Source organism: Enhydra lutris, unplaced genomic scaffold (genome assembly GCF_002288905.1).
Source record: "Enhydra lutris kenyoni isolate GAN:26980312 unplaced genomic scaffold, ASM228890v2 scaffoldscaffold11, whole genome shotgun sequence".
Taxonomy (NCBI): Eukaryota; Metazoa; Chordata; class Mammalia; order Carnivora; family Mustelidae; genus Enhydra; species Enhydra lutris.
In genome coordinates, this window is record NW_019154095.1 from 1660151 (window position 1) to 1802256 (window position 142106).

Below are 142106 nucleotides of genomic sequence, written 5' to 3' on the forward strand. Positions count from 1 at the left end.
GTGCAGGGGGCAGGTGCAGGCTGTCCCACCTCAGGGCGGCACCTGCCCCCGTCCCCTCTGGTCTGCATCCCTGTTGTCCCTGGCACCGGGCCATGGGGCCTTGCCTTAGAGTCGCTTCTGTAAATTGGGGCAGATTATTCTAATCTAAACACCAAGGACAAGTGAAGCTCAGATTTGGAATTCCTCCAGTCCTTTCTTTCGGGAGTTGGTGATCACCGAGAATTAGGAATGCTGTCGATGCTGCATTTTAGAGAGACCTGAGTCAGCCAGGGAGCTGGCACCCGGTGCATTTGGGGTGCGCACGGGTGGCAAACCGCTGGGTATCCCGTGCCTGTGCTACTCCGTTCACAGACACACCGCCCTATGGATCTCAGTCACTCCTCGTTTTCCAAGAATTTAACCAAAATGTGCTGGCTTGCCCACTTCCCCCCAGCTTTCTTGCTGGCCCCCACCCCGCTCCCTGCCCACCCTGCCATCCACGTCCACACGTAACCAGTGAGATGCGACTTTTCTGCACAGTGTCCTGGAGATGAATTCCCTTTCCAGGTCCCCTTTCGAGCAATGAAGCCCCTGGCTCGCGGGGCAGACGCGGAAAGCCCCTGTGTGTGGCGGCAGCCCTTCCGGATGGATCTCTTCTGGCCTCTCATCCAGCATTTAGAGATCCTGTGTTTTCTGGCCTCTTCCCTTTGCTTGTGGGGATGCCTGCCCCTGCCCCATCTCCACCGGTCAGCCTGCCCGTGGTCAAGCTTCTTCTCGAGGGTCACCTCCTCGGGGGCCTCACCTGGCGGCCCCCTGTCCTGCCAGCTGTGCTCCCTCTTCACTTCCCAGAGCAGCTTGGGTCTCCCTCTGCTCTTATCTTGTATTCTAAGTATCTGTTTACGTCTCTAGTCCGTGTTTTATTTTTGTCCTTATCACTCACGTGGCTTTTCACGCTGCCTTGACCCAGCGGGTTTTCCAAAGGTATTTGTTGAGCTCACACTGCAAAGAAATATAGTCCAGGTTTCGGATTTTCAGAGACACAAACCCATCATGATATCTGGTCCCGGGGAACTTACTAGGGATCCCGACTCGAAGCCCGAGATTATATTCACTTGGACAGTGTTTCTCCCATCCCCCATCCCCTGAATGAGCGTCGTTAGTGGAAGCTGATTGTCCTCCTGGGAACAGCTGGGGATGCCGGTGCAGAAAGTCCAGCACCAGGACCGCATGTGTGAGGGAGCTCGGCACTGTCTGACTCACGCTTTGCTCGCAGGTGCACACCAAGATGTCGCTGGTCGCCGTGCCCTTCTACCAAAAGCGACACAAGCACTTTGACCAGTCGTACCGCAATGTTCAGACAAGGTACCTTCTGGATGAATATGCTGCGAAAAAGTAAGTTGAAATCCAGCTTTCGGACCGGTAAATCTTTGTTTGTGGGGTCTGGCATTAACGGGCTTTACCTCGTCCCCTGCACCCTGGCCATGAACTGGTTTGGGGAGGGTCAGGGATGGCACATTCCTAGCACCGGCGGGGAAATTCGGCTCTCCTGATTGCCCAGCAAACTCCGTGTGGAGCACTGCTGGGACCCTGGTGGATCCCAGTGGATCACAATAGATCCTGGTGGATCCCGTGGATCCAGGGAGACTGGCTCTGAGCCCCTCATTTAGGTTATGAAGGCAGAGACTTTTGAGTAAGTGCTCCTTGCCGGCTCCTCCTCACAAAGCTTGCAGAAGTACAATCTGAAAAATCACCAGTGCAGAAGGGCAGCCAGGAGGGACAGTGGCAGGGGGAGAGAGGCTTCTGGGGGCAAAGGGATGATTGCAGGGAGGCTGATGTCAGTAGTTTTGCTCCAGTATTAGTAAATGTAGTAGAAAGGTGAATGTATCCTCTGCCTCAGTGGCTGGTGAGAAGCCGTAGGTCTTGTGCCAGTGTCTGAAGCCTGGGGTCCTCGGGGACATGCCACACCTGCCTGGGGCCGCAGATGCCCTCGGTCTCAGGGGCCCGTGAGCCGGCCGTGCTGCCCAACCGGAGGCAGTGCCGGGCGTGCCGGGCTGCGGTCTCTGGAGCTTGAGCGTGTCACCAGGAGGCTATATTTAGACCTGCCCGTGGCCCTCGTGTCAGTTGCCATCCCTGTAACAAAGAGCCAAACACCCACAGCCTCCCAGCGGCCTCTGGGAGCTTCAGATCCCCGGACATGTGTATAATCACGTCGTTAGGCCACAGCGCGGGGGGAGGCACTCGTGGGCATGGGTGTAAAATGGTGAGGGAGAGGAGTGCGTGTGTGAGTGCGCCCCTCTGAGGACGCACGTGTGCAGACCTGCCAGCGCAGGGACGTAGGTTTCTGTGTGTGTGTGCATGCGCGTGACTGTGCACGTGTGTGTGAGTGTCTATGTGTGCACGAGTGCACAGATGGGGCAGTGCCTGCTCAGGGATGTAGGTTTCTGTGTGTGCACGTGAGTGTGTCAGTGTGCACGCATGTTTACTGTGCAGGTGGGGCAGTGCCTGCGCAGGGACGTATGTTTCTGTGTGTGCGTGCGTGTGTGTGTGCGCACGTGTGTGCTGGTGTGCTCAGGGAGACACACACATGTGCATGTGCTCATTCATGTTCCTGTGCCGGCACGGTTCGAGGCTGACTTGCGTGCAGGAGAGAGGGGTGCAGTTTTTCAGATGACTTTGCACACTCCTCCAACACGCCTGATTGTTTGTCCCGTGTCCCTCCAGGCGCACGTCCACCCAGTCGTCCTCCCAGAGGTCTCTCTCTCAGAGGTCGTCCTCCCAGAGAGCGACCGGCCAGACGGCGTCTGGAGGGACCACCTGTAGCATCTGCGCCAAGAGACTGAGAACGGACGCGCTGGAAGAGGAGGAGCACGAGAAGAAACGGAGGTAATGCCCTGTCCTCCGCTCCTGCGCCAGCCAGCACGGCGGCCTCACGTCTCTGTGGGCAGGGGCTCCGCGGGGGTGTGCGGCCACCACGGGAACCGCGACACGCCGTTAGCCGAGAGCCTGGAGGGTCACCTTTGCTTCTCGCGAAGGCAGTTGCCGCTGTCCGGTGCTCGCTTCCTTCTCCCCAGGCTGTCTCAGTGAGTCCTACGGGATAACCGTGTGGGGCACTTTCCGGAGCGTTCTGCACAGCAGAACCTGCCCATGGGGCCACGACGTGGGGCCATGCCATGTCCGTGCTCTGCCCTGTCCCACACCGCGCCCCCCCAGCTTTGCGCAAGGAGCAGCCTTCTCCTGTGAAAGCGCCGAGACCTGACAGGTTGAAGTTCATGTCGAGTTTCCACTGACGAGCCTTTAGCCGTGAAAGCGGCCAGATTATTCCCAGATCACAGAGAAGCAGGCGGAGACCTTACAAGAACCAAACAGTGAAGCAGCCCATGATGGTTTGTGTTAGACCTGCTCTGGTTTTCCCCCTCGCCTCCCTGGACTTTTCTAGAACATTTTCTCTATATTCGAGCACACTTAAAACCTGAAGGGAAAAATGAGAATTTGGCAGACACGTCCTATTTTGAACGCTGCACTACAAAGCGGGGATCCGTGTCACAGACACAGGCTGCCGAAGAGATCAGGCTCTATTGTGCAAACTTCGAATGATCCTTTCGAGGCCTTGTGGGAACGTTGCCGTATAAATTTTATAATAAAACGGTGATTTCTTTTGCGAGAGAATCACTTCAACATGTACACGTGACCAAAATCTGGATTTTCTGTTACTGGACTATTTAAAAAATGGTTCTGTCTTCATTTAGGGTGTGGTTGTGGGGAGTGAGAAGCCCTGACCCTTATAATCTTATTAATTATTCCTGGTGGTGACCTTGAACACGTCACAGAAACTTTCTATTCCCCGATTTCCATAGGAGTGAATGGGGGGAGGTCGACTTGTACTGACAAGGGGGGCTGGGCCGTGGGATACTGTGATGTACGTGGTTGTGGTGATAATGGCTCTGGGGACAGTCCCCACAGTGGGAGGTCCTTTTGAGACCGGCGGGGCTCCTCTCCCGGAGCTGTCTGTTGACCCCCAGCATGTATGTGGGTTGTGGCCTGGGTCTCTCCGGCTCCTTGGTCCCCCCCACCCCCTGGGGCAGATGCTAGTTTAAGGTGTGGGACAAACCTGTCCTTGAAATATGGACCCATGGGTGCGTCGATCTGAATCACTGTTGTGTCTTCGTGTGATGGAAAAGCCAAGGCGTCCTTGGCATGCTCTGAGCTCGCGGCATGGCCCTCCGGAGGGTACGGCGGGTTAGAAATACCCCTCCGGTGCCTTTCCATCTGTCCTAGTGGAAGATGGGCCCAGAGGCATGAACAAGTCCATTTTAGGGGCTTCAGACTCCTTCTGTGTCGCTGCATCCCGGCGTGTCTGCTCACAGCGACCCTTCTGAGCAAGTGCCGGCCTCGGGACAGTGCCGACTGCACTCCCCGCGGTAAAGGAGGGCTGGCCCGTCTTCCCCATAACTGTTTTATTGATGAATCGTACACCTGCCCTTCTTACAACAGCTTCGGGGGTGGTATTCGCTCACTAGCTGGGCTGTAGTCTTGAAAGAAAGACATAAAATGAAGCAGAAATAACATCTCTCCCTTCCTCTCCGTGTGCCCCACTTGAGGAAAGGTTGGTGGCGAGCGTTTGTGGCCTCCAGACCTTCGAAGAGCTCTTACCCTCTCTGTGTGTCGTGACACTAATGTCCCCTCTTCGCCCGGCAGGTACCAGTCTCTGGTGGCTGCTTACGGGGAGGCCAAGCGGGAGCGTTTCCTCCGGGAGCTGGCTGAGATGGAGGAGAACGTGCACCTGGCCCGCGCCCAGGCTCAGGACAAGCTGGACAGATACGCCATCCAGGAGATGGTAGGGGACCCCGGGGCTCTGTGAGAGGCATGGGTCTGGGGTGGGCTGGCCACGTGACGTGCGGATGGCCCGTGGGCAGGCAGCCTTGCTTGCCCGGGCCACACCCCTTCCCACAGCGCACTGACCTGTTCTTGCTTCCCGGGGCAGGTGGAGGACAAGCTGGCGGGCCACAGTCACTCATACTTGGAGCGGATGCGCCGGGCCCCCGAGATCCTGGTGCGCCTGAGGTCCCACACGGTCTGGGAGAGGATGTCTGTGAAGCTCTGCTTCACCGTACAAGGGTTCCCCACGCCTGTGGTGCAGTGGTGAGTGCGGGGTTCCTGCCCCGGGGCCCAGGGTGGCCGTCCCGCACTTCCTCTTAAGGAGCTGGGAACGGTGGGGGCCAACGTGCAGAAGGGGACCCCTGGGGGGCGCGCATGGCACACACCCCGTCCCACTGCCCACCGCGTGCGAAGCTTGACGGGGTGTACGTTTAAACATTTATAAACACTCCCCGAACGTCCACTGTCAGCGCCGTACCGGCCCTGTTATTTCGACTTAGCTGAGTTTTCAGAGGATTGTTGTTCAGGAGTAAGTCCCTTCAGATGACCTGAACGCGGCGGGGCAGCATGTGGGGCCGCGGCTGAGGGCCTCCGGTGACGTCAGGGGTCGCGTCTCCGGGCCCCGCGGACCCTGTTTTCTGCATCTGTCGCATACGTGTTTGTTTCCCACTTGCTGGAAGCGATAATGATCTCCCCCGAGTTTGTAGCCTGCTGCAAAGGCCACACACATTTCCTCGTAACCTAACCAGGTGCTCAGCACATTCAGAGAATTAGTGCCGGGTCCCGTGGCTGTTGGTCAGGCGGGCTGGGGAGGCAGAGACCCACTGACTCTCGGGCTCAGGGAGACGAGGTCCTGCAGTCCTGGGTGGGGCGCGGAGGCCAGCTTTGTGCCGTCGGGATCCTGCATGACTCTGCAGAGAGGCTGGCCTGGGACCCAGCTAATGTGGGTAACATTCTTTTCCCCGGGAGTGATTTATCCTGCGTTCCTCACGCAGTCCGAGGACACCCACAGCGTTCTCTGTCACAGGCTGAGGGTGGCCCCAACAGGCTGGGTTCTGCAGCAGCTGCTCTTTCCTGGGCGGATGGACAGACATGGGCCTTGGGTCAGTCCCCTCGTTGCACCACGGTGCACCGGCCCGAGGTCCTGTGAGGTGGGGCTCCCAGGGCAGGGCGATAACTTCCCCAGGGGCCCTAAGGAAGGCTGGGACAAAAGGCAAATGCCAGTCTGTCTTTGCGGTAACAGGCGTGTTTCCCTCGTGTAGGTACAAAAACGGTAGTTTGATCTGCCAAGCGGGAGAGCCGGGCAAGTACAGAATCGAGAGCAAGTACGGCGTGCACACACTGGAGATCAACAGGTAGGGCGTTGGGGGTACGGTGGGCACCCCAGGGCACCTGCCTCACATAGCCAGCATCCAGACCCAGGGCACCTGTCATAGAAACAGCTGCTCAGGGAGCACCATGTCCACTCTGTGCAGTGGGACTTTGGTGGTGTTTTTGTGTTAATCTGTGGGAGAAGCTTCTGGAAGCTTCCGGAAGCTGTCCTTGCTGTCGGGTCCCCGGGAGGCAAACCCGCAGCTCTGTCCAGGCTCCCGCTCTGGGAGCAAAGAGAATACACAGGTGGTTTAACGACAGATGTGGCCATCAGGTGCGCAGGTGACCGTAGACTTGTACGACTTCCCCACACCTGCCCCGCAGGGGCGCAGCGAGGGCCGGGCTGGGGACCAGTCCCTAACCAAACCCAGGCTCCTCAAAGGAATGTATGTTTTATAGCCCTGTGTACTTTGTACGGTATCTTGTCCCAAGGAGAGGCTTAATAAATAGACTGAGTAAGCTAAAAAAAAGAGAAAAAGAAATATAACTTCTATCTTTTTTCTCATAAATTGAAAAAAGTGTAGCATACAGATGAGGAAAAGAGAATAAAAATCTTTCCTGTTTCCCACAGCATCAGTATTGTCCTGTAAAGATAACATTTCATTTTCCTTACACAGCACGTGCACACATGCATGCACACCTAGATTTTTTTTTTCAAAAGTGAGATTCTGCCTCTCTTTTTCTGCTTCTGTGCACACACAGTTTGTATGTTATAAGATCATAACATGGTGCAGTCCACTTCTCTCCCAGTACATCGCGACATTTTCCCGTGCTCAGCTGGTACTCTCACAGGTACGGGGGGCTCCTTCCTGCGCTGTGATTAGGGACCACGGCCAGACACCTGGGTTTGGATCCCTGATCTACCATGTACCTTGTGACTTTGGATGGGTCATGAACTCTTCCTGAATTGTGGTATTTTTATCTGAAATCATTATCAAGACACAGATGATAAACAATGGAACGATCATGAAAACCAGATAAGACCGTGTATGTTCCTATATGTCATATAAACACGTGGTGAGTGTGCGTGTGTGTGTGTGTGTGTGTGTGTGGTAAGTTAATTCAAGTCCTTTCTAGGAAACAATGAGGGAGACTAATATAGGTACAAAAAGTCGGTGAGGCATCGGGGTATATAACTGCATTGATTTTATTATTACTAACTTGTAGAGCGACTATATCGTAATTAGGCTTGGTTTACTTAGAGGTAAGATAACCCACAATAAAAGAATTGTTAGAAAATGGTCCCACTGAAACAGTCCCCAGGGTGACTCGGAGGAGTCCCAAGTTAGCACAACAGAGCGTCCGTCACGGGACCTTCTCCCCAATGCCTTCTTACACCGAGGACATTCTTTTTTAATTAAGAGTTTTTAGACACTGGTTCTATTGACCCGTTTTATACACTGCTTACCCCGAGGTGCTCCATCTGCGTGACCACCGTGTGGGGCCCAGGCCCGCACGCCAGAGGGGAGTGGGGTGTGCACCCCTGGAGCAGGTGGGGGCAGGCAGGGAAGTCACGGAGAGGAGGCCTCAGGGGTTGGGGTCCTGCCGGACCCACCTCACAGGCTTCTTGCTGAAGGCGGGCAGGGCGATGAGATTCATCGGGGGTGGGGGGGGGGAGGCGCCTGCCCAGACACGCTGCGGGGCGGGGGGAACCCTGAGCAGACCCCGCAGGCTTCCTGTATGTGAGGAAGCACCCAGGGCTGAGGATCGGTGGGGTCTGACCCACGTTGGTCCCGGAGGGAGTCCACCATCTCCCCTTTTCCACCCCACGGGAAGTCCGTGTCACCTCCTTTCTTTGCTTTTCTGCCTCGTGCTCACTGGGTCCTCCTCAGTCTCCTGCCTGTGTTCTCCCTCCTTGTTTCCCAACTTCTGACGGGGGTCCCCCTCCAGGCACTGCCCCCCTGGCGCTCCTAGGACCACACCCGCCGCCACACCGCACGTGGGCTGGCTTTCTTACCGGTCAGAAATGGCCTTGGAGAAGCCTCTGGAGGAGGCCTGGTGGGTTCCCCATCACCAGAACCAGCTCTCCACCTGCGGATTACTCAGAACTAGTGTTAGAAAGTTGTGATTAAGATGAAAATTTGTGACAAGTCATTATCCTGGTTTTTCAGGTAAATCTGAGGCTGTTTCAAAAAGCTGGGGGTCTGGGCCTTCTGGTGCCATTTATTGAGAACCTACTGAGTTCCAGGCACTGGTGTAGATGCTTGGGATACAGCACTAAAACCAAGGTCCTCTTCTTTGGGGTCGGGTCTTACAATCTGGCAAAAGGAGGTGAACTGTAAGAAAAATAAGAAAGTGAATTATATAGTAAATCAGGAGGCCACAGTGCTGGGCATGGGGAGTGGGGCCCTGTTGGTGTGGGGTTGGGCTGGCATGTGGGGTGAAGTAGGGTGGCAGTCAGGCTGGCCCTCACTGAGAAGATGTCTTCAGAGCAAGGCTGTAGGAGATGCAGAATGGGACAAATCAGGGCAGTGAGCCGGGACGTCTCCGTCCCAAGGGAGCAGCTCTGGCAGAGGCTCGGAAACCGTGGGTCCCAGCTCCTGGGGCTGGAGCGGTGGGTGGCCGTCACAGGCCGGGAGGTCAGAGGTGCAGCTGGGGCTGTGGGGGTCAGATGGACGCTGTCAGCTGCAGCAAGGACGCTGACTTTTCCTCGGGGTTGTGGGGATGCGGAGGGTCCGAGCTCTGGCTCTGAGCACAGGGCTGGGCTGTTGGTGGTGGGCTGGCCTGGCTAGGACGACACGGTTCTGTGCAGGTGCTGGAGGGAGACCAGCGGGAGGTGGAGGGTCAGACATGGCGTGTTGCTGAGAAGGGGCGCCGCTGGGGTGAGGCAGACTGGGGGTCTGCACACATGCTTGCGCAGAGGGTCAGGGGGTCTCTGCACCCTGGGTGGGAACACCCACCCCTTCCACATTTCCCAGAGAATAACCTTCTCTGCTTTGATTTCTAGAATGTGTGGCTATTTACTAGCCAGAAAGCCACGCTGTGTGGGAGGAGCAAGCTTGTGTCCAGGGCCGTCTCCTCTCTAACCGGGGTGCCCTGTGGCCGGTTGGGGGTCCCTGGTCAGCCCGAGGTTTCACCCAGCTTGCTTCTGAGTTACTAACTGCATTTACAAGGGAAAACCATTTCCCGTTCTCCAGTGTGAGACTTCGACTCTTATCCCGGGGATGTTAGCAGCTTTGAACCTGGCGCACGGACAGACCCGTGAGTATGTCAGCTGCAAGTTTGTAAACTGAGGCCCGGGACGCCGTGGCCCGTGGCTCAGCAGCCAGGCCCCCCGCAGACGCACTCTGAGTTTGCGGAGACGGACGCGTGCAGCACTGGTCTGCCTGGGGACCCCTTTGGCAGCTGCGGGGCCGAGGGGAGCCCAACTCCCGCCGTCTCCACGCAACTCAGCTGTTCATGCCGAAGTGCTGAGTCGCCGTCATTTGATCCGTGGCCGTTCCGAGTGCGGCGGAATGTGCCGCCGTCCCCAGAGGGCAGCCTGGGTGACGTCTGCTGCTCTGAATACCCTCTGGCCGCTGAGCCCTCCAAGTGCTTCCCTCCCTCCTGTGCTGTCGGATTTAGACTGTAACCGACACGGGTTTATGTGCTCGCAGGACTCCCCGGGGACTCATAATGTGAGTTCTCTTTCTTCGCAGAATTTTAATGCAGTGCTCGTGTTTTATGAAAGCGCGTGGAACGACCTCGGGCGGGTTTTGTTTCCAGCACCCCTGCCTCCTCCCCGTGGCTCGCAGCACGGCTTCCGGGCCGACCTCCCGGCACTTGGGTGTAGACGTCTGTCTTCAAACTCTCATTTGAGTTAGATTGTGAATCCAGGGTGGACGTGGCTCCCAGGGAAGGATGCTGGGCCCGAGTCCCCAGCACAGGTCAGGGGTGACATGGGCACTTGTCCGAGTACCCTCCTGGCGGGAGATCAGCAGGCATGACACTGTTTCGTGAAGCTGGTCTGGGGACACCTTGAGACTCGGAGATGTACAAGGGCCCCACGGGTTTGTGTGAAGATCGGGACCTCTGTCTGTTCTGGGAAGTCGTCCAAACAGAACATGCAACCCTCTGCCTCTTAACTGCGTGCTTGCAATTTCTCCCAGCCCGAGGGACGGGCCGCAGCAGGCTCTGGAGGCTGGCTGCGTGTGGCCTGGGGGAGGAGAGAGGGAACGCAGTCCTGCTGGGGTGTGGGAAGACATGTAGGTCCCCGGATTATCTGTGGACAAAATTCTGAGAAGGGCCCAGGCTCCTCAGTCTGGGTGCCCGGCCTGTCCGCCCCTGGGCGTGTACTCGCGCCGGCGCTCCGGGTCCTGTCCTTCCCGCAGCCGCACACTGGGCGGCACGGGTGAGCCCGGCCCCCAGTCCAGGCAGGTGATCTTGTGATCTTGTCTGTGTGTCCCAGCGTGTTTCATGCCATATAAAACACGCACAATGGAGCGATGCGGAAACAGTGTTGTAAGAGTGACACACAAGGACGGACCCATACCTCCTCGCCCCGTGGGCTGTCCGGACGCCCTCCCTGGGACGCTCGCAGGGAAGCAGTGGGTCGGAGTATCTGGGGAAGTGTCTGCCCTGCCTTACATGCCAGAGCACGCCACGGGTCCTCTCCGGGAGGAAGGCGCACCGACGGACACCCCAGCTGCCAAGGGATCCCCGGCCCACCCCCTGCTGAGTGGCACTTGCTAACTGGTCCCTTGAGAAGCCCGCACGAGTGCGTTAGGTGGTGCTTCTCGCTATCCGATTCTCAGCTGGAAAACTGGCTCAGGATCTTGTGGGACAGGCTGCTGGGTGGGTGGGCCGCCTGCCCTCCCCGTGGGACGTTCGGTTTGAAAACTCTGGGGTACTATCTGAGACCACTGGTGTTCAGTCCTCCCCAGAAGGGTTTGTGGCCGAAGGACCAAGAAGATTGCTGAGATTAATGGTGGCCGACTGGACAGCACTGGGAGCCCTCGGTTCGTTCTGTCTGAGGACGCGCGGAGCGTGTAGCAGGAGGAGCCTCCCCCCTCGGGAACCGGAGTGACACTGGCCGAGGGACCGTGTCCCGGCTCAGCAGGTTCGCCCCCTGGCCGGACCAGCCCGCTGGCCGTGCTCCGTGAAGTGTCGGCTGTGCCGCTCCTCCTCCCTGAGACTCAGTCCCTGTGCGGTCGCAGTCGGCCTTTGGGTCAGACTTCCATCAGGTGGTTTTCACAGGGTGCTGGTGGCTGTGCACGTGGCTCGGGCCGGAGGACCCTCCCGGCTGGGGCCGTGGGGTGCCGGTTCTCCCTCCTCTCACGTGTCGTCATGGAGCCTGTGAGGGTGTCGGTTGTGGGGAAAGTTGTGGGGCTAATCCCAGAAGAAGGATCCCTTCCTGTTTGCAGAATGCATTCATGAAAATATAATGGTTTCGTTGTTCAGAAGAACTCACACAAGCACACGCACACATACAATAGTAATAATAATAATTCAAGCAGTGCCTGAGGGCCGGGGAGAGAAGTCAGGTGCCTTCCGTGTAGAGCCCCGCCCTGCCGCCCCCTACGGTCTGTGCGCCCCGAGGGAGTGTGTGTGCGGGCATGGAAGGTGATGCTCAAGGGGGAGAAAGCCCCCGGGGTCACGGAAGTTTTGTGTTTTCTTCGGGGAACAGGCTGCACCTGACGTGAGACTGGACAGTGTGTGGCCAAGCAGCCCCTGGGAGGCCAGCCTAGGTCTGCAGCCTCACCGATGGGCTTTGTAGCTGGGCTCGCATGGCCACACGGTGAGCCTAGGGCCAGTGCGCCGTGTGCCCAGCCACAGGGGCGGAGCTCTGTTCATGTGGCTCCCGGGAGCCCGGCACTGAGAGCCAGCGGGAGGAGCCGGAGGGAGCTCCGCCAAAGAAGGGACCCAGTCTCAGCAGAGAGCACGGCGCTCCGAAGCCTCCCTCCCCGTTATCGGAGACACTGTGTGCTTTTTGGTCAAAGGAAATATTTTCAGCTCCAAGGAAGAAAATCAAGTTACTAACAAGCCCCCGAGAATGGGTTTGTCTCTGAGGCACAACTTCTTGATGCATTTGGAAAGGAAGCCTGGGCTCAACTTTTTCCTTTGTTCCTTGTGAGCGGGGTTTTGTGTGTAATTTCTCTCCCCAGAGTAGTATCACGGTCCCGATGCCCACTTCTGGGACAGGCAGTGGGCGCTGCTGGAAAGAGCGCAGATCCTGGATTTGCGCACACCTCGTTTACCCAAGTTCTTCACGTGTCAGTCTTCTCACCACGCTGCTACGTAGCGGTGTGTGTTCTCTGGGGGCTGGGGCTGCGACACAGGACACTCAGGTCGAAGTCGCCGCAGAGCTGGCATCTAGGAAACGCTCAGCCGACGGGTCCTCCCCTTAGGTCCCTGGTCCCGGGGACAATTTCTAGATTCTGGTGGGAACATAGCTCACAGCCAAGAAAATAAGCTTTGTAAGATCGATCTGGGGGTGCAGAGGAGCCTGCCCTGGAGGAGCTGGGGTCCAGGGGTTGCGGGGTCATTTTTCTTTCTGGAGGGGACACGCCGCCTCCCCACGACTCCTGAAGGATGGCTGCCGTGGGCAGGGCTGCAGACAGCTTCAGAGTATCCTGGCGGCTGCTTCCTGTCTGGGGAGTGTCTGATTTGGGGACTTGGGGAATAACCTCTCACACACGGGAATGTCTGGTGGGGAGGGAGGCAGAGTGGACTTTCCTGGAGGCTGAGGTCAGTGGAGCCTTCCCACTGGCCAGATAAAGCCACAAATTCCACCCCGGTAGGAAAATGCAGGCAGCGTAGAGCAGAGACTGCCCCTCGAGGACGAGACTGAGGCACTTCAGGGATGTCTGTATGGCCGGTTTCCCTCAGAGGCAAAGACAAGCCGTGGTCTGGAATCAGACATTGCCGTGTCTGGAACTGACACCAGCTCCCGGGACAGAGCGGACACTGTTCTTAAACTGGTTGCTCATGAACAGAGGATCTAGGTCCTACAAGAGGCTTTCAAGGAACACCCCATTCGATCTGGGTCACGGGCTTCCAGGGCGGTCCCACAGTGCATTTAAGACGCTGCCTTTCTTTCTCTCTCTCCAAGGGCAAACTTTGACGACACAGCGACATACTCGGCTGTGGCCACAAACGGTTACGGGCAGGTGTCGACCAACGCCGCCGTGGTGGTGAGAAGTGAGTGGTCCTGACCGGGCTGGGGGCAAGCCTCGTGCCTTCTGCCTTTGTCGGAGCCCTTCACCCGCTTCTCTTGCAGGGTTCCACGGGGACGAGGAGCCGTTGCACTCGGTGGGACTCCCGATTGGATGTAAGTCGATGCTGTTCCTTGCTGTGCAGAAAAATGTGTAGCACTAGCACGCGATCACAAAGAAAGTGTTTTCTGAGGGTCAAATCTTCTTAAAATCATACTTGAAAAGATTCTTCCCAATCGCTCCTGGTGGTGCTGGTCCACGGAAAGCCCGTTTCCGTGTCCTTCTGTGGCCAGGGGGCATTTTAAGACACTGGTGAAACTGGGAGAGTTACATGTTTGAATCGAGTCCCAATCCTTGAGCTGAATGCTGGCTCCTGCCACCGTGTCCTGTCCCCCACCCCGATCGTCCGTGCCCACTTCGAGCAAGCAGCCACGTGGATCGGGACGAGGATGACGTGATGTTGGCTCTGAGCTGCCTCCTGCCTGCCTCCAGAGGGTCGAGCCTTCCCCTTCCTGCGTGTGTGACCCGCCCGTAGCTCGTGGGTCTGCACCCCGCTGTCTCCTGTACCCCTGTCCCCGCTAATGCCTTCCTTCTCCACTCTGAGTGCAAGTGCATGGGCCGGCTGTCATCCGCCCATGCCCTATTTGCAGGGTAACCTGCAGCAGCCCTGTCTTGGGGCGAGTCGGGGGTGTCTCTGAGCCCCTGGGTCAGTTCTCGGCCGGCAGGCGGGGACGCCGGGCTGACCCGAGCCCTGTGAGTGTGGGAAAAGCAGCCGTGCCTGGAGCGTCTCTAGGACCAGGACTTGGTAGACCCACGTACCGTGGCTCCTTGATGGTTTGGGAATGAGGTTCAGGACTGACCTGCCCTTCCAGATCATGACTGTATCAATCTGGGGTCCGGATGTTACAGGTCAAGTGTGGGTGAGGGAGGACCCGACCCAAACCGTGCTCCAGGGGAAAGCCTTTCTGGCAGCCGTGCACGCCTGTGTGTCGTTGGCTTTGCGTCATCTCTGCATCGGTCATACTCGATTCTCATGTGCCCCACAATCGGGAGTTGTGCAAGATCACGGATGGGCGAGCAGGACGGGGCGGGGCCACATGGGGGGAGGCAGGGCGGCCTGAGAATGTGTGTCGGTGCCCCAGGGAATGCACGGACGATGGCGAGCCCCTGGCTCATTTGGCATCGTACTTTGGTGACCCCTGGTAGGAGCTCAGGGCCTCCGGAGGTGATGGAACTCCCCTTCCTCACTCCCGCCCCTTCCCCACGCCCTCCCACGGCGGAACCGTCCTCTGGAAACTCCCAGCTCTTTAGAAACATCTCCCCTGCACGCACATGTTTCTAAATTATATATCTTTGTTTGTTTTGAAAATTTACTGTGCATTTTCTTCTGAAATGTACCCCCCCCAGCTAAATGTTATGTTTTGAGATTTAATTTGCTGCCTCTGGATGTAGTTGGTCTGTTTTCTGTGCAGAGTAGAGGGCGTTGTGCTGATGAACACAGCACAGCGGGTTCTGAAGCCCAGAACCCTGTGCCTCGGGCTTGAGGGGACCTTCCGGAAGACCCACAGGTTGAGGCTGACGAGGATTTCAGCCCTTTGGTCTCACCACGGGGCTCAGAGTCCACGTGACCGCCCTGTGCCTGGAGGATGGGCCGCATCTCTGTGTGGGTCTTCTCACTCCTTGGGAGGGGCTCGGCATCTACTCCTCGCGGCTGGGGAGAAGTCAGGGCCCACGGCGCCGGCTGAGTGGGGGAGGCCCTCCTCCGGGTGCGTGGGAGGCACCTTCTCGCCTCTGCGGCCGCACATGGAGAAGGGAGCCCGGGTCTCCTCGCGGAGCCCATGGTCAGGACATTGTGCGAAACCTCATCACCTTCCAAAGCCCCCACCTCCTAATACCTTCCCGCTGGGGCTGAGGGCTTTGACGTGTGAATCTGGGGAACATGCTCTCTCGGGGGTGCGGGTGCATGAGGTCCTGGGGAAGTGCTCCTGCTGCATGGGCGCCAGCCTGCCTCCCTCTGTAACCATGTCCCCTCATCTGTCCAGTGCCCCCTTCGTCCGTGATTCCGTACATGCACTTCGACGTCCAGTTTCTGGAGAAGTTTGGGGTCACCTTCAGGAGGGAAGGTGAGACGGTCACTCTCAAGTGCACACTGCTGGTGACCCCGGAGCTGAAGAGGGTGCAGCCGCGCGCAGAGTGGTACAGGGACGGTGAGTACGAGGCAGGGACCGCCGCCCCAGGGGGACGCTGAGCTCTCATCACCCGGCTGAGGACGATGGGTAAGCTCGAGGGGTGGTTTGGTGGTGGCGCCCCCCACGGGGATGACCGCAAGCAGCACGGCCAGCAGAGCACCTTGACCTCCACCCCGGGGATGTGGACAGGTTAGCAGGGATGCCCACGTTTAGATGAGTCCCAGGAGTTTTCTCTATAGCTTCACAAGAAGGGTCTTCCTGTGATTAAACAGGACAAGTGCAGTGTCTGTATCTGCCCGTTTTTCCTTGGCTGGGACAAGTGCTCACAGTTCCTAGAGGCCGTGGAGTCCTGGGGCTCTGTCCTGAGTGTGAGGTTTCTCTTCCACTGGGTCTGTGGGACAGGGTTGGGGCAGCTCCCCGGGGCCTGTGGGGGCTCCCCTGGGTGGGGATAGGGCAGTCTCCCCTTCCTCCTCAGTCTGCACCCCTCTGCGGGGCCGTCCTCCCCGCCCTGTGCGTGTGCGCGACGCAAGGGCATTTTCCTGCGTCTCCTGTGGACAGGGGCCCCTGAAGGACTCTGGCTTTCTGTGGGGCCAGCGAGACTGTCCTGCTTATACTTACTTGGGACCTAACACCATGCAAAGTATTACAAAGAAGCCCACGCCAGCCTGCCCAGACGATATTTATAATGGAGCTGGGGGAAAACAGAGTTGCAAAGCCCTGTCTGAGAAAGCGTGAGAAGTGTCTCAGAACAGGGTGTGACGCTTTGCCAAAGGCATGGTACTGACCATGTGTGCCGACCCTGTGGGGCCCAGCGAGGGTCCGAGACTTGGTGGTGACAGAGGAGATCTGATTTACCCTCTGCCTGCCCTTGGACTTGTCCTTCACAAAATAAGACCCCACACCCATGTCCCCAGGACGGGGGTATCCTGTGCCACGGTCGGCTGGAGGGCCCCGTGCCCCATTCCACGGTGGTCTGCATTTGCCCCAGGGCTCAGGGTTGGAGTTGGTCCATTTTTTCCCATTAGGAACAATTCTTGAATGAAGTCACTGTGGCGTGCCTGTTCGCTACCTTGGGGCCCATTCTTGGAGCGTGCGTTGGGCGCCCAGACAACGCGCTCGCTGAAGGGTTTTGGCCCATGTTCCTGCTCGTGCTAGTGGCTGTGCTCCCGCAGGCCGGAGGGGGCAGCATCCCTCTGTCCCGTCCAAGCAGGAATGCAGCCGTGTGGTTGTGTCTGCCTGACATCAGGGAGGCCAGGGGTCACTCCTCCTTTCGTCTGCTGCTCCTTGCTTTCCCACGTTGCTGTTTCTTGCCTGGGCCTGGCCTCCTCCGCAGCGGCCGGCTCTGTCCTGGCCTTCAGCTGGACGGTTTACTGCTGCTACAGGTCACTGTCAGGCACAGAGTGGAGGGCCGTCACTGAACCAGCCCTGGCCACAGGAGGGTGTCACCTCCACAAAACCATGGTGGTGCACTTGGTGAGACACCGTGGGGTGTGCCAGGGCAGGGAGCTGGCCCCGGCCACCGCCATCCCCCTAGGCAGAGACACGCTGTCTCTGTCCTTCCGACGCTGACCATGGTCCCATCCCGCAGATGCCCCTTCCCTTGCCATTGGCTGTTGTGTGTGCTCTCGTGTGAAACGCGGCTCTCAGACGGTTGGGAGGCTGCCCCTTCCCCCCTCCGCGTGAGGCTCGAAACCCCGCCCCCCCTACCAGGCCCCTCTGCGCACCTACAGTCCGATTTCCTGGACGGTTTCTGAAGCCGTCCCGCATGGCCACTCTGCAGATGTGCTGCTGAAGGAGTCCAAGTGGACCAAGATGTTCTTTGGAGAAGGCCAGGCATCCCTGTCCTTCAGCCACCTGAACAAGGACGACGAGGGCCTGTACACCCTGAGGATTGTGTCCAGAGGGGGCATCAGTGAGCACAGCGCCTTCATGTTTGTCCGAGGTGTGTGGCCATGGGTGTGCAGGCGGCACGGCGAGGGCGCGGGTGCAGGAGGGTGGGACACCTGACGAGGGCGGAGCAGGTGTGTGGGGGGCGGCTCACTGTGCTCCTTGCACACCTCCTGATGGGGACGTCGGGGCTCTCGTCTTGGGCATGTATGACTGTCCGTCCACGACTGACTGTCTGTCCACAACATGAGGAAGCTATAGTTGGGAACAGGTCAGGACCCTAACTTCTGCGTCTCTGTTGATGAATTGGTAGAATGTATAAAACGACTTCTAAGCCTGAACACGCCTGTGTTGCTAATTCTCGAGAGATTTCAAGAACGAGGAGGGGTCCTGAGTAGGGAACACCGGTGGGGGGGGCCCTCATGCCCCAGCTTGCTTGTGAGGCGAGGCCCTGAGCTAGGACTGCTGTCACCAGCACCACCCACCTTGGTGAGCGAGCGGCACCAGGCCGACGGCCAGCCCCCGCTTGGAGCTTCACGCGCAGAGTCCGTGTGCACCTGTTTGCAATTCCTGCCTTCCCCGGGGGCCGCAGGACCCCCACGTTATGGGAAGGAGAACAGAGTCATGACAGAGCAGGCGGGTTAGATGCTGTGCACGTTCTGTGCCGGGCACATGCACACGTCACACCCTCGCTGTAGTGAACGGACACGGGGACCCGCCACCTGGATGAAATCACGTCTATCCTGCGTACACAGTGCCCGGGGATGTATCTCCGCACACGTGTGTCTGTGCACACGCAGAAACGCCTCCTCACATGTGTGTGCACAACCTGAAGCTCTGACACTGACTTCATAAGCCTGTGCTGTGATTCTCTGTCTCCAGTGCAGACGTGGGTCTCAGAGGGGACTTCTCCAGGGTGGGGCAGCTGGGGGCCAGCTGTCTGGGCCTGAAGCTGGAGGCTTCTCGTGCACATTCCCAGCCCCCGGGCCCTTCTGGGCACCTGCTGGAGCTCTGCCCTGCCTCTACTCCCAGGCCCCCTGCGGTCTCTGGCCTCGGGACCCTCCTCTCCAGGGTCAGCTGAGCCACCCTGAGGATCCCAGAACACTTGGTTCTTGTTGGCGGGCTCAGCTGTCCTGAGCCTGTGGCTGGCCTCCGGCATTCTGACGCCTGCCCGGCCTTGCCCTCCCTTACTCGCTGTTGCCCTCCCGCCGGCTCCAGGTTCCCTGGGCCTGGAACAGCTCCAGCATATTGCTGTTTCCAAACCGCAACTGTCGGATCAGAGCATGAAGGAGGGGCTGTATCATCAGGGAATACTATAATTAAAAAAAAAAAAAAAAAGGAATACATAGAAAACAAATCCACTCTCCCTCCCCACCCCACCCCCTGAGACAACATAAACTTGCTGGGCTGGGGTTTTAGACCCTTCCACAAAGTCTTACCATTTTTATTGGGCTGGCATTAAAGTGCACCTTCCATTCTCTGTGCTTGCCTTCTGGCAAGGTGTTTCACCCCATAAAAAGGCAGTAAGTACCACATAGCTGAGCTCGCCTCACTTACTCAGCATCCACAGCAGGAAGAAAATAATGCATGTATGAGGGGGTTTCACTGGCCTGATTATTTTCGGAGGATTCTGAAAGCAAAAGAAAACATTTGGCTCAACGTCAAGGAATCCTTAGTTTTTAATACGTTGAGGAAAATCGAAGACAGTGCACAGTGTTCACGGCCACCCAGGCAGTGCAGACTGCAGATAAGAAGTTAACGGTGGTGTGCCCTTTGGGACCAGCACTGCTGGCCTTTGGGGCCCCTGTAAGAACGTCTGAAAACCAGATGTACCCGAGGCGTGCTCACCAACGATCCTGAGAGTGCTGTACGGACCCAACGTTTGTTCACTGTTTGCAGAAAAGAAAAAGCTTAAGTCCTCCATCCTGTGAGGACTTGGAAAGATAGAAGCGTCTAAGGCAATAGTTCCCAGGTGTTGGAAAGGCCACCTTCTCAGCTTCATTTCTTCGGTCAGTTTTTGACGTGACATTATGTGACAACCCGCCCTCCAGAGAAGGTGACCTTCCATTTCAGAATCAATTATGAAAAATCATGGACTTCAGTATTTTCTAGACGATAGAATGTTTTTGACTTTGAGAACTCATAAATAGGTTTATATTTCTTGTCACCAAGCCATCACAGTTAAAAAAATAGTCAAGTCATTGAGATGTGAGGAGCAGGTCGAGTGGACTCGAATCGGGGAGATGCAAATCTGAGTTTGAAGAAGTGGGCAACAGGCTTTCCAGCACCCAGACCATGTGCCTTTCCTCCCCTCCCGCCACTGCAGATGCTGACCCGCTGGTCACTGGGGCTCCGGGTGCGCCCATGGACCTGCAGTGCCACGACGCAAACCGCGATTACGTCATCGTGACTTGGAAGCCACCCAACACCACCACCGAGAGCCCTGTCATTGGCTATTTCATTGATCGGTGAGTGCCTGCTGGGGACGCTCCTGAAGCGGAAGCTAAGGTTGGCCCAGATGACGTCTTTGGAGAGTCCTCTAAGCTCAAGTTCATGACACTGTTGTTGTCATGGGGAATTTGGTGGGATCGGGGCCTTCCCTCTGGTAACTTAGCGTGTGACTGAGCTGTTGGAACACGGTGGGGTTAGGGTAAGTAGATTTCTGTGTGTTGTAATTATTTGCCTGTTCAACACCCTGTATTGAATCTACCCCCCAACTTTTCTAGACACACGAAGCCCCAGTTCTGGGTTCTCTGAAGAGTTCAGTCCAGCTTCTCCCTCTAGAGGAGGAGAAAACGGGCACAGAAACGTAGCTGGGAAGGTCGCCGGCCCATTCGTACCCAGGTCCTCATTAAATTGGGTTTTCTTCTTGCTTCCAAGAAAAAAAAATACTGATATTTCAAAGTCTAAAACATTGGAATTTACTTTGGAGCTAATCACTTAACTGTGGACATCATTAAATTCGTGGGTCCTTTCATGTTCCTTTACTGGGTGTGGTGCTCAGGGGCTGGGAAGGAAACCAAGCAGAGCGGGTGAGTTTATTGGACACACAGTTTATGCCCCAATTACACACTTCAATCGCCAAGAGAAATTACAGTAAAAAACAATGAATTCAGAAGTAACACAATCGTTCTGGGGAGGAATTTAAGATGTTATGTGTATAACACACAGGAAAATAAGATGTTTATTTCAGAAAAGCCGTTCAAGTCTGGTTGCTTTTTGGTTGGTTAAGTTCCCTTTTCCACACCAACAGAGCTACTTGTTTGGGTAAAACATTCCCCGTTGGGATAGTATTTGGAAATGCTAAGGTCAGATTTGTGGGGTGCATTGGGTAGGGTTTACCTTGAATTAAAACCAAGAAAAACAAAATAGAGCGATTTGCTGTTTTCCTGGGACATTTGAACATTTTTTCAGCCATTTGGCAAAAAGAATTTCGTGGCCCTTCTTAGGTAGGGATCCACGCCCCTCCCTCCGTCATGAACAGGGACGAACCCAACAGAACCTTCCGGTTGGAGGGCCCTGTAGCAGCCAGCTTGGGGATAGCTGAGGGGCTCCCCGGCCAGACTCAGTTTGGACCGTGTTCTGGCTGTAACAGGTTAGCACCTATGGGTCACAGAACTTGCATTAAAATTCTGGATCATTAGGAGAGAGAGATTTGGTTCTCTCTAAAGCAAATGTACAGGCCTGGCTTGGAATAGCTCTGAAAGATGACTTTTCTGACCTTGCTGTGTTCTCCTGGGGATTCGACATGGGGTTTTGGTGCTGAAATTTCTCAGCCTGTGAAAAACGCAAGCTACTCTCTGCATTTCCACGGGTCTGGTCAGGACTTAATGTTTTCAAAAGACTTCCGAATTCCACATGTGAGATGCTGGAAGGACACATCTCATCGGCACTGGGACAGACTGAGCCTGCATTCTGGACAGATTTCACTCCCCAGGCTCTCATACAACAGGGCGCGTGTGGGGGACCGGCGGTGAGGGCCGTTTCGTTCCGTGCGCTGGCATCGGGCCTGCAGGGGGAGCATAGGGCACTGCTGATTCTGCGTGTAAGTTGGAAAAAGGACTGTCGAGGATGCATCCCACGTGACTTTTGGTGGAGATTTTGCCTAAGTATGGTTGAAGGCTGGAATGGGTCTTCAGGCTACAAATTATAAGGCTTCTACATAAGTAAATAGATATACTTTACATATCCTAAATGGCTCTGTCTTTTGAAGATTGCTCATATTGCTGCTTAGGTAAATCTAGTGCTGTAATGCTTTGACTTCTACCATGTCATGGGATTTCCGGTTAGAGCTGTTTATATACATGGAATACGTGTGTCATGTACACACAGACCCGTGTGTATTTATTTGGCTGATGTATTTGTGGTTCTCCCCTCATTTTAATTTCAAGATGTGAAGTGGGAACTGACAGTTGGGTTCAGTGCAATGACGCCCCTGTGAAAATCTGCAAATACCCCGTGACCGGACTCTTTGAAGGAAGGTCGTACATTTTCCGCGTGAGGGCAGTCAACAGCGCAGGCATCAGCAGGCCTTCCAGAGTGTCCGAGGCCGTGGCTGCCCTTGACCCCATTGACCTCAAGAGGTTACAAGGTAGGTTGTGCAGATTTTAAGCCCCAGAGGTGTCTTGGCATCTTGAGGCCGTTTTTATGGGATTTGTTCTTTCTCTTCTATGCTCAGCTGTGTACGAGTTTTAAGAATGTCTTCGAGGACTGAGCGTGGCGCAGTGACATTTTACAGTGTCCATATGTCCGCCGGTGTCACGTTAGGAGAGGGTGCGGCCAGGCCGGCATATTGTCTGACACCGACCACACCGTCTTCCCAACGCTCTTCACTGAGATTCAGTCAGACTGGTTGAGAATTAGCGTTTTCTTGGTCCATCGATGATGTAACTTCAACACATTTGATAAGACTCGGAAGGCTTTGAAACCAAGCCACTTTATTTTTGAATGGCAATTTCATGTGACACAGATGCCCAAAAGGGCTTGGACCCTTAAATATGGTGTGAAGTGAGCCCCTACATTTCCCTTGCTCGCGTGGTCTTTTGAACCTAGTACAAAGGTCTGAGAAGAACTAGTATGAAGACTGCTCCAAGTAGCATCTGATTCCCTCCGAGTTGCGAGTGTGTTGTGATCATAACGCGGGGCGGATTTGGATCTCATGCCGAGTTAGGGAAATTGGGGCTTTCTTGATGAAATCTTTGGACGCCAAATTCAGCATCTACTTTTCTCTCTGCAGCTGTCCATTTGGAGGGGGATAAAGAAATCGTCCTCTACCAGGATGACCTCGAAGGTGAGTGGCCCTTGAGCACTGCGGCCCCACTACCCGTGCCCTAGGGAGTCAGGATGGTGGCCAGAGACCAGAGCGATGGACAGCCAGCACCCAGGGGCTGGTTAGAGCTGCGTGTCAGCACTGCAGCCGTAGGTCAAGTCTGCAAGTGATTGGCCTGTAAAAGTTAGAAGACAGGAACGAGGTGGGTGGAGGGCGAGGATGGGATCCAGGGTCCTCCCGGGTGGTTTCATGGCTTCCATGTCGGTCCTGGGTCCTCTTGGGGCTGTGCAGAGAATATCAAACTGAACCCGAGCCTTTGTCACTGGCTGAGGCTGGGCCCTTTCTCTCAGACTCCATGACTAGAGGACTATTTCAGTTTTTCTTTTTAAACAAAAATTTTTATCCTTAGTATTTTAGTTGAAATGGACGGTGTTCTCCCTGTCAGTATCCCTGGCCTGAAAATTCACATTTCCCTCATTTATACTGGATTTTCTGAACACTTCTCTTTGATATTCCTTTCAGAGATAGCTAGGAGGATCGATTTATTAAGGAGGGGAACCTGGCATTATTAATCAGAAATCCAGAGATTTTTAAGCAGACTTATAATTAGAGTTCGTAGAGGACAACAAACAAGTTACAAATGAAGAAACATGAATTTGGAGCTAGTGCCTCAGGAGATGCACTTTGAAGCTCTCTTTTAAAAAATTGTTGCAATCCTAATATATATATATATATATATATACATATATATATATATATATATATATATATTTGTAAATAAAAAAATAAAACTGCTCCGGTCCCAATGCTCTTTCTCCAAAGAGCTACAGACCTAGGAGTTCATTTGTTGATTTTCATGTTTGCCCCCAGACGGTCTCCAGACATTGGATCTTTGGCACCTATAATGGCTTTTCTCTAATATCTCCAGAAGAACACATAGTTCCCAGAGGGACACTCCTCAGTGACATTTAAAGTCTTAGTTAAGACCTCCACTTCCAGGCATACTCAGAAATTGGGGAAGGTGCCCGTAAATAATCCACAAAAGAAAACCAATCCAGGAAAGGTTGACTTCCTATGACTTCTAAATAAAGCATTGAAGTGTAGCTATTGGAAAGTGTAAAATCTGGCTTCTGCTTGCAGAGGAAGCCATGTTCCTGTGCAGACCCACCTGCATAAATGTGCATTTTTGACATGAGAGCAGGAAGGGAAGTTCTCTTTGTCACTTCCAGCAGGCCAATGGGATCAGGGTGGAGGGAAGCACCCCAGGTCTCCTACATGGGTGTGTAGACCTTCAAACAAAACTACCTTCCAGGAGGAGGCAAACTCTGCATTATGTAAAGGTGGGAGCATGAAACAGTGTAATCGAGCCCCCCAGCGGGAACCGTGTCCTTCTGGGGAACAGAGCTCTCTCTCCATGTAGAGACAGGGATGCGCTGCGGGTAAATCCCAGCTACGAAGTGCCAAAGCCAGAACTAATGCGTCGTAACACACTTAGCTGTCTGATCGATAGAATGGAAGTTCGGTTTCCCAGACACAGTAGATCTTCTTTCCAGCCAGAATAGACTCACTGATACCATTTGCCATCTTTCTTCCTACATTTCTTTTCTGTGAGAAGGCAGCTTTTCTGGCTGCCGGGGGCTGTACCTTCGTTTTGTTTGACTCCTTCTCGAACTTGGCTGCCTCCTGTTCATTTGTGGGTAACGTTCCTGGGGCTCAGCCTGTAGCTGGTCATTCGAGGCAGAGGCAAGGACCCGCAGCTGGAAGGCTACCTGGCTGGGACTCTGAGCCTCCCGGGGCTCCCACTCTCTGGGAAGGCTCTGCACGACGCAAAGGGGTGGTGCCCACCATCTGGTGTAGACCTGCGAAGTAGGGTAAGCTCCGTGACCTGCTTTAGCGTCTGTGAAGTTCATGAGTTTACTTTACTTTCAACAACAAATGCTTTTTCTAATTAAAAAAAAAAGTCCTTAGAGAAAAGGGATTTCCTGATGCTTTCAAGCAACCCATTTCTGTGTTCAAGCACATGTTGTTAGGAATTTCTTCCCATCACTCACCTTTCTTCTTTGTGGAGGCCCGTCTGCTTCTTTTTGTGCTAGAAAAGGACTGATAAATGCTGTTCATTTTAAGGAAAAGGAACACTCCTTTGTTGGCTAGAAAAAAAAAAATCACCCCTCTGCTATTTTATTTACTTATTTTTGCTCATTTTTTCCGATCAGTTTAATTTTTATGTCCTCCTCAAAGGTTTTAATTACCGTCAGGGCTCTTCTCTGAATGTCATCCGACTCTCGCAGCCGTTCTTGCATTGGTCCCTTGAGAAATGCACACTCTGCTGTGGGGCTGGCCAGAGCAGGCTTCTGTCGCGCTCGGCCAGCCCAGTTTCCCTCTGCTAGTTCCGCGTCCAGGTGTCCGGGGCTGGGGGGCCGGCAGTGGCAGCTGTGTAGAAGGTAGAGTGTGCTCCAGACGGTGCGGTGCCCATGACACATGCGCTTTCTCCTTAGCTCTGTCAACCTGGGCAGTCTAAAAATTCCCAAGACAGTTTGTGTTTTTGTGACTCAGAGAAAAATCTCCTGGTAGCCGGCTGTGGAGTCTTTGGGCAGGTAGGACAAAAGGCAGGATCTGCAATTGGGGGATGGAGGCCTGGGCCCCTGTCCTGCCTCTCCACAGCCCAGGGATCCCAGGGAAAGCTTGCGGCTTTCTGAGCTCCATCTTCACCCCATACGGATGTGGCTTGTGAGAGCGGGGTCCAGAGAGGTCCAGAGACTTCCGAAGCAGAGTCTCGGGCAGCACCTGTCACTCAGAGGCACCTGGTCCACGGGGAATATCTCCCAGGTCACATATTTGGAGTTGCCTCTCATGGTGGCTTTCTTTTTTCCTTCCTTCCTTCCTTCCTTTACTCCTTCCTTGCTTCCTTCTTCCCTCCCTCTCTCCTTCTCTCCTTCCTTCCTTCTTCTTCTTCTCCTTCCTCCTTCCTTCGGATTTATTTATATGCGTGAGGGGATGGGCAGAGGAAGGAGAGAATCTCGAGCAGATGCCAGGCCGAGCACGGAGCCCGACCTGGGGCTCAATCTCATGACCCTGAGAATACGACCTGAGCCCAAACCAACAACTGGATGCTTACCCGACTGTCCTCCCGCAGGGCACCTTCGTTTGCTTTCATTTGCTTGTCTGTCCGCGTTCTCCTCTCAGCTGTTGGGGGGTTGGTAGCACAGATGAGCTTGTGTCCCTGGCCTCTCCTTGCCCCCTGGGGCCCTCCGAGCCCTTGCCTCTTCTGTCCGTGGTTGGGGTCATCTGTGCATCTCCAGGCCTCCTGCTGCTGTGTGGCCTGGGGCAATCCTGACAGGCTCCAGGCCTCGAGTCCCTGAGTCCAACCAGGGGCTCCCTGCTGACAAAAGCTGACTCTTCCTCCCTCCCCAGTGCAAAGGAAAGGCTTCTTATTCTCTTGCTCTAGGCCTGGAATCTGGGCTGGGTCTGGAAACAGCAAGTTGCTCAGATCTGGAAGGCAGCTCTGCACTCAGGTGCCTGTTCTCGCTGTCCTTACTACCTGCCTAGCTTCCCTCAGGTCCCTGGGTCTGCTTCTCACGCCCTCCAGCACCTCGGAAGGAAATTGGATTCAGCCCTGGGGACTCACCATGCATCGTCCTAGGACAATTTCCTGCCTCTTCTCTCTTGCATCTCTGTAGGTGTGGACACAGCAGGTCCAGTGCAGGCCTGTTGGGTGTCCGGAGGCCCCGCCCCACCAAGCCCTCACTGGCATTTCCCTGGAGACAGTCTGACTCCTTGTTTGAAACCTGACCCACTTGCCAGAATGCTCCTAGATTAGGCCACGCTGTGTTTCCGTGCCTGTGGGACCTGTGAAATGGGTTATGCTCTGTAACGGGACTCCTGGGAAATAAAACCAGGCTTGTTTGTGTTGTCTCCATGGGCTTGTTCAATGCTGTGCCCGCGGCACAGTCCTCAGGGAGCAATTGGATATTGAGAAGGGCTGAGATGTCCTAGGGACGTTCAAACCTTTTTAATCATGTGCTAATCTAATTGGAAGCTCGTAATAGTTTGTATTGCAATGACAGGGACTGTGGGTCTGGAAAACCTCCACCTCGTAGGAAAAGCTCTCCTCTCCAAACGTGATGCCCCTGACCCCTTAAGTCATATTAAAACACGATGTGCGTCATGAGACAGGTAGAGCAGACATCTCTGCTTGCAAATGTTTCCTCCTAGTTATTTGCAAAGGGCTGATTGCTGCCACTCCAGAATTTCAAACGTATAGGTGTAGGTTACTGTGCTTGGGAACGTGGCACAGATCCATTTAGGGAGGGAGAAACCATGTGCTCTGGAGGCTGACCACAGTTGCAACGCTGTGAGGGCGTATGAGGAGCGCAACCTTAACTGGAGAGGCCGTTAGAGGAAGGATAATCTCATTCCACAAGGCTCTGTAATGCAGAACACAGACCACTCGAACCTTCTCTGCACAGATTCCCAGCTCAGCAAGAGCTCCAGTCTTGGTCAAATGCCCTGTTTTTCTGGGTGAATCTTCTTCCTCCCCTTCTGGCTGAAACTCTGGAAGATTTTTGCATCAGATTTTTTTTTTTTTTTTAATGGACTGGCTCATGTTAGCAACAAAAATAATGAGGTAATCTTAATCAGTGCATTCTACTTGGCTGGGAACAACACTTGGCTCTAAATCCCAAAATAGAAATGAAGCAAAGGACAGCTCTGCCGTGCCTGTCCCTAGCGCCTGGTAGCACACCCAAGGGGCGACGCCCCACGACAGGCCCCAGTGAACGGGGTGACCTGGGGTTCATCCAGTGCTAACAGAGTTTGTCACTCTTGTAGGCGAGGTTCAGATCCCAGGGCCTCCCACCAACGTGCATGCCTCAGAAATCAGCAGAACATATGTCGTCCTCAGCTGGGACCCACCTGCTCCCCGTGGCAAGGAGCCGCTGATGTATTTCATCGAGAAGGTATTCTGCGGTCGCATGTCCTGACACAGCAGCTCTCTGTAGGATTTCACACTGTGCTACTCCATGGGTTTTAGAGATGAGCAACCGTGAGGTCAGTCACCGAAGACTTGACCGCTGTTCCTTACTGGGGACAGGAGGGCACCCGGGTCGTGCATGTGAGCATCAGGGGATAGGGTCCGGGTCCTGGCTTTGCAGCCTTCGTGGGAACAAGTGGGTCACTTCACGTCTCCGGCTCTGGCGCCCCTACCAGAACGGGGCTTGGTAAGTTCTTTCCTGCGGACACGTTCTAGCTCGCAGATTTTGAGGACCGCGTGAGACCTGGGGAGCAGGGCAGATGGCTGTAATAAGCCATGTGGCCACGTGGTGGCGGTGTTGTACAGGGATTCGCTTCGGAGGCTGCGGCCATCGCATCGGTGGTTTGAGGACTAGCCCGGACCCCTGGAAAGAAGCACACATGCACGTGCACACGTGCACAGGCACACACGCGCGTGCACACAAGCACAGGCACACACGCGCGTGCACACACGCACAGGCAGCGAGAGCACAGTGACATCCGCACTGCACGCTCGGGCTCTGCTGCTTCAGTCCATCCTGCTGCTCCAGGCCCGGGACCCGGTCCTCGCCTGCAGAACCCCGGGTCTCCTTCGGCTCGGCCACGGGCTGCCCGCCGTAGGGAGTCACGGACCACGCGTGTGGCAGGAGGAGGGGAAGTGGCGGGCGCGGCCCCCGGGGAGCCTCGGTGCTCGGCGGTCCCAGGAAGCAGCGAGCCCCGTGAGAGCCCGGGCGAGCCCGGCGCTGAGCCACGCTGAGTGGGGTTGCCGGGTGCAGGCCGGTTCGGCCGCGTCTCGCTGTGTCACAGTCTGCTCCCGGGTCGGTGCATCCGCAGCCCGTCCAGGGTGCTCTTTGGGTGCCTTAGCTCCTCCCAGGGCCCAGAAGGAGCGCCAGGATGTGCTTTCCTCCATCTCCACTTCATGTGAGGCCAGGGGAGAGCGGGTGGGCCCTGCCGCGCAGCGTCGAGGCCCTGGCAGTGCCTGGCGCATCCCTGAGCAGGTGGTCCGCACGGCAGCCCCCGCTGTGAGTCCCGCCCCGTAAGGCCCCGTGCAGGGTCGCTGGACGTTCTGTGCCCCCGGTGGGCTCCCGGACGCCTCCCGGCCTGCTCTCTCCCGGCCGAGGCCCAGGGGTCATCTCCCGGGAGAGTTCTGCTTGAGGCCGGGTCGGCGGTGCCTCACCCGTGCTCCTGTGGTTGGAGGTGTCCCCGCGTGGGTCCCTGCCAGCCCCCGGACCTGCGCCCCGTCCTCCTGCCTGCGGTTCTCATGAGCAGCTCCTGACTTCGCTGAGCCCCCCGCGCCTCGCTCGGGCTTCTAGAAGCCTGACAGGAAGCCCCTGATAGTCCCCCGCTCCCTCCCCGCCCGCCACCCTCTGGCGTGAGGCTCCCCTTCCCCGATGAGCCCAGCGGCGTGTGCCGCTGACGGAGAGCACGGGGGGCCTCCTGGGTCAGCTCCAAGAGCGTGACTCCGCTTCTGCCGCAACAGCAGAAGGCTTCAAGTGCGGCCCTGACTTGTGGAAGCCGGGGTCGCTTGGGGCGACTTCCCAGTCCTGGCCGCTGTCCCCGGGGCCCGCGTGCACCTGCTCTCACTACTCAAGATCCCCTCACAGAGGGGTTACGTCCCCACCGGGAAGAGGGAAGCGAAACATGGGACGGAGGCTTTTCGAGTAATTATCAGTGATGCAACACCAGATGACGAAAATTAACCCTGCAGCAAAGGTGCAGAGACGTTTGGGGAATAAAACGAGAATCACCGATACTTCCGTCCTTTGAAGTAGTCATTACACATTTTTTCCGGACACTCAAAATCGACTTTTTTCCTCGCGCGGCTACTGAAACGTGTTTGCACACACAGGACTTTTGTAAGATTTAAGTCCAGTTAGTTAACATGGAATGTATTACCGGTTTCAGAGGTGCAGGTCTGTGGGTCCCCCGTCGCGTGTAACATGGCCTGCTCGGTCCAAGCCTTCCCAAGTGTCCATCACCCAGTGAGCCCGCCTTGCCACACCCCTCCCTTTCACAACCCGGGATACACATACTTGTGGTCTTTTTCTTTATAGTCTTTTATATACTTGATGTGTCATAGGTACAGTTTGTCTCCTGGGTGACATTTAGCTAAATGGTGTAATTGCCCTCATCTGGTGGGACCTTTTCCAGCTAATGCCAGCGACTGCGTCTTCAAGCACAGGAAGGAATCATGATGTGTCCCATGCTAGTACAGCCCGTTATACAGATTGCTGTTATCTTAATACTACAATGATAGCTGCAAAATAGTGAACATTTTATTCTGTGTATTTATTAGTATTTCAAAACAATTATTTATTTATTTCAGTGGGAGGAGCGCTGGGGGAGGGGCAGAGGGAGAGGGAGAATCTCCAGCGTCCCCACACCGAGCACAGAGCCTGACACAAGGCTCGGTCCCACGACCCCGAGATCATGACCTGAGCTGAAATTGAGGGTCAGAGGCTTAACTGACAGGGACACACAGGTATCCCTAAAATAGTGAAAATTTTAAATTGAAATGAGACCAGCTGAGTATGATGGGATTTTATAAATACCCCAAATTATCATTAATCCCTTATAGTTCATTCTACTTTACTAAAACTGCAACCTATGTATAAATTCCCCTAGGTTTTTTAAATTTATTTGTTGTCACGTAAAATTTTTACTGGTAAGTGTTTCCAGCTTTGGGTAATTTTTTCATCTGCTTTTCCAAACTGGTTTCCTTTTTTATAAAATTCAGAAAAGAGTTATTGATGGCCGGGGATGGGCTTCACTGCCTGGACATCCCTGGAGATTAATTTGGCCAGCTAGAGCAGAACATGCCTTTGGCACGCCTTTGGGGAGCTCTAGCTTCCTCATGTAAATCCTGTGTCCCTTTGCAGTCCGTGGTTGGGAGTGGGACCTGGCAGCGGGTCAACGCGCAGACAGCCGTGAGGTCCCCTCGGTATGCCGTGTTTGACCTCGCTGATGGGAAGCAGTATGTGTTCCGGGTTTTGTCAGCCAATAAGCATGGCCTGAGCGACCCGTCAGAGATCACCGTGCCCATCCAGGCTCAGGATATGATTGGTGAGTACGGCCGTGCTGGTAAGCGGCCACGGCTTGGGACAGGCCCTGAGTAAGGGACACCAGATGCCCTTCTGTTGTGTTGAAAAAGACAGCTAATGTTGCCTATGAGCCAAAATGCCTTGAAGTCTCAGTTGACAAAGGATGGATGTCTCTCTGCCATGTTGATGGCTACTCAGCATTTCTCCAAAGTTCCATCTTATTTTTATGGAACTAACAAATGGGTTAGAAATATTTTTAGGCATTGGTTGCTTTTTGGAGAACTTTGAACTCACTGGAGTTTCTTGTCCATGTGGCTTGAATTTCCTGCCCTGGAGATGCTGTAGGGAATTGCAGAAATTTGGAATCGCCCTGTGGAGAATATCCAGGGTCAGATCATGACTGGGTTTTAAATCCCCTTACAGATTCCGGCCAATCTGATGGAAGTATGTCTTATTTTCTTAAAGTTGTTACTGTCCTGTTAGCTAAAGCATGTGTGCATGAGAAGGTGCTATTTAATGGTTCTGGGGGGCAGGTACAGGAGACCGAGTGATTGTCCTTCCTTTCCTTGTGAGTCAGGTGGGACTTGGGAAGACAGTCCAGCAACTCCAGGGTGCCCCGGGTGGCAGTCCCCTGCCCACTTCTGCTGCTCATCCCTCCTTGTCCGATTTTGGGGAGCCCTTCCCTGTGGACAAAGGGCTTGAGGCTGTTGGGTACAGCTTCTGGAACTGAGACACTGTTCACGGTTCCTCACTCTACCTCCTCTGCACAGCGGTCCCTTCTGCCCCGGGCCGGGTGCTGGCATCGCGGAACACGAAGACATCGGTTGTAGTACAGTGGGACAGGCCGAAGCACGAGGAGGACCTGCTGGGCTATTACGTGGACTGCTGTGTGGCAGGGTCCAATGTGTGGGAGCCGTGCAACCACAAGCCCATTGGCTACAACAGGTGCGGGGGGCCCCAGACCCACTGTATGGGAAGGACCCATGACAGCTGGGAGGCATGTGGCCCTCAGAGTAGCGTGAACCCCGGCAGACGTGACCGTGAGGCTCCTCCATGGGTGTCTGTTTTCTTTCCTGCTCGTGAGGGGCCAGGACTTGAAAGCCGATGAGTGGGTTGAGAGCACGGGGCTGGAATGGTTAGCATGTTGATGAGAGAACTCTAGAACCTTGGTCCTTCTGGAGTTATTATCAGTTAAGGCTTACCTTCCAACAGGAAAGCTAAAACAGCAGCCAGGACTCACGAGGTGTTTTATTTTTCCATATTGAGTTTTCAAACTTTTAAAAAAAGGCTTTGCATGAATGACAGTCCTCTGCTCCAGCTACTGACGGAGACAAAGTGGGGGACTGTCCCCTCTCTTATGCGGGGCGGGGGTGGGGAAGTCAGCTCGTGCTGGGCGGAGAGGAGCATCCTTGCCCCCAGGATCCATTTACCCCCCCGCTCCTGCCGAATGTGCAGGACGTCTGACTTTAGTAGGTGCTCTCCAGGGTATGCTTCTCAGGCACGTAGAGGCAGCAGTCAGATTCTTCACTGTGGATGGGTTATTGCCGATGGCTCAGCCATCTTTCCCTTTTTAATTTACTTAAAAACAAACAAACGAAACTTGGGAAAAGCCATGGCTAGGAAGGGAGAGATGTCACTGAGAACAGTATGGTTAGATGTTTCAAATCCACGGGCAGCAGACTCAGAACGAGATCTCAGGACAAAAACCTAAAAACAGCATTCTCAAGATGGAGTTTTGTAAATGGTCACTAAAGGTCTGCAGGCTCTAAGAGGGGAGCAGACTTTCTCACGCAGACGGGGTGCTGGCCTCTGCTGAGCTCCTCCTGCGCGGGTTCCCACTTGATGCTTGTAGTGATGCTGGGAGGTGGGGACCATGGTCCCATTCTGCAGCTGGGACAGCTGTCTCACAGAGACAGTGACCTCTAGAGAGGATCTGTGGGTGTTGCTTTCTGTACCCTCAGACCTGTGCCACTCCTGCCCCTCGTGTAACCAGGCATCATGGCCTTCCTTGCTGACCCTGTGTGTTGATTTGCATCCATTAACTAGAATTGAAATGGAAAGTGGATATATAGCATACATATATAAAGAACTCAAACTACTCAAGTTCCTTCTAGTCCCAGTGAAAAAATTTTTGGAGTATTCTCATGATTTTTACTCTGCTGGAGGAGAAAGGGAAAGGCTGAGGCGCATGGTCATGCCCCTGACTGGTGTTTTGCTCAGGTTTGTGGTGCACGGCCTGACAACCGGTGAGCAGTACATATTCCGGGTGAAGGCCGTCAACGCTGTCGGCACAAGCGAGAACTCACAGGAGTCCGACGTCATCAAGGTCCAGGCCCCCCTCAGTGAGTAACCAAGGGCCTTCATAAGCTCCACGGGAATAAATGCTCGCGGTGGCGATAACATGCTGTTCTGGGAGGGCTCTCATCCACCAGCCGCATGTCTTGGAAACATGGGGCTGAGGGAGGAGAGATGAAACGCCAGCAGGGCACACACTGAGGACACACGGCTTCATGGCAGGTCACATGTCCCTGCACGTGTGTGCCCACCTTGACATGCGTGCTCTTGGGATGAACATCTCTTTCGAAGTTGCTGGTAACCTAGAAAAACATCAGTGGCCTTTCCAGCTGGTCTTAGTTCAAGGGGCTTTTGTCATCCCAGAGAATTCCAAATGTTGATGTGAACTCTGTGGCTTTGTTCATAAATGGTTATTGTTAAAAATGATTTTGGTCAAATAAAACAATTTGGGACCTAATTTCAGAGGTGGGCTCTGGGGCCATGAGTGTTGTGATTGTCACCCTGGTGATTTCATACAAAATGGGCTACATACATGACAAACACATGCCCTGGGACATTTGGGGCACGAATGTCACATGCTGCTTATTTTCAGTCATACTGATAGCCTTTCATTCCTGAGAGAAATGTTTTGCTCTTTATTTACTTTTGTCTCTAATTAAATTATTATCGCATTTTCAGAAGTTCAACTTTCTCTCCTAACAACACATAAAGTCATGTTAGGGAACAACCAAACAGTGCCCAATCTGATACTACTTAGGTGGTCAGTATAGCACAAAATCATTCTTTTGTTTGTAGGTCATTATTCTGATCTGTCAGTTTTACCCAGGAGGGACTTCCAAACATTACCATTCCTACTTACAACAAAGCAGTTGTCTACAGTTTTATTCTGTGATGGGAACAGGTCTTTCCCCGGTCACCTGTTTCTTGGGTAACAGAGAATGACCAGATGCAGGTCACCTGGAGCTGGGCCCAGAGCTCGGGGAACAGAGGCACACTGTCCCTCAGGCCCTTGGAGAAGATGGTCCATTTCCAAACGAACTCATGTGAATTCATACTCACTTGAACTGATCTGATGTGGGAAATTAAGACTGGCTGGGCAGTAACGTGCAGCATCTCTGGTCATGGGGCACGGCTGTAATACTTTTTTTTTTAAATTTTATTTTTTTATAAATATATAATATATTTTTATCCCCAGGGGTACAGGTCTGTGAATCGCCAGGTTTACACACTTCACAGCACTCACCATAGCACATACCCTCCCCAATGTCCATAACGGCTGTAATTCTTCATGGATGTCACAAGAAAGCTCCTCCTGGAAGTTTTCCCTAGAGGAGGGGGAAAATCTGTTGTTTCAACCACCCAGGCCAGATTTGAATAATGGATCGTTCCTGTGTTGTTGAAATATTGGAAGATGTGTGTGTGTGTGTGTGTGTGTGTGTGTGTGTGTGTGTGTGTGTGTGATTTCCTGGGGGAAGTATTTAGGAATAGCAGTGAGTAGAGAGGACCGAGAGTCACTGTCTTTAAAGGAAGAGATGAAAACATGCAGGCATGGTTGAGGTTTGGGGGCCCCTCTGCAGAGGAGGAGCGGCCCTAGGCAGGATGGGGCAGAGACTGGGGTGACCTTCCTGCTGTGTGTCCTTGCAGCTGTCCCTTCGCATCCTTACGGGGTCACGCTTCTGAACTGCGATGGCCACTCCATGACCCTTGGCTGGAAGGTGCCCAAATTCAGCGGGGGCGCACCCATCCTCGGCTACTACATAGACAAGCGCGAGGCTCACCATAAGAACTGGCACGAGATCAACTCTTCTCCCGTCAAAGAGAGGATCTTAACGGTTGGTTCTTATGGGCCCACTGGTTTTTGCTGGGTGGTTTCCCATTCTGGGCAGAGTCCTTCAATCGTGACTCAGAGTTCAAGGGCGTTAGATAATGTGACACGACACACAGGCGGGTTCAGAAAACTTCACAGCCTCGTGGGAAAAGCTCTAGAACTGGACCTGAGGAAGCATTTTCTTTTGAGACGCAGGAGAGGTAGAGAGGCAAGGAAGCGGGTGGTGTGGGGGGTCGTGTCCCTGCTGGGAGCAGCCCCAGGCCCCCAGCCCGTCACTGCGTGGCTGTACCGGGCTGGTGCGTCCGTGCTTAGCTGGTGTTCCGTCTGAACACCCTTGCGCATGGCTTGTTCCTCACGGTTCTGCTCAGAGAGACTTGTGTGTGCAGCCTCTGAGCGAGTCACTTGCCCAAATACACGTTCTGCCCGGGCAGAGAGAGGAGAAGGAACATCGACTTAGAGTAGGAATATCTGGGATCAAATCCAGGGGCAAACCCTCCCCAGCCACGGGCTTTCTCTCCGCCTCCCTGAGCCTTCCGCTGCTCCTTTGTGTGGTTTAGGTCACAGGCATGTGTGCGTGCGTGTGTGTATGTGTGTGCACATTGGTGCATGTGCACGCACACATGTGTGGGAGTCTGTACGTGTGTATGCGTGTGCCTGTCTGCGCATGTGTAAGCGATTCTGTGTGCATGCGTGTGTGCACGTGCACACACATACACGTGTGAGTCTGTGTACATGCATGTGCGCACGTGTGTGGGAGCCCGTACACACGCATGTGTGTGTGACTGTGTGATGCACGTGTTGGTGCGTGTGTGTGTGCGACATTACCGATATCTATGCACGGTCAGCCCCACCGCTGTGCTGAGCTGTTCTGGACGAGGGCCCTGGCTCCCGAGAGAAGCACCCTCTTGTTTTCAGAATGCCGGCTGCTGCCGAGATGTGAGCTCCGTCCTGCAAGGAATGGGACTCTTGACTTCAAACACTTGCTTTTGAGGCTCTATTTTTCCAGGAGGTGGTGTCACCTGGATGCAGTGGGGCAGGGCTAAGGGCTCTGGTCAAGGCCTTCCCTGTACTTTTGGGACACAGACCCTCATGTGGCCGCAGGCGTGACCTGAGGGCCGCCTCTCCGTGTGCTGGGGGTCGGTGACGGGTTGTAGGGCATCACGCAGCTAGGCTAGTCTGGCTTCGGGCTCCAGCTGGGGATTCTGCAGAAGGGATATGGGCTTAAGGGCAGACCCCCACACCTGCTATTCCACACACTCTCTGTGGCTTTCCTCTCCATGAGCCTCAGATGGGCTGTCGAGGGGGTCATTGTGCCATCCTCGTAGGCACGGTGACGGGAGGAATGAAACAACGTGGTCAGGTTCCCTAAGCAACCACAGCATGGCGGCTGCATTCGCAGCCCTCTGGGACTGCACCGTCCAGTTTACTGGCCCAGCCCCCACCCTCACAGTTCATTCTAGGAGTCGGTCGTGACTCCTCCAACAGGCAGATGGTGACGTGGTTTTTTACTTCCTGTGTTAATTTATATGCATCTCCACAGGTGGAGGGCTTGACAGAAGGCTCACTCTATGAGTTCAAAATCACTGCCGTCAACCTGGCCGGGATCGGGCAGCCATCGGACCCCAGCGAGCTCTTCAAGTGTGAGGCCTGGACCATGCCCGAGCCTGGTGAGAGGCCCTTCCTGGACCATGGAGCTGCCCTCCGTGTCATGAGGTCACGAGCCCCAGAACTAGTGGGCATTCTGTCTGCGCGTGCTAGGGCGTCCCGCCCTGTGCCAGGCATGGGGCACAGCTGCGGACGAGGTGGCCCTGTCCCCCGGCAGAGGCTGAGTGGTGACGAGCGTGGGGTGGTCAGTGGGGTTGCGTGAGGGGACAGGGAAGGCGGCCCTGGGCAGGAGGGGCTGGTGCTGGCCGCGAGACGACACAGAGTGTGACAGTGCGGTTCCAGTGTGAGAGGTCCGGTTCTCCCAGACCCTGGGGGGACCTGGGGGCCTCTAGTTCAAAAACGTAGGATAGTTGCTAATCTGCTTGCCTTAGGACTTTATGTTTTAAGTCTGTTTTCATCAATTCTCAGAACCTGGGTCTTCACTGGTTGCCTTTGTCTGTCAGGAATCTAAATGGGACGGGTAAAGTACTCCTGTTTTGAGCAAAACCGAAGTTGAAGCTATTTTGTGCGCAGAGTATAGTGTCTTTTCCCTCCTTTCCTTTTGAGTGGTCCTTGTTTAACAGAATGAATTTGGACCCCTTAGAACAGCCAGTGGAAGGAGCGCTCTCCCGACTTCCAGAGACTTTCTGGGGCTCCCCACAAAGGGCTTAGCAACTCCTGAAGATGTGGATGACGTAGTTCAGGCACAGCCCCTGCGCATTTTCCCTTTGCTGCCCGAGGCCACTCTGCCCGACTCCCACCCGGGGAGTCCGCTCTGCCCCCTGTGGAAGGCTCCAGGGTCTGAGCAGGTGATGTGTTTGGGGCTCGAGGAGCAGGCGTGTGTCAGGCGGGGGTGCGGGTGACACGCGTGTCCCTGGTCTGTGCACCTGCTCTCTCTGTGAGCCGCACCTACTGGTCCTGAGTGCTGACAGGGACTCACAAGTGACTCCAAGGTGCCCACGGTCCCCAGACGCTGGCCCGACTGTCCCCTCTCCGCGCTCTATACGTTCTCCGGGACATGCGTGAGGAAGGCCGATGTGATACGTAGAGTCGTGAGGTCTGGGAGCCGATGAAGTCGTGTGTCCTGCGGCAGCAGACGCCCGGGGTTGGTGCGTGCACACACGGCCGACTACGTCTGCCTTTTCAGGTCCTGCCTATGATCTGACGTTCTGTGAGGTCCGAGACACGTCCCTGGTCCTGCTGTGGAAGCCCCCCGTGTACTCCGGCAGTGGCCCCATCACGGGCTATTTCGTGGACTATAAGGAAGAGGACTCTGGGGATTGGAGCACCGTGAACGAGGCAGCAACCGCCAACCGTTATCTGAAGGTGACGCTGTTCCCTCCCGTGTCCCCCACCCTCCTGGGACGGGTTCTCTGGTCCCTCCTGCAGATGGACTTAACGCCGCCAGGCCGGCCGCTCAAGCAGCTCAAACCATCCCGTGTGGCGCTGTGGACGGTCCCCGTGGGGGCGATGGCCGCTGTGTGTCCACGGTCAGGCCTGTATTGTACCCGTGTCCTTCGTGACTGCTCGTAGAAGTCGCGCGCGTAGACGCACGTGCACGTGCAGCTGTAAGATGCCTGAGAGGAGGGCGTATGCACGTTCCTCTCTCCTGTCCTCCCAGTGGTTCTGTTCTTAGCATCGACAGCTGACCCCTCCCTGGGGCAGTTGTGACTCCCGTCCCCGGGTGGGTCAGCCACCCGTCCTGGCTCTTTGTCCCCGCTGCCCTCCTGCAGAGGATTTGCCTGCTTGCTTGTGGGCTCTGTGGTGTGGTGTAGACGGTGACCGCTGACCAGAAGCCCACACCTGGTCGTGCGCATGGCTGCATCCTCTGGGCAGCTGTCCAACCCTGCGAGACCAGATCAGCTTCTGATCCACACCAAGTGAACTAATCAGCTTCCAGAGATCTGGTCCAATCAGTGACTGAGAAAATAGCTGGTGTGTATTTTACGTATCAGCACAGATCATGGTTCACAGAAGCTGCACACGTGCAAGGAGAGAACGACTTAATTTTGATGTGTCCAAACGATGGGAACTCTGGCCCGGTTACAAATCACATTTAAAGTAATGCTTCCTCCCATAGCATTATGTTGACTAGGAACGCTCGGCTGCCAGCGGGATATATGATTTTAATTCTGCTTTCAAATAGGCGAAGGAGAAAGGAAGCCTCTCTCAACATGGAAGAGAGTCTGTTTCTTCTTGCTAAGTCAGACTGTGAATGAGTGTGAGTCTGTCTCACCTTCCGTCTGTCTCACCTTCCGCTTTTCCAGCTCACTGTGCAAAGCTCTTCCTTCTTCCAGAAAAGGGGCATGTGCATGGTAAAATGTGAAGAATGAAAAGTCCTTTTCACTCATCGATTAGCACGTGACATGGTCTCTGTCTTTTTCAGGTCTGTGACCTGCACCAGGGCAAGACCTATGTCTTCAGGGTCCGGGCCGTGAACGCCAGCGGGGTGGGGAGGCCATCGGACGTGTCTGAGCCGGTGCTCGTGGAGGCCCGACCAGGTGAGACGTGACTGTGTGGCTGCTGAGGACGGCGGGAGGCTGAGGGCCTCCAGGCGTGGGCAATGGGTGCGCATGTCTGTGTGCGTGATGCAGGGAGGCCGGCTCCTGCCGTCTTGCCCATGGTGTTGAGCCGCAGACAGGATAGGCTGTCCTCCAGCCCTGCACGGCCCCGGCACCCCGAGTCACACTGTGGCCTCCAAGGCCATTTGCACAGTCGGTGGGGTCCGCATTTGGAGCAGTAAGACTGCACGCGGAGATGACGATGGTCTCTCTCGTTATGGCTGAATTTTGACAGGGAGTCAGAAGAAAGCTGTTGGTCGGGAACTTGGGGGCAAGTGGTGAAGGCCCACGGAAGGGACGTCAGCGGAAAGTGCTTCCGAGGGTGACGGCAGCTCACAGGGTACGAGGGGAAGGAGTGGTGGGTCCGCGAACTCTGAGACCGTGTTGTCTCCCTCATTGCTCCTCTCTCTGGGGACTGACCTCACATCCTCTGCAGCTGGAGCTCTGTGCTTCTGCCTTCACCGTAACTGATGGCGTCTGTGCCTGCCCAGGCCGATGGGTCCTCCCCAGTCTCTGCTTTCTCAGGGACAGATTCTGACGGGTCTGTGTGGGGCCGACCTCCAGCTGGTCAGAAGGGACAAGCAGTTTCCCTCCCCTCCCCCCGCGGAAGGAGGGCAGAGGGAGGAGGCCACATGCCGTAATATCGGGGGTGCCCAGGGCCCTCCCAGTGGCCAGGGGTCAGATTTCGGGGAGAAGGAGGGTCTTTACGGCCAACATGTCCTCTATAGCAGGACTGGATGTGGAGACGGGAACAGATGGAGACGTGACGACTTAAAACCCTGTCCACTCCAGCCGCCACCTGCTTCGGGAGCATCTGCCCTCCCGTGGGTCCCATCCCACTCAGTGCCCCAGGGGACAGTGCAGGGGAAGCCGATGACTCGGTGGGGACCAGGACGTTGTGCTTGTGACATGGCGCTCCCTGCCCTCTCCGCAGGCACGAAGGAGATCAGTGCCGGCGTGGACGAGGAAGGCAACATCTACCTGAGCTTCGACTGCCCAGAAATGACGGACGCGTCCCAGTTCACGTGGTGCAAAGCCTATGAGGAGCTCGTGGACGACCAGAAGTTCCGGGTCGAGACAGTGGGAGACCAGTAAGTCCCCTCGCGGCCAGCCTGGGGGCCGCCGGGGACGCCGACAGACACGTAATGTGCCCCGCGGTTCTTCCTTCTAGCTCGAAGCTGTACTTTAAAAACCCGGACAAAGGGGACCTGGGCACCTACTCGGTGTCCGTGAGTGACACGGACGGAGTGTCCTCCAGTTTCGCCTTGGATGAGGAAGGTAACGTCAGGGGCTTGGCAACGGAGCGCGCCGGCTCGGGGGCCGGCAGGGGACACTGATGCTAACATGGAGAAGACGTGCTTAGGAGACGGGCGCCTGTTCGTGGGGGGCCGGGGCGCGGGGCGATCGCAGAGGCGAAGGCTCCCTCACCAGTGTAACAAGCGCTCCGGCGTTCGTGCCCGTCCGGCACCCACGTCACCAGGCCGGGGCCGGGGCTTCTGGAGCGCCCCCGTAGAGCCCAAGGTGGATTTCCGCGCATTTCAGTAGCTTGGCAAGCGGAGGGGAGCGGATGGGCAGGTACGGCCACGAGATTAGCGTGAGAGCACGGATGGGGGCTGCCCTTCCCTTCCAGCATGGAAGAGTCAGGACAGTAAGAGAAAAAATATATATGTTTTCTGTGCGTGAAGTAAGATTCAGCCGGCAGAGTCACAATCTCTTGCTCTCTTGCAAACAGGAGACAGCAGAAAGAAGAGCCGGGTCATAGCCGGGGGCCCAGGGCAGGCAGGTCTGTCCGGGGCGGACTCACGCACCTGCATCCCTGGCCTGTGAGCGGAGCTCACGAGGCAGACGCTGTGCTGCTGGGGATTGTAGTTTTTTGTGTCCAGTGCTTGTGGTGGACCCGGCCCACAGTCAGGGTCAGCCTCACGGTGAGGCAGAGGGAGCCCCGTGGTGTGGGACAGCTCGGTCAGATGTCAAGCGTTCTCCGGGTCTCTAGAGCTGTCTAGGGGCCGAGAGTCCCCTGTTAAAATACGGGGTCTTCTGGGAGGCCTGGCACCTGGTGGGCTGACCCCAAAGTTCCCTGCTGGTGTGTTGGGCGGGGCAGGTGAGAGTGTGATCCCGAGGACACCTGAGTCGGGGGGTCACTAGGTGTGGGCAGGGATGAGAGGCAGGGACGAATGCCAGGAGGCCCTGTGCTGATGCCTCAGGCCGCTGCAGGGCAGGAGCTGACGCTGGGTAGATGGGGAAGCTTGTGCAGATTCAACGAGACCCAGCAGGAGGGCGGCGGGGGGGTCCGTGTGGACGCTGCTGCCCAGGGTCCTCAGGATGCTCATGTCCAGAGACAGGCGGGAGCAGGTCCAGAATCTGCTCCGAATGCCTTGTAAGCTGCCATTTCTGACCCTAACTCAGTGGTCTTCTGGTTTTAACTCAAAACATCCTTACATAATCCTGAAAAGTGTTCTGTTTCTCTGCACCAGTTTTAAGTTTGTAGGTGACATTTTCACTCTAATTTTAAATAGTTGCAAAGGATGAAAACTCCCAGCATGTTTTAAAATGTATGTGGACTTTAAAAACTCTTTTAGATAAAACCTGGGAGCTGCCGATTTTGCTCATTTGACTTATGGAAATTCCCACCATTAGACCTAACAGGGAAGTCAAGCCAAGCTACCCAGTCAGGAAAAGTCTGACCTCATTTTTCGGTGCAAGTAAGCGTGATCACACACACCTTCGTGACCGCCATCTCTTTTCTAAGTTCTAATTAAGAAGGAAGGAAGGAAGGAGGGAGGAAATGGCTCAGAACCTTCCATGTCTCTTGGCTTGCCTGTGGGCCTCTTTCCAGAGTGATGCGTTTATTTTTATCGTTTTATTTTTATTTTTAACTTGTGGCAGTAATGCAGCACAGTGAAATCCTGGGTGGGCAAAGCATTTTGAGGGACATCTTGCAAAGGGAAGGAAAATCACAGACCCCTGCACACTCTCAGCGCCTGATCGATATTAGGAAGGAGTTCGTGTGGAATTTGAGGGTCTGGAAATGGGTGTCTTGAAAGCCCCCCCTGCAAAGCCTGCCCCTGCCCCCAGCCCCACTGTCCCCAAGGCTCTGCCTCACGTGCCCACCACCCCTCCCCTTCACGCAGGGTTATTACACGGCGAGGGTCTCAGGAGAGAGCGTTCGAAGGCGGTTTAAATCCTGTTTGCCTTTTCACTCCTCCTTAGCATTTCTTACGCAATTAAATCTTGGTGGTACCAGATCTCTGCTCGGGGTTAGACTTGCGATTGTTTACGAACTTCTGCATGTCTGGGTCAAAAACCAATGCACGTATCTTTCTCAATTCTAGAGCTCGAACGTTTGATCACACTGAGCAGCGAAATCAAGAACCCCAGTAAGTAAGCGCGGGCCCTGCCTGCTCGCAGGCCGACGGCGCAGGGCTCGTGGGGAGTGCGTAGGCGAGCCGACCGTTGCCTTTCACGCGAGCAGCTTCCACGCTTGTCACCTGCTCGTTGGAAGCAAACACAAGTTGATAATGCAACTCGCAGAAATTTTATTGCATAGAGAGAGTTTTGAATTTGGGGTTTCGCATAGCTGATCCTAATCCCAGCAAGTCGTCAGGTGGGGTCTTCGGTTATGGAGTTACACGCATGCGAGTGTGTGCCGCGGTCCGCGGGGAGAGCCGGGAGTGTGAGCACACGGCCCACGAGGCACGGGGCTTTACCTGCACCAGCAGGCTCACCTGAGGTTTGTTTTTGTTTTCTGGTTTTCATGATCCAATTCAACACTCCGGGGTTTCACATCCTCAAAAACCTCCGTAACCGGCTTGATGTTTTCCTCCAACATGCAGCCCTTCTCCGACAGCGACTCGTGCATTATTGACTTCCGATTTCTCTTCTTCCCATAGCAATTCCTCTGAAATCAGAATTAGCTTATGAGATTTTTGATAAGGGCCAGGTTCGCTTCTGGCTGCAGGCCGAGCACTTGTCACCGGACGCCAGCTACCGGTTTATTATTAACGACCGAGAAGTCTCTGACAGTGAGGTGAGCTCACGTGCGCGTGACCCCCGGGTTCAGAGAGGCGGGGGAGGACCTTGGGAGGTCAATGACTTCGGGTCAGGTCCTGGGTGTGTTTTCATCCCCCTTTGAGCTGCAGAAATTGGGGCATAGCTGGTTGGCGAGATGAACGTGTGATGGCTGAGTCCTGCCATGTTCAGAGACTGGTCTGGGTTAGACGAGAGATCAGAGTCCCTGAAATCCGGGCCCACCAGAACCAAACAACGGTCACTTTGTTTTAGAGACGCTGAGCCTGGTGCTATGAAAAGGTCCAGGTGACGTGGGGGGCACGGGATATCCTTAACGGACGGGCCTGCTCATTCTTGACCCTGGTTTCGAAGTTGGGCATTCTTACCCTATTGTCTGCGGGCCCCGCTCACCAAGCACGTCCCACGGAAGGCATCCACGGGGAGATCTGCTTCTACACCTTCCCTAAACTTTTAGGCTGCTCTCTTTTGTGGCCCATCTGGGCAGAGCGCGGCAGGACTGCCCACAATGTCTAGAATGCTACGATACAAACACTCTTGCCCTGGGTCTGCTTTTCATTGTGTGCGATGAGTCCTACCATTATTGTAAATATTCCTTTTCTGGCCGTGGAATACCAAGTACGCTTCCGTGTACTTATTGTCCACGAATTCCGGCGCAGCGGCTGGCATTTGCAGCTGAGGGAAAACCTGCTCAGTGGGCCCATCCTTTTGTGTTGACTGGAGAGTGAGGGGCCTTGACCCCCTCTGCTCGTTGCCCTCAGGATTCAGTGTATGGTGTCGTCAGCCTACTCAGCATCCTGCTGGCTCTGGATGCCTTGTCCGTGTGCGCTGCCCACACGTCCGTGGGACACTTGACATGCAGGAATCACTAGGGCCACACAGGGCTCCTCCCAGTTCAGCGACACTGGGCCCCTCATCTCTGGTCCAGGCTTTGTCCCCGCGGCTGTTTGGTGAGGTTTACCTGGTTAGAGGAGCAGGTGTCGGGCAGAAATCCGGGATGGACAAAGATTGTGTGTGTTGTCTTACCTCTGAGGGACGGCAGCGGACATGAAAGGGGTACAGGGAGCCACGGCCATCGAGGACACACAGGCGTTTCCCTCTGGCTGTGGGGAAGCCAGCGGCACGCATTCTGTCCCTGGGAGAGCGCGCCGTACGGTCGAGGACTTGGAGAAACCCTCTTCAAGCAGAGGCCGTGCTGTGAGATGGAGAAGAATTTAGTGTAATCGTGCTTATTTGTGGAGGGTCTTCTGATGGGCATTTCCTCCCTGCTGCGTAGAGCTGACTTTAAACGCTGACGTCTTTGCTGCGTGGCTGACCTTCTGGGATGAGGCTGTGCTATTTCACCGGCTTAATTAGCGATCCGCAGGTGACTTTTCCGGGGTGGAGACTGATGTTATTTTGTGTGAGTCACATAAAGGCCTGTATTTATGGCGCCCGTAAAATCATTGAGCTCTGTCCTGCTACATAACGGCAATCGCAAGAACCCTAATTAATTTCTCAAACCTGCCCAGACCCGGCAGTGCCGTAGCCGAGAGAACTGGAAGAGCTAGTGTATCGCGAAGACTGTGAGAGTCCCGCGTTCTTACTTCCAGACCCGGTGGGGGCAGCTCCCGGGGTCCTGTCCCTGCATGTGGGTCGGACAGTAAGAACGGCGCTTTGTCTCATTGATTTGACATTTGCTCTCCGTGGTCAAAAGTGAACGCTCAGAAGGACAGGGCAAGCAGCGAGCTAGAAGCACTTGTCTGTGCAGGTGTCTCGCTTCGGTCCCCGCCGGCCTGGCCGCCGCCACCGCCAGTCTGCCCGGAGGACACACGCTGCCATCTTCTGCGACCGGGACCGTTTCTCGGTGACCGCCCGCTCAGAAAGTGGGCTGAGGCTGGTGTGTGCTCATTTGTGTCTCTCCTTCGTGTCCCACAGACCAAGCTCCTGGCTCAGTTTCCCATGCAGACACAGTCTATGACCGCATAGTGTGCGTCACATATGTGAAATCGCAGCGGAATGTCTAACTGTGAAGGTGGTGTCTGCTGGAAGGCAAGGCCAGGGGCTGGGTTCTCGTCTCTTAAAACCTCAATGTCATATTGGCTCAGGCAGGACCAGAAGTGCCACGGTTGATCATTGGGAACACGGTCATCCTCTTCCTCTGCCCTGCGTGCATTTTACAAATCATTTCTGATTGTCCCCCAGAGCCAGCCAGAGGTAGGGACCCTCGGGAGCGTGTGGGCCTGCGTCTCGGAGCTGCAGAATGGGCACCAGGCGACTGGGCTACAGTGGTCTTCCAATAGTCCTGCAAGGCCATCCGGGCTCAGGGACAGTGCCGGGAGGGCTGAGGTGGCGAGGAGGGTTTCCGGAGTAGGGGTGCCCGAGGTGAGTCTGGAAAGGCAGAAAGGAGTCCAGGCTGGCCCTGCCGTTGCCCACGCCGAGCACGGGCAGGGGGATAAATGGAGGCCAGCAGCGGAAGGAGAGAGGTCTGTAGCTGGAGGAGGCGTCTGGAGCCTCCCAAGTCAGGCAGAAGAGATTAGAAACAGCGCCCGGTGCTCGGGGAGGTGAACTCACACTTGGATGGGGCCACGTGGCTCTTCTGCTCATATCTGAATGCTTGTGGCAGCGGCACTTGGAAAGCTGAACTTGAACATGGGCTCAGATACAGAAGGTCGCCGTGGAAATAGCACAGCGCCTGTTCCCTCCCTCTGTTGACAGGTTTTCTGTAAAATCACCTGCAGATAGACATTCTTTCTGCGTTCTTAGGAACGAGAGCATTCTAGGCTGAGTGTGCTTCCTGAGGGCAACGGAGCTTCCCTGGGTGGCCCTGCTTTCCTCCCCGCTGACCACAGATCACTGGTGTTTGTTCTGCTCATCCCGGTCCCCGGGCCTCCCGCTGCAGGGCTGAGACCAGGGTTCAGGTCGGGAAGACCCTGCAGGGCTTACAGGGAGACAGAGAGTCTGCAGGGAGCGTCCTGCGGCTTCCTGGGGACATCACAAGCCATCACCAGAGAGAAGAACCCTGAGCCCCAGGGCCACGGCCTGCACACTCCCTGCCTTTGAGATGACTCAGTCTTTGGATGTGGTTCTTCTGCCCCCGCGATCCTGGCTCCGTTTCAGATACTGTCTGGTCCAAGGCTGGAAGAAGACATTGTCCATTCGCCACCAGGAAACAATTTGGTGTCTGTGAGCCCGTCACGACCAAGAGAGCGGAGTGTGAGAGAAGGCTGAGCTTTGGATGGGCTCGGTGGTGTGGGGACGTGTCCCCAACCAGATGCTGTTGGTAGGGAATTAACTACAGTGCGGTTGTCGGAACCACAGCCAGTGGGGTGCCCCGGATGGTGAGATGAACTCATCAGTGAGAATCCCACACACATCTCTGTGGTCCTCACTGCGTTCCGGGCACACAGGCGCTGGGTGGGAAGGGTGAGGACAGTCCGGGTTCTGGAGGCTTGCCGTCCGGCAGGATTTGTGGCAGGCAGTGGGCGGACACTTGGACGGGGCGGCAGTCTGCCCTGGAAGGGGACGCGTGAGCAGCCGGGATGCTAAGGGAAGGGCACCCTGCCTACTCCTGGGGCAGTTCCCAGGGGGTCCTCCCTGCTCCAGTCTGGAGGGAACAGAGCAGGGGAGGTAAAGACGCCACATCAACTTGGGCCTCAGGAGCGAGGGGGACGCAAGGCACCAGACTTGCCTGGACACGCATGCTCTTCCAGAAAGTCTCTGTGCACCTGACACCCGGCTTCTGTGGCCCTGGTCCACACGGTGGCCTTGAAGCCACGGTTCTGAGACCTCAGAGCACAGACAGCATGGTGCTTGACGGTGGGGTGCTGCCGGCCAGCTCCGTCTCACAGTCCGTGAGGGGTGCCCTGACGGGCACACCGCCTTTTCATCATGTCCTGAGTTGCCTTGTGCCGGTTGCCGGTCTCGGGTGTGTGCCGTCCCTGCTGGAGCCTTTCCGGAGGAGGCAACTCCCGCACAGCCCTCGGGCTGCCTCACCGGGTGGGCACACGTGTCCCTTGGTTCATGCACGGGTCACTGAGAGTTTCCACGGGTACAATCTCATTTTGCGTTTTTGTGGGTGTCACAGTCCCTTAGGGCATAGTGGTAGATGCGACGGTCAAAGTCAGAGACAAAACCGGGGGAAGGAGTCTCGCTGGGCATTAATTCCCTGCCTCCACCATTGCTTCCAGAAACACAGAATTAAGTGCGACAAAGCTACTGGCATTATCGAGATGGTCATGGACCGATTTACGATTGAGAACGAAGGCACCTACACCGTGCAGATACATGACGGAAAAGCCAAGAATCAGTCTTCTCTGGTTCTCATTGGAGATGGTACGCCCTCCCGCGTGCGTCTGTGCGCCTGTGAGAGGAAGTCCACGAGCTGCTCAGACCACACAGACTCAAACATTTCTCATTTCTTTTCCTTTCAATATCGACTTCAGCGTTCAAGGCTGTCCTAGACGAGGCTGAATTTCAAAGGAAGGAATTCCTCAGGAAGCAAGGTAGGTCTGGGCTCGCCCCCAGGAGCTGAGCAGACTGAGCGTTTCCAAGTGTACTTTCGGCAGATTCAGACTGTAAACGCTGTTACAAATGATCACGAAGTCAGGCGTTTCCCATCTGTGGAAACTTGGGTATTTTTCTGTTCTTTGCACTTTACATTTATTTTCATCTGAGTTTTTGTTTTGCTTCTACCTTGAAAAGCCCCAGAACCTACAGATTACTGTTTGTATTTCCTGTTCCTGAGTCAAGGACAAGGTCAGGGTGGCCGAGGGGCCGGCCGGCTAACTGAGTCGTCTCTCTGTTTGCCGCTGAGATGGAGGTGACCCCAGACCCTCATTTCTTCTTGGTGTAAGGGACTTGGATGAGCAGCCATGTGACAGACGGCCATGACTGCGGGCTCGCTGCATCCGCCCTTCCCAGGGACGTGCATTTCACTCCTGCCGCGCCCCATGCAACCCTCCGGGTCGGTCGGCTACTCTCCTTGCCTTCGCCCTTGTCCACACACACATTTCCATCTCCTGGGGTCTGGCCATCCCACGGTGACATGGCTTTCCAGGGTCACCTCTGCAATTGGGGCACCGTCCGAAGTCCGAGCTGGGGTTCAGGCCTCCCAGTAGCTGTCACGAGTGCGTGGACCCCGTGACGCCGCCTTCTGAGCTCCTCCTGAGCCGGTGTCAGGGGGCTGGGACCTGGGACGTCTGGGGACGGCCACTGTCTGCTCTGTAGCTTCCTGCGGGGCAGAGCTCGGTACTTATTGCGTGAATGACATGCGAGTGCAGACGCAGCCCCGTCCCGTCCCGTCGCATAGCACAGCTGTTCTGCCGAAAGCGCTTTCAGAGATGCAAGTAAGCACACGCACAGACGCGTGTGTGCGCTTTCCTTTTCTTTCCCTTAAAAAAACCATCTCTCCCCGTTTTCCCCCAGGCCCTCACTTTGCGGAGTACCTGCACTGGGGTGTTACAGACGAGTGTGAAGTTCGGCTTGTTTGTAAGGTGAGGCCTGGGCTCCAGCGAGGGGACGGTCAGCTCTCCCTGCGGGGCTGTGGAGGGCCTCGCGGGAAGCGTCCGCCGGTCATGGGATGCGAACCCGTGCAGTGTGCTGGGTGCCGCGTCACTTTGAGTCTCGCCGTGTTCTCCACGGAGACTGTGGTGTTCGCGCCTCCCGGAGGGACTGCGCTGCGGCGACGTGCAGGGGACAGTCAGAGGCGATTTAAACTGTTTAAGAGTTTTAGCGAGGGGCCGTTTGGGAAGTTCGCTATGATGAAAGACATCTATCTGGTAATTTCCATGCTGCTCACATGGTTTCTTTAAAGAAAGAAGGAATGTTCTGGAAATAAGAAGCTTAGATTTTGTCCTAAGAATCGAGCACTGAAGTAAGCCTTTCTTCCTGCGGCGGCTACAAACCTGCGTGTGCGGGAACAGACCTCTAGGAGCACGAGCTGCGGGAACAGCGCTACAGCAGGGACCGGGGACCAGTAATGCCTGGTTTTGTCCCAGAAAAAGAGTGATTGCATGAGGGGACGGAAATGCTGGCCATTTCCCAGGACTGGGATGTATCCCTTACACTTGAGCAAGGTTAACTGTCAATTATATCCCAGTAAAGCTTGGGACAAAAGTAAGGTGAAGGCCAAGGAGAGTGAGATAAGGGATGGGGCAGCATTCGCCTGAGGAGAGGAGAGCGGTCGGTCAGGACCAGAGTGTGGGGGCTGGTGTGCTGGGGCTGGAAGGAGGGCATCAAGCGTGTGCTTACACGGCTGTGGGGCTCGTGGGACTTCTCCCTTCTGGTGCGCTCGGAGATCATTCTAGTGCCCTCCCCCCTCTGTAGACACGCGATGGTATTTCAGGTTCCCTGACCACAGCGAGTCAGAAGTTTTTAAACGCAGATACTGGGGGGACCGAACACAGAAACCGACACTGCAGCGTTTTGCAGTTTGACACACTTAACTGGTGCAGTCGTGTCCCAGCTCCTGTGACGCTGCAAATCTTCCTACGTGGTCTTCCCCTTAGTAATACGTTAGATGATTTTTTGAATGTACTTGCATAACGAAACATGGGGAGAAAATTTAGGCAAGGGTATGTACATTCATAATATAACTTCACAGAAAACTATCTTTTATATTTGCTTATTTATTTATAAAACTATCTTTTAAAAGATGAGTTTACCATAAAATAAATTTCAGTCAGACACAAGAAAATCCCCTAGAGAGTTCTTGTGTGGCAGATGTGGGGACTGGGGTGCTCCCTCTCGGAGACTGAGTCAGGCATGTGCCACATGATATCTCGGGGGTCTTGTCACTCTCTTTTCTAGGTATTATGGACATTTTTGGTGCCCGTGTTTAAGGAGCAGGAGGGAGAAATCGCAGAGAGTACAGAGGGAAGACAGTGGGTCCTTCTGGGGTGTGAGAACCCCCAGCTCTAGGACCAGGCGGCTGGCGGGGTCTGTTTCAGAGAACAGACGTCGGAGCTCGCTAGACAGGCTCGTGTTTAGCATGCAGGAGCCAACAGTTGAAAATATCTGGGAAAACTAGAGTGAGGGGGAGCAGCACGGAATTGAGGTAAAGGGCATAAGGGTTGGGGTGGCCCTGGAGTATGGGCACCAAGATCTTGAAGTGTCGGGAAGGAGGTCGTCTGCTGGACCATGTGCTGCCGTCCTTCTGCCGTCGAGTGTCCGCTTGTGGTCTGGAATTGAGAACGGGGCTCCTGCCTCTGGTGCACGGACTCAGCAAACATCTGTAGACCCACAGGGCGTGCTGCCGGGTCCTGGGGTGCTAGTGGGAGCAGTAGCACATCCTGGATCCCTGCTGTCCTGGGGTTTGTGCCCTGGAGTTGTCCCGGGTGACACGGCTCATGGCTGACGGGCGCTCTGAGCGGTGCGGACTACAGCACGATCAGAACCGGTCGCGCTGTCTGAATGCTTGTAGTTCGTTTGTGTCCCTGACATCACTTTTGCTGAGTCCGCGTGGGGTGTAGACGCAGAGTCACTGGTCTCAATAGTCTGCCCTGGCCAGTTCAGTCCGTTTGTGGAACCAGGGTTGCTTCTCATCCGTGGGCGAACACAACAGAGTGTGTGAACCAAAATGCTTCCTCATCTTTGGAATTCTGCAAAGCTTCTTGTCAAACGTAAGCTTGTGTCACAGATTGAATTGTGAGGAGTTTTAGTAGAAGGAAAGTTTCCATTCCCATCGGGCGTATTTGCTGTGATGGTTTCATCCCTTCTCTGTAGACACACCTGAAATGTCACGCGGCCAAAAAGCCACTGAACGGTTTGATGGCCCTCTAAGAATACTTCCCACTGTTTATAAATTTAAAATACACTGCTTACAACTTGTTTTTATTACTGACATTTCATATAAATCAAGAGCTCCTCATGCTGCGTAATTTCACGGGCTAGGACGATGTGTCCTTCTGCATGCAATGGTAGGGGCGTAATGATTTCAGAAGCTGGAATTTAGAAATGTATTTGCCATTATTAGGACTGACAGCTCTTCCGCGAGCCTCTGGCTGAGGCTATAATGAAAATTGATGGTATTTTTTTAAAACTCTGTGATTTAAAATCCAGAGACTTTGTTTCTTACACTTTTATTTATTTATTTGAAAGAGAGAGACAGAGAGAGAGTGAGATAAGTTGGGGCCGGGGTGGGGTGGGGAGGAAGAAGCAGGTTCCCAGCCGAGCAGAGAGCCAGATGCACGACTTGATCCCAGGACCCTGAGATCACGACCTGAGCCAAAGGAAGAGGCTTCACCCACTGAGCCACCCAGGTGCCCCCCAGAGAATTTTTTCTTAAAAGCCAGAGTAATTCGCAGCCTAACCATAAGATTTCTGCCTCGTAGGTTGCAAACACCAAGAAAGAGACAGTTTTCAAGTGGCTGAAGGATGATGCACTGTATGAAACAGAAGCGTTGCCGGATCTGGAGAAGGGGGTCTGCCAGCTCCTCATACCCAAGGTACCTGCTGTTCCCGGAGCAGGAGGGAGGCCAAACAGAGCCAGGGCTTTCAGACAACTTGGAAATCCTACATTAGCTCCCCCTTTTAATCCTGAATTTTCTGTGGTTTGCAAGGGGAGTGACTACCCATCACTGATAACGCTTTCTGTCCTGGCATTGATCTTACGTGCGTCCGGGATGTGTTTTATTTGCAGCTGTCAAAGAAGGACCTGGGTGAATATAAGGCGACCCTGAAAGACGAGAGAGGTCAAGATGTCTCTGTCCTTGAGATAGCTGGCAAAGGTAGAATAAAGCCTTCTTCATCCTCCCCCAGAGAAATCTGTCCTGCCGACCGGAGGCGGCGTGCTCGGAAGGCGCCTCCAAGTGTTTCCTGACGCTGTGCTGCAGAAGACCCATCTCTACCTGCATTCACACCCGCTTCAGCCTTTTGGAAAAATATGTGCTGCTACTTTGCGTTTGTAGGAAATGTCATTTTAGTCCGTCATCATAAGCCAAGTTTTCTCCCATTAGTAATGGAGTTAGAATGATCAAAACGGGAGGGGGGAGTGATTCACTTAAATGTATAGTTGGATTTATGTGGAGTCAGGTTTTCTCATTCCTCACGTAAAAAGGGAACAGGTTAGAGGGATTTATGACCCCCAGGAGCCTTTTATGGATAAATGTTGCCATTTTAGTGTTTCATTTTTCAAATGAACATCACGACTTCCTGTATCAATTTAATTAAACATGAAACTGCTGCCTTGTGATGAAATTATACTTTGTAACGGGACATTTCCCTTCTTCCTTTCAGTGTATGAGGACATGGTGCTGGCAATGAGCAGAGTGTGTGGTAAGTAAGGATTTCTAGGGTCTGTGTGGGGCCGAAGTCCCCGTTTCCTGGGGCGGGCACAGAGCCCTGCCAAGGGGCACCTGGGCCAGCCCTCCCGCTGCTCCCTTCCGCCATCTGAAGGGGTTTGAAGCACTATATTTAGGATCCGTATTTTATTAAAAAAAAAAAAAAAACAAACACAGTTTGGGCCTCCTGATTAGCAATTAGATGATTGCCTTGTCGTAACTGCTCTCAGCCTCTGTATTACCGGTGTTGAACAGCTATAATGAAGCGTCTGGCTTCGCGTCATGTCTACGAAAGCCTTTCTTCAGCTTTGCGAATGAATCCTTCCTCCCCACTTCCCCTTCCACGGAAACCGTGAGGACGAGGAGATGGGTTAGGAATTCTGTAACAACAGCTTCTAAGTGGGTCGGGCTTTATGCTAAGAAGGACGACATGTTATTATGTGGCTTTTTAGAGATGCCATAACTTAGATCCTCAGAGCCAGTGACGGGGGCAGGAAAGGGGCCCAGTGGCGGGCCCTCTGCCCCCAGAGTCCGGGCTCTAACCAGCCGTGACCCACGTCCCTTGCCAAGCTTACCTGTGGCTCACGTGGGCTCTCCGACGTTCTGGAAACCTTCTTGTGTTTATTTGTCATCGCTCCCTCAGAGTAGCCCTGCAAGGTAGATTGTCCTCAGTTCTACTTCGGCTCCGTCAGATAAACATGACTGTGTTTTAAACGCGTTTTGCCTTGACGCTGATTAAGGGACCGGGCTGTCCCCGGGGCTGCCGAGCCCCCAGCTACAGGACCGTGACGCTGTCTGGAGGGCTGGCGTCCCACGCTCCGTGGAGCTGGTACCGTATCGTGTAGCACGCACCCTGGCGGGGCTGACGGCCGTCCTGGAGGAGTGAGCGTGTGTGTGCAAAGTGGAGGTCCTCCCGCTCTCCCCTGCTCCGGCGCGGGGAGGACCGTGTGCCGAGAGCAGACGCAGGGCCGCCCACCACACACACGAAGCCTCGGTCCTCCAGAGAGGCCAGGCCCCCGCCATGACAGGCCCCACATGCAAGGGGCAGCAGCGAGCGCCGTCTGACGCTGAAGCGAGTGTGTTGGCAGCACGCCTGGCTTCCCGCAGCCCTTGCCCCTGCTCCAGAGCCCGTAGCCCCCGCCCTCCCCAGCCCAGCTCCTGCCCCGCCGTCCTCGCAGCAACCCCCCGGCATGGGGCATTTCTGGGCCGTCCCACGGCGTCTGGGCCGTCCTGGGTGCTGGTCTTGCTTTCGTCTTGGAGCGACAGACATGGTTCCCGCCGCGCCTGTGCCCTCGCCCCAGACCGCCGTCCCGCGTGCGGCCCCGGTGCCCTTTCAGGAAGTGCTAGCCTTTGTTCTTGGGCCTGGGGAGGCAGCTGCTTCCCTCATCCTTGGGGCAACGGTGCCCCTGCCTCCCCCAGCTGCTTCGGAGAGTGTCCGTAGTGCCGTGTGCACACTCACGCACACGCATGCAGACGCACACCCACATGCACAGACTCACCCACATGCCTGCAGACGCACACTCACGCGCACACAGACACACACTCACATGCAGACTCCAAAAGACAAACTCCTCAGCTGGGTTTCAGGGACCTCCATTAACTGTGCCACAGAATGCCCCGAGGGTGCCCGCTGAGTCCTGCGGGATCCCAGAACTGCCCGGGGTTTGCAGGTGAGAGCTCAAGTCCCTGAGGAGCTGTGGTTTATTCTAGGTCATTCCGTTCATGACTACTGGGCTGTGCGCGAGAAGCAAACCCGCCAGCGTTCCTAGACCTGGAGTCCCACGCTCTGCTGACTTCTTCCCTAGGGGACATGCGTCTCTAAGGCATCGCCCACACGTCTGTGACAGGGGCAATCATGCCATTCTACAAAAATATCTCACGTGTTTTCTAAAGGGGGCCGAAGTATATACCCTGGTTTTCGAGATTGATGGGACTCCTGAATGTCTAATCAGAGAACACCTATTGGTGCGACGGAAATCTCAGTGGCAGACTTCACTTTCGGTGTGGTATCTCTCATAAACTAAATACCCTGCTGGCTTGGTTTTGTGTCGCAGAGTAAGAATGCTCCTTACGCCTTTGGAATCAAGGCTTCACAATGATGCATCTGGCAAAAGAGGAGCTACAGTGTCCTAGTTACACTTAGCCCCCGTCGGTATCATTCTTGGAGACGAGGCTCTCGTAATCCAGTTCTGGGAATGGTGTCCAGGTCCTTTCTCGCTGCGGGCAGCAGGGGCAGCTCCCCGCCGGACCGGCTAGCTGGAATCAAGCCCGTCTGGTTCTGCAGAGTGTCTCCCAGCCGTTCCCAGGGCTTGATTATCAGTCCTCGGGGAGTCTGCCCGCTCATGTCCGTGCTTCGAGTTGGGAAATTTTCTAGCGTGGCTCTTCCTCTGTCAGTTTGTGTTTCACGGGTGGCACCTTTGTTTCCTCTCTGCTTGACCGGAAAACCTTCTGGGTGTCTGATCATTTCCTGATTCTGATTCTAATAGTCTGGAACGTGACCCTGAACTTCAGGCAAGTTGGCCTTTCCTAAGACTACGCCATTTCTGCTGTTCTGTGTTCGAGGATGTGTGGTTGGCTGTCTCAGAGACAGGGCCTGAGCAGGAGGGAAGCTGAGGGGTTAGCCCGCCCCCTCCCCTCCCGTCTTCAATGCAGGAGAAGCCCAGGGGAGGACACGTCGCTCCCGTCCTTTCTCCGCAGCCTCACTTATGTTCCCAGCTTCCGGCAAGTCCAGAGCGTGCCGGGCACCTCGTGTCTCCAGCTTGCATTTTCCTCTTCTCACCTGTCGCTTTCCGTCACTGTCCTCCTCTCTGTCCAGGAGGAGCAAGAAACAAGACACAGAAGGACGGGGAAGGAGAGGGCTTGCGTGCGGCTGCTCACTGCAGAAGTTCCCTTACTGGGCTGTGGCCAGGGACACAGGAGTGCCTGCCCCTCCCCCTCTCTCAGCCCTTCCTCCTTCCTCCTTCTGTCTTTCCACCCGGCTTCTGCCCAGCTTCTGCCCCCCGCACCCCTCCTCCATGCACCCCTGCGACCCTTGGCCCTTCCAGGAGAATTGTCCTTCCTTGAGCTGAAGGCTGTCCTTCCTGAGGCCCCGGAGCTCTGATATGTCCGGGACATGAGGCTGTGGGGTCGGGGGAGGCCCCGGGGGGAAGCTCCTGCTCCCAGCACGGCCCCCACGCCATGTGCGCTCGCGAGGGTGCGTGCCTCGGTGAGAACGTGGTGGCTTTGTCGTAGCCTTGAATTAACGTGAGGGCCTTAAGCACGACATGAGTTAAAGAAGATGTTCTAGGAGCATATTCAGCCCCGGGAGAAAGGAATCCGTCATTTGGGACACCGTGGGTGAACCTGGAGGCTGTGCTGTGAGGACGCCTGACACAGAAAGGCAGGAGCTGCCTGACTCCCTGGCTTGTGGCTGGGGACCAGCCGGGCTCACTGGAGCAGGCAGACGGGTGGGAGTTGGGCTGGGAGGGGGGCGGGGAGGTGTCGGAGGGCGCTCCGTCTCTGGCTTGGAGCTCGGCGGTGTTGCATTGTGCCCACGGTCACGAGCGCCCTGCTGTACGCTGAAGGGGTCGTGTGGGAGGTGAGCGGAGCAGGCGTCCCAGGGCGGGCGGGGTGGCAGACACGTGCCCGCTCAGCCGCACCGGCTCCCCCAGTGGAGCTCCTGCCTCCCCGCCCCACCGAGCTGCTGTAGCTCAGGCTCTCGGAAGGTACAGGGATCAGAGGCGCACCGATGCGGGGGAAGCGGAGGCCGGGGTGTCTCTGTGCCCTGCATGGGTGTCCAGTGACCTCCCTGTTGGTCACCCCCAACCCTCCATTCTCCCGGGCTCCAAGTCAGGGCCTCATGTTGCACTCGGTCATCAGTTCAGCCCCTCTGCTCACACAGCCCCCTACCCCTCACCCCTGCCCCCTGCCTTCGAGAGGTCTGTCACGGCTCTCATCTTTGCATTTGGGTTTGTGCGTGCTTCACGTCTCTGGGGAGTGGTGAGTTTCAGCAGGAGCCGAGGTCACAGAGGCGACCCGGGGGCACTGCTGTGAGTGGGCGCACAGACCCTGCCTCAGGGAGTTCTTCCAGTCGCTCCGTCGGGAAAGCGGTTCCCCCCCGAGTGTCTGTTGGCTGATCTTCCCTTATGGGGGCTCATGTGACAGTAAGTGGAAATCAGGGACCACCACCGTCACGGCCGTTTTTATTTTGGTTTCTATTTCTTTACACAAAGTCATAAATACAATTTGTTTCTTTTTTTTTCTTTTTTTTTTTTGCCATAGTTTATGATAATTATCCACGTTTTATGTCGATAATTGCCCATAGTCACTGTTGCCATACTGCTGATTCACGGAGCGGCTGCTCTGTGGTCCAAAGTCCTCCTTACAGGGACGGCGACCGCTGCTCACCGTTACGAGTTGCCGTACGGTGCTCATCCGTGGACAGAGAGGCTGTTTTCAGTATTCGGGATTTTTCCTTCGGGAGAGCTCCCAGGAGTATGAGGGTCGTGTGGAGTATGTGGGTGTCTGGAGGGCTCGTAGCAGAAGTCCCCGGTGGCTTATAGCCTTAGCACGTGGTGTGTTTCGAAAGTCTCTTCTCCATCACACCCTTGTCGGTTGTTTTAACCGTATCATTTTCTTTTATTTTGCTGATTCCGTAAATAGTATCTTCTGGGTGCCTGAGCGCCATGGGTCTGTGTAAATTCTCTGAGGTTACGTGTCTGGTACAATCTCTGCTCCCAGTCCCCACCCCTGCCTGCCCTAGCGCAGCTGTCTAAGTTCCCACTCCAGAGACATGAACGACGCCTTCACTCATTTCCTAGGCTTTCCTCACCACCCGTGGCTTCTCCTGCCTTCTTCCCTCTTACCCGGTCTTTGCTCATCTCAGAGGACAGACCGTAGCCTTTCGACTCCTTGACACCTTCCTGGGTCATTTCTGGGGAGTCATCTCTCAGAACACTTAAGTTCCAGATCAGTTAATACAGAATTCACCGCGTTACTGAGCTGTTTACCAGAAATTTCCCTCCTCTTCTGAAGCTCAGCGGCCAAGGGACAGATGTTGAGCCTTTCTCTAACGTTCCGCGTCCTTTACGGTATTCAGCAAAGAGGATTTCGGACACATCTGGCCTTGGCAGGCGCTCGGGGAGTGAACGGATACAGTGTGGGGAGGGTGAGAGGAACGTGTGGCCGGAACATACAGACCAGAGGCTGTGTTTACACGGGACAGAGCAGCGTCCCCTGCCGTTGCATCTTTGGTTCTGACGGCTGCCGTGCCGCTTCTCATGGTCTGAGTCTGTTTGTTTTCTGCAGGGGCGTCTGCTTCTCCCCTGAAGGTGCTCTGCACCGAAGAAGGAATAAGACTTCAGTGTTTCATGAAATACTTTACCGAAGAAATGAAAGTGAACTGGTATCACAAGTAAGTATGAGTGTGATTGACGGCGGCCACAGGTGGAGCAGTGCCCAACGCATACAGCTGGGCACTGTGCTCCTGGCCGTCTGTCATGGCACTGCCCCTCCTCTGGACAACCCTGGCCCGGGGCAGGGGACATCATGGCCATAGAGGGGACCTCTAGGAGGGGAAAGACAGAAAAATCCCTGAAGGTACTAGAGACACATTTCTGCACCGTCTGGGTTTTACCAAAGGGGGGGCACATGTGTTATCCGCAGTGGAGCAGGCAGCTAACGGAAAGATAGTGCACGGAGACCACACTCCCCGTGTCCAGTCTGTCAGCTCCTCGCTAGCTTGATTAAGAAGAGAAGGGCCAAAGTAAGTCTAGAGTTAAAGGAAGAAAGGAAACGACAAGGTCCCGTCTGAATGGCAGGTTTTCCGTGTTTCTTGTTGGTGGCCTGTGGCTTTTCCAGGTGAGTGGGGTTCACCCCCATAGCACCCGAGACTTTTGTTGTGGTCGCAACACGGACGAGCCCCGGTGCCCGGCCCTGGGGTCTGGGTCTTTCAAATCCACACCCCAAGGGTGTCCTTAGAGCTGCTGCTCGGAGCTGCAGGCCCCCACGCAGGCCGGACCGAGGTCGACGTTCCCCCGGAGCTGAAGAAGAAGGGGGCAGGGCGAGGCTTCTGCTCCATCTCTGCTCCGACCAGAGGACACAGGCAGCGTCCCTAGCCCGTGTTCTCAGTGAAGTCAGGGTACCACACTCCTGGCCCCTTGGTGAGCGGAGCCCCCGTGTTTTACGTGTTCATTGTATCTACTGTTTTCCTCAGCTTGAAACTGTTTTATTGGATCTCACATTTACAATCATTGCAATCTCAGTGATACATCTTCATTTATGAAACCCATCCTAATGGACCTCACTTTTCTTCCTTTTTTCCTTTTTTCTGATGTTCCGTCAGCCGAAGCACATCCTACCTCTAGATATGCTCCTTCTCGCACACTTCTGAGGCGGAGGCTGTGCTCACGGTGATCTCCCAGTGTGAGATCGTGTGTCCAGTGCCTCTGCTTGTGAGTCCGGTGTGAAGGGAGTAAGGAGTGGATATTCTTGGTTTTCTCGCCCGTTTGACCCCCGGTGGGCTGTGTTTCTGCCAGCGTGGCGTCCGGTGGAGGCAGGGTCATCGCGGAACCCCGGGGGAGGGTCTGTGCCTCCGAGGCAGGGTCCTGCGGCAAAGGCCCCGCTAACGGGAGCCTTGGCGTAGTTTCGTGCTGTAACTTTCCCTGGAGGACAGTTTTCTTAGACGAGTGGGTCCATCTGTCTCCACTGAGCCCAGCGCTCCCCGGACAGGCGCATTCCTGACTTCCTTCCTGTGCTGCTGGGTCCCGGACGGTGTGTGCTGTCCTGCAGCAGGTCCTCCGTGCTTGGGACGTGTGTCCTGTGTTCCCTCCTGACCCTGGGCTGTCCCCGGACGGGCTGCTCCGTCCTCCATGCTTTCCCAGAGCGGCACACGCTGCAGCAGGCACTGGGCTGCACAGACTGGATGGGCCTGCACACCTGCGTGGACACACACTGCTCACGCCTGTGTGAGCACACTCACATGCACACGAAAGCACACCCCATGTAGATGCACACATGTGTGAGCACACTCGCACCCACACAAATGCATACCCCATGTGGGCACACACGCGTGCGTGAGCACACGCTCACCCACGTGAACACACACACCCATGAGAAGGTGCATTGACATCTGCGTGAACACACGCCACACACCTGCATGAGCACGCACTGCTCACACCCGTGTGAGCACACTCATACGCACACTCACATTCATATGAATGCTCGCCCCGGCATGGACACACACACACACACATGCGGGTCGGTAGACGTGTCGACACTGGCACTGGCAGGACGTCTGTGTCACCGTCACACCCACTGTGCATTAAGCACTTCACACGCATGGTGTCACACAGTCCTGGATTGGGTGCGACTCCCCACTGTCATCGATGTGGAAACTGAGGTTTTGGCAGAGGAATGTGATGGGTTTGCTCCAAGCCCCACAGCCAGTGGAAGAACGGGGACCTAGGTAGCAGCCGGTCTGACTCTCACCAGCTTCCTGCGCGGGGTTGTCAGGCTTGTGGCGGCTCAAACAGATAGGCAGACGGATGGACAGACAGAGAAGTCAGGGCTCGGGTCAGGTGTGTGACTCCTGGATGAGGAGGCGTCAGGGGAAAGGTCGAGAGAGCCCGCAGAGAGGGGGGCGGCGTCGGAGATCTCCGTGGACCCCAGGGGCCTCGTCTGTGTGTTTTCTCCCCTCCAAACAGAGTCTGCTCCACAGCCCCCCGAGTCTTCCTTGAGCGCCTCGAGGGCTAAGATAAACCTTGGCCTCGATCCTCCTCGACTGTTAAGCGATAGTGAACCACGTGCTGCGGGTCTGTGGCGCCAAGACACCACGCTGGGTCGTATTTCACTCTTCGACTATTAAATAAGTGATTAGGAAACAGGAAAATGGAGGAGACTAGGAACGCCCAGCCCACTCCCTCGGAGACTCACCGCCGCTGGACAGCCGCAGGGCGGCCCGGGGCCGTCACGGGTGCAGGCTCGACTGGGGACGCCGACTTCTTCTTCGTGTCAGGAGCGGCCCGGGACCGACGGAGGCCGCTGAGGACCTGGAGAAGCGTGGGCGGGAGCGAGAACGGCCGTTCCTCAGTAAGAACGCGGAGGAAGGTGTCTGGGGGTGAAGGTGCCCTCCAAGGAGAGGCCTGCAGACCTCTCCAGACAGACAGTGACGCTGAGCCGCGCCGCGCTTCCGAGACAGGACTGCGCCCTCCTGCTCAGAGGAGAAATTCACGCGCCCTCCGTAGTGCGGGTCTCCGGGCTGCTGACCCCTGGAGGCCTAGCGGCGTCCCCACACCCAGGAAACCTCAACCCCAGACCCCAGCTGCCGCGAGTCTCACAACGTCTTACAACAATGTGGATTCTAATTCCGCTGGGGAAATTCTGCGCACGGAGGAGCCCTTGAGATCTAGTGAAGCAGCGGGGGGAAGGGACACCCAGCTGTGCGTCAGGCTCCAGACAGGCTCCTGTGCACCCCCGGATGTGTGTGGTCCCTTGGCCTGTCCTGAGGTGTTCAGGACGGGCTCTGGCGCGAAGACCGTAGGGACATCTCTGGGGAAGACACCTTGGTCCCCGGGGAGCAGCTCTCCATCTATAGTGTCGTGTCCTCCTCGGCGGGACTCCCTGCCTGAGACAGATGCTTCCCAGCCCGTCCGCTCGTGCACCTGCCTGGAAGCCCGGGGCGGCCTGTGTTCGTGCCTGTGGCACTCATGGGGGTGGGAGTAAAACTTGCTGGATAGTTCCAGCCCCTCGCAGGCTGCGTTGTTTTGTGAGGCTCCTGTCTCTCAGGGCCGCGTCCCCCGGGCTGGAGGCAAATAGCTCCTGACTTTGGGGGGTGATTGCTGATATCTGCGTTTGCCTGCCCACGGGAGGCAGAATCCGGATGGAGGTCCCATGACCATCTGACGGAGAGGGAGCCAACTGTCACTTTCCTCCTGGGACAGCCTGTCCATGTTGAACAGCTCTGGTCTCTGGGAGAGCAGCCTTGGCTGGCCTGTCTTCGACTTCATTTTTAGACCTTTGTGCTTGTGTCCCTTACAACGACTTGTTTTAGCATAGCATAATTTAAATACTTTCACTGTACGATACAAACCACTCTGAGGCTTCTAGGACAGTCGCACACGTAGCACAGAGTTCCTGCGCGGCTGTCGCCCAGCTTCGTGGGAGGAAAACCCGGAGGGGGACGGTGACACGGTCCTCTGCCCTGAGCTGCAGACCTGGCCCGTGTTGTGCGAGGTTTCCAGGACGCCACTGTGCACTAACCGTCTTGGCTCTTCAGGGTCCTGGAACCTGGGGCAGCTCCTCAGTCTGTCCTTCCTTGGCTTTTGGGACCTGGGTGCTCCCGGAGAGTTCTGGTCCAGTGCTTCGCAGAGCAGCCGTCCACTTGGGTCTGCCTCGTGGTTTCCCGTGATGAGATTGAAGGCATTCCTTCATGGTCGGTGTGCAGGGGAAGCAATGCTGACACAGGCACTCACCTGATTGACAGGTGGCTTCCCAGGTCTGTCCCCTGCAACGTCACCAGCTTTCACTTTGTAATTAGTGTCTGGGGGCAACATTGAAACTCCGTGCATGTCTCCTATGCGTCGTTCTCTGACTGACTGATTTTGCTCAGCATAACACCCTCTAGTTCCATCCACGTTGCTGCAAATGGCAAGATTTCATGTTTTCGATGACTGAGTAGTATTTCATTGTGCATATGGACCACATCTTCTTTATCCATTCATCTGTGGACTGACATTTGTGCTCTTTCCATAGTTTGGCTATTGTGGACATTGGTGCTATGAACATTGGGATGCACGTGCCCCTTTTTTTCACTGCAGCTGTGTCTTTGGGGTAAATACCTAGTTGTGCATTTGCTGAGACATAGGACAGCTCTATTTTTTTTTTTAATATGATAGTAGCATAGTTTTTTTTTTTAAGATTTTATTTATTTCTTTGACAGAGACAGATCACAAGTAGGCAGAGAGGCAGGCAGAGAGAGAGAGAGGAGGAAGCAGGCTCCCTGCAGAGCAGAGAGCCTGATGCGGGGCTTGATCCCAGGACCCTGAGATCATGACCTGAGCCGAAGGCAGAGGCTTTAACCCACTGAGCCACCCAGGCGCCCCGGGCAGCTCTATTTTTAATAGAGGAAGCTCTTGTGGACCCTCCATGCTGTTTTCCACAGAGGCTGCACCAGCCTGCATTCCCACCAACAGTGCAGGAGGCTCCCCTTTCTCCGCATCCTCGCCAGCATCTGTCATTTCCTGACTTGTTAATTCTAGCCATTCTGACTGGTGTGAGGTGGGATCTCATTGTGGTTTTGACTTGTTTTTCCCTGATGCCGAGTGACGTGGAGCAATTTTTCATGTGTCTGTTGGCCATCTGGATGTCTTCTTTGCAGAAATGTCTTCTTAAGCATTGTTGAATTCTGTGGGAAGCAAGCAGAGAGGGCACGGGCTTGGGAGGCTATGTTGGCTCTGGGGAGGGGGCCGGCGGTGGGGATTTGTCCCCATGGAAGAGCTGAGCTGGGGAGAGCAGGTGGGGCAGTGTGTGGCCATCTCCTGGCAGGGGCTCCACTGCTATCTGGAGCAGAGAATTAGCACACGGCCCAAGAGAGTGTGGGGCTCTGGAAGAAGCTGGCTCCGAGCTTGGTCCTGGCAGCTCAGCCGGGATTAGGGGTGAAGGCACATCCCCGTCCTAAGACAACAGCTTCTTTCTGAGCTGGAGCTCTGGGGGGGAGCAGGGTCACTGCCGCAGAACCATGGCACCCCTGCCTCAGGGAGCAGGGGGCATTCCTGGGGGTAACGCATGGGGCCCGAGGAGAGCAGCACGCACTGCCATCGCCCCCCCCCCCACCCCAAGTGCAAGGGATCTACGCTTTCTCAGTGCTGAATGATGTCGTGCGGACACAGGTGGTCTTCATCCAAAGACACTCTCAAGGCTGCAGAGTGTTGCTTTCTGTAAGTCAGACTTGAATGGCAAAGGGCCCTGTGGCTGGGGAACGGGCGCTGCCGTGGCGGGCAGTGTGTCTGTCCGTCTCTGCTGCTGACCTGGCCGGTGGTGTTCAGCGCTTGGGAGCCGGGAGGCCGTCTGCACCTGCTTCAACTGCTCTGGGTGCTTGTTCTTCCCTGAGCACAAAAGACAGAGACACAAGGAAACCGTGCTGTTGTCTCCTCCAAGTGAGCTGCTGATTTTGCAAACACATCACCACCCGAACGGGACGTATTTCAACAGAAACTTAACTCTTCTGGGGCTAAAAGTGTCACTGTTTCCCAGAGCATGTGTACGGTGACCCTGGGGCCGCGTGAGTTCCATGCGTCGAAGAAAGTTGGGTCCAATGTGGCTGATAACGTGCAAATTCCAGTCACGTTTTTTCATGGCCCAGGCAACTCGTGGGCTTCTGGCCATGCCCCACGGAAGCCGCTCCAGACTCTCCGCCCCGTCCATCTGTCCCCGTCCGTCCATTTCTCGCACACACTCATGGACGCAGATGCCTGACCATCCTGACCTGTGTGCCCAGAGCACAGCAGTCTTCCTCTTTGAGGACGATGTATTTGAATTTGTGGAAGTAGAGACAAGCACCTTTGCAGCCCCCAGACCCTTGGAGAACGTGGCACAGGGAAGCCCCCAGGGCCGGCCACACCCGGGGCTACAGACGTGCAGAGCAGGCAACCCTTCCTCTCGCCCAGCTGCCCCGGGCACAGCCTTCGAGGCAGAGCACAAATCCCCGGTGTCGCTGAGACCCCTTCTCAGCTGAGCTGGGGACATGCTGCAAATCCCAAAGCAGTATCCTGTCCCGTCCTGCAGGGAGGGGGCGATGCCATTCCCAGCAGGGGACTAGTGCGTTGGGATGGGTGCAGAGAAGTCTCATTCATGTGCGGGGCTCATGTTAAAATCCCCACCTCATCGGGGAGCTTCCGCGCACGTCCTGAGTGCAGACGGCCGTGTTGGAGCCCCGTGGCCGTGCGTGGACCCAGCAGAACTTGGAGGCCTCCAGGCTGAGCCTCAGCACCAGCGGCAGCCAAGGGAGGGGCGCGGTAGCACGGCCGGGGGCATTCACATTGGAGAGAAGGTGTCTCCTTCCTCTGCTTGGAAGAGGCTCTCCATACACGTTAGCTGCCCTTTACTCGGCCGTGGTGGGTCAGTCCACAAGCTGTCACGGCGGGCTTAGCTCCCCACCGGTCTACGACGTATGGTCTGCCACGTGGTCCATCCAAATGCCGACCGTCAGGGCGTACAAGGCGTGAGGAAGCCTCCTCTTTGTCCCGCTGCGATGTTCATGTTGCGTGTTACCGACCAAAGTTTCTGCTGGGGAGTTTGCACACGTGGGCTCCTCACTGTGCCTAGCGTTTCAGGCTTGGGACTGATTGGCCAGCCCACAGCATGGTGTGTTTTCTTTGGAAGAGTGTTTCTGTCTGCAGAACTGAGAATCACTATGCACAGGTGAATTTTCTGTTTGTGCATGGGAATGAGGCAGTCTGAGAGCTGGCATCCCCGGGATGGACTAACGTCCCGTTCCTCTCTCCCCAGCCCCTGGCCAGCACCATCCCACTCTCCGTCTCCATGAACTTGAGTACTCCAGGGGCCTCCCTGTAGAATCATTGCAGTCTGTGTGTTTTGCGGGTGACTTCTCTCACTCCGCAGAGTATAATGTCCTCCGAGGCCATCCACACTGTAGCAGGTGTCAGAATTCCCTCTGTTTTTTTTGGGCTGAACACTGTTGCATTGTCTCTGTACCTGACATTGACATCTTCTTTATTCTCCTGGTGATGGACATTGGAGTGCTGTCATCTTTAGGGTCTTGTGAATGATGCTACGGTGAACGTGGTGCAGGCACTTGTGTCCCCACTTTGAGTTCTTTGGGGTTTCTATCCAGAAGTGCAGTTACTGACATATGGTCATTAGAAAAATTTTGAGAAAAAAAAATGCTGGTCTAAAGAGAGCATTTTTGAGTCTATTATGTTGTGGCCAACAAGAATGTATTAAATAAGAATGTTTCTTTAAGAACTAGGCATCAGGTTCACTTTTAGAGCTACTGATGTAGTTAATACATTTATAATATTCAGAAAAATCTCTTGTGACACAAGCACGAGCCAGCCCAGCAGGGCTCCCCACCAAACGAGGGTCCCTTGCCCCATCTTGCATATAAGTTTCTAAGTTGAGATGAGTTTCTGTTAACTCTTTATTTTTTTTTAAAGAGATGCCAAGATTGCGTCCAGCGAGCATATGAGGATTGGCGGCAGCGAGGAGATGGCCTGGCTGCAGATCTGTGAGCCTACGGAGAAGGACAAAGGGAAATACACCTTCGAGATTTTTGACGGCAAAGATAACCATCAGCGCTCCCTCGACCTGTCTGGGCAGGGTAAGATCCGTCCTGCGGCCTCTCCCGATTTTGTGTTCAGGGATCCACTACAATGCTGGAAGAGGAAGTGCTCTGATTTTATGCTTCTCACTCAGAGAAAATTTTTTCTGAATCATCAGTTTATCCCTTTGGCTGTTTGCCCTCATTAAGTCAATTCACTGGTAAAGCACCTGAGTGAAAGAAAAGCCAAACACATGGAAACCATTAAACTGTTTGCAACGTTTCCCTGCAGCGTTCGATGAGGCCTTTGCAGAATTCCAGCAGCTCAAGTAAGATTTGCATGTCCGCATGGATTTGCATGTCTGCATGGTGGTCTGTCCCCCGGGGGCCACTTGGCCGAGCACAGAAACATGGGGGGCCCCGGAACCCACAGAAAAATGACAGAGGACAGGCGTCCTTCTAACCCGTGCATGTTTTTATAAATTAACTTTCTAGAGTCATCATTACCCAGGGTTGCTTTTGATGATGAACATGACAGATTTCTGAAAGAGTTAGAATTATGACTACACGTCTTACAGAGCAATTTAAAAAAAAATAAAGATTTTATTTATTTATTACTACTTGTGACAGAGATCACATGCAGGCAGAGAGGCAGGCAGAGAGAGAGGAAGGGAAGCAGGATCCCTGCTGAGCAGAGAGCCTGATGTGGGGCTCAATCCCAGGATCCTGAGATCATGACCTGAGCAGAAGGCAGAGGCTTTAACCCACTGAGCCACCCAGGCACTCCCAGAGCAATTTTTTAAATGTTATATGTTTACGTTCTTTTTAAAGACTTTATTTTTTTGAGTGATTTTATCACAGTAAGATTGAGAAGGAGGTGCAGAGAGTTCCTGTGCACCCCTGCCTGTCCCCTGCCGCCCCCCTCTAGCCCCCCGCCAGCACCCCACAGACGGCGCATTTGTCACCAGCGATGGACCTGCAGGGACACGTCCTTACCCACAGTCTGCGGGGGACATCGGGGTTCCTCTGGGTGTGATCCATTCTGGGGGTTGGGACAAGTGTGTGACAGCGTGTGTCCCCAGCGGTAGGATCACACAGAGCATACTCACTGCTCTAAAACCCTGCGGGCTCCCTGTCCACACCTCCCGTCCCCTGTCTTCTGTCAACCACTGATCCTGGGCCTTGTCCTGTCTCCATGGTTTGGCTTTTCTGAGCACATCCTGGACTTGGAGTCCTGCAGCGCGGACACCTTCACACTGGCGTCTTTCGTGCACCGATCTGCATTTAGGGTTCCTCCCTGACTTTGTGTGGCTTGAAGCCTCGTATATTTTTAGTGCTAGATAATATCCCATTGTTCCGAGAGAATTTTTAAGTAATCCCTCGGGATTTTTAAACACGTATCTGAATTTTGGAGCATCCAAGAAAGGAGAGAGGTCAGTCAGTGGCCGTACTGGGTCATTCAATAAATGAGTGTTGAAGGGACGAACAGGCAGCTAAGATAAACCAGGAGCCAGAGTTTTCAAAAATATCTAAAAATCTCCAGTGCAATCTGATGAATTTGGTGAAAAAAGAAATCTCTCCAAACTACATGCCTGAGCCCTGAGCTATTCCATGGGCGTCACCTGCCAAAAGACGGGGCCTCCCGCCACCACCCGCAGCGGCGACAGGGGGAGACGCCAGGAAAAGTGCTCGGACACGGCTCCTAGTTGCTCAGTGCTTGCCGCGAACGTGTTCCTGTAAGAGGACGCGAGCACATGTCCTCTTCGCTTTCGCTTTCCTGCCCAGTGAAGGTTTGAATCGAGCGATGCTTGTCGAGGTTGCGTTTTCTCACGACTTTCTTTTTATTCTCTCCCTTTGATTTTTAGGGCGGCGGCTTTTGCAGAGAAGAGTAAGTACCTGTTACATTGTAACAAGCACCGCCTGTTGTTTTGGGGTGGGGCAAAGGGTCCACACTGTAGCTTTTCCATGTTGTGTGTTAAATGTTAAGTAGCAAACCTGCCGGCTGGGATGGAGGACCTCCCGCGACTCCCAACACCCACATCCCCGACTCTGCCAACGCATCCCCGACTCTGCCAACACATCCCGATCAGGCCCAGCCCAGCCCGGCTTCCCGCTGTGGCTCCTTGTTCCGTCCGGGGCTCCTCTCTCCCCTCCCACCTCCCCCCTCTCGCTCCGTGTTCTCTGAGATACGCAGCAGGTGCAGCCATAGGTAGAGCACGGAGGGCAGAGACTCAGGAAATCCGTTCGTCACACTCGCAGGTCCTCGAGACGGAGGCCGGCCACTCGGAGCCACGTGGGGAAGGACCGGGTCGGGAGGCGGGAGTGAAGGGCGTGCTGACGCCAGCGTTTGTTGGGGTTTCCCTGGGACAGGCAGGCGGGGCAAACAGTGTAGGCCTGGCTCTTTTTAGTTATTTCACTGGGCTTTGGTTAGAAGGGGTGGTCCCTCGTTGCCTGTCCCCAGGCCCAGGTGCGGGCCAGGTGGGGGAGGCGGGGCCCAGGAGGTTGCCATGGGTGGACGATCGCGGGAGGCCGCCTGGCTCCGGGCGGGGTGGTTGGCCTGATGCCGGCTGGGCCCTTGGTGCTCTCTGAGAACGGGGCACCCTGGGACGCGCCATCTCTTCAGCCTAGGATGTCAGAGTGTCATAATACACAGAATACGGAAAGCCTGGCTCTCCGGACGCACAGGACCCTTCTCCCCTCCAGGGTGCGTTTGGCTGGAGTGGGTTCCCCACAGGGAGCCCTTGGTGAGCTCCTGCACATCCCTTGTTCCATGGAAGGCCTTCACCGCTGTCCCCCGCACAGCTGAGACTTTACGTCCACAGTGCAGGAGCCCCCCCCGCCCCGGGTCGGCTTGTACCTACGTGCTGCTCAGCACGGGGCTGCTCAGGAGAGACGGCCCTTGGACAGTTGTTTGAACTGAGTCGCCTTCATGTTTCAGATCGTGGCAAGGTGATTGGAGGCTTACCTGATGTGGTGACCATAATGGAAGGCAAGGTAAGGACGCGCAGCAGGACGGTGTGGGGTTTCAGCAGCGCAGGGCAGTCCCCCTCTCGCGGCGAGCCTGGGGAGCCTGGGGGAGGGACTGCATGTTGTTCAGCCCCCAGAGGACGGGGAGCTCCCCACCTACCATGATGCTGGTCTTCGGCTGCTTCTGTAACCCTGTGTCACCAAAGGATGGAGGAGTTTACCGTTCTGAACCCACAAGCAGCAGCTGTAGGAGCACGGGGACAGGGTGCATGACTCGGGGTCCCAGAGCAGGTGTGTGGCCACGGTGGGTTCCAGGCCCCAGCATCCCCCCGGTCCTGGATGTTTCCCCCAGTCCTGGCCGTACCCCAGTCCCGGGCCCTTCGTGGCAGTCACAACACAGGGACCGGGCCGATCACCGCCTGTAGGAGGACAGAAACACATCATGGGAGAAATGAAACTGTCTGTGCTCAGCAGTCCAGGCCATTTTGGAATTCACGATGGAGGCACTAAGTGGAGGTTTAGTTTGTGGCCGGTCCGTGGAGCTCCCGACATCGAGTTGGCACCTCTCAGGTCTCCAGTCATTCTAGGTCCATGTCCAGGGGACGCAGACACCTGAGAGAGTATTATCAGGCCAAAATCTAAAATGTCTAAGCCTTCTCTCTAGCAGCTAAGGCAAGCCTAAAGGGCCCCTGAGCCAGGGTCATTGTGGGTCTCCCAACAAGGACGTGTCCGAGGGGCGAGCAGCAGCGCTGCTGTCCTGGGGGCTGAGCATGAATGGTCATGTAGCGTCACAGTGCCTTGGCTGTACCCGATGCCTCCTTATAAGACACTGTCTTCTCTGCATTTGCTGGAGGACCCAGCAGACGGGGTCCATGAGCTGGAAGGGAGGAGACATTGGGAAACAGGCTAAGCATGTCTGCTGTAGAACGTAGAGTGTGATTTCCTCTCCTTCCTTTAAAGACATAGACCATGATCAAAACTCGAAAAAGTAGGAGAAATGATCATTGCTCTTTATCACGAGCTGCCTGTGAGGCTGCGAGCTTGTTTGCTTCCCGCTGTCTTTGGGTCCCGCGTGCTAGCTTGGCGCTCGTGTGCAGGAAGTGTGCGGACTGACCGAGCCGCGTGGAGCGTGGGTAGACTGCGCGGCCCCGTTCCCATGGGAGAGGCAGCCCGACGTCCGTGTTTCTAATCCTCCCTTCTCTTCCCTCCCCCACCCCCGAAGACCTTGAACCTGACCTGCACGGTGTTCGGAAACCCTGACCCCGAAGTGGTGTGGTTCAAGAACGACAAGGACATCGAGCTCAGCGAGCACTTCTCGGTCAAGGTGGAGCAGGCCAAGTACGTCAGCATGACCATCAAGGGCGTGACCTCGGAGGACTCGGGCAAGTACAGCATGAACGTCAAGAACAAGTACGGGGGTGAGAAGATCGATGTCACCGTCAGCGTGTACAAGCACGGGGAGAAGATCCCCGACATCGCCCCGCCACAGCAGGCGAAGCCGAAGCTCATCCCGGCCTCGGCTTCTGGGCTGGCCCCGTGACGCAGCGGCTGCCCAGGGCAGGGCGGGGCGAAGCCCGCGCGAGTGCCGTGTGCTTGCTCAGACGGGTGACCATGAGTGAGGTCGCGTGTGCCGACGGGCCAGCACGCACCGACGCTTTTGAATTTGGCATTTGGTTGTCATTCTTTTATGTCCTTCCAGGGGCGAAAGCCCGGGTTGTTTGCCATAGGCTATAACAACGTACGTCTGCAGATGCCAACAGAGTGGGTTGCAAGGAGCCCACTCGGGTTTCCGCGGATGCTGGGACGCCAAGCCCCCGGCATGCTGCTGCTTCCCGTCCGTGGAGTAACAACGTAGCAGCTCCGAAATCCTGGTTGCAGAGCCTTGCATGCGCGTGTTACCTGGCTACACTGTTTTCTCTTGCCGTAGATGAATAAAGCTTTAAAGGCAACTTGTGTGGTCTCCTGTATCAAGCTGTACCTGACTCCATCTGCTCCCTCTCCGGGCTCAATTACAGATTACCATTTGGTGGCACAGCCAGGGGCCTGCAAGTGTGCCATCTGGAGATAGGGAGGGGGACGCAGATCACACTCATGGCATCTACCTGCCCGGACTTCATGGCGGCCCCACGGCTGGTGGGGACAGTGGCCCCACACGACCATTGTTCCCGAGAAGGCGCGTCTCTCGTGTGGACTTAGAGATGTTCGGGGCGCAGATCTGAAACTCTCTGTAGAGGAAAACAGGATGCCTGGATGGCCGTGGTCCTTCTTAGGGAGCCAGTTGACTAGTTAGGGGTTTTGGAACGAAGAGAGGCATCACTCGAAACCATCAGAGCGGTGGCCGTGGAGGCAAACTGGAAATTCGGCTGATGCTGGATCTCTCCGTGAAGTCAAACAAAACGTTTGGCTGAACACAGCCTTCTTTGAACCCTTTCTTCCTTCTTTGGGAAGAGGCTGAAATTCCTTGGGCACCAAATTCCTACTTTAACATTTTAGTTTTGTATTAAACATATTGCTCGTGTCCGAAAAAAACTTTTGGGCATTTCGGAACATTTTTATGTCTCTGTCATTAAGGCTCAATGAGATTGTGTTATATTTTCCTAAGGTCGTAAACGAAACCCTGAAATTTCAATATGTCCCTAATGATACCAGCCCACTGAGCAGGTTTTTATAGGAGGTAAAGTGAGGATCAGCAAGAATTTTTAAAAGTATCTTTCCCTTCTCCGTTGTGCAGGTGAACTTCAGGTGACTTTGTCGTCACTGCAGAGCGGGGCAGTGTTTCCGGAACATCTTGGCAAAGGGAGACACATACAGATTTTCCTAAAATTAGTCTTTATTTAATTAAATAGGACTTGCTTATTTTATAGTTTAAGGAGTCATTTTTGTTTAGAGATTATAGTTCATGGGAGACAATGAATTTCTTAAAGCCATATCATTTTTTTGGGGGGGTTGAATTTATGTTTTTAGAGCAGTTTTCGGTTCACAGCAAAGCTGAGAAGAAGGTGCACAGGTTTCCCACGTTCCTCCCTCGCCCGCCGTCAGCAGCCGCCCCGGACGGTGCACTTGTCACCATCGATGGACCTGCGTGGACATGTCCTCATCACCTCCAGTCCACAGTGTACACCACGGTCACTCTAGACGATGCATGCCCGGGTTGGCACACACGTGTGATGACATGTGCCCACTGTGACAGGGTCACACACAGTCGTCTCGCTGCCCTAAACCCTCTCTGCTCCACCTGCTGGTTCCCCCGCTCCCCTGAGCCCCAGCAGCCACCATCGTTATGTCTTTACAGTCCCCGCGGTTTTGACTCACATCTTTTAGAAGCAAGCTTGCTCCTTCTAAACAGGCTCAGGTCTGTACAAGAGTTGCGAGCACTTCAGGGTTCCATGCGCCCTTCCCGTGGTTCTCCCTGTGGGTAATGTTATGCTTCCACAGTACCTTTGCCAAAACCAAGGAGCTGGCGTTGGTGTGCCCATCCTAACCGCAGACGGCTTTCGGATCGCCCTGGATTTGCCCTCCATGCTCTCTCTGGGCGGTTCATGGTTGCTTCTGCCTGGTCTGGTCTGCCGTAGTCCTGCCTTCACTTGTTTTTGAAGATGGTGACAGTTCTAGGAATGTTCTCCTGTCTGGGTTGGTCTGACACGTTCTCATGATAGTCTCGGTGATGGGCTTCGGGAGACCCAGCGGGGAGGTGCTTGACACCCACACACCGGGGTGACACGACCTTCGTCACACATGGAGATGGTGCCAGCGGGCTTCTCCCGGTAGCGTCACTGACCCTCCCTTTCCTGCTCTATTCTTGGCTCCGGGTCATTTGGGCCAGACCACGTGCAAGGCGGCGGGGGGGGGGTCTGTGGAATGAGCTCCTCCTGGAGGGGAGAACAGCTACACAGGCACTCAGGAGTCTTCTGGGGGAAGACGTGCCTCTTCTCTTCCTTTTGTTTCTCTAGTCAGGCACTATGGATACAGGTGTGGACTCCTGAGACTTATGTCATACTCTGGGTTATAATCCAACACTATGCTGTTTGCCTTGTTGCTCAGATCGTTCTGGCTTTGGTCCCCAGGTCCCTTGTCATTTGCTGTTTGAGTGCTTCCTGACTTCCTGCTCCAGTGGACCCTTGGGCTCCCCTTTGCACCTTCCCCACCCCAGCCCAGGACTCAGCCATTTCTCTAAGGCCCCTGGCTCCTCGTGCTGGAGAAGTGGATGCAGAATCCAAGGTCTGGGTGCTGGGGTTCATTTACTATTTTTATCACAGTCCTTTGCCTGCTGTATTTATGCAAATGTCCCACAGTATGGGCAATCCCAGTCTGATTACCAGTTTCTCCCTGGGAGGCAGAGTGTAAGGCAGTAGCCAGGGAAGACATCTGGGTCACTCACTAACTGTCTGGAAATCCATTAAGTATCTGAAGAATGGTCGTCTGCCATCCTAGAATCCACACCTGACGTGGGAGCAAACACGCCAGCCTTGGATCAGGAGACGGGGTGAGGAGAGCTCATTGCTTAGTCAGAGAAAGCCATTCAGGCTCTGGGATACCTACCGGCTCCCTTTCAATCCTGTGCCAGTGTGACAGCGTGAGGACAGAGGGGGCTGGTGGAGGCATGGATTCCGTGAACAAATACATACGATTTGTTTCCAGAGCCACAAGACGGCATACTCCCTGTGTCCTACACGTCCCGCCTCTCCATCGCTTAATGCTTTGGTTTATGTTTCCTGAGAACAAGGAACAAGGTATCCTTTATGTTACCATAGTCCAGTCATCAAATAAAGGGAACTCACTTTTGATACAAAACTGTAATGTATAATCCATATTCTGACTCTGCTAGTTATCCCAATAATAAGCTCTAGAGTTTCCCCTCCGTCCAAGAACCAGGTTGGGGTCTTGTATCACATTTCATTGTGTCTTCTGACTTCTTGCAAATCTGGGACAGTTTCCCGTCCTTCTCTATCTTTAATTATGTTATTAGTTTTGAAGGACAGAGGCAGGTTATTTTACGGAGCATGTCTTAATGTGGGTTTGCTGATGTTTCCTCGTGATAAAATTTAAGCTGTGCATCCCTGGTTGTGTTACCATTTGCATCAGTTAGGTTCTTCAGAGACACAGAGCCAATAGGAGATAGATGATAGATACATGGATGGATAGAGGTGTAGACAGATAGATGATGGATGGATGGATAGATGGATGGATGGATAGGTAGATATGTATAAAGACTAGATAGATAAATATGTAGATTGGTGGATGATGGGTGGATGTCTAGATAGATGGATTGATGGATGGACAGATATGCAGATAGATTAAATAGATATGTAGATGGATGGATGGACAGATGGATAGATAGCTATGTAGGCAGATTAGATAGACATGTGGATGGATGGACAGATGGATGGATGGATGGATAGACAGACAGATAGCTATGTAGGCAGATTAGATAGACATGTGGATGGATGGATGGATGGATGGATGGATGGATAGATACGTAGAGTCAGTATGAGCAGATTTATCACGCGACTAGCAGACGTGGTTGTGGAGGCTGGGAAGCCCCACCATGTGCATCTGCAGCTGGAGACCCAGAAGAACCAGTGCTGGAGTTTGGCCGAGTTGGAAAGCCTGCGAAGCAGGAGTACCAATGTCCAAGGGCAGAGGAAGGCTGTCTCAGCTCAGGCAGAGCGAGTTCATCTTCCTGCACCTTTTTTGCTCCATTCGGGCCACAGCAAATTAGATGATGCCCACCCCCAGAGGGGAGGAATGGTTTCTGGGCTCAGCCCCCTGATTCACACGCCGATCTCGCTCAGACACCCTCACAGGCTCCAGCTTCCTGCAGCCCAGTCAAGCTGACATGTCCACTGACCCCACGCTACTGCGTGATGTGCTGTCCTCCCCGGGTGGCACGCCCAGAGGCCTTCTGCCTTCAACACGGAATGCCTCCATCCCATGATGATGGGGCCATCAGGTGTCACTGCATGGCTGCCGTGGTCCCCTGCAGCCATGCACAATCTGTGGGGTCCCCTGAAGACCACATCAGTGTCCTGGGCATGGTAGCCTTCTTGTCTGTGCCGCTTTCCCACGGTGGCTCGGGGGCGCAGTCGGTCCAGTGGCTCCCACGGCCCAGGTCAGCTGCTGCTTGTCACTCACGCACTCACTCGTGCCCACACCTCCCGTTCCCACTCTCCATTGCGCTGCACTCACAGGCACCTGCTTCCTCACTGGCCTGGACTGTTTTCCTGCCCCGCCCCACTGCTGTGTCCCGCTGTCCGCCTTCAGCCGGGTCTTTAGCACTTGGTGCGGGCATCCTCCTTCCCGGGCAATTTGTCTGTGCTCTGTCTGTCTCCAAGCTCTCCTTGTGTGCCCCAATAGCCTCTCTGCTGGCATCCACGGGCCGGTCCCTGGGCGAGCGGACACTTTCCTGATAAGGCCGATGTCAGGGTTCACACGGGGCTTCCTCTGACGCTTGTTGTAGTCAGAGAGGCCTGTGACCCAGACACAACCTCCCCCTGCGCACACCTCTGGCTGCTGGCCAGTGACAGCACCCGGCCGAGGACAAGCAAGGATGGGGGCACCTACGCCTCTTGGCCCGGGTCCTGGCTCAGTGGCTGAGCAGTTCTGTCACTGGGGGCATGTCACTTGAACTATTTAAGCCATGTTTCCTTTTGTCTACAAAAATTGAGGAAATAATGCTTTTTACGAGAGAGTGCATATATACTGTTACAGAAAGAGTGAATTTTGGATTTGTCTGATCATGAAATATGGTGGTCTGGGGTGCATGTGGGGCTTTTACATAAATCAACCATCTGTTGAAAATGTTTCTAGGGTCACCTCATGAGAATAGTTAGATACAGATTCATTTAAATCAACCCCAGATGTGGGCTTCATCTGGGACTCAGAGCCAGACAGGAAGACAGGAGCGTGTGTGGGAACGCAAGCAGCCAAAATGTGATTCAGCATTTACAAAACTCGTGCTCTTCAAGCCAATCATGTCTCAGGCCAGGAGCTTCCAAAACCGAGACGAGGGCTAAGGAGGGCACAGGAGACCCAAAGCATTTTCTGCAGCTTTACACATCCTGCTGGCAGCTCAGCACTCACACCAAAAGGTAGAGGCCGCAGAAGGAGAGTGAAAAGGTCATTACCAGGGCCTGGGGAGGGCAAGTGCGGAGACGTTGGCCAAAGGCTACAAACGTCCCCTTACATGGTGCGTGAACTCTGGGGGTCTAGTTCACGGTCTGGAGACTACAGTTAAGCAGATTGCTCAACGGAAGCTGCCCAGAGAGCAGACGTTAAAAGTTCTTCCCACAAAGCAGGAAGAGCAGTTACGCGATGTGACGCTTTGATGGGAATCATTTGGAGAATGTGAGCGTCTTAGATGGGCACCGCATGCTCCTCACATGTCGTTATGTGTCAACTGTGTGTCAGTTGAAGCTAGAGGGGTGGGTAGTACTTGTAAACCTGGTCAAGTTATGCGAGAAATACAAAGATTTTGCATCTTCTTAAAAATAAGATTTTAAGATCGTCCATATCTTACTTTTAAAGAAGCAATGCACGGATTTCCTCCTCTCTGCTCTCAGGCCTGGCCAGCATGAAGTTGTGTGAGGTCAGAAAGTGAGCTGGAGACCCCTTCTGGGAATGCTGTTTTCTGTCTTGTTTTCATTTTAAAGCATCAGGTGGCACGCTGGCAAAGCTAACGCCTGTGGGGCCAAGACCCGGGAGCAGGGAGGTACCACTTATTTTGTACTATTTAGTACAGCTCCCCTTACGTCAAATGAGTCCTGATCGTCAAGATGCGCGGCCGGTAAACCGAGGGGGACGTGGGAATGTGGACCCCGTGCACAGAGAGCACTGCTCCCTCAGGGACACACGCTAGTTCCTTAGTCAACAGACATGACGGCGAGGCGTGTCTCTCACAAAGCCGCAGAGCTGCGTCACTGTTTGCGGGGAAGGAGACCCATCCTGGGATTTACGTCACTGGCCGAGCGTGGGACAGTTGCCACAGGAGGACTGTGGATTGAGTACACATGCCTCAATCAGTGTAACAAGTGTGCTGCTCTCAGCAAAACGTATATGTATTTTTTTCTATGAAACGTTTGAACCCAGGAGCGCAGTGGGAATCCACATGTGAACCTTAATGGCTTAGAAAATTAAAAACCATAAATAGATTTAGAAATTGCATTTCATAGAGTGCATGCACAGTAACAATGGCGTGAAGCCAATGTTCGGATGCGTATTTGTGGCAAAAGGTACTGAGAGTGTTTCATTAGCGGGTGGAAATTTGTCATAAAGGTTTTTTTTTTTTTTTTTTTTTTTTTTAAACTGATTCAAACTATTTGTTAATGAATGAAGGTAGGTTTGTGCGTATGTTGATGGGGGAGATGTCTGTCACCCCAGCGCTGCACAGAAAGCTTTCCTCCCGTTCTGGGGTCCTGGCTTGATGCTGGAGAGACGCTCAGTCTCTGTAGGAGGGACTTGCAAACAAGGGCAGGGGTGCACGTACCGTCTCTCACCTCCCCACGCGCGTCAGGTGGACACTCGGTTCCCAACGAAAGGGGGCGACTGTGACTGGACCCGGCATTCATTCCCCTCCCCGCTCAAAAGGCGAGGAGAGGAACATGAGCAGCTCTGAGCTCCAGGTGACAAACCCATGTCACCCCAGGGGGGACCTGCCTGCCCAGACGTCCTCCAAGGCGTGCCCGGGCTGACGGGGTAGTTGGTTCTGAAGGAGCCCTCTTCCTGTCCCTCTCCCTGCCCCCACCCCCGTGATATGCCTTGTCCCTGTTTAGTGTCCCAGCCTGTTGGCAGGCCTGCGAGGTCCGAATGCCCAGCATGGATGCCCTGCGAGCAGGCCACCAGCCTTCGCCTCTCGCTGTCTCCTTCAGCTGTCACTGGGGGACGACGATGGCGCCCACTCCCAGAGCACCCATATCCTGTGAGGACGCATGACCATATATATATATGAGACCCCAGGTGAGGTACTCTGTATACAGCAGGTGCTACTTAAGTGTATGTGTACCCAGCACTACTAGAATCAATGCTGAACATTTAGTATTTTACCTAGATTATTTTTATCTTGACTTTTCCACCTTCTTCCTCATTCACACTTTGTTGCTTTTCCCCCACCATCTTCTCTGTGATTTCATTTAAAGTTTTAGGCCATTCTTTACTGTTTTCCATCAAGGGAGATCTCCTCTGGACCCAGGACCCCTTTTCCCATCCTACACAGAACACTTGTATGCAGACTGAGGGGTACTTTTTTCTTGCCCTTATATTTATTCTGGAAACATCCACTTTTAAAAAAACAGGCCTTCCTGGGAAGATGGGATTGTGCCCCCATTTCTTTCAAATTATGGTTTTGTTGCTCTAGCAGCAGAAAACTGGATTTTGGAGAGATGAGTGGCCATCACCGAAATAACAGACCCGTCAAACCCGTCTCTCCGTCGCGTATGTTCAACCGAAGCTGCAGGTAGCTGGCGTGATTCTGGTGGGACTCTGGTCCCCTCAGCCCGCCTCACGGACCTGACATCCAGCGTGCACCTCACTCGCAGGGTCACGGGCACGGTGCACCTGGGAATCCTAGCCCGCAGTCCGTGATCTCTTCGCCAGTATGGACAGTGCCTGTGCTGGCCTCCCGGGCCTGGCTGCCGGGCGAGCCGGTCTTTGGCCAGTGGTCGGGGGGTGGCCCCCGCGCTGCTGAGCCTGCGGGCTGGAAAAACGGGCTACCCGGCGCGCTCCTCTGGAAGCACTGGTCTCCCACTTGCTTGTTGGAGGAAGAACTCTCTGTTAAAGGCTTCCCACGGCCGGCTGCTCAGTGGCTTCGAGGTTAAACTCAAGGGATGCTGGTGGTGTACGGGTGAGGCTTCACTGTCCTGTTCCCAAGGCACGGCCGGCCCCAGACCCAGGAGGGTCATCAGCTGAGTGGCTGTCGGTTCCCCCGGGAGGGAAGTGGCAGGGATACTCGTACCCTTGGAGGCACCCCTTCCCAGCCTTAGGAGCACTTCTGAGTGCGGAGTTAAATCAACCTGGGGAGCCGTCCTCGCCACGGGCTCCCTGGGTTCCGGCCCCGTGATGCCACTAGATGGCACTCGGAGAACAGATACGAATCCCGCCGTGGCCAGCCCAGATCTATCTTTTTGACACGAACACATCACGTAGTGAATGGGAGATTATTAAAGGCATTACACTTACCCGGTGACAAGGACAGGTCCAGCAAATTACTGTTTCCAGGAAATAGCGAGTCATTTTGAAGGCAATAATATAGCCTCTTAATCTTCACATGATACACATGAGAAGGAATAAAACACACCTAGTGAGGTGTTACAAGGCTTTTGTTACATCAGTGAAATCATCAAAACGTGTGATCTATCTATACATTAAGTTTGGGGTATGAATTTTAAATATTCCATGTTTCAAAGAGGCGTGTCACACGCAACCGGCTCAAAGCAGTAAATTACCCAGCACGGAAATTTTTCACATTAAGCATCTGACCCTGGAGAAAGATCAGTCAGGGCGGAGGTTGTGGATCTGAGGAGTTTCTGGATCTTCAGGGACCTGTGCTCCCCCAGGTGACCTTGGGTGACCTTGCGTATTTTCTCAGTGGTCGTTCTGCTTCTTGATTTTTAAAGACGTCTCCATAATGGGCATTTGGGGGAAGGAGGTTTTGGGAGGCATCAGGGAGTCCTGTCACCCCATCTTTTATGGTGAACAAACATGGTTATCTGTGTGCTCTCTATTTTTTTTAATGTCTTAATTGCTCCCTTGAGGTATGGTTAAGTAATGGGAAGAAAGATGACACGGCAAGGTCCCTTTCACTGGCTCAAAAATGGATTGAATCCATTTAATCATCGTTTTACCTGTGGAACTGCAATGATACTTTTAAAAAAAATATCTAATTTATTTATTTCACAGAGATAGAGACAGTGAAAGAGAGAACATAGGCAACGGGAGTAGGAGAGGGGGAAGCAGACTCCCCGGTGAGCACGGAGCCCGACGCGGGGCTCGATTTCAGGACCCTGGGATCAAGGCCTGAGTCAGAGGCAGACATTTAAGGACTGAGCCACCCAGGTGCCCTGTGATGATACTCTTTAAGCAGTGGGGGCATGTGGAAGAGGTGCGCGAGAGGAGCATACCACAGATTACCGTGAGGACAAGCGCGCCCCAGGAGATTCAGCTCTGGGGCACCCAGACCACCTCCCACTCACCCTCAGCCTCCTCTGGTCACCTCGGCTTTGTGTGTCCTGCATCCTAATCTCATTCAGTGAGACTCTCACGTGGACCCACCTCCCCAGGAGCACAGGCATTTCTTTCATTTCTCCTCGTGTAACCCTGTCAAGAAAAGGGTAAGGCAGAGTAGAGCAGGGGGAATGGCTCTGGGACAGACTAGCTCCCTCAGTCCTCTCCGTCTCCGTGCCCCTGTCTCCTTGTCGGGGAGTGGGGCCCGCGGTGGTCAGACAGCCCCATGCATGTGCCCAAGGGCCCAGCCCTCCCTGCTCCCCACTGGCAGGGACCTGCCCCTGTCCTGCAAGGGGGCCCTTCCAAAAAGACGGCTTTCCAACAGCTGGTTGGAATTGCTCGGTTTGTAGTTAGGGTCAGCAGTCCTCTGGCTTCCGGAAGTCCTTGTCATGGCAGACGTGTTAGGACATCAGCATTTGCGTCTGTTTCCATGAGGAGTCTGTTCTAGATCTCCGGGGCTGAGCCTCCGGTGCCTCGGGTCCAGGTGGGCGGCCACCTGTGTCCTCCCGGGCCGCCTGGTCAAGCGTGTGTGGCTCGGCTCCCGCAGGCGGCCCCCTGCTTCAGCGGTGCTGCGGGCCACCCTTGGTTTGGGCGTCCGGTTGTGACAGCAGCCGGCATGTTCATCGCTTTGGGTTTCTTCCCGATTCCTCATCGAACCACAGAGAATGTTGAAGAGCCAGGACAGAACAGCTGACCCCCCGCCCCTCCAGGAGGGAGGCTAACGGACAGATCACACTTGAGTGCGTTTCCAGGACTCGCTGGCACCCGCGGAAGCCACTCAGAAAGGCTGGAGAGTGCCTGAAGGTCCGCGGTCGGCCCTCCTGAGTGCCCCTGTGTCAGGATGCCGGGGACAGCCCAGGCCAGATGGAGGACTGTCCTCCTAGGATTCCCGCACATAGCTCAGAGCCCGGAGAAGCACCGGTGAGCTGAGGCCTGGGCTTCTAGCAGGGAAGGCACAGGTCCACCTCTGCCTGCCAGGACTCTCAACAGGTGGGCAGGGCCTGTCCCCACAGCTGGGCGGGGCCTGCTCCAGCAGTGGGCGGGGTCAGCTCTATTAGGTGGGCAGGGCCGTGGTGCTTGGGGAACAGAGGGTCAGGGCCTGGGGGGTGGGTCTCCTCAGGTGGGTGGGCAGGGTCTTGGCACCTTCAAGGCCTTCCTCAGGTCTGCCTTTGACTGGCATAGAGGGATTTCTGTTTTATTTAGGTATTGTATTTCATTCCATTTTATTTCCGTTATAGCTAGCGTCCGCTGTTACATTGGTACAAGATACAAGATAATGCAAGATAATGATTCAACGATTCTGTACCACACCTGGTGCTCCTCGCGACAGGCGCATGCCTGCTGCCGCACCTCGCATTTCCCCGGCACGCACCTGCCCCCCCCGTGAGCATCAGCGTGTTCACTGTAGTTGTCTGTTAGTCGGTTTGTCACTCCTTCTCTTTATTTTACTTTGCTCCTTTGTTTTGTTTCTCAAATTCCACATGAGTGAAATCAGAGGTATTTGTCTTTCTCCGACTGATTTGTTTTGTTTAGCGTGACACTCTAGCTCCATCCATATCATCGAACATGGTAAGATTTCGTTCTTTTGTGTGGTTGAGTAATTTGCTCCAATACAAAAACGCTAATTCAAAGGGTTACAGGCACCCCAATCCTTATAGCAGCATTGTCAACAGTAGCCAAATCATGGAGACAGCCCAGGTGTCCATCATCAGATGAATGGATGCAGAAGATGAGATATAGCATATATGTAATGGAATATTACTCAGCCATCAAAAAGAATGATTTTGTTTTTTGCCCAATGGAAGAAAACTCACGGGCATATATTCCCATGTTTCCTCTACTAAAGATTAAGAGAAGCAAAAGGAAATAAAACCCAGTGCTCCTCTTAATCAACTCGGCCACATAAGTAAAAGGTTGCTTTTAGGGTTCTTCCCCCCGCCCCCCGCCCCATGCCATTGCTACTTGCCTTACAGTTTCGTGGAAAAGTACACCCCGGCTTTACTCAAGCAATCATTAAACCGTTCATTCACTCGGCCGTTCGTGTGTCACTCCTTCAGCAAACACTTGAGCCCGAGAAGCATCTCGCTCCCCCAGCACTGCGCATACTCTATCACTAGATTCTCGTAAAAAACAATAAAAGGGGGTGAACATTGCATTTATCCATCAAGAATTCACTTCAATGACTGATATAACAAAACTGGTGAAGTCTGACTTTTTTGGAGCCCTTTAGTGAAATAACCCAGTTTGGCACCAAATAGGTTTTATTTGGAATTATCTATGAGCAGAGGCTTTATGTGGTTGGTCTGTGAAGCAAAGTAATGAATGTGGACAAGATCATGGGAGGCATATTTGCACTAAGTCTATGTTCCAATCAACTGAAATCTTGCTTTATAGATACGCCAGAAATGACAGAGAAAGCCCTATCTATCTGTTCTTTGCAGCTTCAGGAGAGCAGGACACCCTTGTTCTTCAAGGCTGTGTCCCTGGCCCTGAGTACCATGCCTGACATGGCGGGTGCTCCGAGGATGTTATGCAACATACAGATAAGTTGTAGCAAACCACATAGGGCCTCTGCCGGCTACGTCCTCATCATGCCTCCCCCCCATTTCTAAAGCTAGTCAAGAAAACATCTAGAGAACCACTTTTGTAATGCAGTCCTTGTACACATGAAAAGAAACCTAGTTGTAGATTGTCATCTATCAAACAAGTGGGGCTTGTGTCTGTGGCTGCGTTAGCAAATCCGGGACAATCAAGCTCTTTGTAAACAGTAAGGGTTAATCATGGTTATTGCTGGATGGGTTAGTCTCTCTGTCTCTCTCTCTCTTCTTTCCTTTCATGTGTACTCTGGATGGGTCTATTTTAGTTTTGTCATTAAAAATTTCAGACACCTAGAACACTGCAGAAAACGGTATCAGGTGCACGTGGGCCCCCCTGCAGAGGGCACCACCTTGTCCTAATGTCAGCATCCACTCTCTTGCATATCTTTATTCCTTGTCTGTAGCTCTGCATTTTCCTACTGAGAAATAACCAGGGTGTTTCTAATTTTTGATATTGTAAACTGTATTGAATGAGGATTTTTAATAATGCATATTTGCATATATCTGTGAGTTTTCTACAGTGCGTATCTGGAAGTGGAATTGCTGGGTCGTGGGAACTGGCACCATCACTGTTACTAACCGTTGTCAAACGGCTCTCCAAAACCATTATTAAACTTTGGCTGGGAGCCCCAGCACATGGAGTTCCTATTGCTCCAAATTCCCTTAAGCATTTGCTACAGTGTGATGTGCTTTGTGGCCATGAAATACTGCGTTTTGATTGCCTTGCGCGTCCCGTGTTCTAACTGGCCTGTAGATTTGCTTGGATTTTCAATGTTGAAAATGGTATTGCCTGCAGGTATCATCCATTTCCTTTCTTCCTTCACGGTTCTCACAGGTTCATTCACAGGCTACACCCCCAGTACAACAGTGCAGAGTAAAGGGACAGCAACAGGTGTGTCTGAGTGACGTTCACAGCGGTGTGTGACGGACAGTCCTGGTGAGTGTTCATAGATACTGCTTGTCAGGCTAGTGAAGTTCCTTCTCACACGTGGTTGCTACAAGTTGTATTTGTGTTTAGATCTCAAGGAATTGCTGAATTTTGTCAAAAAATTTTTAAAGATTTTATTTATTTATTTGACAGACAGAGATCACAAGCAGGCAGAGAGGCAGGCAGAGAGAGAGGGGGAAGCAGGCTCCCCGCTGAGCAGAGAGCCCGATGCGGGGCTCGGACCCAGGACCCTGAGATCATGACCTGAGCCAAAACAGAGGCCTAACCCACTGAGCCACCCAGGTGCCCCAAGTTTTGTCAATATTTTATCTGCATCTGCTACAATACTTTAAGTTCTTATTTTCTCTTTTGGTCTGTGAATGTGTTGAATTATATTCATGGACATTCCAATTAATCTGTTCTTATAATTTTGGAATAAGCATTTCTTGGTGTGTTTATTAATACACATTGCTGGGTTATTTGCAAATATTTTATCAAGAACGTTGACATTTATATTTCCTATCATAACTTCTGCTACTGTCTCTGGTTTGGTTTCAACCATGGATGATGTCTTCTTTGAAACATTGGTAAAAATCCCCTGTAACGTCATGTGGTGCTTACATTCTCTTGTGATTTGTTCTCATAAAAGGTTGTAGGACTTCTCGGTATTTTAATGTATTTTGAGACAGTTTTGTTTTATTTTGAAAATGTTCCTTTTGTACAGTTTGACAACTGTGTTGCAACTGAATTTACGTGGTATTATCTCGTGCTTCAGAAAGTTCATATTGTCCCCATAGTTAAATTCTCATGTTGATTAATATTTGGGGCCATGATTTTTCAATTACACTGCCAAGTATTTGTTTATTTTCTTAGTTATTCACTTTTTTTTTTTTTTTTTTAATACCCATTTTTTTTTTTTTTCCTTTTCTTTTTTTTTTTTTTTTTTTTTTTTTTAATAGCCAGTATTTGTTTTGCTCCCCTGCTCAATGGTTTCCTCCATTTCCTGGTTCCCGGTGCTGCTCTGGGTTTCACAGATCTGGTTCCCTCTGCTCCTGCTGCCTGTGCCCTGCAAGCCCTTCCTTCCTCTCTGCGGAGCCTGGGGTCCCATTCAGTCTGTCTTCCTGACCAGCACGAGCGTTTCAAGCTGCACGTCTCTGCCCACCCTGCTGTGACTCACAGGAACATTCTCCTCCCACCCGGCATCTGGCCAGTCCTCCTGGCTTCGTCCAGCCCCTGCCACCAATTCATGGGCTTTCTGGGGTGACAGTTTTGACAGGGGCTCCCTTAAGATTCCTTCCTTCCATAGACCTAGAGCATTCTCCTTAAAAAAAAAGAGAGAGACTTTACTTATTTTTTATAGAGCAGTTTTAGGTTCATAGCAAAACTGAGAGGAAGGCACAGATACTTTCCATGGACCCTCCTGCCCCACCAGACGCACAGCCTCCGGCACCATCAGCTTCCCCACCAGATGGTGCATTTGTTACGCCTGATGAACCTCCGTGGACACGTTGTCGTCAGCCAGAGCCCGTGGTTGCATCAGGGTCACTCCTGGTGTCATTCGTCCTGTGGGTTTGCACCGATGTCTGATGGCAAGGATGCATCATTGTATACTGCGCAGAGTAGTTCCACAGCCTCCAGATCCTCTGGGCTCCCCCGTCCCGTCATCGTCCACCCCCGACAATCTCTGATTTGTTTCACTGTCTCCGTAATTCCGACTTTTCCAGAATGTCACACCATTAGAACCACATGGTGCGCAGCCTTCTTGCTTTGGCCGCTCTCACTAAGCAATACACAGAGATGATTCTTCTATGTCTTCTCGAGGCTTGACGGTTTCTCCCTCCTCAGCACCAGATACTACCCCACTGCCTGCAAGGACAGAGCTCGTCGATCCAGCGCCAGCTGAAGGACATCTTGGTTGCTCCCACATTTTGGCAGTTATGGATAAAGCTGTTATAATACGTCCATACGCAGGTTTCGTGTGGACATAAGTGTTCAGCTTCTTTGGGTGAATACAATGGAGCATGGTTGCTGGGTCGTGCCGCTGTAGGTACGAGGATGTTCTGTTCTGGAGGAAACCACCAAAGCTCTTCCCAAGCCCTCTTACCACCTGGTACCCCTGCCAGCAGCTCACGGGGCCCCTGCGGCTCCACGTTCCCGCCAGCACTCGACGGTGCTGGTCCGTGTGTGGTCAGTGCTCTGGGCTTGGGGCCTCCTCGTGTCTCATGCTGTCCTCCAGCTTCCGACCCTGTCCCTTCTGAGCCCCAAGGTCCCATGCTGTCAGAGCGTCTTCCCTGCCTTCCCAGGCTCTCTATTCCTGCCACCAGGCAGTGCCTACAGTCCTCTGAATTAAAAAAAATAATAATAAATATTAAAAGCATTTCTAGGTGTTGGTAGACGGAGTTTTTCTACAATACCCTGTCTGCCATGTTTCTCAAATGGGAGGCCTCAGGGAGTGTTTATGTAAATAAGGTATGTCAAGTTGTGTTTTTCGTTCATCGTGAGCTTACAGGGACTGTGGACATCATTCCCTCCCACACACAGATTCCCTAATATGGCATGTCCTGTTGGTGAAGTCTAATTCACGTTCGTTATTTTTTAGGTTCTACTATGACTTCCAGCAGCAACGTCTGCTACGAGCTTTCTCTGACACCCAGATGTGTGTCAGACACAACTTCAGAAAGTGGTGGTTTTCATGTAAATTTACCTTCTCAAACTTCATGCTATTTAACCAAGTTATTTTACTTGTCAGCCCATTTCCTTCTTAATATTTTACTTCTACATCGATGAACCCCATCCTGGAAGGGACTCCAGTCCTTGCAGCTCTGACGTGTTCTAGAACGAGGACCTGGCACCTGTAAGAGGGGGAGAACATGGAGCAACACGGAATCTCTCACTGTCTACAATCTATGTTCTCTTCACATGTCTCTTTGCTACTGTTCTAGTTCAAGTCCTTAAGACTTTTACCGAGACCAGCTGTTGGCGTCCTCCCTGGGCTTTCTTCATCTGGTTTCCCTCCACCCGACCCATCACTCTTCGTAAAGCCAAGCAACGATGAAGAAAATCCCTTGTCCAAAAAGCTTTGCAGGAGTGCCTGTTGCCTGCGGACTGACATTTCGCTTCCTCCAGGCCGACTTTCGTTTGTGCAATCCGTCACTGTGTTCCACACGCCTGTGGCCTCCAGCAGCCCCCTTTGCTCTCAGGCCACCCTCACGACGCCTCCACCTCCCTGCCCTGTTCTGCAAGGATGTTTTCTCTCTGCCTGGTCGCCCCCAGCCCTTTCTCTTGTGGAACTTCCTCGAGCTGTGTTGTCACCTGCAATGTTCCTCGTCTGTGTTCTGCCTCCTTCTGTTAGCGCAGGACCCGCTTCACACCAAGCCTCGTCCCTGGAGCCATCTTTTGGTTCTTTAAGAAGCTGAAGCAACTTTATCTCACTCCTTCTTCCTCGACCAGTTCGCGCTCATATTTTATGACATTTACTTAATCCGACGGCGTAGTGCTGATCCCACACTTTATTTCCCGTGGTGATGGGTTCCTAATCCCTCGAAAGAAGTGCGTACTCTTCCCCAGCTCAGCACGGATTGCGTTGCTTTTCCTGCACAATTCTGTCATCCCACATTCTTATTTCAGTGCCAGACAGGTGCTGGGGAGCCTGCCAAGTCTCACTGGCTCTCAGTTGGGCAGGACAGGAGCCCCTGGGGAAGCATGTCAGACCCACAGAGCATCCTCCCTCCTCCACTCTTGCGGGTCCCTTACGTCATTGCTTTTGCCGAACCGTAATTCTGCCTAATGTCGCTGGATTTCCTGCCTGAAAAGATCCTCATTTAGAGGACTAGCCACAGAGCTTCAAAAATCTTAGAAGTCCAATCATTTTCTCTCTGTGTCCCTTCCCCATGCCCTTCCCACCACAGATCCCAGCCGCAGCCCTGTCCCGCTCCCGGCTGGTGGTGGGACCCACACTGCCTTCTGCACATGCGGCTTCTTCCATTTTTGGATCTATTTTCCTGAGGTATCCCGTCACCTTTCCTCTACATCACGTTAACCCTGCACATATTTTTTTGCCCCTGAGAACATACTTTTTTTCCATTTGTACTGAAGTCAGCGGCAGCAGGTTTTATGATGGGGGGAGGCTCTCAATCTAATCTAATGAAGGAAATGAGATTTCGCCTTAAATCGCAGTCAAATGTTCCACCACCGCCTGCCGATAGGGTAACACAGAAGTTGATTTGTTTATAAATAAAGAGCTACTTAAACCTTAATAACTACTCACCAGGGGCACTTGGGTGGCTCAGTGGGTTAAAGCCTCTGCCTTCTGCTCAGGGATCGAGCCCCGCATCGGGCTCTCTGCTCAGCCGGGAGCCTGCCTCCCCCTCTCTCTGCCTACTTGTGCTCTCTCTCTCTCTCTCTCTTCAAATAAATAAATGAATTTAAAAAAAAAGAAAAAGAACTACTTACCAAATGAATGTATAAATGAACAGGAGGAAGACAAAGAAACACAAGGAAAGAGAATGCAGCTCCGGAGGGTGACGGGCTCACCGGCTGGATGTGTGGGTTTTCCCTTGATGGACACATGTACCAGAACACGGATCTGTGCACCTGCGAGACATACAGAGTTTATCAGTTATACCCAGGAAAAGCAAAAGAATTAGGAACTGGAAACTCAGCATCAGCGCGTCCACTCAGTGCTAGCGACACGTGCCTCGTCTTTAAGACGGAGACACTGGCTACCGGTTTTCTCCTGCGAGCACTTATTTTCCTTCTATCCTACTCACGCTTCAACTTAATGCCATAGTTTATTTTGCATTACTTTTTGTCATCATGGTTTAGTGGGGCCTCTCAGAATGAACATCTATTGTGCGTGTGAGCGAATCTCATTTTAGCTTTTGACTGTAGCACATAAGCATCAAGTGACACACAGTCCCGCCAAGAAGTGAGCTCAGCGAGGCCGAGCTCCCCCTGGATCACTGTGTGAACACGGGGTCCAGAAGACCTCCTCACGTCAGCTTTCTTAAAATGCTCAGGAAGGCGCTGGGGTAGCATTTGGTGTCCCAGATGGAAGCTGTGCCTTCACGTATCCCAACGATCCCTCCAAGTACTGCAAGATGGCAAGTTTGAGCTGCCTCCTACCTAGGGCGGCGGCTGGCGGTGTGGTCCTCCCCGGGGAGCAGGGACCCGCGGGGACGTGGTCCTCTGCAGGGGGGAGGGCTGGGCGTAGTCCTCAGGACAGTAATTAATTTTTCTGTTCCCTGAATTGGTCAATGTAGCATCTCTGCCGCTCAGTCCGCATGTCAGTAGACTCGAACGTTCCCACAGGCGTCTGCAATCTGCGAGTCCGTTATTTACCAGGGAGGCTTACGAGGCAGGACCTCTGCCGTTCAGCTGTTCTTCAAGCACGTCCACAGGGAACACATTCCCTGACCTCGGGTCTCCAAGCGCACAGCTGTTTGGGCAGCCTGCGCTCCCCTGCAGGCCCAGCGGACGGTGGCCATGGTCCCGCCAGCCTGGTTCTCCACTGCACTCCCCTCAGCAGGTGTTGATTTTCAGTAAACCCGTTCTTGCACCTTGACAGAGACCAGGAGCTGTGCACACAGCACAGTGAAATAAAGCAAGGGGCCCACGAGAAAGCGGTCGTGCTCTGGGAATGAGTGTGGGGGAATGTGATCAGACACTGAGCCCTGGCCTGGACCCCACTTCTGAGCTAGATGAGGTCAGTTATGCCTGTCACACAGCAGGATCCCGTCAACGTTATCCCGATAGGACAATCGAAGATCTTCATTCCATTAGAAGAAACCGGTCAGCTAGTCGCCCCAAGGAAGAGGGACCGTTAAGACCTAAGTGTCTGGATGGATCTGTGCTCTTAGTTTAGACTCAGGGTCTTTGTGGAACGTCCAGGGAGCCAGCCTGGGTGCAAATAATTGAACTCACTCCACATGACAATGGTCTGCAGAGGCAGAGGCAGGAAGAAGGGAAGGGAAAAGGCTAGAAGGAAGACACGTCCACTGACCATGGCAGTGAAAGCCCCGTGAACTAGTCGCTGGGAGGGCTGGTGTGTGGACCTGACTTTTCCATCCAGGGCTGGGCCACGGGGAAGCTGCTCTTGGAAGATGAAGGTCACTGTTTCCTGGGGGTCATGACTCCATGGCATGAGCTCCGCTCTCCCCTTCGGCTTTTGCAAAACTGGGGCAGATCAAGGGCTTTTCTAGGGATTTCCCTAGGCCAGTGTCCCTCCTCAGGAGCCTGGGGCATGCCCACTGAGGCTCTCCTCTGCTCCCTCCAGCCAGCCAGGCCCGGAGTGTGTGAGGCCCGTGGAAATCAGGCCTGAACCCCCACGTCTGAGTCATGGAAATGCGTTCTGGCAGTGGCTTCTGACGTACTGGATCGATTTGAGTTGATTTTGTCCAGATTTCTTTAACTAATACAAATACAATATGTTCCCTGTAATTGAAAGCCCATTTGTTTATAGAAAAGAAAACAATTACTTTTCTCTTTTGCGATTTCAGGAAGAGTGTTCTGCACAGGACAGCTTCTCCTGATCTGGGAACGCATGAGGCCTAAGGCTTAGGGATGCTTTTTCTTGCTCTTTTCACTGGGGAGGAAAGAAACATGGCGGCATTCTTCCTTGTTACAATTAGGTTGGAGACAAATTCTTTATTTTCCCCATCCATCAGGAAGAAGAAATAAGCAGATGAATCTTGCTTCTTCTCACATTTCAGAACTACTACTGCCAAGGAAGGGGTGAGGCACGAGGTGAGTCGCGGTATCTCCGCGCGTGCGTGAGCCCGAGTGCCCTGTGTCAGCGGAGAGAAAGCAAGACCCAGACAGAGCCCCCAACCCCACATACAGACACAAAATAGAGTCATCCAGTTGTGCGGACTGGAAACTACAGCGCTTTTCATCTGATTACGGCGACCAAACACCAGAACCCGTGTGCTTCCCTTTAGCATAGACACTGTTTTTTACTAAACAAGGAAACTTGAAAACCTAATGATTGTATTATTCTCCTCCGTGGAGGACTTAGTCACTGGGAAACAAAGGGTTTTGAAACACGGAGTTTTTTGCATCAAGAGAAGAACGTGGGGCGCCTGGGTGGCTCAGTGGGTTAAGCCTCTGCCTTCGGCTCAGGTCATGATCTCAGGGTCCTGGGGTCGAGCCCCACATCGGGCTCCCTGCTGAATGGGGAGTCTGCTTCCCTCCCTCTCTCTGCCTGCCTCTCTGCCTACTTGTGAACTCTCAAAAAAAAAAAAAAAAAAAAAAAAGAAGAAGAACGTGCCCCAAACCATTTCTCAGGCACTGGCGAGCATTCGCGGGGACTGGCGTGCTTTCCCATCCCGTGTTTTCTGTTTTTGCTGTTTGGGTGCCAGTGGGGCTGGAGGCGGGGATGGGGCAGAGGGCAGGCTGTGGGGTCTGGGGGTCTGCAGCCACGATGGGCACGGTCCTTCGGTCACTTGAGGGTCTCAGCTTCCTCCCTGGGGGGCGGTGAGATGAGCCGCTCCCTCGTGGTCTGGGGGTATATGCAGGGTCTGGTCGGCGCAGCCCGATGGCACTGAGCGACCCTAGTGAAATGAAGCTGCCCAAGGAAGGGGATCCCAGAGGAAGTTCGGCTCAGGTCACCTCGTCTCCTCGTGTCTCTGCTCGGCTCAGATCAAACATGCCCCGATAGCCCCAGTGTTCACCGACCTCCCTTTAAGGCTCTGGGTGTGTCAAGTAGGAAACGTCTTCCTGGAGAGTGTTCCCAACGGTGCGGTGTGACTGACCCGTCAGTGGTGGAGTTTTGTCCCCTTGAAGTACTTCCTGATGTCGCGGAGTTTGTGAGATGCGCTCTCACACCCACTTGCGCGTTGAGAATAGTGGGCAGATTGCAAAAGCTGTCATCTGCTGAGTGCCCAGGCTCACTGGGAAACCGAGACTGTGCTGTACCCTGGCTGCTGGGAACGTGCCCTCAGCCTGGGAAGATTCAGGACAGCGTTCCTGGGCGTTCTGACCTTGTCAGGGTCTAGGACCGTCAGGAAGCCATGACCCCCCACCTGGCCCAGGGCATGAGCTCCCTTCCCGGACCCTCGCTCCTCCTTTCGGCACTTACCGCAGGCATCGCCATATGAAAGTGGCGTCTGTTATATGCCTGAAAACATCACGCTCCTTAGAGACCCTCTGGGAAGAGAAACGTCTTCCAAATTTGGTTCCTGATTTCGAGGGGCTTGCAGAACCTTTTCCTCTGGTCACGTCATACCCAGCCGGCAGAGCACCTCTGGGCTCTGTTTCATGATAATACCACGCAACACCATGAGGAGCAGTTAACCTCATCCGTCAAGAACTGGTACCTTATAATGATCTCTCTCAGGTCCTATAATAGCCCAAGAAACGGATTTATCCTATTTCTTAAACTTTAAACCTGCTGCGACCCAATTGTCAAAGGCTGATTTGCGCGAGCTGGTACAAAGAGGAGAAAAATTTCTTGAACCCTACAAGCGGAACTGAGCGCAAACTCTGGAATGTTCACGCATGACCATTTAAGGTATCGGTTGTAAGCCCAGGAAGGCCGAGCTTGTTATACCCACCGGGACAACAGCTTTGAGGTTTGTGGGTGCTTGTGCCAAAGCCGGCCTCCCCTCCAAGGCACTGCTTTCTCAGGGCCACGCACCCCAGGCCTGGCAAGGCTTGGGGACAGTGCCGGTTCTAGAACCCGCAGAAGCAGTAAGACAGGAGGCTTGCTAAGTGGAGGTCCAGCTTAGTGCCCTGGGGACACAGAGCAGGAGACAGTGACCTCCAGGACAGCTGGCCGGGGAGCTTGACAAGGCACTGACATTGGCTGTGGTCCAATGTTACCCTGTGGGTGGTAAGGAATGTACCAGAGGCAGAAAAGATGGGGGAAAAGAGACATTTTGGCACAGGCTAACTACTGAGAAGATGCTTTTATTTTATTTATTTACTTTTTGGGGATAAAGTTATTTAATGTCATTTTTAAGTTCAGGGACTTTTAGAGAAATGGAATTTATATCATTTTCTGACCCTTGCAGATTCCATACAGAAAATACAATATAAGTCTGACAGGCAAAGAGATGATCTCAGAAAGAAGAAAACTGGAAATAGAAAAACAAACAAAACATTTACTTCACAGTGAAAAATACATCGTGAACTGATTGAACTGTGTTACGCAGCTCTGCCTCCTACAGCATGAGCAAAAGAGGGACAGAGGACATTACGTTGGCTGCCTCCCAGATATCTAGGAAGTATCTGAAACTTATAAAAGACATAAGGTTGTTGCCACATCACCAAAGTTAGACATTTTCTGGGCATAACGTAGACGAGAACGTGTTCTGTGTGTTGTTGAAGTTGGTACCGCTTTGTTTGGCAATCGTGCTGATCCCTTTGGAAGCTCTCGCTGAGCATGTAATTCTCCTGGTCTTTCCCCAAACTGGAGGGTGAATGGCTTCCTGATGGTGTCTGACCGTTATGGGAGCATCTCCTGTGAGTCATTTTTGGTGGGATGATTGGAAAGTGATTATACACTGACGTGGGGACGGGGTGCCTCTCCTCGACTGTTCTACTTGCTGGGCGGGAGGTATTGGTGTAGAGTGGACGATTTCTGGAACCTTGTAGAACCTGGTCTAGCTTCCCACTGAACCATCTTGTTGGCTCATAGATGGAGAATAATCCGAGTTTACAGACTGCGGCTCCAAGCTGCTGTTTCCTGTTTCAGGCTCCAAATGTCCAGAGCAGGAATAGCAAACCCTCGTTTGTGTTCAGCACAACGAGTGCTGATAACAAAATGCTCTAAGTGGAACCAGTTCCGTCCTCGTCAAGGTGCTCTTGAAGGAAACCATCTCTGTTCTCTGTGACTTCGTCTCCCCGTGTGTAAAACCGAGATGGTATCTCTTTCCACAGCTGCTGAGCAGTGGATGATACTTGTCCCAGTTCACAGAGCAGAGATGTGGCCAACGTGGTCTTGAAACCAGTGGCTCTTTGCCTCAGTCCCTGATTCCCATGGACGTCACCAGCACAGAATTTCCCACCCTGCCAGCTTCAGACGTGACAGGCGCTTGGTTTCCTGCTTCCCCTCTGCTGTCCTTCACCCACTTCTAAGAGGCTGAGCGTTACCGTGAACGGGCATCTTCTTAATTCAATTCTCTGGAGGTAGAACTGGATGCCGCAAGAGCAGACACTGATCCTTCTTAAAAGGAATATGATTTCTGTGTCTTCTGAAGCGTGAGCTGTTGTGGGAGGCTGGGCTTGGCGTCTGGGGTAGACATGCCGTGGGAGAGCGCACAGGTGTGCGTTCTAGAGCATCAGCAGTCCTGGGTCCTGAAGGCTGATGGAGAGAAGCTGTAGATGACACAGCTTGTGCCGACTCTCTGCCAGCGGGGGATTTGCGGGGTTGGGGGGGGGGCGGGGCATGGCTGGCGTGTCCAGAAAGAGCTTATTTATGCAACACGGCACAAGTGACCCAGCGCATGCCAGGTGTCCAGGCCGTTCCCACGGATAGAATGCACTGCCTGTGTTCTTTCCTAATGAAATTGATATCTTCGTGTCTTATGTAACTCAATATTCTATAAATACCCCTAAGTCCGGGGCTGATTTGTGAAAGCCAGAGTCCTCTAAGCCTCCAGGTGTTAGGACTGTGTTGGACTGCAGAACTTTGGGATAATCCGCTTTTAAAAAGCAAATGCCTCTGTCTCTTTCTCTGTCTCTGTTCTTCTGTGCAACCCAGAATAATTCCTGTTCCTAAAATAAAGTGGTATTTTGATGGACTGTATAACAGCTGTAAAAAAATCGCTACTTTAAGATTATTTTTGATGTCAAATTTTATACATGAAGTTTGTGTCCAAATACATGAAAGTGGAGACTTGGGAGAAAATACAGATGCGAGAAGTGTGTGTGCCCCGTATTTAGATTCTTGTTTGTTTATATGTTTATTTTTAAAGATTTTTAAAAATTCATTTATTTGACAGACAGAGATCACAAGTAGGCAGAGAGGCAGGCAGAGAGAGAGGAGGAAGCAGGCTACCGGCTGAGCAGAGAGCCCGATGCGGGGTTCGATCCCAGGACCCCGAGATCATGACCTGAGCCGAAGGCAGAGGTTTTAACCTACTGAGCCATCCAGGTGCCCCTATATGCTTATTTTTAAAATTTATTCTATGGACCACAGTTTTCCTATAGATAACTTATTTTTCATTATTTAAAAATAAAGTATCTGCCAAATACATAGGTATATCTATTCCTAAAGTATTAATACATTGTATTTTAAAAACCTCATGGACTCTAAATTTATCATAAATTACATATATTAAGCAAACAGAAGCAATTAATTTAACAAAATAGTTAATCATTATACTATTAATATTTTACCATAAATTTGCAGACACTACAAATCTCTAACTTCTTTTGTGGAGAGTAGGCTAAAAACCACTGTAGTTCTCTTTCTGCTCTGTCTCCAATCTTAGATAATCCATTTATGTTTCTATCTTCCAAATACCAAGTGGGTATATAATAAAGGAATCTTTTGAAGTATGTCAATAGATCAGAAATCAGGTTACCAACAGGGGCTGGTGAGGATGTCCCTAAAAGGGAATCTGTCTGCACAGTGGGTGGGGACGCATGCCGGTGATGCCTTCATGGCATTTCACATGTAACATTTAGGGACATATTACATATCAACCCTACATTTACTTTGTATTTATTATATTTCTGATATTTCATTTGTGTAGCATTTATGTTTATAGGGTGTATGTATTTCTATTACTTTGCATTTTTAAAATATTGTAAATAGTCAGTCTCATTGCAAAAAATCAAATACTATAAAGTGGAAAAAAAACCCCAATCTCTTGCTCATTTCCAATTTTTAGTTAATGCACTGCTGAAGCGAGCACCTCCTGCTCACTTCTATGCCAGATTCCTCTCTTGTGTTCGCTTCCTCTACCCTCCAACCAGGCAACCAGTGTTTTTATTTTGTTTTTTATTCTTCCACATGGAAAATTAATACTATTTTAAGTTATCCTTTCATCTGATTCATCCATCCATCCATCCATCCTTCTCTCTATCCGTCCATCTGCTCATCCTCTGATCTTCTGTCTGTCTGTCTAGCCGTCCGTCCATCTAGTCTTCTGTCCATTTGTCCAGCCATCCATCTAGTCTGTCATCTACCAGACAGCCAGACAACCAGTCACTCTCTCCTTTCCATCCTTTCAAGTTCATCTCTAGTTCTTGTAAACTATCCCTACTCTACAAGAATTCATATAGCACAATGGCATAAAGGGAAATTGGGCCACAGAGAAAGTAAAGAGGGGATATTAAGATTTTGAAAGCTAGTGCACAGAAGTGAATGTCTTCGTGATGGCAGGGAAGTAAAGTAGGGAAATGGGTTTAGCTCTGAGCTCAGGAGCACCCAGAGATGACAAGGACACTGGAGCGAGCCTTAAGGAAACACCGAGGAGATTCTGGGGATGCTGTGTGTGATGTGCTGGGAAAGGCAACAAAAGGGAAAGTAGCGGGCGCCTGGGTGGCTCAGTTGGTTGGGCGACTGCCTTCGGCTCAGGTCATGATCCCGGACTTCCAGGATCGAGTCCCGCATCAGGCTCCCAGCTCTTTGGAGAGTCTGCTTCTCCCTCTGACCTTCTCCTCTCTCATGCTCTCTCTCACTCATTCTCTCTCAAATAAATAAATAAATAAAATCTTAAAAAAAAAAAAAAAAAAGGGAAAGTAGCTTTGGTCTCAGCCGGTTTGGTGTATGTCTAATTAAATAAAGCCACTGGGCGATGATTCCCTTGAACCATAGTCTAAGTGCCCAAAGATACATGCTGAACCAGTCCTCAGCTACAGAAATATGAAATCAGGAGCAAAAGGACCATTTTTCTCAGCTTCCTTGATGTGCTGTTGGTGTTTGCCAGTCTTTTTATCTCTTTATAAATCCACGTTCATTTTCTCTTGGTCCTTGTGTGCCATCTTTACAGGTGGTGTCAGGAAACCTGCCCCCCCCAGTCTGAGGAAACTGTCCACAGCAACACTGAGGATGTCTGTGTGAAATGCCCGTTACAAAGCCAGTGGACAGCAGGTCCTAGCAGAGGTGCTGGAAGGCTTCCAAAGCCACGGCTGCACAGTTAATGATGTTCCCAAAGTGCTGAGTACAGAGGACTTCCCATCCGAGATGTGAATGGTGGAGTATTAAGAGAAAAAAAAAAAAAGGAAAGAAAAATACCCAAAGTGCTCAAAGTGTGCAGCTCAGCAAAATCTACACACAGCACATGCACTCTCAAGGTCAGTTATAATTTATCTGACTTTAAGAATAAATTGAGGCCTTTGACGAAACACATGTCCAAAGAACAAAAAATGTGCATCTGTTTGCACAAACGGCGGCTTCCTCCCTAGCTGACAAGCGGGGGCTGACGAGCTGTGCGTGTCCAAGAGCTGGCTGGGCTCCAGCGCGAACCCCTGAACTGTTCAACAATCCTGCGAGCTCGTGCCCTGGCAGGAAGCCATTCTGACCCCAGCGCTCGGTAGGAAAGACCCAGGATTCCGTCAGTTCACAAATCTCATTTCCCTCGGTGCACCGAGTGAGGTTTCACCAGTTCCGGGTGACGGCGCAGGCAGGGAGGAGACCCACTCACCTCCAGCGGCAAAGCCCCTTCACCCTGGGCTCCAGGGGTTGCTGTGTTCAGGGCAGCTCCCTCCGCGCATGCTTGGATACTTCCGCAGCCTGCTGGACCGGGGCTGAAGGAGGACTGACCACGGCCACACTGTCCCCTCCTTGCCCACAGTCCACACGCTTGCTGCCCTCCTTGTGCCGTCCAAACACAGAGGGTCTGGTTGTGTTGCTGTCTTTCTCTGATCCGATTGCTGGTTTGACCGACGTTCGAGTGGAAGCTGCTGTTCCGTGAGTCAGAGGTGCTTTACCCCTCAGAGACTCAGGAGGTGACCCAGGGTGCCTGCCACTCTTCTCAGAAGGACAGAGCAAGGGGATGCCACAGTGGCCGTGACATCTCTCTCGCTAGCATACTGTGGGTCTTTGCAAGCTCTGCTGCCCTTGGATCCAGATAGGGGCTACCTAGACCTCTGCCCTGACCCTCTCCGGCTGCTTCCGTCAGAGTTAAAGGGACATGCCCATCAGGGTCCTCACATTCTCTGGTGATGGCTCTTTGCGTAGAGAGTCTAGGGCTTCTTCCCCAGGTCCTTGTCACTTCACCAGTTTGTACCCAAAAGACACCTGTTTATAGGGATCAACAGGTGCATAGAACTTTGATCAGGGGTGGATATCAACATGGGTGTGTGATGCCACTTGCAGGGTAGGAGGTGGGAAGGTCAGGGTGTTAGATGAGGCCAGGACCCTGGTTTCCTCGTAACCCATGTTCACACTGGAGGCAGAGCTCTGAGAAGAAGGGTGGGTCTCCAGAAGAACCAGACCCCCTGGATATTATGAAAGTGTATTTGCAGGGAGTGGGCTTCAGAAACATTCCACTTTCCTGCTAGTTGGCTTGATTTTAACTTTAAAACATCTAGTGGTATGATCTGTGACGTCCACTTCTGCTCTTGCTCTGACTTTGCAAGTCATGCAAGACGCGCAGAAAATTGATTTCCTGAAGCACATCTGTAGTGTATTCTGAGCTCTTGACAAGTGCAAAGGAATTAATGGCCTCTAAGCTTTGCGCCAAGTGAGAAGAGCTAGGATTTAGTGTTCATTCCCCTGCTACAGGGAGCAGACCCAACTGCTGGTAATGGAATAATGTCAAACCAGGCAGGTAAGATTTAGTAACCTGGAAGGATGACCACATGATAGGTGGGATTCCAGGAAACACTTAGCGTCAGGAACGTCTAACAGGGTTTCTGGATTGACAATCTGGGGTTTGGGACATGGGCAATCTAGGGGGAATCATAACTGGCCAGGAGATGTCAGGACCTCAGTCCCAGATTTCCCAGGTAGGTGATGACAGAGAAGTCACAAGAGCTTTGGGGGATCCTGAAGGCATTTGTGGAAGGAGTCCAAGTGTAGGCAATTAATGGTGGGACTCACCTGAAGAACCTGGTGGTCGTGGTGGTGTGTGAGGAACCTGAGAACAAAGCTATGACTCATCTACGATACCTGGGGCCACAAAACACAAGAGATGACCAAGAAAGAAAATTCCCTGAGTATGGCTCCTGGGTTTCTCATCCCATCCAGACTGGAATGGCCCCAGACCCTGGGCATGTACCTGGGCGGGATTTAGACTTACTACGGAGAGAGGAGCACTGTTTGAGCAGGTAAGCACGTGAATAAATGATTTCTAACAAGCAACTACATTAATATCTGGGGACAAGTTTACTCCCTGAAATGAAGCTGGTGAAAATTTGCATTATGAGTGAGATTAAGGAAGGGCAAGATGTGGTAACCTAAGAAGTCATTTATGAGCTGTTGATGGGATCATACACTGTTGCCCAGGTCTACATCAAGAGACTAAGAGACCAGGGTAATGGGTCAGATGGAGATGACTAGAATAAATCAAAGTTAATCTATATTTTCAATTAACTCGTAACTTTTTAAGCAACAGATAGTTTTGTGAAGGATAAAAAAGCATCATTTATTAACAATCCTTCATTGAAGGACTCCCATTGAATAGAAACCAGGGAGAAGAATGTTACTTTCTTGTGGAATCCTTAATTTACAGTCACAGTGTTTCTATAGGAATAGCGACATGAGGACGACGAGGAAGATGATGGAGATGATGAGAAAGATAATGATAATGAGGATGAGGAGGAGGAGGAAGGGGATGAGGAGGAGGAGGATGGTGAGGTGGAGGAGGGACAGGAGGGGGATGGCAGAGACAGTGTATCTCCTGGGATGAAGACTACAAGGATGTCAGTCCCTGGGGTTGGGCCTGTGGTCCTCTCCCCCTGGGGGGTGATGGAGAACGGAAGAGACATGGGTCCTGGAAGTGAAGAAGCGGGGTGGCTGCTTCCGTTCAGCCTGGGCCAGAGGGACAGCCTGATTTGGGGGACGCTCTTTCCCTGGAGCAGCGGGGGCTGGTGGATGCTGCCCTTGGACACGAGGTGGGATCTGGGCATTATGCTGGGCAAAGTTGCTCACGTAGGACCCTATCCAGCAACTGATTTCCTATAACTTTTATTGTCCAACCATCAGTACTTTATTTAAAAAGAAAAAAAAAAAAACACCTACACATTCTGACATATCAACAGATACCAGAAATCACCAGGCTTGGAAGTAATTAGGTTAGTGTATGCGCTCTGAGCAATTAAGATTCTCTCAGGAGGGACGAGCCACACTTGATCACATTATAGTTAGCCTTTTCTGGTTTCATTTATCAAGCCAGCCTGTCAGACAGATGGGCTTGCCTGGCTTTAACCTTGCTCTGTCTTATAGTCTCAAGGAGAATTTTTGTACATTTATTTTACTGATAAGGGTTTCCCCTCCCCCTATACTGTTTATTTACTCACTTTCATCTTGAATTTAAATTGCTTCCCTCCACCAAAGGGGCATTTCCATAAAACTTACACTTTCCACATGCGGAGGTTGTGCTGATCCAGCCGGAAGTATGACTAGGAAGTGTTGTCCATCAAATTCAAGACACGAGGAAACACCAGATTAGTTTTGGGCTCTGTGTGGATTAAGGACGTTTTCTCCGATGTAGCTGGGGACTGACATGCAGCTGGTCCCCGCACCATGGTTTAGGTGGGGCTCTTAGGAGCTGCCGTCTCTCCACTCCTGTGTGTTTTGAGGAACATTAACCCCATCCCCTCCCCCGCACGGGAGGCACGTGCACGGTCCCCCTGGAACCTGGCTCGCAGCCTCTCACCCCTGCCCAGTTGCCTCTTCTGCAGCAGGAGGCAGCGGGGAGGGTGGGATGGATTCGCTCCTTTGTGCCCACACAACTCAGCGAGGAAGAGGCAACGTTTCACAGATAAAGAAACACACTTGTAAAGGCCGATATGGCTGGCGGGACATTGCAGCTCCTCTCGTGCGGAGCCCTTCCCTCTCCTCTCCCTCACTCCCAGGCCGTCCCCAGGACCGCCATCAGGGCACAGCGCCGTCCACCTGCTGCTGTGAGAGCAGAGTCCACGGGACGCTCTGTTGATCTCGTCCTGCCCCTCATAGGCCTTTTCTTTTTTTCTTGTTCTTTTCTTTGTCTCATCTTTCCTTTTTATGTGTGTGTGTGTGTGTGTGTGTGTGTGTTTTGTGCATTTCTTAGCACTCGACTCTATTTCTGCAAAATCCAAGCAAACAGCAAACACACACAGAGCTTCCTCGTGTAGCTCCTGAGAGGGGCCGTCAAGCCAATGACATGAAATACCGACCGGACCTCCTCCTCCTTCTCCAGACAAATAATAATAATACATACAAATTAGCCCTTTCATCAAGCCGCTCGTTTGGAGACCCCGAGGATGAATCACGGGCGTTTCCATATTAGCCCCATGTACAAGCTGCGGGCGGCCCCGCTCTCCTGTTCAGACGAATGAATAATGCAAGTGCCTTTTTTATGTTTCACTGTACATTTGTGGAGATTCTAAACGCTGCCAGTATGTCTCTGCAAATTAATATGCTGAATTAAAAAACAGAACGGAATGATTAAAGTGCCATTAAAATGATCTATAAATCTTTCATTCTAAGAAAGGGCAGCCCGCATATTACATTATCTGCACAATCTAAGTGGGAATAATTAGTCTCACTCCAATTAAACCTTGAGTTATGTGTATGGGGTAGATGCAGTCTGATATCTCGGTGTTTTTTAAAGGACCGTAAAAGGCTAGAAGATTCACAGAACCGAAGCTTCGCCGCAGAACATGACTCTGTTTAGAGGTCGTTAGATCTGAAAGACGTAGCAGCGGCTGGTGGGCTCCCGAAAGGCCGCTCTATGACTCACAGTAGCTAAACATGGCAGTTTTGGATCCTGATTTCTGGCTCTGAGCGTGGCCATTCAGGGCAGCTGAAGGTTCCCGCTGCAGAGGGAGCAGCCTGAGTTCTCCGACAGCAGGGGTTCTGCTGCTTGTTCATGGTTTTCCCCGTGCTGGTCATGGGAGGTGGAGTGACCTCTGCGCAGAGTCTCTGCAGGTCTTGGGAGGTTCCGGATTCGTGGAGAACCGGAGCTCACCGGGGACATCCCTCATTTTCCCAGGTGTCCCTCGGAGATGGCTCTAGTGCGGAAGGCAGGTGTTCTGCTCAAGGCAGGCAAGCGGGATGGCAGGGTGGGGCAAGGGGCCCCTGGGGACCAAAGGGGCTGGAATCCACATGTCGTCACCACCTGTGGACCCTTTGCTTCCCTAAATCCCTGTTTCTCAACAAACAGGAGTTCCTTTTCTTCGCGCTAGTTTGTTCTCGGTCAAAGGTGTTACCCTGGATTCATAGCAGGAGGCCTAGAGTGCCGCAGTCCCTGGGGGCGCCCGTCAGCCCCGGGAGCACTCCCAAGTCTGTCCCCCACCCCCACCTGTCAGGCAGACACACTGGTCTGGGCACTGTCCTCTGTAAAAGATAAGCACTGGATTCTGAGGGCGGTTTGCTCTCATAGAACCAGACCCTGTCTCCCTGGGGCCATCTGTGATGCCCTGACGCTGTGGCCTCAACTTAAATAAAGACCTCACATGCATGTATTTTTTTAACAATAAGTATTTTTTTCATGATTTTGTCAGCTTAAACTACTCAGTGAAGGAGAATTTAAAAATAAAAACAAAAGAAGGTACATAAAAGGCCATTTAATCTAATTCATACCCAATTAAAGTAACACTGAGAGAACTTGGTACAAGGTCTGACACATCGTGATGACTGATGATGCTCACGTTTGTGGAGAAATTACTGAAGTTCTTTGTGGTGGGGTTCCGTAAATGTGATGGCACTCGGGCTGGAACAGAATCTCAGGGAGCGACCACAGTCGTGTTTGCTGACACACCACATCTCTTTATCTGATCTACACACTTGCCTTAGCTTTGTCCCCACATGTTTGTGTTGATAAAATACCTCTGAGTTGACAATTCATATACTTTGTAATCGAGGCTTTGCTTTGGATCTCCGTGCTCTGTTTATTTCTACGGTGGTAAAAGTAATGTAACAGGGTGTTTACCATGTTAACAATTTTTACTTGTCCAATTCCGTCCTGTTAAGCATATTCACACGGTTGTGTTATAGGTCTACAGACCTTATTCATCCTGCCAAATCGAACCTCTGTCCCCAGGAGACACCATTCTCCCATCCTCCTCCGCTTGTCCTTTGCAACTGACTTGCTACAGTTTCATCTCCTTCAGATACTTTGTATCAGTGGAATCACCGTATTTGCCTCTTTGTGTCTGCCTAATTTCAGTCAGCATGATGTCCTCTAGGTTCACCGTGGGGTCACAGATGGCAGGAGTTCCTCCTTCTTCAAGGCAGCATAATATTCCATCATGCATACGTGCACATTTTCCTTACACGGTCATCCTTTGCAGGACATGTGGTTTGCTTTCGATCTTGGCTACTGGGAGTCATGGTGTGAGGAACATGGGTGGGGAGATACCTCTTTGAGATCCTAATTTAAATTCTTTTGAATAAGTACCCAGAAGTGGAATCGCTAGGTTGTAGGTAACTCTACTTTTAACTCTTTGAGGAAGCTCCATACTGTTTCCCAGGGTGGCTGTCCACATTTGCCTTCCCACCATCAGCGCATGAGAGCTCCCCTTTCTCCACATTTGTCACCAGCCTTGTTCTCTTCTGCTCCTTTGATAGTGGCTATCCCCGTGAGCAACTCCATTTCCACGTCGTAAAAACATCCGATTCGTGTACACCCTCAGTGTGGGGATGGTGCTGGTTTGCTGCGAGGAGAGCAGACCCCCTAGCATCTAGTGAGGTGGGTGTGGTGAGTGCGGGTCTCGGTGGGCTCGGTGTCCTAGGAGAGCCCTTCAGGGACCCATCTCTTCTCTCAGTCCTTATGCAAGAAGCTGTGAAGGACAGAAAGTGGCTCGCAGGGCTGCCGTGGGCGCGCACTCAGTGGTAGGTGCGAAGACGCTGCAGAAATCACGGCGCTCTGGGAGCAAACGTGACGGGAATCTCTGACAAAGGTCTCCTGACTTAAGGATGTGTAGGATGTAATAATGTTTGTTAAATTAAAAATAGTAGTTGATGTGCTCCTGCCATAGGTTCCTGCTATGATGCCCTCCCGACCTCACAGCTGTGGGATGATAAAAAGCTGAAACCGGAGGCACCTGCTTTCCTTCTAGAAAGTCAAGGTGCTAATGTGTGTGTGCTCCCCCCGGCAGCCCTGACCCTTCACGCAGCCAACTGCACACTTTAGCAGCTGTTCCTTGTAGGACACTGTTCTTGCTGGCAAATTCTGTCCCAGTCAGGAATACATGTACCTACAAGTAAGGTATGGCAAAACTCACCTTTGCTTAAAATATAGAGTTTTACTTCTCTCACATATCAAGGAGATGTGAGGAAGCTCCCCACCCCCCCCCAAAAAAGATAACAATTTTAAAAAGTACTCCTTAAGGACTACTAAATTAAGCCATGTGATGCTAGGTAAACCCTAGGTCAAAGAAAAACCAAAACTGAGATTTCCTGCCATAAAGCACACTTGATATCAAGTCCAATGGAAATCACCAAAAACTATACTCAGGGGAACGTACACCCCTAAAATTACATCACTGGTAAAGACAAAAAGCCCTGTAGAAGAAGTTAATATCATTCTTGATAAATTTAATAAAAGAATAGCAAAATAACTAAAAAATTAGGAAAGGGGAATTACTAATTAAAAAGCTCAAATTAATGAAATGGAGAAAACATTGAGGAAAGAATAATTTCCTGTCCTTTAAAATTATGGACTTAGATAAACTTTTCAAAGGCTGATTAAGGAGCAAAAACGAGCAAAAATATTTAAGATTAATAATGAGAAATCATAATATTAGGTCGGGTTGGAGAACTTAATTAAATATTCCATGTAGATCAATTGAAATGAATTTGGTGGAGTCTTTTGGGTTATCCACATAGAGCATCATGTCACCTGCGAAGAGTGAGACTTTGACTTCCACTTTGCCGAATCGGATGCCTTTCATTTCTTTGTATTGTCTGATTGCGGAGGCTAGGACTTCTATGTTGAACAACAGTGGTGACAGTGGATGTCCTTGTTGTGTTCCTGGCCTTGAGGGAAAAGTTCTCAGTTTTTCCAGATTGAGGATGATATTTGCTGTGGGCTTTTTGTAGCTGGCTTTTATGATATGGGCGCATGTACCTTCTATTCCCTACATGACGGAGAGTTTTTATCAAGAAAGGACACTGCAGATGCTGGCAAGGATGCGGAGAAAGGGGAGCCTCCTGCACTGGGGGTGGGAGCGCAGGCTGGGCAGCTCTGGAAAACAGCGTGGGGGGTCCTCCATGCTGCCCTATGACTCAGCATTTGCATTACTAGGTATTTACCCCCAAAATACAGACATAGTCAAAAGAAGGGGCACCTGCACCCCAATGTTCATAGCAGCAATGTCCACAATAGCCAAGCTGTGGAAGGAGCTGAGATGCCCTTCAACAGACGAATGGATAAAGAAGATGTGGTCCATATACAGAACGGAATATGACTCCGCCGTCAGAAAGGATGTATACCTACCATTTGCATCGACATGGATGGGACTGGAGGGGATTATGCTGAGTGAAATAAGTCAAGCAGAGAGAGTCAGTTATCATATGGTTTCACTTATTTGTGGAGCATAAGGAATAGCACAGAGGATCATAAGGGAAAGGAGGGAAAACTGAATGAGAAGAAAACAGGGAGACAAACCATGAGAGACTCTTGACTCTGGGAAACAAACTGAGGGCTGCAGAAGGGAGGGGTGGGGGATGGGGTAACAGGGTGATGGGCATTAAGGAGGGCACGTGTGGGATGAGCACGGAGTGTTATACGTAACTAATGAATCATTGAACTAGGTCAAAAACTAATGATGTACTATATGCTGGCTAACTGCACATAATAAAAAAAAACTAGAAGAAACAAAAACAAAAACAAATAATGAATTTCATCTAAGCATGAAAAATACTAAGAGAATTTCAATTAAGACCGGGAATTATACTGGTCCTGACTGGTCATGACTGCCATTATTATTTAAGGAAATTTTCTAATAACAGCAGCAAGACAAAGTGAAACCATTCAAATTAAAATAAGAAAGAGATGTAACACCATCTACTTGTGCTGATTTTGTAATTTTATGTATAACATACTCAAGAGGGTCTTGTTAAAAATAAACTAGAATTAAGATATGTCAGCTTGTTTGTATTCAGAATAAATATGCACACATCAATAGCATTTCTTTAAACTAAACATCTAGAGACAGAAATGAGGAAAAAAAATCATTCAACTTACAATAGAATTAACAACCATTTTTAGTAATAAATCTATGTAAACCAGAGGGACTTGATAAAGAAAATTTTAAACATTAGAAGAAAACTTCAAAAAGAGGTCTGACAAAATTTAAAGATGTCTTCCTTCAATTCTTGGAAGGGAAAAATGAAAGATTCGCTGTAATAAAACACCAATTATTTTCATACACCAATGGAACTTCATTGGAAAAATATCTCTTCACATTCTTTGCTCATTTTTTTTAAATCGAGCTATTTGGTATTTTTAGCCATTAAGTTGCTGGCGCTCCTTTTACATTTTAGATATTAACTTCTTACCAGATATATGATTTGCAGATAAAAACGCTCAGGGAAATGCAAATTAGAACTACCTGTCTGAAAGGCTAGAATCAGGAACACGAGAAACAACGTGTGTTGGCGAGGATGAGGAGAAAGGGGAGCCTCCTGCACTGTTGGTGGGAATGCAGGCTGGTGCCGCCACTCTGGAAAACAGTTCTGGAAGTTTTTTAAAAAGTTAAAAAATAGAACTACCATACGATCCAGCAAACCCTCTTCTGGGAGTATATCCAAAGAAAACAAAAAGACCAAATTGAAAAAATTCCATATGCACTGCTGCATTATTTACAGTAGCTGAGCTATGGGGGCAGCCCAGGTGCCCATCACAGGACGAGGGGATAAAGAAGATGTGGTGTATATACACAACGGAGTATTATTCAGTCAGAAGAAGGAGAGCGTCTTGCCATTTGCAACAACCTGGGCAGCTCTCGAGGCCATTATGCTGTGTGAAATAAGTCAGAGAAAGACAAAAATAGCGCACGGTATCAATTATAAGTGGAATCTGAAAAACAAAACCAAGCAAAACCCTCGTGGAAACAGAGTAGAGAAGCGGTTGCCAGGGGCTGGGTTTGAGGGAGACGGGGAGATGGATTAAACTGGAAAAAAAAATCAATTCTTCCAAAATTCCCATATGCGTAAGTCAGTTCCAAAACAAAGCTCTGTCAGGACTTTTTGAGAAAATGAATACTTCAAAAATGCCAAGAAGGAATGAAACTGTGCAGTCGTTGAGGTAAGAGGAAGGAAACTTGTGTGACCAGAACAAGGCACAGTTGGTGTAATCCCATCAGCACGCTGAAGGCATGGGAATAAGCACCGGTCATCCGTGGGCATAAACTGCGGGCAGCAAATAAGGTCTCATCCCATAAGGAAGTGAAGGTAGGGCAGCCCGCGTGAACGGGGAGGAACTGGAGGAAACCCTGTCCTACAGCACTGGTGAAAACCCCATGTCTCCAGAGCTTTAGTCAGCACAGGACTCTAAAACATAAATTTAATAATAAGCCTGACATAGTAATGTGCATTCTAGACACACAGAGTCATTCTGTACAAAACAAGGTGTACAAAACGTTCTATACATAGAGAGTGCGTTCTGGACATTCTACACAAAATACATTTTCCCTTCCTGGTGTGTTATTCTGCTTGCCGCCCTGACAGGATCCTGCAGACAGGAGGCTTACACAACAGACTGCCACTTTCTCCTTGTTCCGGAGGCTGGAGGTCAGGGGGGCAGGTGTGGACAGAGCTGGTTCCTCCCTCCTGGGCGCATAGACACTGTCTCTCCCTGAGTCCTCATGTGGTCGTCCCTGTGGGTGTGTGTGTCCTCATCTCTTCTAGTGAAAACAGCCCTTGTACTAGACCAGGGCTCCATGCTTAGAACCTCATTTCACCTTTCACTTCCCTAAAGCTTCGGTCTCTAATGTAGAACGTGTGAGGGCTGCACCATTGGACGTGGGGCAGTGTGTGTGTGTGTGGCACAGTGCAGTCCTTAGCACTGTGAGAAGAGGCAGATAAGCATATGAAAAGGAAGGTCAAGACGATGGAACATGGTGTGCAGAATGGGAGTTCCTTGAGGTGAGGAGAAGCAGGGCACAGGAAGGACAAAGCTTGCTGTCAGTAGACCTGTTGTGCTTTGAGCACTGGACAGGTGAGTATGGCCAAGTACCCAAATACCTAAGTCAATAAATGCAGGAGGAGCACTCATAAAACAAAGCTAGACTCCTTCATGAATTAAGGGTTATAAGCAAACAACGTTGCACTCCTAAGATTAAAAAAAAAAAAATCCCAAAGTACATTCCTACATGGAGTTTCAAGATAATGTCTTAGCCAGTAGCAGACCATCAGAGTTGTGAAAAACAACGTTCAAACCTGACAAAGAACTCCACCAACCAAGTCAATGAAAACTTAGAGCAGTGCAAAGACATACTTGGAACACAGATGAGAAGCAAGGGACTAATATATCATCACCCACGAAGAGTTTTTACAAATTCAAAGGAAAAGACAAGTCACAAAATAGAAACACAAGCAAAAGGTGTGAGTTAGGTCACGGAAGAGGGACTTGCAAATGACCATCAGACAGACGCACTAATGTTCAAAGTCACAAGCAGATGGGGAAATTCTAATTAAAATAGCAATATCGCTTAATACCTAGCAGAGTGGTAAACATGGTAAACAGTAATAATGCTTGCGGCTGCCAGGAACACGGGGAAGAAGGCTCACGTAGACATTGTTGCCAGAAACTTACATTGTTAGGATGATTGTTTAGAATAAGTTACCAAATCCTATCCAAATCGAACTTGCCTGTGCCCCGTTACCCCACAGCCGTCTTCCACAGCTGGAGCTCACCAAGGCACAGTCGTAGGGAAGGCTACATGAGCAAGGATGTCCCTGACAGTATTGTTCGCGATGACCGAAATTGCCCTTGGAGACATGCGTGCTCATCGGGAAGGGTAAATACACCTTGGGATACCATACAGATTTTTTTTCAATCTTCAATTTTTTAAAAAGATTTTTATTTATCTATTTATCTATTTGTCAGAGAGAGAGAGAGAGAGAGAGAGAGAGAGAGAACATGCACAAGTAGGGGAGTGGCAGGCAGAGGGAGAAGCAGACTCCTCGATGAGCCAGGAGCCCGAGGCAGGACTTGATCCCAGGACCCTGGAGTCATGACCTGAGCCAAAGGCAGACGCTTCACTGACTGAGCCACCCAGGGGCCCCTATCATGTAGTCTTTCAATGTGCTTTTGAGGTCTGACAACTAATCTAGTGGGCGAGCTGCAGATTGCTATTGAGTGAATAATGTCAAGATAAATATGGACAGAATAAGCCCATTTTTGTAAAGAAAATATTGGTCCCAGACCCTTGAAGCCAGTGTGACACAGCAGTGTGAGCACGCAGGTGTGGAAATCGAAGTGATCGTGATTAAAGCAGCATGGAGAAAATCACGAATGGATACATACCAGGTTGTTCACTGGGTTTGCTAGAGGAGATAGCTGGGTGGGGTCCCAGAGGACGCTAGTAGATGTCGGGGTCGCAGGGGAAGAGAGGAGACAAGCACATAAAATGCGTGAGCAAAATACAGGATGTGGACCCATTGACATAAAATTACGTGTGTGCGCATGTGAGCGTGCACACAAATTTGGGGATGGGAAGATAGGTGTCTGCAGCAGATTGTTAAAAAGACAGCAGACTTGCTCTATAATGAATATGGTACGGCTGCATTTTATTAAGCATGAACAAAGGGACAAAGCCCTGTACGTGCATATATTTGGAAAAATGATCTGTTCGTATCTCAGGTTTGGTGCCGTTAGGATTAGTTATGATTCATCATTCTAATCCATCCTCCAGGAATTATTTAGCATAATGGGTTTTCAGAGTGAAAACAAGCAAACAAATGAGAGAAAAGCAGAGCCTTATTAAGGAAAACAACAAAACAGGATTTGGAGGAAGCCTCTGCGCAAAGTTAGCTCCTGACGCCCCGACTCCAGGCCCGACCATGGCCGCGCCGCATCTTGTCTCTTGCTGGCTCTGTGCGCTCCTGACAATGCATCGATTCCTCTGTCGCGCCAAGCGTGCTGAGTGCGGGGCTTGCAGGAGACTGTGTTCCTCCTGCGAGCCTGGAGCCGAGGGAGTCCGCAGGAGAAGTCATGCTCCATGATTCATGGGTGGCACAGATTATGGCCACACAAATCACATCCATGATTCGCACGCCATCATTTCAGCCCAATTTGAACAGAAGCACATCTGTTATTTACGGAAATAACCATGAATCACCTCTCAACATTTTTTCCCCACATTCTTCTCAGTGGTGCCACTTCTCTTCATATTTATGGGCTATTTTTGCATGAGATAACGAAGTAGTGAGCCAGCAACCTGGCTTGATGGGGAAAGTGGGTGATTTCTTTTTTCTGGGCTTAGTCACACAGCGACAGTGGAGTCCCTACTGTGTGCTGCCCGCCGGCGCTATGTGGCTGCGGGAACACATTCCGGAGCACAGAGTCTGCGGATCCCAGCATGAGGCTCCCCAGGGCGGGACGGCAGCGACAGCCCGTATCCATGGCTCCCATTTCGAAGGCTGAAGCCGTTTTTCTGCAGGGACTGCGGAGGAAAGCTTAAAGGTGATGTACCACAAGTGCCGTGCTGATGGCCTGATCCCTGCACACCCTGCTGTCAACACCCGATCCCACCCCCGCTGTCCACACCCGATCCCACCCCCGCTGTCCACACCCAATCCCCGTACACCCCGCTGTCCACACCCGATCCCACCTCCGCTGTCCACACCCGATCCCCGCACACCCCCACTGTCCACACCCGATCCCCACACATCCCTGCTCTCCACACCCGACCCCCACACTCCTCTCTTCTCCTCAGCCGACCCCCACTCACTTCCACTGTCCACATAGTGCAGCGGCCAGCCACACGGTGCTCCCCAGGCCCAGTGAGCGTGTCTCCTGCAGTCCTGCCTGTGGCATCCCTGCCTGCCTTCTGGCCCGTCACAAGCCATTTGTCCTTCCTTCCTGACCCAGTCTGTGGGCTTTCCTCGCTGCTGCCCAGCCACGGGCCTGCATTCTGGCCTTTTGGGCTTAGCACACCATTTGCACACAGCGGGGGTTCGCGTGTGAGCAGGCTCTCGTGGGGCATGCGTGGGGTATGTGTGTCCCTTACGTACTGCACTAGGGGTAGCTTGCTCTGCAGGTCTCAGAGTTGGGCCGTCAGAAGCTCTTGGAAGAAGTGGGCCCAGGGGCAAGATGAGGGGCACCCTCAGCCCTGCCCCTCATGGGTGTGCTTCCCTGGGGGCCCGAAGAGTGGAGACAGGGGACCACAGGCTGCCGCTGCAGACCGTGACCTTGGCTGGTTGGCCGCGGTGCTCCCCGGTGCTGTCGGTGAGTGGCTCTCTGTCCCTCCATGGTAAAGCCCCTCAAACAGGCGCCCAGGGGCAGGAGACCCCCCGTTTTCTTCACATCCAGCCCTTCTGGGGATGCGTTTCAGAAGGCGACCAGGGCAGAGGCAGCGAGCCCCCTCCTCCGTGGAGGCGAGTGTGGGGGTTTCACGTGGTTCTCAGCCCGCACGTGCGCGGGGGGGGGGCTGCGGGGTCAGGCCCGAGGCTGTGGAGCCGGCTCCTCTGGGCTTGTCGGAAAACTCGCCGCGAGCCCCATACCGGAGAACTGTAGCCCTGAGGTCTCGTGGGGGAAACCGATCCCCGCACCTGCCGTGTGGGGCCACCCCCGCCGGCCGCTCAGGAGAAGGAAGCTCCTCTGCGCTCAGATCCTCGAGAATCGGAAGACGCTTCCCGCGGGTTCCCGGGCTCAGGTGGTTTATTATCACCGCCCGACCCCGGCCGACTTTCCTTCTCTTTGAGATCCCGAATGTGTTACATCGCATCTCTGCTCAGGCGGTTAATGAAAGCACCGTGGGGTTCTCAGCTGGCGGGGGAACCGGAGCTGCGTCCTCACCTGCACCTGGAACGGAGGAAGGGGACTGACGATCCCACCGGCCTCCCGTGTTTCCAGTGGTGGGTAACCCTGGTTTGGGGACACACAGGCAAGGCCTGTGGGGGCCATTCCCATAAGATGGGTGTGTGATGCCTTGAGGGCAGGGACCTGGTGTGACATGTGTTTCCTGTAGTGGGAAAAGCTTTGCACAAATGTCACCAACCAGTAATTACAGCTGCGCATGCTCAGAGCCCAGAGACAGTCACTGTTGGCCAATCCTGTTCTTATTCTCTGCTTGCCTGGGTGGTGAGGACATGTCAGGGACTCAAGTCTTTCTTTCTTCCTTCCTTCCTTTCTTTCTTTCTTTCTTTCTTTCTTTCTTTCTTTCTCTTTCTTTTTGCCTTTAAAATTGTTTATTGGCATTTTTTCCCCTTTCATGGACTTGTCTTAGATATTTGACAACCAGAAGGACTGAACAGACAGATGGTGCCGGGTAGATTCTCAGTCCTTTATGCACTTGAAGTCATTTTCATGACAGCCCCTGGCGAGGGACTGTGATCATGGTCACCCTGTGGACAGGGACACCAAGGCCGGAGACTGTCCTTCCCCCAGGGGCTGGCAGCTTACGGGCCTCCCCTTGCCTGTCTGAGTAGCATGACCTCCGGGGCTGGCATGGGATTTCTACCAGACCGTCATGTTAAAGAGGGCATCAAGGTGCTGTCGCCCTGGGGCGAGCGGTAACTGGACATGCGTGTCCCGTGTGGACGCATGTGGACAGTTTCATCCTCTTCGCTGGCCGGCGCGGGAAGGATGCCTTCAGCAGGTGGATGGCACACGCCGCGCAGCGGACGCCCCCACAGCAGGGGTCAGGCCAGCCGCTCCCTGCTCACCCCCATGCAGGTCTGCGGCCAGCCTCCCGAATCCAGCCATGCCGGTTAATTGCGACAGGACGGAGGCCATCGCCCTGAGTCCTTAGGGCCACACACGTCTTCTGGCAGGTGGTCTGGTTGCTTTCAGCTCTGCAGCACAGTCCAATACCGGCGGCAGAGGTCGGGGAGTCCGCGAGCCTGGAGCAAGGACTGTTTACGGGAAAAGTGAGACGCCTCTGGCGTGGGTCTTTATTTATTTATTTTAAGATTTATTTATTTATTTGACAGAGAGAGAGAGAGTGCATGCACAAGCAGGGGGAGAGCGGCAGGCAGGGGGAGAAGCAGACTCGCTGCTGAGCAGAGACCTGAGACTCGATCTCAGGACCCCGGGATCACCACCTGAGCCAAAGGCAGACGCTTCCCTGACGGAGCCCTCCAGGTGCCCCTTTTTTAGGTGTTTGATTCAGGCCCTAAGCACGGCTCTCTGCTGCCCACCCCCTCAGGGTGTGATATTGGCTTGATTTGACATCTTGGCTGGGGTTTGGGGGCAGTTGTAGAAGTGTCCAATTTTGCTTGTCCCTTGTGGTGATGGTCACACCAAAGGTCAGTGTCTTAGGCTAGGGTCTCTCGGGAAGCAGAATCGGTAGGACACAGACGGACATGGGTAAGCGTAGAGAGGATATCTGTTATGGAACTGGCCCATGCATTTTTGGAGGCCGAGACGGGCTACGATCTACCATCCATCGGCAAGTGCAAGTCCGAGGAGGGCCAGTGGTGTTTAACTCGGTCTGAGCCCAGAGGCCTGAGAGCCAGGAGCATGCACGTCTGAGGGCAGGAGAGGCAGATGCCCCAGCTGGAGAAGAGAGAATTCACCCTTTCTCTACATGTTGTTCTATGCAAGCCCTTCACAGGGTGGGTGAAGGAGTCCGTGCACACCGGCGAGGGAGGACCTATTTCCTCCGTCTCCCGACTGAAATGCTGATCTCTTCCAGAAACATCCTCACAGACATCGCCCAAAGTAATGTTTTACTGGCCGCCTGGGCCTGCCTCACGTTGATGCACAAAATCTGGCGTCACAGCCAGGAGCCCGGGGCTGGTTACTGCCACGCGAGCATTTCAGTCCTGCACGCTGGGGCAGGGGCGTGACCCTCCGCAGAGCCCCGGGGTGTACTGCACACGGGACACTAGCCGGGACCCTGATTACTGCCTGCGTGTGCCCACAAGCAGCCTCTGCCGTAAGGGGGCTCTGAGGGGCCGGCCCACCCCGTGACTGGCCACGCGCGGACCTCCCATAGTCTGCGTCATCCACGCCTGCCCGTCGCTGCGGGTCCCTCCCGGCTCCCTCTTCCCCGACCATGAGTTGCACCGTTCGCTCCGGGGGACTGTCCGGCTTCTCGGAGACAGACTCATTCACTGCACGATGGGAACAAAGATTCTGTTCTTTGTCACTTCACACGGTTCTCCGGGGCAGGAGGCGTGGTGCATGGGACACAAGCTAAGTGGATACCCTCACCAGTGACACAACAGCGTCCGCCCCTGTTTTCAGAAATAAAGCTGACAATTGCAAGACGGCTTTCGTCTGGAAATTAGCGTCGCGTTTTCTCCTGGGATGCAAGTGACTGAGCAAGTGATCCGAGACACCGAGCTGTCCCTCTGTCCGGTCCTGTGTCCAGCCTGAGCATCAGCTGTGTTTCCAGCTTTCATGATTTCTTACTACTTCACGGACATCTTTTGCAGGGGGAACAGCCACTGGTAATTTCAGCTGGTGTGACCTCCATTTCCAAGCAATCATGGCTATTTCAGAGGTGGGCATCGTTGCAAAAACGCTTGTGTGTGACGACAGTTCTGAGGGATGGAAGTTACGGCCCAGTGCTGGGATCTCGCTGCCTCTTGGAAGCACAGAAATCACTTTGTCAATCAGGTTGTACTTATCCTTTACAAGACAGGACCATGACACCATCACATTTTCCCCGAAAAGCAAGATGATAATCCTACACCTTGTGCTCAGGAGCATGTTACCAGCCCCATTTTTTTTTTTTTTAATTCCCACAAAGGTATGAAGCATCTATAGGGAAAGAAAGGTCAGCCAGACCCTGTGCTGAATCATTAAATACTCATTTCCACCCCTGCCCAGCATCTTCTGAGGCCACTCATCTCATATTTTAGATTTGCCATATTATTGCGAACAAATTAGTGTCTCCCTAGATTTAAACTGAAATAATTGGAGTGATAAAGGTTGCTATTTAGTAATTTTATACTAATCCCAACCAGAGAGGAACAAGGGATTTGGGTCTCATGGATGCAATTCTGATCTGCGGAAAGGATTTCCAACATGGGGATGAAAATGTTCACAGATTTAGCTGGTTTTGTCAGATTGCCTTTTTGAGTCATTAAAATAAGGATAAGCATGTAACGGGTTGTTTGCTTGCGGCATGGAATGGGTCTTTCAAAGCCCGCCATGGAAGCACAATAAGCCTTTAGGCAAATGTCTAAATTTCCACCTAAAACGTGCAGTCAGCGAGAATGCAGTACTCACTGGGGACTGGCTCTAGGTGCGATGAGCAGGGGTGTGGAGCGTTGCCTTTCTGGGTGTCCTCCCTGCACCCTGCTGTGACCCGCGAGCTCGTCATCCCAAGGACTTCGGGCTCCACTTCGCATTTCACGCCAGCGCAGGTGTCAGGCTCCTGCTGCCCCTCGTCTGTATGAGATCACCCGTGCACAGCCCTGATGTAATGACGCCTACCAGGGGCAGACGTCCAGAGCAGGAGATGTGCAGCTAGATCTTGAGTGGGCTGGGGAGAGCAAGGCTGGCACAGGAGGAAAGATACAGTATGATTTTTTTTTTTATAAGAACCTCTTTTTCTTGAAATGGAAGTGATTTTGCATGAATGCAACCCACACACCGTGTTAGTTGGGCATTCCTTCCGGGAGCAGATTTGAACCCACGTTCTGGACCTGTCACTGGCTGGTTACAGACCCGTGGCTGAGGGCTGGGAGGACTTTGTTGCCCAACTCTTTCAGGTGTACAGGGGGTGGAGAGGACATCTCTGTGCTGTGGTACCCCTCCCCCACCCCAGGGCTTTCCTGAGTGGGGAGCTGTCTACACATGCTGTCTTAAAGCCACGGGCATCTTTCCAGCCAAAGCACAGGCTCACTCAGCTTGATCTTAGTCTTACCCTCCTTCCAAATAATGACGGCAGGCCTGGCGTGGACGTGCCTCCCCAACACGCAGGGAGGGATGGGGTGCTGAATGCAGCCCAGCTCAAGACAATAACTCCCAGAGCTTAGAACAGGAACAGTCTAATTACATGTCGCCTCGGAGTGCTTCTGGCCATGAAGGGAGATGAAAGTCTGTTTCCTGCTGATAAACAAGTATGTGTTCAATCCAAGAGTGGCTGTGAGAAGGCGGCCCGAGCTTCACTATGTAGGTTTTAAAAAACTTTACTAAAACGTGGGCAATTATCTGATAGTGTTGCAAGGGAGATGTCACAGTATTTGTAATTAGTACCAACCTGAGTATCAACTTAAGGTCATGCCATTGCCCCACTGCCTGGCCAACCGGCCGCCATGTTTTATTTCCCCAGGCTAAGCCTGGCTCCTTCCGGACTGCACTTAGCACCCCCTACCCCCAGTGGCTTTCCTTCCCGTCTACCCAAGTGCCAAAGACTCTCACATGGGGGCATCATTTCTTGTGTTGGACAGGTGGGTCCCTAGGTTGACCCTACAGGGTGACTCCTGGATGCCAGTCACCGAACCTAGTGACCAGTTCTGCCGTGGCCTCCCGAGTGCTCCTCGTCAGAGCTGGCTGTGAGGTGGGAGGGAGAGGATGTGGGCTCTCCGGGGGGCCCTGCAGAAACTCCTTTCGTGTTGGAAGGACCAGCCTTCTTTCTGGGTGTGCACGGCGTCTACAGGGCTCTCTTCCTTCTGCAACAATCCACTGAGCTGTTTTCTTAATGTGGCTTGTGCACTTTGCTATGGATTTTATTTTGATAGAAATGTTAATCATGAAAATGCCCAAGAGCCTGGTAACACACACACACACACACACACACACACACACACACACACACACGGGTTAATAGAGACCGAAGGTGTGTGTCCCCCAAATCCATACATGGAGTCCTCACCCCCAGTGTGAGGGTGTCAGGAGGCGGGGCCTTCGGCTGTGATGATGTCATGGGGTGGAGCCCCCGTGATGGGATCCGTGTCCTTCTAGGAGAGCCCCCACGGGAGGACACGGGAAGTGTTGTCCGTTTGAAACCTGGAGGGGGTCTTACCAGAACCTGCCCACGCTGACGCCTGATCTCAGACTTGCACCTCCAGAACCGTGGGACATGAGCACCGACGGCTTAAGAGCCACCCAGTGTGTCGTGTTCTCAGAGGTCCCAGCACAGCAGAGATCTCTCGCTCAACCGAAGCTGTGGGGAGGAGGAACTTTTCTCACGTGACTCAGGTCCTTGTGCTCAGTGTCTGCCTTGTGGCTTCATCATCTCCAGGCCTGGCTTCCAGTTCCCCGTGTGGGCAGGGGAGCTGCACGACACACGTCCTCCAGCATCCTCGCAGCTCAGGGGAGCGGAGCCTGGATGCCAGTGATGCAGGACGGCTCGGAGACAAAAGCTCAGCGTCCCTGGCCGTGGTGCACGCACGCCCAGCACAAGCTCCCAGCTGAACTGGAGGCCAAGAGAAACTATAACGGTAGTAATAAAACCCAGAAGGTCATGTCAGGATTTCCAGCCCCGATTCAGCTTAAAATCTAGGGTTCCAAGACTGATAATAGGAAAACACCTTCAGCCCTAAAGGAGAAGCAAAGACACTGATTATGGTTTCCCTAGACCCAGATGGACCAGTGTGGGGAAGCAGGAAAGAGGAAAAGACGCCCCCCACCCTCGCCCCATCCAGCCCCGCCCAGCGTGAGAAAGAAGGTTCCCGGGGAGGGATGGAGCCCTGCTATGAACTGGGTGGAGCTTCTAGAAAGGAAGCAGAGCTCAGGGCTCCTGGTGGGGGGTGACTTTTATCCGAGGCTCCAACTGTAGAGAAAGGACAGTGGTTCTGGCTGAGTAGTGGTATGTCTGGGTGTGATTATCAATCTGTGGTGAGTCACAGAACTGTGACTCTGACTTGTCCGCGGCTTTGCTGCTTTTCCTTGTTGATGTTCGTGTGTCTTGCTCCATCAAGGGTCAGAGGGGTGTTGATGTCCTTGGTCACGAAAGGGAGATGGTGCCGTTTAAGTGCCCATAGGATTATGATAACCTGCCACTCCAGGTATGAAATTCAAAATAAACACACCACCAAAGAAATCAGTGCTGTTTTCGAAGTGACGGGGCGTACATGTGCGCTCTCCCCTTCCTGCCTTTCGTGGTGTCTGTCCTTGTACAGCCCCCTCCCCTGCAGGCACTTGTCTTCCTCCTGGGGACTCAGCCACCGGGTAACTCAGCACCGCTGGTTTTTGGAAAGCCCTCAGGGAGTGATGCTTGAGTCCGGGAATCCTTGCACTCCCCAAGGCTCTACGTTGTGTAGGATCAAAAGCCCCAAGTGGACTGAAAACATGCTCTGGTCGTCAAAGGGCCTGAGAACAGAGCTTCCTCTAGGAACAAAAGGAAACAGCATCCATCCTTTTCTCCAAGCGTCACCCCTCAGGTCCTTTGGGAAGAATTTCACTGTTGAATTGGAAAGGATCGTTGGGAATTTTTCAGTCAGGGTGGACCACCTGCTCCTGGTGAAAATAGTAGTCAAATCACCTCAGGAAGATAAATGTCCATGGAACCTGATGACCCCGTTTCTCTCCTGCATGCATTTGGTGCCTAATAGTTCATGGGATAATCGTTGTCTTGGCCATTTGGATCTCCAGCCCCCCTCCACCTGTCGGCGATCAGGATGCCTGGCTTCTGGTTATGACTTCACCACTGACGAGTTGTGGGAATTCGAGCAAATCCCGGAGTGTTTTTGTCACTCACCTGTGCTGGCCAGTAGGCACGCGTAGCTTCTGTACGTCTCTGGATTTCTGTGCAAGTCGAAGGGAAAATGTACAAGTGTGCATCACAAATGATAATGTGAGACTCGTTAACACCTCTCCTATCTGCACCAATGCCATGCCTTTATTTTTAAAGGGGGGGGGTCCTAGGGACAGCCGTAGTTTTGGCTGGGTGTTGTGAGGGGAGAGGGGGAATGCAGGGGAAGCTGGGTGGGGAGACAGAGTTCCTGGCCTCTCACTCACAGGAGATCCCCAGGGCCTGGGCTCATCGATTTCTTCCCCGAGAGATGAAGGGACTGCCCCTGGATTCCTAAATTCTTACTCAAGTCTCACGGTCTCAGCCAAGCCTTTCAGTTGCAAGTCAGAATCTACAGCCAGATCTTCTCGGTGGACCATGCGCTGCGATCGTGCGCGGGTCCGAACTGACTTTTCACGTGGGATGAAGGAACTCTTTTTCTGAAAGAATTTGGGATAAAGTCATGTCTTCTTTGTGTGTGATGGCATAAGATCATATTGAAAATAGCTTCCAGGATATGCCTGACAGCAGTCTTTGCGATCTGGGTTGGTGTATATTTATTACGTGAAATCATCTCTGTCCCAGGCTGATCACAGCGCGCGGCCGAGTAGGTAAGCGGAAAGTGGCTGCTGTACATTGTGTCCTGTGCTGGCAGAGTCTTTCCAGGGTGGACGGGGACGAAGGACTCGTTAGTCACGCCGGTGTCTGGAAGTGGACTTGCTCAGACCATCCAGAGGAAGGATGAAGACCTCCCAGGACGTGAGGTGCCATGGCAGCCCAGGGGAGCGGGCTTGTTAAGACACATCTGCTCTGCTCAATGTCCCCCTCTCAAACCGAGTGCCCGGGCACCAGCGCTCCCACGGGCTGCGGGAACCCGCAGCGTCAACTCTTCACACAGGCGGTTGGGGTTGCTTCCTTCAGGGGAGATGCGTGGCGGGGAGCGTGTCTCTGAGGAGAGCCCAAACAGTGTATGGCACTAGGCTTCTTGGAAGTAAGTGGGATCAGAGTCGCTCGTCAGTGAGGCGCTGCCCCCACTCCTTCTGAATGGTGGCCTCTCACGCATCAGCATCGCCCCAAAGGCACAGGAGGGAGGGAGCAAGAAGACTCGGGGCATAGAGAAAGCCACAGACATCGAGGCAGAGCCCAGGTCTCTGCCACGCACTCTGGCAGTTTCTGAGGAAATCCGAACTTTCTTGAGAAGCAGATTTTCCGCCTCCTTGTATCTCCGCTCCACATGTGTGCTGGTGTGCGTTGGAAGCGATTCTAACCTCACTAACTTTCCGGTAAGATGGTGATTACCATCTCACCCAGTGGAGGGAAACTCAGGCTGTATCTTAACATCGACCTTCTGCACACACGTCTTCACTGCTTTGAATATCATCACCATTTAATTCCATTTTGGGACACTTACAGGAATCCGCTGCTGTTTTGTGCACGAGGGTAAGCCGTGACTGTGCCCACACCCCAGGGCAGGGAGCTCCGTGGACGAGTGTGGACAAACGAGTGTGATGCTTCCCGCATTGCTCTCGTGCCCCTGCCGGACAGACTGCGGCTGAGTATTACCCAGGCACGGGGACGGGGAAATCTTGTCTGAGGGTCGCAGGAGGACCTCAGGGTTGCTCAGGCTGGAAGCAGCTGGGAGCGGAGAGCAGAAGGGATTTGCCGGCTGAGAGAAGAGCATCGCAACGTCAGAGTTACGCGATCTCCTCTTGGACTACGGGTGACTCAGGACTGGATTCTGTGCTTTCGCCTGGTGGACACTAGTCGCCGATCTGCTCTTTTTAGCAGAAGACCAAATTCTCAGATACTGTAATCTGTATTTCTCATTAGAAGTAAGTCCTCAACTGAGTACATAGTCTTTAATCTCACGTGAAAGACAATCGATAGAAAACGATCCCCAAACCCTGCCTGAAGTTAGTTTACACTAAGCGCCCCCAGCCCGTGAGGCCCGCGGGGCCGAAGAGAGCGCGCATCGTTTCCCTTCTGTTTGCTGAGAGCTAGGACGGTCTCTAGAACATGAAGAGCACTGAGCACACTGAGGAACTGGGTGGAAATGAGTAATGCTCAGGGGTCGTCACAAACTTTTGGGGCATGTTGTGTCCAGCTGCGTAATGGAACACTCGCCCCCAGTCCGGATTTTCTCAGTGTCCTCGAGGAGCAGCGTCGACAGACATGAGCTGCCTTGTGTTGACTACTATGACATAATGTGTATTTAATTGCACTTTCAAGTAAGGGATGATTCTTCTATTACAGAACGCGACTTGGTAGGATACACGCAGAATGAATCAGTCTGTGCACACTTTTCTTTTCTTTTTTTTTTTTTAAAGATTTTATTTATTTATTTGACAGAGAGAAATCACAAGTAGGCAGAGAGGCAGGCAGAGAGAGGAGGAAGCAGGCTCCCTGCTGAGCAGAAAGCCCGATGTGGGGCTTGAACCCAGGACCTGGGATCATGACCTGAGCTGAAGGCAGCGGCTTAACCCACTGAGCCACCCAGGCGCCCCTGTGCACACTTTTCTGACAGACGAGGCAACAGTTTGGGAAGCGACAGGATCAAGCACGATGGTTGATCTTCCCATTTTTGGTGGACATTGATTTGTGACTTGTTTTGATATACATCTGTGATGCTAAATAAAAAGTAACCGATGTCCAACATCAAGAGAAATCTTCTGTCAGTTTCCCGTCCCACCCCCGTGCGGACTGAGAAAGGCTGACATGAGAAAGGCTCCCGACCGCTTTACGATCCACTTAGAAGGGGGCCAGGTGCACCTGACTAAGAAAGCTCCTCTTGGCTCTCTCTGAAAATGGGGCATCTTCTGTTCACACTGAGGAGGTAAGCCATGCGGCCCACAAATCAGAGGGAGGTTGTGCTCCAGAAGCGTCGCTGGAGAGCCCCGTCAGTACTTCCATAGTGCATTCGTCTTTGCCTTCCTGGGTGCCTCCTGTGGCTGTCTTGACTTCCTCATTATAGGCAGTTGATCTCACAGTTTGCAGATTCCCTTTATCCACATCAGCTTAATTGCTCAATTTTATTTATAACTCACGAAATCAATGGTCACAGTGCCTTAACGGTCATTTGTGGCCATACCCAGAGCCGTGAAAAGTTGGAGCCGCCGGCCTCTGCGTGCCCGGCTGAGGGGGAGGGGGTGGTGTTTTGCCTTCTTGGTTCAGGTCTCACACCAGTGACAGTCTGCATAGTGGCAAGGTTTGTTGGTGTTTTCCCTGTTTAAATGGCCCCCAGACATAGCGCCGAAGACTGTGTAGCGTTCTGGAAGCTCAAGACCTCCTAAGGTCTTGACCATGAGCGTCACACAGGCTTCCTCCCTTAGGGCGTGCGTTGCAGGGCTGCTACACTATGTATTAACATGTATTAAATAAGGTGTCTTCAAACAAAAGCCCGTGTAAAACAAGGTCTGTTTGGCCGGTTGTTGGGCATGTTGTGAGCAGAGGACCCCATGTTTCCCCTGGCAGCGTGATACAGCGAACGCTAATTCAGTGTTTGTGCGGACGACGTAATATAACGAGCACAAACGGTGAAAACCGTACTTTCCTTTTGAGATTTCCGACCACTGAAGACAGCTCAGCTTGGATCTGTTCAGACGACCTGACTCTCCCGACAGAGCTCACTCTCCTTGTGACTGACCCAGCAGGATCCGCAAAAGCGCTGACACGAGAACAGAGAACGTGTATCGTGGTCCAGAACCGAACCTGTGATTTCTAACTTACTTGACTCTCTAACTGACCGAATGAGATAAACATCTTTTTCAAGGACACGTGGAAGCATCGTAATTACCGAACATGTGGTTTGCCATAGGAAACGCAAACATAGTAGCGACAATGTAGCCGCTCTCCACACTGACGTCAAGGGACTGTACAGCCACTCAAGCTGTTAAACTATTTACACTGTATCCCACTAATATGTCACCTTACCTCCCTTCTCTTACTTTACCCACAGCAGTGTGGGAGCTAAGTGACTCCGTGGAAAGGGAAATTAAAATAGATTTATATCAGGAGTAGCTGACAGTTTGGAGTTTGATAGTCTATAAAAACTCGAAAACTCCTCTCTTTTTATTTGGCCTTGGGGCATAAATTATTGATTGAGCTGACAAACTCAGGCTGATATAGTACAGGAGCATTTCATCAATAATATCTCTTTTGCTTATCCAGTAAGTAACCTTGGTGTTAAATAGAGAGGGGAAAGAAAAATCTCACGGGGAAGATATCCATTCCTAAACAGCAATGGCTTGAAAAAGTTGTAATTCCAGTTCTGATTCAACTGGGGATGAATTTCAACGGGTCTCACAAGAGGGCATGGGTCTTCGTGGCATGTGAACCACGGCGCTTGGTCATGGTGTCGGAGCGGGTCAAGAGCGGTGGTCTGGGGGTGGACCGGCCTCCCGGAGGGCACCTCTGACCCCAGAATGGAGGCGATCCCAGAGTCAGGATGAGGGGCTGTGGCTCTTCCAGGCTGCCAGGGCGAGGAGTCTGGCTATGGACTTCATAATTTTACTCAATAATGAAAACACAATTTTTTCAGCAGATGCAGGTTCCACCTTGCCTTACACCAGAACCCATGAGGATGTCTGATTCCTCGTTCACTACAATTACCGCACATTCTGGCCAGGCAGCACATTGTTTAAATATTTTTAGTAAAATATCAGATTGTAATTCTGGAATCTCTTTGAGATTCAGCTGGAAATGAGCGCATTTGAATCTCCAGTGCAAAAGAAATGCCCCAGGCAGGATATTACAAATATGGCAGTGCAGCTTTTCCCATTGTCAATAACAAATTTTCCCAATTTATTTTACTTGCATTGTATAAAGTGGGGAGAACTGATTCCTTCCAACTCACACTATCACGTGATTTTGAGAATCAGAAAAGGTGATGTTGACTTGCTCCCACAATGGGCATGTCCTACTTGGGAAATACTGTGCATGTGTATTTTAGCCCCTTTCCCAAAAGTATGGAGAATTTCAGGTAAAACACCTGTGCATTGGGAATTTCTGTAACCTGGGAAGGTTACAGAATTGTGACCCGGGCCTTCTAGGGACTGGCAGTGTCCGGAATTCATGTCTCCCAGAGCGTGGCCTCCCTTGCCAGGGGCAGGTGCGCGGGGAGTCCTGGCCTCTGACTCTTCTGGAGCCCACAGGCATGCTGCAAAGCAAATCTGAGAGCGTTCCCTTGACAACCTGAAGGGGAAAACCTGCGGTGCTTTCAAGGAACAGAGAGGACGCCCGGCACGTGGCAGTACTGATGTGGTCCTCCTGACGTTGTGGCTTATCCCACGGATTGCCTCTGTTCTGGGCGAGGCCAGTACTATTTCATTTTGATGAACATGTGGACAGTTCTCTGGATGGCTGCCAGGTCACCGTAATCGTCGGTCCCCCTAAGCCACCTCCTAAAGAATAGATATTTGGTTTCCTAATGTCTGGGAAAGGAGCCAGGAGAGTTGTTGCAGTGGAAGCGTGGCCTGTGTGCAGGTGTGCTCGCAGACCACAGTCAGAGGCACGGCGTCCGTACTTTCATTTTCTCTTTCCATTTCAGTTCGTGAGAACTGGGATGTAATAATATTTCTTCCTATGAGTGAAATATGTGTACTGCTTCTTCTTCTTCTTTTTTTTTTTTTAAGATTTTATTTATTTATTTGATAGCCAGAGATCACAAGTAGGCAGAGAGGCAGGCAAAGAGAGAGGAGGTAGCAGGCTCCCCGCTGAGCAGAGAGCCCGACGTGGAACTCGTTCCCAGGACCCTGGAATCAGGGCCTGAGCCAAAGGCAGAGGCTTTAACCTACAAGCCACCCAGGCGCCCTGAAATATGCGTACTTCTTAACCATTTCCCTACTCTTGGGCATTTGAACGGTTCCTGGTGTTTTATAATACACAGTGCTGAAGGGAAGTGACTTTGGTAGCAAAGTTTTGCATGTCACCTTATAATATCACTGTTTTCTTACAGGTCTCTACCCCCTCTGTGTCTATGTGGTGTCAGGAGCCCAGCATGTTCACGGGTGCCGTGTGCTTGTACACATGTGTAGACCTCATACAGACACAAGCAAACGTGCATGCATCTTTTTTTTTTTTTTTTAAGATTTTATTTATTTATTTACCGACAGAGATCATAAGTAGGCAGAGAGGCAGGGCAGGGGGCGGGAAGCAGACTTCCCGCTGAGCAGAGAGCCCGATGTGGGTCTCGATCCCAGGACCCCGAGATCATGACCTGAGCTGAAGGCAGTGGCTTAACGCACTGAGCCACCCAAGCACCCCAAATGTGCGTGCAGTTACTAGTTTTCTTTTCATTGTGTTTACGGTGCTCCCATGGGTTTAAACACTTGTAGGGGACGTTTTTACCTACTTCATTTCATGTAATCCTCTCTGGGACCTGGTGAGGCGGTCGTGGTTCTCACTGTTGTGCGGGGAAGGAAGGCTGTCGCTCCCAGCGCCTGGGAGAGCAGAGCCGGGCTTTGCGGCTGGGCTGTGGCACACAGGCCTCGTGCTCCCCGTGCCTGGCCCTTCCAAGTTGTCACAGCACTGAGCAAGTGTGATTTCACGGGAAAGAACCCACACAGGACGAGGCTCTTACCAAAGTCTCCCCGGTCTGGTGTGACAGACGAGAAGCCTTCTACGTCGATGTGGCTGGGACTGCGTAATATTTCCATGCCCTCGAAGCACCATTTCAGAACTTTGTCGATTTTGAAAGCACTCTCGCAGCTCAGGGTTTCTAAAGTTTCCACAAATCAATTAGAAGACATTTATTTAATCTGAGGTTAATCAATAAATCGATCGATTATGAAAACGAAAACATTCCCAATGTGGCTTTTGGATAAACATATTGCGGCCACGAAGCCCTATGTCGGGCCTCTCTGGAGCCCGGCGCCGCGTGGGGGCCCCCGGCTTCATGTTTTTACGGTTTTCCAAGCAAATCAATTAGAAGGTCTGATTTCAAGTGAGATTAAGTTGATCCGTTATGGAAATTAAAACATTCCCCATGTGTTTCATAGATTCAAAAACGGAGGCCACAGAAAGCATTGATCTGCACTTTCCTTTACGTTTCGTTCGTTGGCTTCAGTCCTGCGCCCTCGCGTGTTGCGATTGAGACGCGGGAATCCAGGCCCGCGTGCGGCCGGCGGGGGCTGCGCTGACTTCGGCGGGTCCGGTCCGGCGCGGCGTGAGGCAGTCAGAGGCGAAGCCGCGCGTTCTCGTTAGCGCCTGGTCCCAGGATTAGGAACAACCTCCCCGAGGACGAGCCTCAGAGGACCACGCACGCCCTCCGCCCTCGCACGCGGCTCCGGTGGCCTCCTTGTCGTCCCTGCCCTTGATCTCGGCTTTCCTGTGCTCGGCTTTGAAACAAAACAGGTTCTAGGTTGACTCGCAGATTCCTGGACAGCCCAGGGCTTTCACGGGAGCAGTGGGGGAGGGGCCGTCCCACGGGGAGCAGCGGGGGGAGGGGCCGTCCCGGGGAGCAGCGAGGGCAGGGGCCGTCCCACTGGGAGCAGCGGGGGGAGGGGCCGTCCCAGGGGGAGCAGCGGGGGGGAGGGGCCGTCCCAGGGGGAGCAGCGGGGGGAGGGGCCGTCCCAGGGGGAGCAGCGGGGGGAGGGGCCGTCCCACGGGGAGCAGCGGGGGGGAGGGGCCGTCCCACGGGGAGCAGCGGGGGGAGGGGCCGTCCCACCAGCCGCCAGCAGACTCCTTGTCTACTGAGAAGGGCTTCCGGGCTCACCTTCGCTCCACATGCTCACGTGGAGGACGGACCTGGAGCTCTCTGGGTCCCTCTCCTAAGGGCCCTAACCTCATCACCGGGATGTCAGCCTCCTGAGCTCGTCACCCGTCCGAAGATCCCCTTCTAATACCGTCACCGTCGTGGTTAGGGTTTCAGCCCATGAATTCCGGGAGTCCCTGCTGGAATTCTTTGTGTTGTTTGTGGCCCTTGGGAGTCCCTGCTGGAAACCGCTCGGCGTTCTGGAAGGTCTGGCCTTCATGGCCGTGCTCCTGGGTCGGGGACGCCGCAGACAGCAGGTGGGGGTCTTCCCACTCCGTCAGTGGGAGAGAACCTGCGATTTTCTCGGTTATTCTAAATGTTTCCTCCCCTATAGGCTTGAGCGGCTGAGTGAAGGCAGCAGGGACTAGAGATAAGGAGCCGCGGTGACTGCATTTTGGAGTCAACGATGGCACTGATTAGCTGTGCAGTCTGGGGTCTCTCCAGCTTCACTGGGAGGCCTTGACAGAGCCTCCAAAGCCCTGTTCTTCTCAGTTATATCTGTAGAAGAAGGGCAGGGGGCGGGGAAAGGAAGAGCAGGGGGCACGGGGGTGGGGTGGGGTGGGACGGGGGTGGGCGGTGGGTGGAGCTGGGGAAAGATGGGCAGCGGGTGGGGGGCTTGGGGACAGACGCCCCATCACCCTCTTTCTGGAGGACTCAGTTACACACTGAGCTTTTCACTGGGCCTGGTGCAGGTGGTACCTGCATGTGTAGGGGGCTCCCTGCTGCTCCTGCTGTGGGGGGGGGGGGCGGGGTCCTGTCCCATCCTGCAGGGGAGAGGCTGCTCAGGCTGACCCCGGCTTGTGGACAGGGGATCCTCTCACAGGAAGGAGCGTTTGTGGGCTGAGCCTTCTGCTGCCTTGTGTCCTCGGGGAGGGGGAGGCAGGGCGAGAAGGAGTGGCATCCCTCCTGACCTCAGGGAGATGCATGGGTCCTGTCCTACCTGCTGGCTGTCCTGTAATGTCCCTCACTCTGACCCTCATTACCTGGAGTCAGCACAGACCCACAGGTAGGGGCTCAGCCCCAGGAGACTGTCCCCAGGTCATCTCAGGGGCCACCTGCTGGTCTAGGACCCCTGAACTTCCTGCCAATGGACTGTAAGTCAGGACTCCCATGTCCACCTCCTGGGATTTCATAACTTGGGACAACGGCTCAGAGAGCTCAGGGAAACCGTTACTTACCTTTGTGGTTTATTACAAAGGATACCACTGTGGAGCCCGAAGGTGGAAGGGATGAACAGGGCGGGGGAGCAGGGTGGAGCTTCTGTGTCCTCTCTGGGTGTACCCCCCACCCAGCACCGTGTGTGCACCAGCCTCGAAGCTACCCAGATCTCACTTTGGAGCCTTAGGCTTGATCCTCTGGCCCCCAGCCTCCATCCTGAAGCTCTCTGGGGCCCAGCAGGTCACCTCGTTAACATAAACACAGGTGTAGTTGAGGTGGACTTGCTGGGAGTAAGGCAGATACCCCTCTCCCCCTCTCAGGGGAGCTCCGGGGCCCAGGGGTTCTGTACCAGGAACTGGGATGACGATATCATATGCATTTCTAGTTCTATGACCAGGGCAAGGGGAAGAATGCTCAGTGTAGAAACACACCCAACTTCAAATACTCAGAACCACCCCCTGAGCCAGAAGAGGCTGATGCCCCTAGTTGCTGAGTTCCCAGTGTGGGTTCCCTGCGTCCCCAGGGGAAGGTGAGCCAGGAGCACACCTCACCCTTCTGTGTGCAAGCCCCTCCATTTAGGATGTGGTTGGTGCCATCCCCGGGCAGGCGAGACGGGGACCCTGTACAGCTGCTCCTGCTGGAATCAGTCTCCTGGTCCCTGACACACTGAGCCATCTGTCTCAGGGTCTCTGAGAATCGGAGAACTCTGGGGGGCCCAGGCCAATGTACCTGTTTTGTTGAAGAAAAGCACACATTGGCGCAGGTGTCCTTTAGCTGAGGCCCCCTTGAAGGAACCTGCGAGGCTCCAGGGAGGCGCGAACGTGCGTCCTGATGCCACGGCTCCGTGGGCTGATGAACAGCATGTCCTGATGCGGTGGTTCAAAGGAAGTGCCCCGGTAGACCTTTCTGGATGGGTCCACTTCCTACTAACATTCGATGTGCATTTTGTGTTATTTTCAGCTTTTTGAATCTCACACAACCATATACAAGACAGGGTTCGTGGTCACCTTTTGTGGATGACAGACGGGCCCAGGTCTGCAAACTCCAGGCTTCCTGTCCCCTTGTGGCAGCTCCTTGGCTTGTAGATAGGAAGCTGGAATCCGGTGGGTTTCTGCAGGATGACCCGGTGTGCTGAGCATGACATGGGTGAAGACCCCGCAAGACTAGGATGCGTTTCTCCTGCGACGGGAAGACTCAATCCGTGACAGCTTCTGGCTGACTTTGGACGAAGGGGTGAACTCAGGCAGAGCATGGGGGCTGTAGACCAGGATTTCCCCATGTGGAAGGAATGAAGAAACCCACTTCTTTGTGTCTCCAGACAATAATGTCTCTTCTTTATTTTTTATTTTTATTTTTTTTAATTTAAATTCAATTACCAACATATAGTACATCATTAGTTTTTGACATAGTATTCAGTGATTCATTAGTTGCATGTAACACCCAGTGCTCATCACATCACATGCCCTCCTTAATGCCCATCACCCAGTTTCCCCATCCCCCCACCCTCTCCATTCTGCAACCCTCAGTTTGTTTCCTGCAGTCAAGAGTCTCTCATGGTTGTCTCCCTCTCTGATTTCTCCCCCTTGAGTTTTCCCTCCCTTTGCCTATGGTCCTCCACACTATTCCTTATGTTCCACAAATAAGTGAAACCATATGATAATTGACTCTCTCTGCTTGACTTATTTCACTCAGCATCATCTCTTCCAGTCCCGTCCATGTTGATACAAAAGTTGGGTATTCATCCTTTCTGATGGAGGCATCATACTCCATAGTGTATATGGACCACATCTTCCTTATCCATTCGTCCGTTGAAGGGCATCTTGGTTCTTTCCATAGTTCGGCAACTGTGGACATTGTTGCTATGAACATTGGGGTACAGATGGCCCTTCTTTTCACTACATCTGTATCTTTTGGGTAAATACCCAGTAGTGTAATTTCTGGGTTGTGAGGCAGTTCTTCTTTTTTTTTTTTTTAATTTTTAAAATTTTTAATTAACATATAATGTATTATTAGCCCCAGGGTACAGGTCTGTGAATCACCAGGTTTACACACCTCACAGCACTCACCATAGCACATACCCTCCCCAATGTCCATAACCCCACTATCCCATCTCTACCCCCTTCCCCCCAGCAACCCTCAGTTTGTCTTCTGAGATTAAGAGTCTCTAATGGTTTGTCTCCCTCCCAATCCCATCTTGTTTCATTTATTCTTTTCCTACTCCCCAAACCCCCCACATTGCCTCTCTAATTCCTCATATCAGGGAGATCATATGATAGTTGTCTTTCTCTGATTTACTTATTTCACTCAGTTCCATCCACATTGTCGCAAATGGCAAGATATAATTTCTTTTGATGGCTGCATAGTATTCCGTTGTCTGTATATACCACATCTTCTTTATCCATTCATCTGTCGATGGACATCTAGGTTCTTTCCATAGTTTGGCTATCGTGGACATTGCTGATATAAACACTGGGGTGCACATGCCCCTTTGGATCACTACATTTGTATCTTTAGGGTAAATACCCAGTAGTGCAAAGCTGGGTTATAGGGAAGCTCTAGTTTCAACTTTTTGAGGAAACACCATGCTGTTTTCCAGAGTGGCTGCACCAGCTTGTATTCCCACCAACAGTGTAGGAGGATTCCCCTTTCTCTGCATCCTCGCCAGCATTTGTCATTTCCTGACTTGCTAATTTTAGCCATTCTGACTGGTGCGAGGTGGGATCTCATTGTGGTTTTGATTTGTATTTCCCTGATGCCCAGTGATGTTGAGCACTTTTTCATGTGTCTATTGGCCATCTGGATGTCTTCTTTGCAGAAATGTCTGTTCGTGTCCTCTGCCCATTTCTTGATTGGATTATTTGTTCTTTGGGTGTTGAGTCTGATAAGTTCTTTATAGATTTTGGATACTAGCCCTTTATCTGATATGTTGCTTGCAAATATTTTCTCCCATTCTGTCAGTTGTCTTTTCATTTTGTTCACTGTTTCCTTTGCTGTGCAAAAGCTTTTGATCTTGTTGAAGTCCCAATAGTTCATTTTTGCCCTTGCTTCCTTTGCTTTTGGTGATGTTTCTAGGAAGAAGTTGCTGCGGCTGAGGTCGAAGAGGTTGCTGCCTGTGTTCTTCTCAAGGATTTTGATGGATTCCTTTCTCACATTGAGGTCCTTCATCCATTTTGAGTCTGTTTTCGTGTGTGGTATAAGGAAATGGTCCAGTTTCATTTTTCTGCATGTGGCTGTCCAATTTTCCCAACACCATTTGTTGAAGAGGCTGTCTTTTTTCCATTGGACATTCTTTCCTGCTTTGTCAAAGATTAGTTGACCATAGAGTTGAGGGTCTATTTCTGGGCTCTCTATTCTGTTCCATTGATCTATGTGTCTGTTTTTGTACCAGTACCATGCTGTCTTGATGATGACAGCTTTGTAATAGAGTTTGAAGTCCGGAATTGTGATGCCACCAACTTTGGCTTTCCTTTTCAATATTCCTCTGGCTATTCGAGGTCTTTTCTGGTTCCATATAAGTTTTAGGATCATTTGTTCCATTTCTTTGAAAAAAAAAATGGATGGGATTTTGATAAGGATTGCATTAAACATGTAGATTGCTTTAGGTAGCATACACATTTTCACAATATTTGTTCTTCCAGTCCATGAACATGGAACATTTTACCATTTCTTTGTGTCTTCCTCAATTTCTTTCATGAGTACTTTATAGCTTTCTGAGTACAGATTCTTTGCCTCTTTGGTTAGATTTATTCCTAGGTATCTTATGGTTTTCGGTGCAGTTGTAAATGGGATCAACTCCTTAATTTCTTTTTCTTCTGTCTTATTGTTGGTGTATAGAAATGCAACTGATTTCTGTGCATTAATTATATATCCTTACACTTTACTCAATTCCTGTACAAGTTCTAGCAGATTTGGAGTGGGGTCTTTTGGGTTTTCCACATATAGTATCATATCTTCTGCGAAGAGTGAGAGTTTGACTTCTTCTTTGCCAACTTGAATGCCTTTAATTTCTTTTTGTTGTCTGATTGCTGAGGCTAGGACTTCTAGTACTATGTTGAATAGCAGTGGTGATAACGGACATCCCTGCCATGTTCCTGACCTTAGCAGAAAAGCTCTCAGTTTTTCTCCATTGAGAATGATATTCACGGTGGGTTTTTCATAGATGGCTTTGATGATATTGAGGTGTGTACCCTCTATCCCTACACTGTGAAGAGTTTTGATCAGGAAAGGATGTTGTACTTTGTCAAATGCTTTTTCAGCATTTATTGAGAGTATCACATGGTTCTTGTTCTTTCTTTTATTAATGTATTGTATCACATTGATTGATTTGCAGATGTTGAACCAACCTTGCAGCCCTGGAATAAATCCCACTTGGTCGTGTTGAATAATCCTTCTAATGTACTGTTGGATCCTATTGGCTGGTATATTGGTGAGAATTTTTGCATCTGTGTTCATCAAAGATATTCGTCTGTAATTCTCTTTTTTGATGGGATCCTTGTCTGGTTTTGGGATCAGGGCAATGCTGGCCTCATAAAATGAGTTTGGAAGTTTTCCTTCCATTTCTATTTTTTGGAACAGTTTCAGGAGAATAGGAATTAATTCTTCTTTAAATGTTTGGTAGAACTCCCCTGGGAGGCCATCTGGCCCTTGTCGAGGGGCAGTTCTATTTTTAACTAAATAAACTTCATATGTTTTAAAACTACTCTACTATCTTTAAATAAGTCAATTTATGTATGTATGTTCCTATTTCACTTTTCATTGTTCATAAATTCATAAACTATGTAAGTGGGCAGGGTCTTACAGACTGTGACGGTAACTTGTTCTTTTTTGTTTTTAATATTTTATTTATTTGAGAGAGAGAATGAGAGCAAGCAGGGGGAAGGGGTAGAGGGAGAAGCAGGCTCTCCACTGAACAGGGAGCCTGATGCAGGACTCGATCCCAGGACCCTGAGATCATGACCTGAGCTGAAGGCAGACGCTTCATGGACTGAGCCACCCAGGCATCCCTGATGGAGTTTTCAAGGTCACTGCATTACTTACTGTTGGTGGGTGACCATGGAGCATAGTTTCTGAGACTCGAAATGCAGGATGATTGTCATGCATTAAAGTAATTCAGGGTAATTTTTCAGGTACAAACAGAGCCCAGATTCAGAGATACAGACCATCTTGGTTCACCACGTTCTCTGACATATGGAACAATGCATCATTATGTGGTTCCTTTGAGGTGGGGACAATTGGGTCCCTAGCATATTAAGTGTTATTGGCTAGGTTGTAAATGAATCTCACCCTTAATTTATGCTTTTAATGTTTCTTTAGCTAGAGTATAAGTGCATTCTGCTTTCTCCTGGGGTCTTCCCTGAGACCAGGAAAATTGCCTGCTTTCAATTCTCTGATAGCTGAGTTTTTCCCCATAATGAACTAACAAATATCTTCATTAGCGCTTCTCATTTCCACTTCCAGTTTTCTCAGAATTAAGCAATGTAATGCTTCTGAGGATGCTCTTTCTTAGAGTCTAAATAGAGACATGCAGGAATCAAAGTCTCGTTTCCCCCTAGAGTGTCTGATTATGTGGGAACAAATGCAGCCAGCTCTCAATTATCCATACTGATGGCAGCAGGGACGACTTGAGAAAGTAAAGTCCACAGAGCTCAGAAATCTTCCCCTCATTTATTTCACCCTTTCTGCCCAGCGGACATGTGACACCGCTAACGAGCAGCAAACGAGGGGGCTCACATCCCGTCTTCTCTCCATCCTTTCAAACCTGGGCTAATGAGCGCCCAAACCACAAATGGAAGAGACAGAGGAGGTAAGAGGCGGGGGTAATCCCACACCTGGAGAGCCCTGTCCTGAAGTTGTTGCTGTCTTGTGGTGTGCACACAGGTTGGACTAAAAATCTGTTAGAAGATTTGCTCCCAAAGGGCTGGGATTGAAGTGATCTCGGGATAAGGAGAGAATCTGTTCAGTATCATTCTTCCCACCAGGAAGTCTCCCTCATTACATGTCCCACGCGTCGCACAAACCTGGTGCCCTCCCAACACCACGGGATCTTAGTGTTGTGTAGTAGAACTCCCTGTTCCGTCTGGCGCTGAGATTTTTACTGGCTCTCCCTTTTAAGTGATGTTTCTTACACTTGTGCTTCTTGATATTTTAGTGTATACTCTTTCTCCTTTTAAGATACGATCCCAGAACATACTGTGTTCTCACAATGTTTTGTTCTCACCCTTGGCCTTTTGTTGTGTGTCTCTGTGAGCGCTGTGGAAATGCTTTTCATTTCTTCCACTGCAAGTTCAAACAGGATTATCTTTGCGTTGGAGCCTCACACTTGGAAGGAGTAGCTCGTTCATTAATTTAAACTCAGACGTCCGTACTCTGTGATTGGCGTGGTAAGTGGGGGAGAGACACAGAGAGAGACAGAGAGACAGAGAGGCAGAGAGATAAGGGCAGTCAAGGTCACCAAAAACTACAAAGCAGAAGAAAACCAATTCTAAGAAAGAAACTGGAGGCTCTTTTTGAGCTTCTGAATGCAGAAGCCAGTGGCCTTTTGTGTGGTTATTACCATAGACATCTACTGAGCATCTCACCACCCCCCGCCCTGCTGGGAGCTCCACGGAGTCCCTTCTTGTGTACCTCCTCTCAGGTTCACGGCATTCCGGTAAATCCACACCATTTTCATGTGCATCTTATTGATGCGGAAGCTGAAGCATTGAGAGCTCCCAACTGCTTGCCTGAGACCTCATAGGCAGTCCACTCAGTCACCTGTCTCCCAAAAAAGGGCTCTCACCCACTGTTAGTTTTTCCTCATATTCCAATGTCATGAGAAATAGAGAAACTTGGAGGGTGAAACCAGATTTTTAAAAAAATGACTTGAAATGCGTCTTTCCACATAGAGCGGACCGAGCCATGTTGATGGGGGGATGAGTCAGATGAGAGGATGAAGATGAAGACGGGGGAGAGGGACACTTTCTTAAAAAGCTCCTGAAGAGGGAAGACAGATGCCTCTCCATGCCTGTGAGCAGGGCCAACATCCAGAGCACGGACGGGGACCCTCCCTCACGCTGGCGGGAGCGCAGCATGGAATGGCCACTTCTGACACAGCACCTGGAAGAACCGAACACAGGCTACCGTTGGATCCCAGATGCCTGCTCCTTGGTATTTACCCAAAGGAGCTGAAAACTCATGTCCACACAAAAACCTCTGCAGGACGTAGAGCAGCTTTATCTGTAATTGCCAAAACTTGGAAGCCACCAAGATTCCTTTAGTAGGTAGACGGATAGGTGAGCTCTGGTCCAAGCAGACAGTGGGATATTATTCAGCACCAAAAAGAAAGGAGCTATCAGGGGAAGAAAAGACAGGAGAGAGACTTACATGCGTATCATGAACTGAAGGGAGCCAACCTGCGAAGGCTACGTGGTGTATGATTAGAACGCTGTGACCTTCAGGAAGGGGCCAGCCCGTGGGGACAGTGGCTGGGGGCAGGCACGAGCAGGTGCGGCACGGAGGAGTTTTAGGGCAGGGAAAATGCTGTAGGACCCCACAGCGATGGGCACATGGCATTCTATTTGTACCCAAACCTATAAAATGAACAACACCGAGAGTGACCCTGACGAACCCTGTGGGCTCTGGGGGGTGACGGCATGTCCATGGGGGTTCCTCAGGGGTGACAACTGCACCGTCTGTTCGGGGTGCTGGTGGAGGGGGAGGCTGTGTGTGTGGGGCGGGGGCAGTCCACGGGAAGTCTCTGCCTTCCTCCCAATTTTATTGTAAGCCTAAAATTGCTCTAAAAATATAAAACTTAAAAAATCTTTAAAAAATGGGAAGCGAAGAATTACCCATACAGGTACAGGGATCAGCCTGGTGAAGTGTGGCCAGTCTGAGCATGGAGAGATACGGAAACGTTTTGAGGTGAGTGAGAAAGAGTTTGGGGGCACCTTAATGACTCATGACCACAGAAGAGAGGTGAGAATATTTGCCTCCGATCATCTTTTCAAGTAGGAAAGGGAATGTTTCGATGATCATCATTGCTCTGAGATAGTTGTAGTTGGCTTTACAATATGTTAATATATTACCTTGACAAAATTAGAATAAACTCTGAGGGGAGAGAGGCACTAACTCACTCTTGGCTCAAGGGGTGACTGTGGGAGCACATCTTGGAGACGGATTTATTTATTTATGTTTCTGCACGCAGAGACCTTGAAGAGAATGGCTGGGTTCTCCACCGCCGGTCAAGGGGCTTTGAGGATCCCGCGGCTCGTCTGCTCCGCCTTGAGTGGGGGAGGTGAGAGCCGATGGTGGCTTGTCTGTGGGGCCCTGGGTGTGGGCTGTGGTCACATCACCTCTTCTCTGCACCTGCCAGCAAAGCACATGCTGCTCTCCCTCTCTGACCCCGAAACCTCTGGCAGGGAACTGGTTACCCGTGCACTTTTATATGATAAGTTTCGATTTTGGGGGGGGGGGCAGAGAAATGAGTTAGTTCACTGTTAGAGTTTGCACACAGGGCTCTTCCCTGCGGTTTTCAGGGCAGCGCTCCTCTTAACGCTCCTTTCTGCTTCCGGTCGTGGGAGCCACCAGCAGTTGGGAGTTTCAAGCTGTTCGTGTGGCTAAGCCCGTGGGTTTCCTTGGAAATGAAAAGGCTTGTTAACCAGGCAAAGGGTCCCCAGGGTGCCAAGCCGTGTCTGAAAGGGGTGTCTAAGCTTCCACACGGTGAATTTGGAGGGTGAAGCCTGCTTTTCTGTGCATGGAGTGATCACTGGGGACAATGAGGCTGAGGTCGCAGGGAGGGATTTGTTTTCTCTCTGTGTGCAAATGCACTACCGAACTGGCTATCATCTCTGTCCCCGCCAGGCCGCCATGTCTCCAGAGCCAATGTCACTTGTGAGCTCTGAAAAGCCTCATTTCAGCTCCCTGGTACACCCCGCACATGTTCCTTCCAAACGCCAGGCTTTGCTCTGATGCCCCAGCGTCAGAGGCCTCAGGGAGGAATCATCAAGGTCAGTCCCACAAGCCTCATTCCTAAGTGCCTGCTGTCTCAGATTTCTAGGGATTTGCCTGACTTTGCCGTTCTCAGACCCATCTGTACCGCTTACATGAGTGCCTTCCCTTCGACACTATCTCCCCAAAGAATTTCCATGTGGCTGTAACACCTTCTTGAATATTTATACATAAATTTCCTCATCTCCTAGTTTCTTTTCTAAGATTCCCGCATCCCCACAAAGTCGCTTTAACGGCTCTGCATTACTTGGCTTTCCTCCCTCCTCACTGGGGTCAGTAAACCTGCCCGTCTTGGCTACCGCACTCATTCCCTGTGCAAATGCACCCTTCGTTTCTATGCCCCCCTTTGCTTCACTTTTCCACACCGCCCCTTATCATCATGGGATCTGATTCACGCATGTCCTTAAGGCTGAACAAAAGGATTAGAATATTTGGAATGAAATGTGCCCTGTGGGAGTGAGGGAGGCAGGTCCCTGTGAGCATCCCCAGAACGGTTTTCCAGCCCGCTTCTGCCCCATCCGCAGCTCCGTCTGCCTGGGCTTCGGGTCGGAAACCGGGTCATGCTGGGTAGCTGCCCGCAGACCTCCAATTAGGACTCACGGTCTGCTGGGTGCAAGTGAAGTCTCCGTTCCAAAGGCAGCCCCCTGCCCCCGCTTTCCAGGTCCTCGGGACGGCCTGTCCACCCTGGGGACCCCGCCTTCCCTGCTTTGGGAAGTTGTTTTTCCTCTGTGTGGAAGCCACTTTCTTCCCCTGTGAATAGATTAATTGTATCTTCCTCTCTGGGTGTTTTAGGGGATTCAAGCTAATCAAGTCCAAGAACCTGCTGGGAGGGTTTACGAGAACATCATTGTAAAATCTCAATTCATCAGGTCTCTCTCCTCCCTCCGACAGGCACCGTGCTCCCTCACCAGCCTGGGCAGACTCTGGCCCTCATACCTGGAGGGTCAATTTAGGAAGAAAACAAATGCTGGGGCGATGGTCTGGAGATAAGGGGCTTTGTCTTCCAGGCCTGTTGCTGGCTCAGAAGTCGGAATTCCAGGAGCCTCCCCGAGAAGAACGTGGGTTTGCAGTCCGAGTTTGCAGTCTGGCTGGCGCATCCTGTGTAGGAGTTCAGTGTGTCCTGTCCCTTGTCAGAGCCATGGGGACAGGGTCATTCACTCCAGCTGTGTTTGCAGCCCCAGTGCCCCCGCCGGACTGCCACTCGCCTTCAGGGACTCATCTCCGCTGCCTCCCCTGCAGGTGCCAGTCCCTCTGCTCTGGCCTCAGGCCCTTCTGCCAGCAAGCCAGCCATGCCCCAGGGCACCTGCTGGGCGGCTGCCCTCGTGTGGGCAGCTTTTCCCCCAGGAGCCCTGTGGCTCCCGCCCAGACTCAGGCCCCACGTGACCAGCCCCGTGAGCCTTCCAGGACTCCTCTGCTCGGCTTCTCAGTAGCCCAGTGTCTCCTGACGTTCTGTCCACTCTGCTGATTTACCAGTTCTGTTTACTTACCCCAGCACCCACGAAGTTGTTGAGATCGCAGGCCCTTCTGAATTCTTATGATGGATTCTCAAAGTGGGGCTCTCCCAGATCGGGGTGCACGGGGGTCCCATGACCCAGCTCTGACTTTTCAGTATTTGAACTGCATTTTAATAATTGAGAACGGACCCAAATGGTGTCGTCATGACATCTACTTTATTTTCAAATTATATTGAAATAGCCTACGATGTGTGCTCTGTACGTGTTTTATTATTGTGGCTGGGTAAGGCCATAACTCCATTAGCCCATTGCAACCCAGCGAAGGCGGACCTACGGGGTTCCTGTTGAATAATTACATATGTGCCCATGTCCTTATATTGGTCACGTGTTTCTGCGTGTACGTATACATCTCCTGTTAGAGAACAGGCTTCCACCCCTGTGACAGTTCCTATAACAGAGGAAGAAACCATCAGTGCTTGGGACCCATGATCGCATCTCGGGTTTTAGGAGGCTGGTGATAGAGAAGCGGCTGCTAGGGAGACTTGACTACTTTGTAACAGCAACACAACAAGATCAGCCCTATCTTCAGAGAAATTAAAAGGTAGCAATGTTGAAAAATAGGTTGCAGACGGGGCTAGCCATGTGCTCCTGCCCTGCGTGTGCCTGGCCTGAACGCTCAGCTCTGCCCCTTCTCCTTCTCCCTCCTCCTCTCCTTGTCCCACCAGATGCTTCACTGTTAGTCACAGTGACTTTGGCTGCAGACCCGTGTTCCCCTTCAGAGCACTTCTGCAACAGACTCATAGGTCCTTAGAGAAACCAGGACGATGCGGTGTTTTTGCAGGCGTGGGAATTTTGCGGGTGTGGGAACAGAGGTTGGAGACAGAGTGGTGCTTCCATGTGGTCATGAGCTCATCAGTTCTTGGTACCAAAGTGGATGCGAGGGTCGTTTATTCTCTGAGCGAAGTCAGCCCTATGACCCACAGCGTCCCTGACAGATGTCAGACCGCAGCTTGGACAGCTACTGTTGGGGAGCTCCTAACGTCTACAGCAGAATTGAAGGAGAACCAACTGTCCTATGTGGTTGAACAATTCTGTTTCTGGCCACATTTTCCTCTTGAAATTACTAGTGCAAGCTCTTACCTCTGGGTTCACTCAAGGTACACAGAACTCATTCTTCAGCTGGTGGCCTCTTTCAAGACTTGTGTGACTTCATTTTACACTGCACTTTCCCGAGGCAGATGGGTCTCACAGACTTCAGTAAGACCCATTTGACATTGTTTCTAGAGCCTTCCCTTGCTGACATGTGTTCCGAATGTTTTTCTGGTATAGCAACGTTTCTTTTCAAATATGGAATTCAGGCTAACCACAGCACCTTGCATGTTAATGAATCTGATTGTGTAGCAAGAACTACTATCCCCGTATGGGGTGCAAAATTTCAAGCCTAAGGCACAAATGGTTATTAAGAAGCAAGGACATATCATTTACTCCTAGAATTCTATAGTCAACTTAAACATACACACAGTGTTTTCAAATGACCTACGTGGTATGCATTTAGCAACAAAGACATCGATCACACTGTAAAGGGTTAGCACAAGAACGTAAATCCACTCTCTATCCCCCTCCTGCAATGGACTGAATTACCCCCTGTAATTCCTGTGTTGAAGTCCTAACCCCCAACGTGACTGTGTTTGGAATGGCACCTTTGAGGAGGTAATTAAAGTTAAATGAGGTCTTGGAGTGGGGCCCTAATCCTATAGCACTGGTGTCACTGGAAGAAGAGACAGAGACATTAGGGATACGTTTGCCGGGAGTGGAGACAAGCTGAGGGCATAGGCAGAGACTGCCGTGCGCACACCTAGGAGAGAGGCCTCTGGAGCAAACACTTTGATCACAGACGTCCAGCCCCCAGGACTGGGAGACAATCAGTGTCTGTCATGAAGCCTCCTCATCTGTGCGCCCTGTGGTGGCAGCGAGCTGGTCCATTCAGTCCCCCCATGGGACCTGACTGTCTACACCTGCTGGGGCCAACATCACCGTGACACGGATATTAATCCAAACCCGAGATGGGTGGCTCTTCAAGACAGATAAGCCGGGATTATTGAGACTATACAGACCTTATCATCAGCACTGTGGGGCTGAAGCATCCGAACTTAAGATTTTATTACATAAATGTAAATTGGAACATTGACGGAGCTACTGCCAGCATCCCTGGGGAGGGTCGAAAGTGAGAAGCCCTTTATATAGGGTCCTTTGAGGTGACTCCTTAGTGGGCGGTCCTTCCGTCTTTCTGCAAGGGTCAGTGACGGGCTCCTAGACGTTGGCTTTCCTTCGGGCTCTGTGGAGAGAGAGTGGTGGAGAGGGTCCCTGCTCTTAGGGCTGAGCTCAACCCTCAAGTGACTGCGCTACGGACCTGAGGAAGAAATCCTTACAAACAAGCAGGTGCGACCAGATGAGTCTGAAATGCCATCCCCTTTAGCCTCAGGGGGCTGCTCTGAGGTCCCCAGGCTCCGACTGGCAAGCAGGGGGCAAACTCTTTTGAGTTTGGTTTGTGCCAGAAAACATCCAGTTCAATCAGGCCACAAGGCAGAATCCACACAGGACTTTTGAATGGGATTGCTTCTTGATGACGTGTGAGTTTATCTATTTTCTTGATTTCCCCCTTGGTTTGTGTGCATGACTTCTTTCTGTAATGCCTTTGCTTTCCTTATGGAGCAGAAGCAACTGAAGTCAGCAAGGCTCTGACCTGAGGGAAGGAGGAATGGAAACAAGGCAGCACCCTGCGGGGGGGCGGGGGCAGGGTGTCAGCGGCTGTGCTCCAGGTGAGGGGTGCTGTCCCAGGCCCTGGGCCAGGCTGTCCCCAGACCTCCCCTGCGGATGTGTGACTGGGACCCTGGTCTGAGACTTGGATGTAAACTTGGGGCTGCAAGGTTAGTATCGGCTGTTCTGAAGACAAGAGGAAAGCTGACATCTAACTCGAGATTTAGGGACAATTGTGCAAAAGGACAGAAGTCATTTTATTTTATTTTTTTAAATTTTATTTTATTTTATTTTTTTTCAGTGTTCCAAAATTCATTGTTCATGTACCGCACCCAATGCTCGATGCAATATGTGCCCTCCTTAATACCCACCACCAGACTCACCCAACCTGCCACCCCCTCCCCTCTAAAACCCTCAGTTTGTTTCTCAGAGTCCACAGTCTCTCATGGTTCAACTCCCCCTCCGATTTCCCCCAATTCACTTATCCTTTACTTCTCCCAATATCCTCCCTGTTATTCCTTATGCTCCACAAGTAAGTGAAGTCATATGATAATTGACTCTGTCTGCTTGACTTACTTCACTCAGCATAATCTCTTCCAGTCCCGTCCATGTTGATACACAAGTTGGGTATTCGTCCTTTCTGATGGAGGCATAATACTTCATAGTGTATATGGACCACATCTTCCTTATCCATTCGTCCATTGAAGGACATCTTGGTTCTTTCCACAGTTTGGCTATTGTGGACATTGCTGCTATGAACTTTGGGGTACTGGTGGACTTTCTTTTCTCTACGTCTGTATCTTTGGGGTAAATACCCAGTAGTGCAATTGCAGGGTCCTAGGGAAGCTCTATTTTTAATTTCTTAAGGAATCTCCACACTGTTTTCCAAAGTGGCTGCACCAACTTGCATTCCCACAAACAGTATAAGAGGGTTCCCGTTTTCCCACATCCTCTCCAATATTTGTTGTTTACTGTCTTGTTAATTTTGGCCATTCTAACTGGTGTAAGGTGATATCTCAATGTGGTTTTGATTTGAATCTCCCTGATGGCTAATGATGATGAACATTTTTTCATGTGTCTGTTAGCCATTTGTATGTCTTATTTGGAGAAGTGTCTGTTCATGTCTTCTGCCCATTTTTTGACATGATTATCTGTTTTTTGGGTTTTGAGTTTGAGGAGTTCTTTATGGATCTTGGCTATCAGCCCTTTGTCTGTAATGTCATTTGCGAATATCTTCTCCCATTCCGTGGGTTGCCTCTTTGTTTTGTTGACTGTTTCCTTTGCTGTGCAGAAGCTTTTGATCTTGATGAAGTCCCAAAAGTTCATTTTCGCTTTTGTTTTCTTTGCCTTTGGAGACATATCTTGAAAGAAGTTGCTATGGCTGATATTGAAGAGGTTACTGCCTACGTTCTCCTCTAGGATTTTGATAGATTCCTGCCTCACATTGAGGTCTTTTATCCATTTCAAGTTTATCTCTGTGTATGGTGTAAGAGAGTGGTCAAGTTTCATTCTTCTACACATAGCTGTCCAATTTTCCTTGCACCATTTATTGAAGAGACTGTCTTTTTTCCACTGTATACTCTTTCCTGCTTTGTGGAAGATCATTTGACCATAGCGTTGAGGGAGAAGTCATTTTAGTATTCAAATGTCGTGCGTGGTCCACGTGCAAGGAATGGACAGGTAGGAAAGAAATCTAATGAGTTTCAGTAAGAGCTGGCGGTGTGGTGGTTGAGCATCTGGTCGGGGTGGCTGCTGGGTGTTTGGCTTTCTGCTGCAC

The 142106-nt window shown here is 52.4% G+C and overlaps 1 protein-coding gene across 1 annotated transcript; it reads left to right on the forward strand.

Moving 5' to 3' along the window:
- Positions 1-1264: 1264 nt before the first annotated feature.
- On the forward strand, positions 1265-70283 carry LOC111144535 (myomesin 2). The gene is made up of 36 exons (XM_022498857.1): positions 1265-1371; positions 2701-2862; positions 4675-4813; positions 4961-5118; positions 6117-6209; positions 13256-13344; positions 13424-13474; positions 15401-15565; positions 17328-17489; positions 19761-19902; positions 21826-22025; positions 22671-22724; positions 27531-27658; positions 30590-30773; positions 31522-31696; positions 32972-33093; positions 34691-34878; positions 36415-36541; positions 37666-37844; positions 38905-39019; positions 40014-40170; positions 40251-40357; positions 42412-42456; positions 42970-43106; positions 47275-47419; positions 47530-47589; positions 48512-48579; positions 51418-51531; positions 51726-51813; positions 52322-52360; positions 57652-57757; positions 65517-65680; positions 65913-65949; positions 67486-67508; positions 68559-68614; positions 69810-70283. The coding sequence occupies exons 1-36, from the start codon at positions 1265-1267 to the stop codon at positions 70125-70127; spliced, it is 4404 nt and encodes a 1467-aa protein (XP_022354565.1). The 3' UTR covers positions 70128-70283.
- The last annotated feature ends 71823 nt before the right edge of the window (positions 70284-142106 follow it).

Coding starts and splice junctions, on each gene's coding strand:
- LOC111144535 (XM_022498857.1), top strand. CDS start 1,265: ATGTCGCTGGTCGCCGTGCCCTTCTACCAAAAGCGACACAAGCACTTT. Junction 22,725..27,530: donor CTACCAGGATGACCTCGAAG/GTGAGTGGCCCT, acceptor TCACTCTTGTAG/GCGAGGTTCAGATCCCAGGG. Junction 51,532..51,725: donor GCCAGCTCCTCATACCCAAG/GTACCTGCTGTT, acceptor TTTTATTTGCAG/CTGTCAAAGAAGGACCTGGG.